This window comes from Lacerta agilis, chromosome 13, assembly GCF_009819535.1.
Source record: "Lacerta agilis isolate rLacAgi1 chromosome 13, rLacAgi1.pri, whole genome shotgun sequence".
NCBI classification, from domain to species: domain Eukaryota; kingdom Metazoa; phylum Chordata; class Lepidosauria; order Squamata; family Lacertidae; genus Lacerta; species Lacerta agilis.
Window position 1 is genome coordinate 3,226,243 of NC_046324.1, and position 144,179 is coordinate 3,370,421.

The window sequence follows — 144,179 nt, forward strand, 5'->3', positions numbered from 1 at the left end:
TTAAATCTATGCACAAAAAGTCATTGTTTTTATTGCTCAACATTCAGTTATGGCTAGAAGTTTTCTTTTTAACCTTTATTTTGTACTTTGGAAACATGTATATTGTTAAAGGTGCCATAAAATGGATAGCACTGAGAAAAGTTTGCAAATAAACCACCTAACACTGCAGTTCTTCTTACATTATTAAAAGCCTTGTCTGGGGTTTGTCATATGTTAAATATATTTAAATTGGGAAAATACATCATAGCTTGAAGCCTCCCATTTGGCTCAAACATACATACAAAAACACATCTCCGAAAAAGGAGCAGACAGACAATACAATTACATATAAAGAAGCAGCCAGTTAATGTCCTAATAGTCAAAAGTTACCACTGGGGCTGTTTTTTTTTTTACAAATTTGTTGAGTCAAAATAGAAAATTTTGGAGTTAGGAAAATATATATACAGTACCTCTGTGGTTTGTGAAATAAAATTCACTATATTGCTTATGAATTTTCTGCATTTCAATATGAGAATAGCAAACAGATTGCAGGGCCCTGTACATTTATGAATCTTCAGTAAAAACTTTCTAAGGAGTATGGGAAAGTTCAAGTGTGCAAAGTAAACACATGCACAAAATAAGGATGTAGCATAAAGCATTCTATGTGCTTAATTATTTTTTCCCTTTTAAAAGAAGTATTCTTAAGCGGCAACGGGATGAACAGTAAAGATAAAGTGAACGCCACAGCAGTAAAAAATAAAAATTGAATGATAAATTATGATTCTTGGCTTTCAGATTCACAATGCTTCAATGCACAGGAGCTAAAAATTTATATTTGGATTAAGTTTAATTATTGCTCTGAAGAGGAACTATTATGCCCTGCTACCAATAAATGTGAAAATCTAATTGACACATTTATATACATAAAGCAATGTAAAACAACATCTTCCTTTATTCCTAGATCTCTATATATCCAAATAGTTAGAAAAGTAGACAAACAAGCTAGTTTCAACATGGCAAATTTTAAATGTGACACCTGCACATTCCTCTAAGAAATCGCAGTATAGTAGTGAGTTATATGTTCTCAAATCTTTATTTGCAATATCATTAATCAATTAGTTATTATTAATTGGTTGATTGTATAAGGCTTTGGTTTGATTCCTAATCACCACTTTACCAGAAATATTTAAATTGAAGAAATGTAAATGCCACAAAATTTAAATTTATTCACATTGTATTAACATTTGGATTATTTTAAAAATACTTTTAAGTCATGACACCTGACTTCTAAATAGCCTGGCCCTGTAAATGCACAGCTAGAGTTTGATTATTAATTTTGTTGGACTTGATAAAAATGATTAATTGTGTGAAGACCTCAAAGCAAATGATTAGTCAAACAGATTAACAGATCGTCCAAATATTTTACACCAATCCTTCAAGTTTTATAGATGTGTCTAAGGCAATAATCTGGGAACTGAAAACCATCCACAAATGGTTGCCTTGGACACCCACGTTCAAGGAGCCAGCTTTGGCATGAAGTCTGTAGTTTTATCTCCAAGGAAAGAGGTGGCAGGAAACAATTATGATGTCAATACTTATCCATATTTACATATATTTGGGAATCTTTTATTAGAGCTCATGGTTGAATTCAAATCTTTCCAAAATTATTGCCTTAAAACTGCATCAAGAATACTTTGCACTCAGCTTTGCCCAGAATGATCACATGGCAATCGTGTCCCTTACTGGACACTCAAAATCTGGACAATTACATAACCAGAAAAAGCATACAATTTTGCATTGACACTGGTCCATTAATATTTCCCAAGCTACATAAATTGCACGCACAGAACAGACACTTAGGAACAAATATAAAAATAAAAATTAGATATGCTTTCTAATTAGTTCAGCTTTATAGGATTATAATCTCTTCTAGATGTACATATTTCACCCTGTACTTTTCTGATCATCCTTTACACTTTACAAACAGGCTCACTCCTTTGAAAATATCTGAGTACCTCTTACAAAGCTGTCTCATTTTGAAGGATTAAGCTGCTAATAAATCAGAAAGGGGAAAAAAACACTTTCAACAAACAACCACTTTTTAGTCTTAGAAGAGAACCAGGATGTAAGCACAACAGAACATGCAATGGATGCTTTATATATTACTTAATGTGGTTACTTCTGTAAAAAAATAAAAATGGATTGCAACGTTGTGGCAATTAGGAAAGAAAGCATGAGTAGAACACAAGATACATAAATTAAACAAAGGGGTGTTGCAGTTAGAGAAGGGCATTCAACCACTTAGCTGAGATGATGAAATCAATTTCTCTTTGGCCTGACTGTTAAACAGAGTGAGTCTTAAATTCTTACCTAACTTATGTTTCCTTTACTGCTGCTTCTGCTCTTAATAAACATGGAAAGAGGCACAAACTTCACACATGAAGGAAAGCTTAGCAGAGCAATTCCAACTCTGGTTGGGGAGCAGCATGGCAGAGTGGAATGGTAGAGCTCATGCCAGCCAGAACAGAATGGGGGGGGGGGAGACTAGTAATGGCTACCTTTTCTGCTGCACCAGGACCAGACTGGCACAGCAGTGGCCTTAATTGGGCTCTTTATTGGACCAGCTTAGGATTCAACAAAACTTTGGCCAGCCCAGCTCTGCTCCACCCGCTAAATGTTCCATTGGCTGATGTCGGCAGAAGTGACCAGTGGAGACCAGTAGATCCTATTCCCCTCCAGAAGGAAAGACCTGGGTTTAGAACTGCAGCCTTCCTTCCACACTCCTATTAGGGCCTTTTAGAATATTTTAAATACTCTGCCCTATGGTTTGGCACTGTGGCAGCACTATACTACCTTCTACATATTTATATTAATTACTGAATTATATGGGGATTGTTACCATGCAGCTTACCCTCCCTCCCAATTTTGGTTTTATTTTGTTAAAGTAAAGCACATTCACCAACAGCGGGGGAGTTTAATAACCTGTTCTGGGCAGAATATTATTCAATTTATTCTGAATTGCATGGTTCTCATTAAAACGGCAGCTTGTAACAATAGTTTTTAAGAAGAACATAAACTTAAACAGGAATTTAAACACTGAGGATTAATTCTGTATTGCAAAATACTGACAATGAACTTTACATAAAAATACAAATTTAGCTTCATTGTGTCTAAAAGTGTATTGGCACCCATTTTTTTTTTCATTATAGAAATTTAGAAAATATACAGCACATTTGCTTTGGAAAATACTGTAAACTAGTGCATTGCCAGCTTCTTCAGCCTTGTCTAAAATTCTGCCCCAGAAGCCGCTGTGTTGGCCAGAACCACAAGGGCCAAGATACATGCTATGCTTATTGTGTAATATGCAGCAATGTTTTTGTTACAGTGGTACCTCTGGTTAAGAACTTATTCGTTCTGGAGCTCCGTTCTTAACCTGAAACTGTTCTTAACCTGAAGCACCACTTTAGCTAATGGGACCTCCCGCTGCCGCTGTGCCGCCAGAGCACAATTTCTGTTCTTATCCTGAAGCAAAGTTCTTAACCTGAAGCGTTATTTCTGGGTTAGCGGAGTCTGTAACCTGAAGCATCTGTAACCTGAGGTACCACTGTACTTAAACTACAGATGCGGAGGAGTGCAGGATTCCTATCGCACACATAGTGAAAGGTTTACTTCTTCTCTTCCCCAGCTTTGATCAGAATTGAAACTGCCCCTCCCATATGGCTATGAGTTTCAATGTGTGGGGTGGAGAATCCCTTTGGCACTAGCCCCTTGCCATGCTGGAGGAGCAGTTCCCATAAGCCTCCTGTCACCATGTGGTACATTTATGTTTGAATTTATGCACTTCACCGTGCCTGTAATTTAATTAACAAAAATCAAAGGTTTTTCCACAGTAAGCATAACATGTAGTTGGTCCCAAGATGACATATAGAAGTATCGAAGAGTCTATCATTAAAACATTATAAACTGGCTATCTGAAATAAAATTAAAGTATTTTGTTTCATGGGCCAAAACAAGCTCACTTCTCTAATACATTAAACAAAATACTCAGAGCATTGGAATTCTTATTATCTTGTGCCAATCCTTAAAAGAGTTGAGCAGTATAGGGACTGGAGACCCAAACAACTGAAATTCACTTGGGTAAAAAATGTCTCTGCCCAGTTCAGTTGTGCAATGGAGGGATAGTGTGAAACTTTTGAAAAGCAATTTGTCCCAGAAGTACTGGCCACCCTGTTGAAGAGTTCTACAAGATCCCTGAGCACATTTGTTTCAGACTTTTAAACCCCAACTTCTAAATGATAGGGCATCTATTATTGATAACAAGATGGATTGTCATTCACAGTTAAGTCAATCATAAGGTGCTTAAATACCCCTTTTGTTCCCCAATTTGCACAAAGAACTGTCAGAATTTTTCATTGTGAATGGCAGGGCATGAATGATTACATGATCAATGTTTTTTGGCAGTGGTGTTAGGATTATTATCTGGCTGCCCCTTGACAACAACAAGTGATTCAATCAACATTCCTTAGCAAAGAAAGAAGAAGAAGAAGGCAAAAAAAAATTATGTACAACAAATATGTATTTTTTCCCTGAGGGGTCAAGGTTTAAACCCGCAAGTGCTCTATGTACATATTGCACTATAGAGGAGTGAAGTACATGTGCAAAAAAGCAACGATGACTGAAGCTTACTAATATATATAGAGATATATTAAAGAAAAAAATTATTATGCTATGTCCTCACACATTATGGAATGTCGGTAACACAAATAGCTTTCCTGTCATCTAAAACTTAAAAACAAAAAACCACAACCCACATCTCTACTATGGCACATTCAATGAAATAAAAACTTTTCCAAAGACAAGTAGACAAATTCCATCAACAAAAATAATACAAAGTTGGTTTGTTTGTTTTTTTCTTTTTCTGAAAAATTACATTGCTTTCTTTCATTGTTTCACATTACAAAATCTTTTTGTTTGTTAATCTTTACACAAATCACATTTTATTGCAGGAATATTTCAAGTGCCATCAAATATTTATAGAAGGGTTAAAAAAATAGAAGTCTCTCTAAGTGGTCCAGACAAGGCTTTATATAGAATAGTTTTTCCGCCTTCTATTTTTGACTTAAATATCTTCAACACATTTTCTTTATTCTATGGACACTTAATGGCCAGAAGCAACCACACACACACAATGGTACACACATTCATACCTTGATAGCCATATGATGATGGTGATAGTCTAAAAGCTCCAGAAAAGAACAACCAAACTTAAAACAGTATCTCACATATGAAAATCCTAGAGATGCAAAAGTGTATCACTGTGGTCTAAGACTACACATCTTATTTTAGAAATAAATTCTATCTTGAAATATTCCAACTGTACCAGATGTCCAGCAAAATGGGATAGAAGATGAAAACCCAAGACAATTTTTAACTAACAACTTTCTGGAGTGATTGATTCTAATACCTGTAGCTTTTTTTTATATAACTTCATCAAATTATATAGTACAGTCCCAAAAGATTCCCACACTCTATACATTTGAATTTAGTCTACAGCCTGCAAGTTTTCTAATGGAATATATTACCATGTCATATTCTGATTTTAGTCCTTATTCTCAGCTTCTTTTCCCAGATAGGTTTTTCCCCTGCTCGGATGCTGCATCTACAAACTTTCAGCTACAGCTTGAGTTCTTCGGCATGTCCTCTCTTAAAAAGGCATCAGCAACAGTTCCCACCATTTTACATTTTCTCAAAGCAAAATTTGCTGTTAACTGAGATGAAGAAAACATGGGCTAGTTTATGCACCAATTAATGGATTTTGGAAAAAGTTATAAGTGATAACTGTGTGTCTAATGTGTAGACCTAAAGTGCTTGGCTTTCAAGACAGGAGGGAACCTGGTGTCTGCTTTTAGGGATAAGATTGGGAATGATATGGCATTGCGTACAAGTAAGGACCAATTCAATATCTGAATATATTTTGTGTGAGCAGATAGATGTAAAATATTTACTAACAATAACAGAAGCCATGACTGAGAGTCAATATCAAATGCCAAAATATAACTATCCCTTTTACTGCCACAGGTGAATACTGTTCATTTTTCATTTGAATCAACTGGTAGATACTGGAGTTTCAATGTAGCTGAACTTTAAAACTAAAGTAGCATTTGAGGGTGGTCACATTTAAAAAACTCTCATTTGCTAAACAGCCTGGATTTAAGCTTGGACAGCATCTATAAAAAAAGAACAGAATTAACATTTACTACCAGTTACTCCAATAAAATAAACAAAACTTATGAGGATAGCAAAATTCTGTCCATGTAGCTAGCAGGATTTTCATTCTTTAGAAACAGCTCCTCTGTACTGGAGTAGAGGAAAACTGAAGATGGGGACTCTTTCAAAATTCCATTCACTGGATGCAATTAAAGTTTATTGTGATCAGGGGTTTCTCAGGCTTTTCTGGGAATCTATTTGCTATCTCCGTGCACTAGAGGGTTGCTTATAGAAAGGAATGGGTAAGCTTCTATACATGCAGAGCACCAAGAACATATCTGAGCCAGTCATGGCACTTCCTGTGTTTGTCGAAACTGTATCATAGATGCCTTCTTACCAAGTACAGTGGCATCTTGGCTTATGAACTTAATCCGTTCCGGAACTCTGTTCTTAAACCAAGGCACGCTTTCCCTAATGACGCCTCCCACTGCCGGTGCCCTCACACTGTTCAGATTCTGTTCGTAAACCGAGGTAAAGTTCTCATACCAAGACACTATTTACGGTTTTGCGGAGTTTGTAAACCAAACTGTTCTTAAACTGAGGTACCACTCTTATCTGTGGTCACTAGAAAGGATAAATGGAAAGAGGACAGTATTTTAATTTCCCATCTCTACATTCCCAACCTAAGTGCCTCAGGAGCATAGAGATCTGCTGCTCTGCTCACAGATGGGAGGTACATACATGAAGGCAGCCATGTGTGTAACTTATTACATAGAATTGCTGGTATATATTACTAACCTCTGCATGAAGAAATAATAAAAAAAAATTCCTTCCAGTAGCACCTTAGAGACCAACTAAGTTTGTTCTTGGTATGAGCTTTCGTGTGCATGCACACTTCTTCAGATACACAGAAACAGAAGTCACCAGACCCTTATATATAGTGAGAGAGCGGGGAGGGGTATTACTCAGAAGGGTGGTGGGAATGGGTGATTGGCTGTTTCAGTGTATCTAAAGAAGTGTGCATGCACACGAAAGCTCATACCAAGAATAAACTTAGTTGGTCTCTAAGGTGCTACTGGAAGGAATTTTTTTTCTTTATTTTGTTTTGACAATGGCAGACCAACACGGCTACCTACCTATGTCTGCATGAGTAGCTCCTGTCTGCAAGCCCAACATGGTCCTAAAATGCTTGCATGTTCACTTTTGTTTGCACATTAGATCCTTTCAGAACTAATTAGGCCTAACAATGCTAACAAACTGCCAGCTGCCCTGGGAGTGATAGAGATAAAAGATTCTGCAGCCATACTGTAAGTTTTGTTTCCTGTGTGACTGAACTGGCTTTACGGTTCTAATGCCTATAGAAAATTTAATCTTACGGTTTGCACTGGACATGTAGGAACCCTCCAAGATCAGAATTTTCAGCTCTTTATACTAAATTAAATGAAGACTTTGGGGTTCAAAACAAACAGGTCCAACGGCATAGCCCCTCATGCACCTTCCTTAACAGGAATTTTGTATTACCTTAAACATGTGAATTACTACTACACTGTATGCTAGAATGCAAATATACTCCAAGAAGTAAATAATTTTTTTTCATATCTTGCAAGAGGTCATTTTGAAACAAAAAATACTTAAATAATAATAATATCCAATATTAGATGAAAAATATTTTTTGAAATTTTCTTTAGGAGCCTGAAAAATCCATGTCTAGACAGCTGGATGGTTAGTCTTTTGATGAAAACTTTCAGGCACTGAGACAAGAAGATTACATCCATCTGTATGCTTTAAATTTATATCACCAGGATGCTAAAAATTGCTATATTATAAAATCTATTTTACAAAGAGTAATTTGAATAAGTTAGGTGTAGCTTGAAGAACTCCCTTGCTTTACAAGTTATCCTGAGAAGAATATTTTACTCTTTGATGCATTTTCTCAATCAAGGGTATTGGTAGAATCAGGGTTAGAAGTGTACTTTGGAATAACTTGAGTTCTTGATTTGTCAACAGATAAAAAAAATAGCACTCAAATAATGACTCAAATTAGAACTCAGGTTCTAAAATGTTTAGGTTTCTACCTAACTGCTACATTTTGAATGAAGCCCCAGTATGCTCCAGAGAAATCGGGTAGGGAGAAGCACTCCCTAGCCCTACTAAATATGTATGTCCTTTTTATTTTCTCTTCAGTAACAAAACAAGATTTCTCAGAAGGTGTCTGATTCACTTATACTGCAAACCACATTTGAAACAACACTGAAACGTGTCTGCTGCAGACATTACCACTTGGAAAATTCAGTATCACATGTATGCATTGTGGTAGGATGTGGCCTAATTCAAAGTCATGTTTTATGATCCATTTGCTACTAAGAAAGCAAACTGTGCTGAGATTTTTCTGTGTGGAAAGCCATTTGTGTAACATAGCAGCCACGTGGTTGGCATCCATTTTAACTACGCCAGTGAAATGAGGGTTTTTGCTGTTTGTAGTTAAATTGGGGCCCAATCAATATGGTGTGCCTCATTGGTGGCAATTTTATTGCCAGTTTAATATATGTGGGCCTGTCTTATTCCTTGGAAGCTGGGAAAATAAGAGAAGATTGAAAGGGCCATTCCTAAATTATTTTTTAAGAGTCAGATACTTCATTTGATTTCATAATCCACTATTCACATAATTGGCCATCCTGGACAGCTTATTGAGCATTCCTCTGTGGCTAAAAAGTGCAGCACTCAGTTGAAATCAAGCTTTAGGCTTTTTCTCTAGGTGTGGGAACCCACTTAAATTGCACTGTTTAGTTTATGGAGTAAGTAGCCACATGTAAACCCACTCTTTACTAAATAAAATAAACAACAGTGCCACAATCCAGCAAACAGTTATTCAGTCTTAAATACTAAAGAGATTTGGACTCTCTTAACTGTACGCTGGATTTAAGCCAAGGGAGACAATCCACCAGGAAACACTATTACAATTTGGTTATCTCCCATTCATTTCCATCAGGATTACACAAAAGAACTCCGTGATGGATTGTACCCTATCTGTCTCAACAGATGACTAATGGTGCACGTGCACTTGCTGGACAGACACACTCACACACTCACACTCACACTCACAATGTAAACAAAAGTATTAGGACCAATATTTCCAAAAGATATGTATCTAAATTTGGTTTTCTGAATCCATATTTAGTCACCTAAGGAATCGGCTGACTTTAAAATGAGCTAATTTTTCAGTAGCACCTTTAAAGTGATTAAATATAGATTTTCTCTATCCCTATGTCAGCAATCTCTTTAGGAACAGGGATTGTTTTGTTTATATATTAAATTGTCTTTTAAAAACACAAGCTAAAACTAGCAGTTTAGAAACTTGCCTTCCCCCTCCCCCCTCATCCCATTACACAAAATCACTGAAGGTATTTCATGATATTACCGGCCTCTCTTTAAAAGTAAATGTGGAAAACAGCAGCATAAACACCTTGCAGTGTCCCTATACCTTCCAATCCTCCCACAGTTAAACTTGAAGTTCTGGTGCACATGCAGCACAACAATGAACACGCTAGCATATAATTTAAAAGAAAAAGGTGCAAAATGAAAGTGCCTTATCAATTCAACAATAAAAGCTATACCAGTAACTACATTTTATATTAATTAAAACAATATTATAAACAATATCTCTTTTGCTATATATAGACTTCGTGCCCATTTACCCTGTAATAGATTATAATGCTATTGTCACTATTGCTATGGACCCTTTTCATGCCATTCCGCCTACTGGCAATCAATGGTAGGGTGAAAAGAAATCGTCCTTCATGAAACAATGAGCAAGTTGTGCAAACTGATGCTGAAGCCTCTGCAATGCACACCAGTCGCTGGTTTCTAGCTGGAGATTCTGTTCGTACTAACAAAACGTCGTTCTGTGAAAGTCTGTGGGCAGTGAGTTTCAAGGAAAAGGAAACCTCCTGATTTTTTAGTACCCTCATTCTGCATAAACAGAGGTCAAAGACAGAAGTCAAGACAAAAAAAGGGTCCATATCGGTAGGGATCATGGAAATCATTTGTGTGAGAAAAACAAGTTCAACTTTTGTGTCATTTCCCCCATTTTTTCTGCCTGACCCCATTCGCCAGAAGATGTGCAGTGTGTTGGCTCCCTAGGTCTATGCAGGACCATATAAAGTGTCTTGGTTTCTATTATCTTTTTTTCCTTTTCTCTTAAAGTTTGTACTTCAGACATTCTAGAAGTGCTTAGGTGATACGTTTACCCATCCATTTGCATTGCTGGCTCAAATTCTGAAGTGAACAACTCCTTGTACAATGGAGGAAAATGAAGTCGCACAATGTCTGGGTATATTGCTCTAAACGCCATAAGCTTTTCTGTATGTCGCCCGCACAGTGCTCTTAAAGTAGACACTTTGCATATTAGCTGTAGGGAGAGAAAAGCAGAATGAATTAGATGTACAGGTATGAAAATGCTCTGGGGCCTTTTAATTTTGTTCTTCAAGGTAACAAAGCCTAGTTTCCTTGTAAGGCTGTAAGAATGGGGCTAGAGAATGCCTGTCTAACAGCATCCATCATCATCATCATTAACCATAACAACTCCTTCTCTTCCATAACTTAGAAAAGCCACAGGGAAAATAAGGAGAGACCTTGTTGCAACGAAATTCTGCCTTCCAAAGTGTTCCATATGGCTATTTGTTAAGGGTGACCTGTGAAGCCTGTAAAACTAAAGTAGCAACAATTATCCATTTTAAATTGTTCCATTAACATCCATAACAAATAATACATACCTTAAGCTTATATTTTTTGTATGACTTAATATAATTTAAACATGTATCAACAATATCTTCCATAACATTTCCAAAATCAAAGCATCATACTTGCAGCCTAACTAGTACTTAATTTCTAAAAAGTGAGCTGTTGGAGTTTAGATCCTGCTTGAATGGCATACACTCAAATCTGAAAGCCTTTTGCCCTAATCCCACGTGTGCATGTGTGAGGGTTGGCGGCTGGCAGGCTGTAGTATTTAGTAGGAAAATTAATGCACATGCTCAAAAGTACCTTACTCCTGTTCCCTTTGTTCCACAGCATAGCTCCTACATTGCAAACTGGTTCCTAAAATGAAATCAGGTAGCCCTAGCTTAAATTAATCCTTGAGCATTGATTCAGTACTTTATGTGGAATGAATACATCAAGCAGAGGCAAACATAATCTATTTTTGTGAAGGCATGTGGCTAATTTTCCACTCTTCAAAAACAAAATCAATTTCACTTGCTCAGCCTGTTATGTCAGTCTTGGAAAATGGTACAGATTTTAAGCAGACCTCACAAAGCACGTCTTAAACTAAACTGCTAATTACATTACATGTATGTATGTATGTATGTATGTATATGTATGTATGTATTTCCATTTATAATTAGCCCTTCACAATATCTCAGGGCAGATTACAACAGAGGTCAAAATAACAAATTTATTCCAAATAAAACAATCTTCTAAAGCTATAATTTAAAACAACCACCAAAGTTAACAAAGCACTGCAAAGAAGGGAAGATCATTTGGTGTTCATCCTCAACACCAAAAGCCTGGGGGAGGGGAGGTGTGTCTTGATCTGCTCCTGGAAAGGACATAATGGTGGGACCAAACACACTTTGGAGGCGAATGTGTTCCATGTTACACCACAGAGAAAGCTCTGCTCTCACATGCCACCACCTCTTGAGCTTCACAGGGTGGAGGCACCATCAGCAGGGTCTCTCCTGCCAATTTTATCCTTTTTGCTGCTCTAATTAAGGTGACTAATATTCACCAGAAAAAGGCCTGTTGCACACAACACAGTAAGCCAAACTCTTGCTTACTAGAACTGTGTAAATGCATGAGCTCCTGAAGAGGATCTTGCAGCTGGCTGGCTTCTCCTTGGTTATAGCTTATGGTCAGTGAAGACAGAGCTTAATCACGAGTCCCAATTCAGATGACACTCTTAAGTGGCAGTAAAAAAAGACCAGGGAGGACACTTACTCTGTTGTCCAAGCAGGCCATTGTCAGACTCTGTAGCTCTTACCTTTGTTAAGATTCCATCTTCTCGGTGGTTCTTCTGTAATACATGTTGAAGTGCTAACTGAATCTTCTGTTGGAGCTTTTCTATTTTTACTTTCTCCTGAAGCCATGATCGGTCTAAAATGAAAATTACTTGTGTTGAAATGTTACAAATAAAAACATACAATATGATTAAATCTAGTATTCAAAATGTTTTTGAATCTACCTTCCACAAACTACTTTCTACAATTATTTCTTCTTAATGCACGACTACATAAAATTGTGCAACATTTAACACCACCCAAAAGGGATACACCTGCAATTCTGCACATTGGTAGGCATATTTCCTTTCTCTTTATTTCAGTCCTATGTGTTCCATGTGTACAAAATGAATGGGACTCTACCATACCAGAGCATACTCTTGTGTATAGTGGGGTTTCCTTCAATACAGTAAAATCAAGTCATGGTGACATTAAAAAGTGATGTATTGTCAAGTAGAGAGTTGTCAAGTGATATATATGCATGTGTGAATCAGCCCATAAAGTCATGTTTTCTGGTGCTTCTCCAAAGCAACTAGCTATACATTCCATACTAAAAACAAAAAATTAAAAAATCCTTCCAGTAGCACCTTAGACACCAACTAAGTTTGTTCTTGGTATGAGCTTTCGACCCCCAAGTTAACTCCTGGCCTCTTAAGAGGCTAAATTCTGTTGTTCACACTAAGCTCAGAGACTCCTTTCTCTAGCTGTAGATATTTTCATCAGAGTGGATGTTTATACTCAGAACCAGCCCCCTCTCCTCACTCCAACTCTCTCCCTTAAACCAAACCCCCCTCAAATGAAACCCTATCTCTTTCCCTATCTATATCTAACTCCCTCAGAAACAGCTCCTTTTATTGTATCTCCCAAAGTGCTGGCTCCACCCCACCTCTGTGGCTAGATGTCTGTAGCCAATCAGAGAGAGGCTCCAACCCTTGGGAGGGGGGAATTCAGAGGGACTGCATCCCCAGACTGGTCTGGCTCTGCTGTCCGTCACACAGGACTAGAGTATGCTTTTAGATACTTAATGCCTTACCTGCAGAGAGTAAAACAAAAGCTGAAAATAATGCAATCTCATCTTCAGTAAGGTGCATAGAACATAAGCTCTTTCCAAATTCAAAAACAAAACTAATGAAATCTTCGCATCCTGCCAAAGGGGGGGGGGGGGAAAGCAGCAAATTACACAGGGCCTCTTTCAAAAAATTAAAACAATACTTTTCTTAAAAAAAACAACAACAGTGATTATATGGAGAATAAATTGCCAGAGTATTTATTCACATTAGAGTGGACTGTTAGTTTTACCATGACCATATCTATGGGTCTGCTTTCCATCACCGTAATTCATCCAATGAGGCAGCAACAGCGTGTCCACACTAAATCTCATGTTATCTACATGTGTTGGATGTGCAGTCTGATTTAAGTAGCCCCACAGAAGAGCCTGGTGTATAATGCCTCAAGGAGGACCAAAACACATGAGCACTCCCCCCCCCCGCAGTTTCCAGCAACAGGTATTCAGAAGCATTACTGCCTCTAAGCATGGAGTAATATTAAAACATACAATTGAGCAGGACAAATGATAATTTGCACACTGAGTCTAGACATTTTAAAGTGGGTACAAGGCTTGTGTGCTCAAATTGACTAAAGTATCTGAATCAATGAGATGTCTTAATTATATGAAAATTAGTCATTTTCCATTTGTGTATAATAAGCAGTTCCAATATTTCAAAGGCTAGCATAATTTTGCACCAAAAGAGCATAGAAACTACTTTGTGTATTTCTTGGTCTTAAAACTCACAGAAGGGCTCCTCATAGTCTCCATTATTCTCCATAAAAAAACCACAACACGTGGTGTCACTAGCAGGACTGAAATCTTGGTTAATCAGCCCAATATGAAATTTCCAGAATTCATTAATGAAAAAGAAAAAGTACCTTATGGCAGTAAACAGAATTAATGTAAGCAGTGCCTTCAGCTTCCTTCCCCATGTTCTACACTGTTATATCCAAGTGTCATTGAATCTCAGTGTTAATTAGTTAATAATTCCAGGCAGTTCTTCACTGCTGTACTGTCAACATCCACTTGCTGTTACTTCCAGATATATTTAAGCTCATTATATAAATTTCCAAATGCTTCCCAGCATGAACACAAAACTGAGTAATTATTAGATTACAACAATAACAGGGCTTCACTTTTGGAATCTTTTAAATATGAAGGTAGGGCTTGTGTGTCTGACGTGGGAGACCCATACGGGCATGCGAGAACTTCACAACAACAAGGAACTTATTATAGGAGCTTCTCAGTTGCAATCAAAGCTGATAATATTTTTTTCTATTAAGGAAACTATATATAATTTTTGATTAATGGTAGAAAAATAATTGGAATTATCTCTTTGGAGGACCTAACTCGTGGTATGATAATAACACAGAAAACATTTATTGTGCTCTTATTTTGCAGCTTCCACAATAGAGTCCAGATGACATGTTTTCTAGAATGCCTAGTGAGCTTCCCACTTTGAACTCCAAAGTGTTGAGTAATAATTAACAAGCTGTAATCAAAAAGTATAAATGGGTCTAGGCTAGCCTTAGTTTTTAATCTTTTGAAAGGACAAAAAGTACATTATTAAAAAATACAGAATGTGTAACTTATTTAAATCATCAAAATATCCTTAATGAAAAATCTATTAAGTGATTTGCACACAATCCATTTATTGTAAGAAATTAATTTAACCAAATAGTTATTTTTAAAAGTATGTTTTCTAATTAATTACTTCATTTCCTTACCTAATGACTTGAATACATCGGGGCTAGCATATTTGCCATCGAAGTACACTGTGTTGTTCTGGGAGTCAAAGGCACGGCACATTCTGATAAATACAACCTCTAAAGACCCTATAACCAAAGAAGAAACAATTTTACAATTGAGACTAGGAAACACAGTGGTTCACAAACAACTGTCCTTATCCCATGTCTTCCTTAAATAAACAATAGATAGTACATCTTCTTTAAAATATATTTCTAGCTCACAAATGAGGTTTATGTGCCCCCAGAAAACAGAAAATAAATTATATCTGTTAAGCCAATTTTATGACTTTGAATATATAAAGGTGGAATAGAGAAATATGGCTCACACACTGAGCCAATTCAAAAATAACAATAAACCATAATTTAGCATTATAAGGATAAACTGCAGTGAGTCTTATAGATTATAGATTAACCACAGCTTGTCATGTAATCCAAACAATAAATTGCGGCTAATTTTGCTGTGTTTTGTTGACACAAGCCAGCTTCAAAGCATGGTTTTAGAAGATGACTTGTTTCAACAAACCATCATTAAGTTTAATCACAGCTCTGGGCTTTGGTGAAATGCTAAACTGTGGCAAATCTAAAAGGGAAGCAGAAGCTTCCACTCTCATGGCTGCACTAGACAAAGGAGCGGGGCGTGTATGACCTCAAGGCGTGTATGACCTCAAAGGCTAAAGCATTACAGGGCCAGTATTAGGTAATGAAAGCTTTCAGAAAGCCCTTGTCCTGTCAGAAATATTTGAGTGGCAAATAAAGATTCATTCATTCATTCAAGCTCATGTCTGAACCTGGAATCTTTATTTTAAAAAGAAAATACTCATTTCAGAAACAGAAACAGAAACAGAAAAACAGGAGGGGAACTGGAAGCCCAAAAATAAGAGTCAAAGCCTCAAAATAATGTTTTTTTCTAAGTACAAAATGTCCAAACCAATTAATTTATTGCAATAGCCATATGGCCATAGCACATTGTGAGAGACCAGGCAGTGACCTGTCGCGATTATACATAGAATACTACGAATACAGTTAGAACATTCAGTGTAAAATCATGCTGAGTAATACAGATGAGATAAAGAGCAATAACAGGGCATGTCGACTGTGTCTATGTCAGGAAGTTACATAGGACTAGGGCTGAGGTAAGTTAGCCAAAAAGGTGGCCCTGAGTTTCAGGGCCTGTAATATGTAGATGGCCACTCCACGGGATATCAGTGGGTTGGCATCCGCCACTAAGTATTTCACACGGTCATCGTCCCGGGCGATGGATCAGTGGGATTGAAAGGAAAAGCCTGAGTCTTACTGAGACATATATTGGGCAGTAGAAGAAAAAATGAATAAGGTCCTCTATCTTTCCCTTGTTGCATGGGCAGAGTCAAAGATCCAGAGGAGTATTGGAAAACACACCCTGTAAGAATGCTGTGGGGATGGCATGAAATCGGGCTAGTGTGAAGGCCCTTCTTAGTGTAGGATTTATCAAATCACTCAAATATATTTTTCAATATATTGAAAAAAAGGTTCCACTTATTGTGCAGTTTGTTCAGAGCATTCACATTTTAAGGTCTCCCCCCCCCCCTTTGGCTTTAATTTTCCGCACAAACCAGTTTTCTTTTAGTTGTGCCTCTCTAGAAAACTGGGTTCTTGTTTATGTTTAATGCCTGTGTTACCTTAAAAAAGATTTATTTATTTAACAAAATTATATACTGTTAAGCGTTTTACAAGAAATATCACAACAATAAAAAACTGTTAAAACAATTTAAAACATTTACAAATAATTAAAATGAACAGTAAAAGAGATTAAAACAAATTAACATATATGTGTCCAAATAGTTAGGTCTTAAAAATGTTTTTAAACATGTGCCAAAAAGAGTACATCAAAAGCGCCTGTCTAACAACAACAACACTTTAATGGTATTAGTTCACTTAGAGTGATTCTGGAATTAACTTTATTAATGAAGGAAATGTGAAGGCACGTGGCTTACGTTATTCCTCTGACTTCTCCATTGCCCAACATCAGCCCATGATTGCCCAGGACTGAATTGTGCAACTTGTTGGCAGTATGATTATGTAATGAACGAAGCATTAAACATGTTTAGGTGAGCCACAGTTTTGTGAAATACACTTTTTATAATGGAATTACAATGTTAAGTAATAAAATGTGCACTTGACATTTATTTTAAAGGGTTCAGTTTTGCCCCCAAACCCACATACCTGCTTTTAAAAGCACAATTTGATCATTTTGACACAGTTCCATAAAGCCATCAATGCGTTTGGCAAACTCCACCACGTACTGTATTGCTTCTGTTATTTTCACGGCACACAATTGCCACATTACCTCCCTTTGCTGTTAAAGACAAAAAAGAGTGCTATTTCCAGACTTGCTGAACCTTCTTAAGGGAATAAGTTTTGTTTTTTAAAAGCAAAGCATTAATCATTAATCTGTACAACTGTGATTTGCCTTGTGATTGCCTTGTGATTTGCATGTCAGACTATGTTCCCATTTTGCATTTCAATTTGTGATACGTGTGGTATGGCAATGTTCACAAATATTACAAAAACTCAAGGGGCTTATGGCAGTTTTATGCCTGCCTACAGTTTTTCTAATGCTATACTATAAAGAGTGCTACAGAGAAATACATAAAATTCACAAATAGGCTCTAAGAACGACATTTTAATAGTAAAACTTATATTGGATGCTTGGGTAAAACTCTTGTTCATTTCAGTGAGAGTTCTGTGTAGAATTCTACAAAATGTAGAACATAGAAGCAAAATCCACACTCTGCTCAGCTTCTTATTTAAACATCTGAAGTTGTAAGTGGAATATGTTTTACAGGTGTCCCCCCCCCCACTTATGCACATGTGCAACTGAGTATTTGCTTAGCACCAGGAACTAATTAAATAATTCAATTCAAACCCGGAAATGGCAGGAGATAATTGGAGAGACTTCATGGCTTGCAAAGAGACCCTCCCCAGAGCCTGAATACACTGGAGGCACAGCAGGGCTTTGTTATGCTGCTCAGCCTCCCCGCCTAAGAGCTGGTGTGCAGGGTAGCGCAGCAGCAGCAGCCGCATTCCCACACACCCTCCTGCCTCCTGCTTGCCCCAGTGCTTCAGTTCTAGTTGTGAATATTTTTGGATGCAGGTGGCGCTGTGGTCTAAACCACAGAGCCTAGGGCTTGCCAATCAGAAGGTTAGCGGTTTGAATCCCTGCGACAGGGTGAGCTCCCATTGCTCGGTCCCAGCTCCTGCCCATCTAGCAGTTCAAAAGCATGTCAAAGTGCAAGTAGATAAATAGGTACCACTCCAGCGGGAAGTTAAACGGCGTTTCCGTGCGCTGCTCTGGTTTGCCAGAAGCGGCTTAGTCATGCTGGCCACATGACCCGGAAGCTGTCTGCGGACAAACGCCGGCTCCCTTGGCCTATAGAGTGAGATGAGCGCTGCAACCCCAAAGTCGTCATAGGATCTCTTTAGACCCCGAGAGATTCTAATGTTTTCGTAGTTTGTTTCTCCCAGTGATGAAGAAACAAACACAACGCCTGTTATAGATCTCTTGCTGCAGTGGGTAGAGGAAGTGTACAAATAGGCCCTTTCTCTCAAGGAAGCCTAAACAAGATGCTGGTTATCCTGAGGCCCAAACAACATGTGGTGTTGCATGAATCTTTTAAAAAACAAAAAAACAGTAACCACTGGGGGGTATGTTGGAAATATGCAGTACAACTCACCACACACATACACATGACAATCATTTAAAACTGATTCGCAGATTGCACAAAATGCTGTAGTCCAAGAAGTGTTTCAGAATGGGCAATTTAAAAAATGCTGTGTGCTATTTTAGCATGTTTACCAAGATAAATACCTTGCTCTGGTAGTTCTCAATTTCTTCCTGTAGAAAAGTTTGCCATGTTATTTGCTGCAACTCCTCCCTCAAGTACTGGCAAGTTTCCATGTGTGATTTGGAAATGTTCTGTGCGAGATGTTCTAAAACAGAATGAGCAAGAAGTGGCATGCATTTTTAAAAAAGGACATCCACAACTTTCATTGTACATGTTCTGTCTAGCCAATCATTAAATTATAGATGTTTTCAACACTAAATTTGTACAGTGTTGAAATGGGATTCTAACACCCATTTCCATTTTCTTTTATTTCCATTTTTTTAAAAATTATCACTGATTCTCACCCCTGTAGGTGAGTGGTTACTAGGTTTGATCTGGATTCTCAGGAGATTATATTGGCGAAGTCAGCCAGCCTCAACAAATGAGCATAGAAAGCCGCCTTATTCAAGAGTCAGATGACTGGTTTATCTAACCAGTTCTGCCTTGGGGTGATTCCAACAAAGTGTTCAGAATGGAATTCCCATGCTTTGTTTGCTTGTTGTTTTAAGGGCACACACATGATGCTATCATTCAATCATCATCCTGTATTTTCCCAATGTTTTTTCTCAAACTGCAGGAAGTCTTCCTTTTTAAATAGCAAACTGGAAGAGTAGCAGAAGCTCCACAGGTATAGATACTTTTTAGCACCACACTCCCAACTTTTTTATATGGGCATTTACATGGACAATGACTTCATGGGGAAATGAACAAATTAATCATAACATTTGCGGTGGGTGACATTTTTTAAAAAACCTTTGTGTTTTAAAACAATATTTTGGTTACCATTCAAAAGCTTTTCCATCTCCATTTTCTGAAAATGAGAGAAATGTGTAGTGCTTTAGCACCTTCTCTTTCATAAAAAAGTTGGGAAATTGTTTATTTTTTTAAGGCTCATAAAATGCCACCCACCACACTGATTATAGTGAATATATGGTGAGCTGCAGACGGCCCTTTTTACAGCCACAATAGTCTCTCCACTTGAGTGGCCAGAACATAATGTGATGCACAATACTCCCAATAATGTGGAAAGTCAGTGACAATTCTGCTCATAGCTTACAGTGAAAGAACAATGATTGGGTAGCACTTTGGGCCACTTGTCTAAAAGCAGCCTCTCCAAGGTCTCAGGCAGAAGTATCCCCCCCCCCCCCCCAGCACCAGCTACCAGAAACCATTTTAACTAGAAATTCCAAGGCAAAGCTATTGGAAACTATGTGTTCTACTTTAAGTTTTGAGAAATGGTCCCTGCTCAACTCAAAAGGTATGTGGCATGAACAGCACTTCACTCAAAGGGTTATTGTGATACTTTAAATATTTTCACACCTATCTGCTATTATCTCATTCAGTTTTTCCTTTGGAAGACATTCTATGCAGCCAAAACACCAAAGAGTGTTGTGGCACCTTGAAGAGCTGAGTTCATGCATGATATGAAATGTAAAACATAGGTTTGAATTCTGATTTATAACTGGAGTCAGCTAATTTTTTGCCTTTTTTATTTTTAGAACAGGCATCCAGATGTCTGGGCCAATTAGCCAACCTGGTCAGCGATGATGTGAGTTGTTGTTCATAACATGGAGCTGGGAAAAGGCACTTTTATATCAACTGTTTCTGGGTAAATAAAAAAGCTTTCTGACACTTTGACTAAATATTTAATGAAACGAGGCACAAACCTCTATAATTACCATTGCAACAAATCAATGTTTGTTTACTGAAGAAAGTCCCCACAGTTCACGCTAGACATGAGGAAGTGCACTTTTGAGGAAAGCACCCATTAGTAAAGATCTGTGAACATACAGTGACCTATCATTTCTTGAAGATAAAATCCATCTGTGTATATGGATGGATAGAAATTCACAGTGCTTTCAGTTTTTATACACTGGACTTTTAGTGATTTTCAAAAGTTTATTCCTATATTTAAAAAATTTCATGGAAGTATAGGCTAACGAAGAACATGTACTGTATTTCCTTGAATGTAATGCACACCTTTTTTTGGCCAAATTACGTTGTGAAAATTAGGGTTGCGAAAATTAGGGTGCCCATTAGATTTGATGGCATATTTACAATTGCCAACAAATACTTTTTGGTTTCAAGATTTTGAAAATTGAGGTGCATATTAGATTTGACGGTGCATTAGAATCACGTAAATAAGGTACATCCATATAAGATCTCTCGTGCCCACTAACTGTGTTTCTTTTATTTTCACCCCAGAATACGTGAAATAAGATTTCATTTTAGTGTGGAATAGGAGAGTTGCTACTGCTAGACTGATAACAAAAAAGAAAAAGAAAAGCACAAAAGAGGGATGGGTTGGTAAACTTTCCACTGCTCGTCATGCGCAAGTGGTTATTAAGGCTCTTTTCACACATGGCATCTCCTTTTCACAACTCCCAACAATGTGGACTTCCTTTAGCTGTTACTTTGAGAGAGAACCGCATCTAACTCGTCCTCAGCATGTACTAGACAATTGACATGACAAATGGAAAAAACACAGTTTTGAGATTTACCCAGATTTACCCTGTCTTAAAACCAGATGAGCTGCCAGTTCTGCCAGTAGCAGACAGACAGATCTAAACATCTGGAGTGCAATTCTTTCCAAAGTTTTTATGTACAAGCCCAAATAAATAAATGGGAGTTGTGCAGGAGTACAACAGTAAGTTATGTCTCATTTTAGTAGGAGAAATATTTAGATTTTTCACATCAGACACCAAATAGTCTTGGGCTGATGCTAGTTTCTGCTACCAGCGTGTTACATTTCATTGCCATTTAACTTACCATTTTTTCTGCTTTACACTCATGGCAGGTATATGCCATCTGAATATCACAATTCATGCATCTGATAAAATGGACTTCAGTCCATGAAAGCATGTGCTACAATGAATTTATTGTTCTTTAATGTGTCAAAACACAAAAGAGGAAGTTAGCCCTCTTTATAAAATTATTACTTCCCAATTAAACATGTGCTTCACATCATTGTTCAGCTATATACTGAGGAGAGCTATTTATCAAATTAATTACTGAATAAATACTGTATGCTCTGGTCACTTATGGGGAAAAATCATTATACTGTATTCAAGTGCAAAATTCATGTAACTTACCATTGTTTAGTACAGTCTTGCAGATAAAGAATATATCAGCCTTGCTAACTCACACAAACTTTGTAACTGGGTGTCTGTGATACAGACCCAGATCCAGCATAGTATAGAACAGTCTTTCTCAACCGTGGATCCCGAGAGGTTCCTGAATTACAACACCTATCATTCCTGATCACTGTCCATACTGGCTAGGAATGATGGGAGTTGCAGTCCAACAACATCTAGGGACTCGAGGTTGAATAGAATAGAATAGAAGTTAGACTGTTGAACAAGGATAAGAGAGAACAGGATTAAAATCCCCACTCCAGCCATTAGGTTCACTGGATATACTTGGGCCAGTCACCCTCTCTCAATCTAGCCTACCTCACAGGGTTGTTGCCTAGGATAAATGAGACAGTCTTGAAGGAAAGGCAGAATAGGAATGGAAATAGTAAATACAATAAAAAACCTGTTAATCATCTCAGGTGACTCACTAACAGCACGTCTGGTTTACTGGAATTCAGACCTAGACCAAGATTATGGACTTGATGAGCCACATCAGTGCTGCCTAAGTCAAGGTGGCAATGTACTTCTGGAAAGAGCAGCCTACATAGTTACAGCCATACACAAAACACAAAAGGTGACATGTAGTTTCAGTGATGAAAAGCCACAAGGTCATTGTTCTTAATCCAAAGGACAGGTACTACAGCAACTACATGGAAATTCCCCCCTCTTTTGTTATTACCTAATTCTGCCATGGACACAGTAGGAGAAGTCTCTCCATTTGTAAAAGAGCAATAAGGAAAGAAGCCCGATGCAGGTGTGTAGTCACATATCGGTTCTGGTTTGATTCCATTAATATCAAGCCCCGACTGATCTGGAGAAGGCTGTATGTCTAAGTAGAAGCTGCCAACGGCAGAGTCTGCTTTGCTACCTTCAGGGGTATGCCCATCAATGTAATTACTGAGGTCATCATGCAGTTCTGTGAGCCCATTGGTAGTGATATTGTATGTTGGCGTCAATGGCTCTGCCTCTCCGGGTTGCTGTTGGTGATCTCGCTGTTGTTGCTGCATCCGGTGTTTCTGCACTTCTGCATACAAGCTGTCCCTCTGCTTTTTTGACATTCGACCAAACTTTACAGCTGAAATATATCCATAAGCAATATATTTTATCACCACCAGCTGCAGCAGTAAAATGCTACGTTAGGACACATCATATGTAAGTCTAGGGTAGCTACTAAGCAGTTCACAACATCACTACAACACACTTTTGCTTGATCCTACAGGTGAAGTCATATATTAGAAGGTGAAAAGATAGGTATTATCCTATTGGGTCAGCCTCTTGAATAGGTAAGTCATGTGTAATATACTTAGGGCATGTATGAGCAATAGAAGAATTTGAGGAGATGGCTTTTAGGCAAACAGTCATCAGAAGGGCAATTTTAATAAGAAAAATAATGAACATGATTAGATTTCAATTATAGAGGCAAATATATTTAATTTGCATAATAGTCTGTTCCATATTTGGGCTTCCTTGGTGCAAAATGCAGAGTTTCTTTTACTTAAGAAAAGTTATAGCTTTGATGTCGGCCTGTCACCCAAGAGAGGACTATTTAATCCTTACTGTGGAGACACTGACATCTATTAGCAGCAGGATTTCATAGTCTCTGTACCAGTAATGGGGGAGGAAGAAGGTGGAGGAAATATAAAGATTGGTTGGAGGAAGAAAAATACAGGACACCCATAATGTTGTATGAATGGAATAAGGAATGTGAAAGAAAATTAAAGTAGAGCTGGCCTAGTGACACCAGTAAGAAAGGCAGGCATTTGCTCTGTGTGTAGTGTGACTGTGTAAGCAGCAGCAAAACAAAATCCTGGAAGCCACTAGCTGCATCAATCCAAAGTAAATTCAGTGAGTTATGAGGCACAGTATATTTCAAGACAAATATTTTAAGAATGGGATGAGCAAGCAGAAAGCTAAGGAGTGTCGCACATACAAGACAGCTGACCTGAACTAGTAAAGCTCACCATCTCGAGACATCCCCACAGCAAGGCATTTCTGTAAACGACAGTGTTGGCAACGGTTTCTACTGGTTCGATCAATTAAACAGTTCTTCTGTCGGGGACAGGAATATGTGGCGTTACTTTGCTGACTCCTCCTGAAAAAGCCCTGTAGCACAACGACAAAATGCAAGAGGAAGATTTATCGATGGCTGGATCCAAAGTGGTAGCACGTGACAGTTGCATCGAAAGGACACCTTGCTTCAGCTGAATTCTTATTGTCAGGAAAAAACTACCAGATTCAAAGGTATATTTTTTATTCCATTTTGTTACAAAATATAAAATACTTCACAATGTATATATATCTGAATAGGTTCAGAAATAAAAATTATTTCAAATACTACCAGTGTGTGTGTGTGTGTGTGTATGAATAATCTTATTATTAGAAAATGTTAGTGCATTTCAGCTGTATCCAAATGAGGGCTGGATAAACCATATATTTTCTCAACTGAATGTCTCCATGTACTTGGTGAGAAATCACAGTTTTTAAGAGATGAAAGTGATTTAAAGAGGAATTGCTTCCCATTGTATACACACAATTGCCCCAAAATGATTCTGTAGGATTTTGAAACTATACTAACAACAGCAGCAACCTAAAAGAGGCAAAGCAGAGATACGCTTACACACATCAGCGCTTCTTCCTCTTCCCTGTCATGCTGCTATTAGCAAAGTCACTTAAAATAATGCAGATGGAGTCCAGAGAGAAGTCCTTACAGAAGAAACTTAACAAAATGCTGTATAATTTGAGCAGAAAAACAGAGGTTTTGTCTCTGTTACATCAGGCCTTCTACATAGCAGGAAGACTTATTCAACTCAACATACTGAGGATAAGCTCCCTCAGAACTACACATCTCACAGTTACTGCAGTGACTAATGGCACTGACTAATTCACATCTCTCCCTCTCCTACTCATGGCTAGTTGCCTGTAAGTAACCTGTAAGTTGCACACAGAATGATCTCTGCTGTTGCACTTCCAGCAGTTGCTTTCCTCCTCCTCGCCCACAGCTACCACAAAACAGCTGGCCTTCTGGATCACTTTACTGAGGGCCACACACCCCCTTCAGGCACGGCTCGCTCAGCCCAAAGGACAGGCTCCCAAGTGTCTCCAGCCTTCGGGGTGGTGGACTGCTGAGGATCAGGGGAGAAATGAACTGACTTGTGAAAGGTCAAATCCAGCGACAACCACAACACTGTTTTCACTACTAGAGCTGAGAGCAAAACCGGATCTGATTGGGGCTGACAAATACCTGACCAATTTAAGGGTATTGACTTTTCATTTATGCAACTATAAATACTGAAAACACGGTATGAATGACACACAAATCAGCAGTAGTTTAGGTTGGAAGAAATACACAGCGATAATGCCCCCAACAGATTAAATCTTACAAAGTGTGCCTTTCATTTCCTAGTCAGTCTGAATGAACAATTTCTACAAAAAGCTAAATTTAATGGCATTAATGAGTTTTCATAAAAACTATTAATAACACCACTGAAGTGTTCTGTTTAGTTTCCTTCCTCAAAGAAAGAAAGAAATGTTCGTCCATGTCTTGTGAGTGGCATTTAATGCTCCTCTCACCACTGGTTTCTGAGCCAGCCAGAGACTTGAACTACTAAGCTCATATTTTGTCTTTTGACAATTTTCATTTAATGAATTGATTCCTACAGTTCATTAACATGCCCACTTCTGTATACACATATGTCTTAATTAGCTGCTCATTGGCTGTTTAATTACAAGAAAACAGCTGACAGCTGCCTTGTTGCATCCTAATGACAGACACTCTGGAAGGGATACACACCAGTCTGTGACAGCAAAGATTTATTCATAATACCATGATTTATGGCTAACACTTACACATTTCCACGTATCATTACACTTTGCAATATTCTAGTAATTGCCAATTAGGAATCAGAGAATTGGTCTCCCCTGGCCACCCCCCACCCCTCATTCTTTTGCATTTTGTAAACTGAACTCACTGAATTTATTTTTAAGACAAGCAAAAATCAAAAACACACACATTCTGACTGTAGAAATCTGGGTTCTTGCTCTCATAAATTTGGGATTATACAGCAAATAGCTTTTAAGTATTTTACTCAGAATCCTTGATTCCAGGTGGGTGGTACACCAGTGACTGTTTATTGCTGTGATTCTGGAGCAGCTTGCTTCAATTTTGAATGGTCTTACTCTTTTTACTAGTATCCTAGCTTTTGTCAGGCATTTGATATGTATATGTGAAAGGGCTGTGAAGGGTTGTATGCATACAGACAAGACATCTAGGGGTTAGGACTAGGCCGTCTGTCAGAGCCCCTTCACACATGCATGAACGCCTGAAGAGGACTCCAGCGGTTCACTATTGTGAGTTTAACCTTTACGAAACAAGACTGCATATTTAAGTAATATCTTAATGTTTTGATAGTTAAGATAGCCAAACAAACAAACAAAGTATGCACTCTTAAGAGCCTAAGAAGTGACTCCTGGATCAGACCAGAGGCAGTAACTGCTCCATCTTCTTCTCACCTTCTCACCCGGCTGAGTGGCTGGTTTATTGTGACATGGATCTCTGTAGGCAAGAGCCCGGGCTCAAAGTTTCATGCAACAGATGGGCCAGGTAGGTTGCTTAGGCATCTCTTATTCTCTATTCCCTTTATCCTGTGGAGTACCATCCATCAAATCAATATCCGTGGGATTGAAACCCTGAACTGCAAGAGCATTTTTTTCCTGGCATGATTGTTGCCATAGAACAAATTCCAGGCATGTTTACAAACCATGCAAACAACAGACCTCCCAAGTGAAAAGTGAAATGCAGCAAAAAAAAAAAATTTCACTGCCACAGAAGCCTAGTAAGGGCATTCCTCCTTGCCAGAAGAAATGGAGCATCTTTTCAGATACCAAATAAAAAACCCCAGTATGAACAGAAATGAGTAAGGCACCAAACTTCCAGAAACTAATTCAATGGTTCCCAATTAGGGGTGCAGCCCCATCGCTTGCCTTCCCCCCCCAACTATTTTTTTTGGTCATCTTTTGCATGGTAATATCACAAATTTTATGGTCTGTTTTACCACTGCTATTTTTCAATATTGGCAAAAATCAGTTTTGAAATCGCACCTCGTTAACGATTTTGACCCAGCAATACGCAGGAATATATCACTCCTCACGCGAGGGGGAACAGGGCAGCCGATTTCAAGGCACCGCCAATATCACACAATGATCTCAGCCTGCTGACCTGAGTTGCCTTCCCTCACTGACGTCACTTCAAGGCACTACCTTCCCCTGGAAAGCAGCAGCCGCCGCCATGATGGATGTGTATCTTCATTGGCTGCCACCACTGGCTGCCCCACTGCCTACCCCCCCTCAAACTATGTTGTGGAGATGACTCCGCTTCCCCCCCCCAAAAAAAAAACCCCTCTGTGGCTGCTCCTTCCCTCATCCCCACATCTGATCTCCAATTTCAGACATTATGATATAACGGAATATTGCGATGTTTAGCTGCTGGTATATCACAATGTTGAAAATGAGGCCCTAGTCTGTTTTTAGTATACCTAAAATCCTTTGCTTATTAGGGGCTACCCCACATTTTGTTCAAAAAATGGCTTTGCATAGGTAACTACCATGGAGTAACTACCATGGAGGGTGCCTGCGGGGAGTGACACGGTGTGGCAGCTCTGGTGCCCTGCAATCACTCGTAGCCACCTGCAAGCACCCTCCTGCTGGAGGGTTGCTGAGAGGGAGGTGGTAGCGGGTGAACGCAAGTGCCACACTGCTTTTTTGGGCAGCATGGTGCCTGCAGACGCCCGAGCCATCGCATCACTCCCAGGAGAGATGCCGCGGCTCAGGTGTGCTGCAGGTCCAGCGCTGCTCGCAGGGCCAGCACATGCCAGTTTCATCCTTCTCAGCCACCCTCTAGCAACTGGGAGGGGGGGCGCAGCAGCTCAGTGTGCTACGAGCCCAGCCCTGGGCTGCGCTGCTATTGGGAGCGGTGTGCCGGGCTCTGGGGTGCTCTGACTTGCGCTTCACTTTGGGCTCCAGTGTGCTGCCCCCAAGATAAGTGCCGCCCAGGGTGCCCCGCTCCCTAGCTATGCTCGTGGATAGAGTTATCAAAATTTTCAAAAGGAGGGGGTCCATGGCTTGGCTTTTGAAAAATTGGGGTTCCTCAGTAATTAGCTAATTGGGAAACACTGATCTAACCTATGTAGCCAGGACCTGATTGATAGACTTGCTGTGATTGGCATGGTGTGAATAACAAGCCCCCCCCCCCACGCCCCACATACAATCCTGCACATAGATAATACACCAGGCCACAGGAAGCATTAAAGTCTGGGGAAGTCTTGCCAGGGGAAGGCTGGAGCTGGGAAGCAACACCGCTGTGATAACAGGGCACTCCTGTACAGAAAGAGGTTTCAGAGCAGTGAGGGAACAGACTAGCACAGGTGGTGAGGCTCCTGGGAAAACAGGAATCAAGGAAGAGGCAGAGGGCCTAACTTCACAGTACATTAACGATGGGATTAGTCAGTTTTTTATTGTTTGTAACTATTGGCCATCACAAAATGAATCACAAACAGAAAGACAGTCCCAAGAGTATGTTAAACATAAATTTTTAGAGCTGAAAATTGCATTTAAAATGGCAAAGGTCCTGAAATCATTTGGACTTTTAAATAAACCCTTGGCGGTGAACACTTTTAGTCCTATGAGGTCACAATAAGTAGCACATACCGGTAATAATCTTGCTGCTACCCTATAGGAAGCTACATCTACATCGGTCCCAAACTATCTCATTTTGAAATCATCTGACTTAGAAAACTTTGTAACTTTGAAATGAATAGTGAAATCTGTCCCTAGGTGAACTGTATAAAAGGCAATACAGGATATGCAGTTTATTTGATGTGGCTTAATCAGCATACGTATCGTCTGGAGATCTTCTTGTCTGTTAAAGAATTTACTGGTCAGATACTTAAATTCTAAGCTGAGTAAAACACGTCTAACAGGAAGAAAAGTTCTTTCCAGCAGATAAGCAGCCCTTTTATAGTTGGATTTAATTTTAATATGCCAGTTTAATTTAAATTGGCTTCAAATACATGCAGACTTTTAAAGTCCATTTCGGCATCTTCAGCAAAAATTGCATTACTGGTCTTAAAGTCATAAATGTCCTCAGATGACCTTACAGGGGGAACTGCATAACTCAACATCAAATTGCTACAACATGCGCAGTCTTCTCTATGCTACAGTTCTAAATGTGATTAGCAACCATGTTATGGTTTAAAACAATTAAATACCAGGTGTGGAGGTGGGAGAGCAATCACAGCACAACAGGGAATTTCAAGTCTTCCCTCTCAGTGAAAATCCCCCCTATCCAGCAGCAATTAGTATTAAAACAAGCCTTACACTGATCAGATAAAGGCAGCCCCAGTCTGGAAGTGGCGGAAACAGTGAAGCTTACAGTCCTTTGGCAGAATAACCTTTCCCTGCTATAATGCCTAAAAATTTGCACAGGAACGCACCAAAAGCGGCAGAACAGAATCAGACAGGAGGATGTACAACATTTTAAACAAACAAAATCTGGGTTCTCGTGTAAGCTGCAGTTGATTTTGTAAATTGAGCTGCAAATTGATTTTATTCGCCTCTGCTAGAAAATATATATTTAATGTGTACTTTTGGTGTTTTTAATTGTAATCATGCATTTTAATATTATATTTCATCTCATTTTGTAAGCTGCCCAAGGAATGTGTGTTGAAGGATGGCTATACAAGTCTAGTAATAAAGTATTTTTTTTAAACTACTACAAGGAGCAAATTTGTCAATGAAGAAACCTGAAAATTCAAAAATTACTTTCCCATGGTTATTTCTGTTAGAATAGCAATTAACTTGAATCACTTTGGGAACCAGAATGGCTTCAATAAATCTTTATTTATTTGATATTTGAAGATGGCTATCATATCTCCTCACAGTCTCCTCTTTTCCAGGCTAAACATACTCAGCTCCTTCAAGCCCTCCTCATAAGGTTTAGTTTCCAGACCCTTGATCATCTTGGTTGCCTTCTTCTGCACACATTCCAGCTTTAGACCCTTGCTAAATTGTGGGGCCTAGAATTGGACATGGTATTCCAGGAGTGGTCTGACCAGGGCAGAATAGAGTGGTACTATTACTTCCCTTGATCTGGACACTAGACTTCTGTTGCTGCAGCCTTGAATAGTGTTAGCTTTTTTGCTGCTGCATCACACTGTGGACATGTTCAGCTTGTGGTCCACCAAGACCCCTAGATCCTTTTCACATATACAACTAGTAAGCCAAGTATCCCCCATCCTATATGTGTGCATCTGGTTCTTCCTGCCTAAGTGCAGAACCTTACCTTTGTGAGGGGAGAGATGGCTTTTTCCACCTGCCTTGGCCCACCCTCCAGCCCTGGAAGCCTTCATAAGAGAGCTGTTCCAGAGGAAGAACTGGGAGGGGAGAGAGATCTGTAAACTCCTAATGCAGCCACACCAGTTTCCTTAGATGCCCTCCCACTTTTCTTTCCTGTTGGAATTGTCTGCATTTGGGCCTTCAATATTTCTCCTTTTAGAAATGCCCATCCATTCTGGACTCCTTTATCCTTGAGTATTTCTGACCATGGGACCACACCCAGTAGCTCCTTCAGCTTTTTAAAATTGGCCTTCTTAAAGTCCACAGTGCGTGTCTGACTACACTCAGCTTTCCATTGCCTTTGTATTATGAAACCCAGGAGGACATGATTACTTCCTCCCAAGTTTCTGAGTACTTCCACCTCATCAATCAGTTTTTCCCTGTTTGTGAGGACCAGGTCCAGGATAGATGACCCCCTTGTCTTCCACCATCTGGGAAATGAAATTGTCAGTGAAGGAATGGAGGAATTTGTCAGAACTTACATTCTTGGCAGAGTTTGTATTCCAGCAGATATTGAGGAAATTGAAGACCCCCTCTCTCATTTTTGAATATTTGGTAATCTGCTCTACGAAGGCATCATCCAAGACCTCAGTCCGGCTTGACAGTCAATCTGCTTTCTATGCTCCAGGTCATGGATTTCTTCACAAGTGTACACATCCTTTACATGTAACACTACTTCTCCCTTTCTGTTTGGTCTATTCCTTTTGAAATGGTTATACCCATCAATTTCTACATTTCAGTCATGAGTCTCATCCCACCAGGTTTCAGTAATGCCTACCAGGTCATATTTGCCATCCTGTATTAAAAGCTCCAACTCATCTTCCTTGTTTCCCATATCCTGTGCATTTGTGTAGAGACAACTGAAACCATGAGTTGTTCCCCCCAGTTGCTTCCCTCTTGTAGTTTCCTGCCCTTTATTAGGTTTCTGGAGCACCACCTCAGTTTCCCGTACATCAATGAAGTTATCCCCCACACCAGGGGCTCTTCTGTCATCTGTAATATTGTCTCCCCCCCCCCTTCAAGTTCTAGTGTAAAGCTCTTCTGATCAGATTCTCAAGACTCTTGGCAAACACATTCCTGCCAACTGCTGTGAGGTGCGGCCCATCTTTTGCCAGAAGTCCTTCCTCAAGGAAACAAGGGACCATGATCCAAGAAGCCAAACCTTTCCTGATGACACCACTTTCAATACTGTTTGTGCCTGCTTAAGTTTTGGGGCAGTCACACCACCTAATTTCCAATCAGTGACTACCCGATAACTTCCTGCTGAAATCCAATTTATTTTTTTCGTCCTGGTTTTGTTGTAATTTAGGCCCTACAGACAGCAATGCTGTGGCAGCAGTGGGGAAGCATCACAGAACAAAGAGAACAAATCCACCACTAATGGACTATTATTGTGATAAGAATATGTTACAGAATACAGCTATAAGAACGCATCAGTCTAGAGGGACCCTAAGTTCCCAAACAGGTACCTATTTGGGTCTTTAAAGCTATAAGAACAATGTGAATTTAGACACGTGTCCTTTAGTGGAGAAAAACACAACAATGCTTAAAAATTTGTCTGTGGTGGTTTATTGATAATTAGTGTCAGCTAGCAAACATGTAATCTTGCAAAAAGACACGTTTCCAAGTCAAAGATTGAACACACTTTTTTGACTCTCATATATAACTTTTAATATATATATAAAGCTTACCTTACAGCCCTCACAGGTAATGACACCATAATGGATTCCTGATGATTTGTCTCCACAGATCTTGCATGGAATAATTTCAATTTGAGCTGCAACAGAAGCACACAACCAGTTAATTATATTTTCTTTTAAACACCTTAGAATAGCATTCCCTGATCAGCATTTGTACAATGAAAACTAATAACCTGCTCAACATTCTACCACATTAACTATTCATTGCTGAACTGTGAGGGTCCCCCTAGGGCCTTGTACTAATTTATGGTTACTTGTTATATAATAGCTTTCAGGTTATTAAAATGGGTCATTTGAGAAAGTACTTAAAAACTCACAACGTCAGATTTAGCGTTTTAAAACCAATAGGCATTGGACCCAAGAGTTTCTGCTTTGGCCAAATTAAAAAAATATATGCATTTCATCACATGGCAAGATTATGCATACAGCATAAACCAGTTGTCAGCTGGCCTGTCTTGAGAGATAGTGGAGGAGTGCGTCTTCAAAGGTGAAGTCAAGCTGTTGGTACCGGTAGGTTGCAGCGTCTGCTGTGGCTGTAGAGGCTGACGTGAGAGAGACATGCTATGTTGCAGCTGAAGCAGATTAAGGCATCCAGTTGTGCTGCTGCAGATGCACCATGTCTTGTTCTCTCCTCCCAGCGGTCATTTCTCCTCTGTTCATTGCTATGGACTTGGCTACCTGTCTCCAGGCACTGAGATCATGTGCAAGGGATTCCCACATGGCAGGATTGACATTGCCAGCCTTCATGTCACATTTGCAGACGTTTTTGTAACACAGAGTTGGTCTGCCAATTGGCCTGCTGTCAGAAGCCAGCTCCCCATAGAGCACGCCCTTGGGAATCCTGTCATCTTCCATTTTGTGGACATGACCAAGCCAGTGTAGACGTCACTGAGACAGGAGTGCGAACCTGCTTGGGATGTGGGCTTGGGAGAGCATCTTTGCCTGGAATTCTGTCCTGCCATGTGATATCCCAAATCCTTCTGATGCGGTGAATGTGGAAGGTGTTGGTTGTACGTTGCCCACAACTCATTTCCATAAAGCAGCATGCTCAACACGCAAGTCTGGTGGACCTTCATCTTGGTATTGGACATTAGCATCACATTCTCCCATACGCTTTTGGTGAGGCAAGCCATTGCCATAGCTGCCTTGTCAATACACTTGTCCAGCTCAGTGTTGATGATGAAATTGCTGGTTATGGTGAAACGCAGACAGTCAAAATTGTCTACCACTTCAAGTGTGTGCTCATCAAAGCTGATGTGTGGGGTGCTGGTGACATCCTGGCAGGGCCGTCTTAAACATATCCAGCACCGTGGTACAAAGATCCCTCCGGCACCCCCTGGGTGGCAACTCTGAAACAAGGGAGGGGGCGATAGAAAATGTCCTCTGCCTCCCCCACCGTCCCGATCCCCGGCGTGGCGGTGGTGGAAAATGTGCTGGTGGACATGCTCTCCGGTGTTGGGGTGCCCAAGAAGGAATCCCAGGAAGGCTGCGCGCCGCCTTTCACCAGGAAGCAGGAGGAGGACAACGACCAGGAGCAGGGCCGTCTTTAGCAGATGCAGAAGTTTGGGAAGGAAGCTGCACGCCCGCTAGCCATATAGTTGGTGGGGCGCAGCTGGCATGTGTGCAGGGAAAGGGGAGGCTGCCGGCAAAGCCGTGCAGCTCCCTCAATTGCTAGGGCTCCCCTGAGAGGCTGGCGCCCTGGTGCAACAAACCACTAACACCAATGGGAAAGACGGCTGGGAGCCAGTGTGGTGTAGTGGTTAAGAGCGGTAGTCTCATAATCTGGTGAACCGGGTTCGCGTCTCCGCTCCTCCACATGCAGCTGCTGGGTGACCTTGGGCTAGTCACACTTCTCTGAAGTCTCTCAGCCCCACTCACCTCACAGAGTGTTTTTTGTGGGGGAGGAAGGGAAAGGAGAATGTTAGTCGCTTTGAGACTCCTTTGGGTAGTGATAAAGTGGGATATCAAATCCAAACCTTCTCCTCCTCCTCCTCCTCCTCCTCCTCTTCTTCACCAGATGAGCAGGTGAGCTGCCTCCTCCTCCATGGGCTGGGTGCTGGTGGTGCTGGAACTGGCAGTGGCTCCACCCTGGTGTCTCCTCCTCCTCCTCCTCCTCCTCTTCTTCTTCTTCCCTGCATCCTGGTCTTCATCAGACTGCTGGTAAGACCGAACTCCCTGCAGGATTGGGCAAAATAGCTGATGGGTCTCTGTAGAGCTTCTTCAGAGTGTGCTGTCAAGGCGGTGTCATCTGTAAACAACATCTCTCGGATAAGGATCCACCACACTTTTGTCTTGGCATGGAGATGTCCCAGGTTGAACAGAACCCCATCTCTCCTTGTATGGATTTACAAAGTAATCTATTGCAAGGCAATTCCTGACACATTTAAAACATGCACGTTCATTCTTTGGTGAAAAATTAAGATGCAAAAGTAACTGTCTAGTTATGGTCACCACAACAATATGTCTAGGCACGTTTCTCCCCTACAAGATTAAGAATCAAATGATGACAAGATGAGGGAGCTAGCTGAAGATAGAATAAATGCTGTGCTCAAAAGGCAAATTCTTTAAAACAGAGAAGCAATCAAATGGGAAAGCAGTCTAGAAGAGATGTGACTGGAGTTTCATTCTAGCAAATGTGAAAACCAATCCTCTTTTACAAAATTACAGGGGATAATTTGCCAAAACCTGTATCTTTATAAATTTCTGAACAACTTTGCGTAGATAATTTATTTGGTTCTTTTTGCAATTTGTGGTATTTGAAGGGTTGAAACCAGCCATATCAAAACAGGTCATACAGAGGGCACAGTGGGACTTAAATTTAGGCATGTATAGGACAGTAACATCCAGTGAAATTCATGGCTGAGTGAGGATTTGAACCTGGGTCTCCCACGTTCTAGTCCTACAGGCACTCTAACTACTACACCACACTGGCTCTTACTAGGGTGGACCTTTTCCTTTCAGTTTGCAAAATCACAGCTTCTGTGATAGGTGGAGCTCCTAGTGAAGGACATTGTCTCATTCTGCCCATCATGCCCACACAACATGATTATTTTTTAAGTTCTAATGTTTTTATTTCTGCAAAGGAAAGCACGTCCCTGTAAATGGTACAGGAGCACACAAAATCTTTTAAAAAACTAGGGTGATGCTCCACCATTTCTTTAAAAAATTCCAGCATTATAGTATCCTTTAAGACAGGCATGTCCCACTTGAAGTAGGCTGTGATCTATGATCCAATATAAAAACTGGCAGTGATCTACCACCCAGGGATGGGTGTAGGGTGGGCGGGCGCTGGCTGCTTCCCCTGAGGGGGCAGGGATGGGTGCAGCATGGGCAGACGTGCACTGACAGGGCAGGGGTGGGCACATGCGCAGCATCAAAATAGCTTCTCCCAACATCTCCAGTGTAGGGCGGGTGGCCAGAATTCATTGCAGAATTCATTTGGGATTGACGCGTTGGACACATCTGCTTTTAAGAGATGTGGTGACAAGAATTGCACACAGTATTCCAAGTGCAGCTGCACCATAGACTTGTATAAGGCCTTTATGATATTTCCAGTTCTGTTTTCAGTCATTTTCCTAATGATCCCTAAAATACAATTCCCCCCTTTTACAGCTGCCACAACCTGGGTTAACCTGAATTGAGCTATCCACTGGGACCCTTAGTTCGTGGTCTGCCACCACCAGCTCAGACCTCATTAGCATATATGTAATGTTAGGATATTTTGCCCCAGCATGCATCACTTTACATTTGTTAACACCGAATCGGATTTATCATTTTAATACTCATTCAGCCAGTTTGGAGAGATGCTTTTTGAGCACCTCACAGCCACTTTTAGTTAAAAACTACCACAGACAACTTGGTGTCATCAGCAGACTTTGCTAACTCATCTCCCGGAAAGGCTAGAAAGATGTTCTGTCTCATGCTGCAGACTTGGGTTCACAAAGCAGACAACACACTAGGGCTGGGCGATGTCAGGTTTTCAACATCGCAATGTATCGCCAGGCTCTCCAGCCCAGCCAGCTGCAAAGCATGCAGCTGCAAATCTTGACTTGGGCACTAGGTGGCACACCTGAGTTGCAAAAAGTGACTGGCGATGGGTTAATTTCGAACACTGCTTGCACTGCTTGGAGATTTGGGTGATGTGGAACAATAAATAAGTAAATAATCCTTTCCTGTATGCCTTGCTATGCTACTGCTAAAGTTGTATTGTGGTCTGCTTTTCTTCCAAAGGGTGTCTGGTGTCCTTTTCCCTGGCCAGCTCCACAACAGCCTGGGGTGGGGGGTCACAAGTCATCTAATTACCCCCATGCCAGACGTCCCTGTCCCTACTATTTGACTTGTGAATGCAAATACATGTTTCTGGTCTGATTAATGTAAAACTGCTTGCTACTTTTCCTTTTTAAAAAAAACCAGGAAGGGGTAATTAGGGTGTTTTTCCACTTATCAGTTCCATCTTTTGCATGCAAATAAGTGCTTGCTCAAATCTTGTTTGCATGCAAACAAGACACAGTGAGAAATGCAGTGTCTGTTGAAAACAGGACATGGCATAGATAATGACAGAAATTTCCAGCTTTGTTTCACTATTACTGAGTTAGAGCTAATGGGCCCAAATCCACCCACCCAGGCTCCTCCAGAAATGAGCATAGATTGCAACGCAGCACTGCTTAGTCAATCACACCTCAATCAAATTGGTTTGTTATTATTGAAACAGTAACATTTTCCAAGCTACACTGAGGATACTTGAATTGATAAGGCATAAATAAACATATTGCTTGTGTACTGTGTACTGCATATGGAACTTAATGTACCACTGGACACGTTACTGCAGTTCTATGTTGTTCTCGTATTTACATGAAAACCAATAAAAGTTATTTGGAAAGAAATATAACTTCATTCTAAGTAAAATAATAATGATAATGTAATGTTAGATGAAAATTAGCCTGAATCATAGTTCCAATATGCCTAGTTGGAGTATAAGCTTATTTCAATTCACAGATTCCCCCCCCCCCAAACATATATTTACAGAGGCACTCTCACACTAGAATTCTTACAGTCTTCATGCAATGTGGGCAAGGGAAATCATCAGATTCTAAAGGACGCACTTGGGAGTATACTGCTTACCCCTGACAAGGAGAGAGATGCCACCAGCCACTCACCCTCCAAGCAAACCCTTACTTTTTCTTCAACAGAGAAAGAAGACGCTAGACAATGGGGCTGTTCTCTTAAATACAGGGGGAAAGTGGCCAGATATAAAAGGGAGAAGAAAGCAAAACCTCCCATGTGCCTGACTTGGTTCTGCCTCTCTGCTGGACAAAAAAAGCAAGGCACGGGGGGGGGGGGGGGCTGAAGGAGCAACAGTCTTCAAAAGAACTACCCACCAAAAGAAACATTTAAGTTAGTGGTTAAACTGTGGTAGGGTTGGGGGAATCCACACAAGTGCAGAAAAAGCACAGGATGTGGTACTGGGCTCAAAATCTTAGCTTATGAAGGTGAAGATAGCGTGAAAGTGCATGGGCAGCGATCTGAATTGCCCAAATAGCAGTTGAAGGGAATTTCCTGGTGTGGTACATTGATGACCCGGCGCCCTAGTCCTTTGCCTCCCCCCCCCCCATGACTACTTTAAAGAGAAGAAAGCAGAGATAAATTCACTCATGCATGTTGTGGGATTCAGCTCTTTTCAGTGAAGAATTTGGGTTATCTTTCTACGGCATTGTAATTTTTATTTTCCCTTTAGCTTTGTGTACAACAAGCTAAGTGAGCTTAGATATCCCTGAGCAGGTGCTCCAGAAGTTTGCTCAGTCAGTCAGTCTAGAACAGGAGAGAGTCTCATAAAGTGCTGCGAGACTTGGCTCCTGTCCTGGAAAGCACTTAATCATACACTCCAGGCATGCACAGAATTTTATTTACGGTTTGAGCTAATCATATGGTTAGATTGAAGCATTAAACAGATTGTTATATAACATCCACTGGCCACACAAGATCGCTATGCTGGAATGAGGAATCAAATATCCAGGGCCGGATCAAGATATTTTGACACCTGAGGCGAACCACAAAATGGTGTGTGTGTGTCCCCCGGCAGGGAAGAAGAGGCGACTAATATCTACATCATGGGTAGGCAAACTAAGGCCCAGCGGCCAGATCCGGCCCCACCGCCTTCTCAATCCAGCCTGCGGACGGTCCGGGAATCAGCGTGTTTTTACATGAGTAGAATGTGTCATTTTATTTAAAATGCATCTCTGGGTTATTTGTGGGGCATAGGAATTCGTTCATTTCCCCCTCCTTCAAAATATAGTCTGGCCCCCCACAAGGTCTGAGGAACAGTGGACCGGCCCTCTGCTGAAAAGTTTGCTGACCCCTGATCTACATCGGGAACAAGGTGGAGGAAATCAAATGAACATTACCTGATGGCTGAAGTGGAAATCAAAGGCTGTCATGGGAGCGATAGGGAAGGGGTCCACTCTGAATAATGCTGAGCGGGTGCAGACTTCAAAGGGCAGCCCCCGCCATTTCCTCCGTAGGGGTAAGAGGAGACCAACCGCCAAGAGGCAGCAGTAGAGGCAGCATTGGGGGGGGCGGAGGGGTGCTGCTGCCAAGGAGTGTGTTGCAGCTATCACTCTGGCAGCAGCAGGTGAGGCATTCCTTGAAGGACTGATCTGCTGTTCCTGTGGATCCTGCCACCTAGGGTGGTCACGTCACCTTGCTTCATGGGTGGACTGGCCTTGCAAGTATCAGACCACAACTAGGTCGACATACAAAGCCATCATGCTGTTCTCTGTACAAATTCAGTCCCAGGACTGGGTCAGGACCCACCCACCCACCCACAAAAATGTACAAATGGATAGCTACAGCTACAACAGCAGGCAGCGGAGACTATGTAGCTCAGGTGACACAAACCTTGTCTTGAGGATAACCTGAACAGGACTGTTAAGAATACTTTAAATTTTAAACACTCTCTTCATTCCTCACTTCGTCCTAGAACCAGCCACATCACCATAATCTTCCTCCATCTCTTCCTTCTCAATTTCACTGTTACCTTCACTGAAGGTAGGAGCAGAACAGGTAAGCCAACAAAAGCTGTTGTCCTAACAGCTGATACAAAATATCTCATGCATATGGTAGATGGGACAGCCTTTAATACAGAATCTGTTGTATTTTAACAGCTCTCGTTTGAAGATTTGTCTCCAAAAGAAAAGCAGCACTTGCCATGAACATCCACCAGACTCAGAAAGTACCATGAGAAGTTGTCACACAAGGAAGCGAGACTGATGGTGACACAAATAAAGAAGATGGGAGAAAAACCTGACAGTCATTTGGAAAGCAGTTTGTCTGGTAGCACAAGAAACTTCCAAAATAAGAAGGGATATATTCATAAGTAATGTTTGTTCAAATCTGGGACGGTCACTAACACAAACACATTCTGTATGTAAACTGGTAATGCTACACACTTAACCAAGACAGCTAGAACTCGCCAGAACTCAGTTCCAGCACCTCTCAGATGAGCACCGTTGCTAATATAAGGGTGGCATTTGTGGTGAGTTCCAGCACCTCTTTTTCTAGAAAAATAGCCGTCATCAAAGACCACCATTTGTGAGAGAAACATTGCTGTTGCTCCTTCTAAGTCTATTGATTAAACATGCAGCTATACATAGTCAATGACACTCATACATATTTAGTAGCACAAACAAGAATTTGCATTGAAGCAGAATTAACCAAGGAATTATTTGACTGCATAACATTCTAATCCCAGTGCATTTTCAGCTCCATTACCTAAATAATTTGCTCTCCTGTGCACCCTAAAGTAATTCATGATGATTAAGTATTATTCACCTAAATCATCTGAAGCTTACAACAACATTATCATTTTGACAAGTTCCTAAATGCCAGGTTCACAAAGTGTTGGGGTGTTAGGGGTGGTGGTGTCTAGCTACAAATGCACAAGCAGTTCAAAACACAAACAGCCTCTGAGTCAAACACAGTTTTATGGATATCTAGGAGGGCTCCAATGTTTAGTCAATTAATTGTTTAGGTTAACCAATGTTTTCAAAAATCAAAGGACTAGAAAATGCCCCGATTGATAAAGCAGCAAAAAATGTAAATTAATTTTCAGACAAGTAGTTATGATTTATTTATTATTTCAACTGATGCCTCACCTCTGTATACAGCCACAACAATAAGTACTTTTAAAAAATTGCAGATGGCAAGCAGTATCTAAAGAAGAATTCTCTACTGCGAGAGAAAAAAGGAAGCACCTCTTCTATGTATAATTACACTTGTGCTTTTTTTTCATTAGAAATATTTTGTCACCCCCCTTGCCACCCATACACACATTGGTGCAGATTTAGTGCATCAATTAACAAACTAGAATCCAAAGTTAATCAGCTAACAGCACACTCCTTCCTATGCATGTCTAACTCAGAAGGGAGCCCCATCAGCTTCAGTGAGATTTACTTTTGAGGAAACACCTATAGGATTGCACTGTCAGATGTCCCTCATTGGGTGACAGATCTAATTTAAACTCTAGCACTATACACACAGCATCGTATAGGAGGGAGCAGCCCTTGTAAGCCAGCCTCCGTTGCTATGTGAAGCAAAGAGTAAGCATTGTTAGGCACATCCTAGACGTGCACAATCAGGGCTACCTCCAAGACATTTTGGTACCCAGGGCAAAATGTTCACATAGCATCCCTTCTTCCTTTAGTTAGAATGCTATTATTCATGTGCCACAGCTTCAATCTATTATTACTATCATTTCTTTTAAAATACACATCCTGCCTTTAAAGATTTCCAGGACTGGTTACACTAAATATTAAAAACAACAATAAAAACAACAACACTAGAACAGATTTTATAAACATATGCAGCAGCATACAATTGAATAAATAACCAAACCAAATGGTAGAAGCTTCAGCAGAGTGGAAGTTAAGTGGAGCAAACAAAAACCATTGCTTTTGGGAGAGCTTTCCAGAACTGAGGTGCCACTACAGAAAAGGCACTGTTTTCACCTGGTGTATGTGGGGGATGAACAGACTCAGAGAACAGCCTTTGCAAAGATAGTCATGAACAAGCAAGCTGGAAAATAAAAGACCCCACCCACCAAAAAACACATCCTTGCCCGGAAGAGATTAAAGTTGAAATTATATACATTAAAAAATGATTACTGGAATAATGGACAACTTGACACATTTCAATGGCCCCGAAAATTGGCTGCCTGAGGCAGCTGCCTTGCTCTGCCTTAGAGGGAAGACTGGCCCTGTGAACCAGACTCTCAGATAAATGGCCTCCTGCCAGTCTGTACAGGTTCAGTTATCTCAAACCTCAGGCCTCGTGTATACAGTCATGTTTTGACGGGATTAGTTTGCAAACCATGAGCAGGGCCTTGTTTGTACAGCATGAAGGTGCAATAGGAGGTACTTGATCCATAATAAGCCCTTGGCAGTGGCGGCACACATGCGCCAAAGTGAGGGCACTCTTTCCTCCATGTGTCGCAGCAGGATTCCCAAGAGGAGATCAACATTGCAGGCAGCACAGAAACTTTCAGAAACTGGCAGCATATGCTTTTTTGTGCTCAAAAAACACTTTCACGAAATAATTGTGTGAAGAATTGTGCAGGGAAAATAGCACATTCATGCAGCTCTTGTTTTTTGTTCATTTCCCATTCACACATGCAGAGTGGAATGTTGCAAACGTGTATAAATGTATTTCAATGTAAAATGTATTGAGAGAGTCAGATCACCACTCATCACAGCATCATTAAGACCCCCCCCCGCCCCTCATGATAGTTATGATAATTCTTTAACACTGCCAGTGATACCAGAATAGGTTTAAAAGGAGCAGTGATTAGTTTATTTGCTGCTTTTTAAAACGTTTGCTTCCACTTTTACAAGGGCATCTCTACTGTTATTTAAGCCTCTGGTTGTAGTGCATGGAGTGGCATACATACACTTTTTCCCAGCATTCCTTAACAAAGGGTGGCATGCCCCATCTAAACAACCAGTCATACTGCAGGACAAGGGGAACACCTAGGGGAACAGCCATTCAAGGAATTGTGAACAAGCAACATTCAAACCCCCTGAAAAATCAGTAAGTATGCTCAACGAACAGGTAGCCTAGAGTGACCTTTGTGAGGAAAGTGACTTGGGATCAGGTGTCATCACAGCTATACACACAAAATTCTATCCTATCTCACAGTTCATTGTGTGGAGCTGCAATTAAGGCTGCTATGATACAGATGCCACTATAGCTGTATCGAGTCTGCCCTGTGTTTCTCCCCATAGGATAGTAATTCCAAAACTGCTGTCCTGGCTCCTATCCAAAACACACAGAGAAAAGCTCTTACTTGTAACCAAGAAAGAGATCTTTATTCAGACAAGTAATGGTACAGGCTCGGCAGCAGACATGGTGCTCAGGAGTCGTAATTCAGGATCAGGGCAAGAAGTTCAGAACCACACAGAAGTGACCGAGATGTCCCAGCAAGTTCCCCTGCCCACCAAGTTGGAAAGATGACTTGTAAGACTCTCTTCCCTGGGAATGTCAAGCTTGCTGGTACACACTGTTGATGCTGGTGGGTTTGCTCCTTACTGCAAAGGCAGCACCTGGTTATAGACGGCAAGGCTGTGCCCTCCTGTTTAGCCAAACCTTTATCTGTAGTGGTACTGAACTTCAAGGGTGGTTAGAATGCCTGGGAAGCTCAGTATGAGGCCACAAGTAATACCACTTTCCTCTGGGGAAGGCTCAGTCTTTCTAAAAAACAACAACTCCTAGTTCTTGTATCAAAAGTCAGGAAATCACTGCCATCAAAACACCCCTCGCGTGCAACCCCCCCACCTCAAATTCTTCCTGGCAGAAGCTCAAAAGCAGCATTCTGTTCACAAGTAGCTTTTGGGTGCCCAGTGGTGTAAGAACTGCAGCACACCCCATCCCTGATATTACTGGAGACTAGATCCAATCTTTCTAGGACTAATGCAAGTGTCAGGCAGCTTATTCAGAGGATGAACCAGGTGTGTACTAACTCAGTGATAACCATCTTACATTGTCAAGAAAATCAATTGAAAAAGCTACAGAAATACCCGTTGAATCAGAATGACAGGAAAGATGGGAGGAAATTCTGTCCATGACCATTAGGTGTCACTGCAGTCAACAGAGTTGGCTAAGAAAAAACCCCAACTTAAATCAATGTCCAGTTCTTAGGTTTTAAGTGGTGCTTGGTCCTTATGGACCCTCACTGCCTAATAGCAGCAAGACCACAGCAATTTCTAGATTTTACACCACTCATCGGTCACCCCCCTATCTATCTATCTATCTATCTATCTATCTATCTATCTATCTGTTTGTTTGTTTGTTTGTTTGTTTGCAAAAAAGGGCCTTTTAAGCCTTGTTTCCAAAGTGCCAAAGCCCAGCAGAGATAAAGCTTTGGCTAGCAACACTTCAGGTCCTGGGCATCATACATTTAAGAGCAAGGGTAATTCATAGGTCTGGCTCGACATTTTACTGCTTCATACTGATTCCTCATGTAACTCAAAAGCTGCACCTCAACACCTGTGATTTGGCAAGAGGTTCTGGAATACACAATTCCAAAATCAAATGCTGTCCCAGAGGCAACCACTTGGGATTTCCTATTGTCAGAGCTGGACTGCAAGTAAAGAGCAAATAAAGACAGAAGGTTCTAGCCCAGGCAGAAGTGGGGGCGGGGGGGGGGCACTTCACCGAAGGCCTTAGGAGCATTGATGGCAGTCAAGGGTTTAAGGCTAAAGAGACTGATCCAAGCAAGCGGGCAGGCAAAAGAATCCAGATTGTGTGTCAGACTGGAAGTACAGCAGGTAGGAAAGCAGCCACTGAAGACAAAACTAGAGAGCCATTCAGACATGATTGGAGTCTGGCAAACACCTAACCCTAGCTTGGAAGCATTCTCAGCCAGGCCAGGTGCACTTTTAGAGCCATGCTGGAACCAGGGAAGTCCATACTGGTTCTTTACCCCCATTCTACAGTCTTGAATAGCCCACCACAAGAGGAACCATGGCACAGAAGAGGCTCCCGATTCAAATTCGTTGAACCTGATACTTGTACGGTTAACTTGGCCCTGTCTGCACCAAAGGCCCACACTACAAGTGTAAGAACTTCTGTCTGTTGTGGGTCTTCAATGACAACCAGGTGGATGTCAGGAGGGATTTATGATGTGCATCCACCATCCAATTCTGCTCTTGCTGCTTTACCCTGGCTAAGACGCCATTTTCTTTAGCTTTTCTCCTCCCTCTGCCTCACTTCCATAAGAGCCAGTTCTGACAGAGCATCACCAGCGTCGCTGCCCAATATTTCTAACACACACTGTTCTAAAACATTCCAGTGAATCATTCCTCAGTTACTTAAAGCTATCAATTCGAAAACTCTTCAAGCAAGAATTTCATGTTACAGTTGAAAAGAAAGAAGTGCCTTAAGGCTTTGGAGAATTCCCGAAAATATGAACTCTAAAATATGAATGCAGTTAAAACAAAACCAAAATAATTATTTTTAACATTGATTTCCCATAATGTTTAAAAGCCTGGGGCTGGTAATGTCATAAAGGTTTGACTAAGTGAAAGTGCCCATCATTTTTCAATCTCTACTTCTTTCAAATGTAAAAGTAATTCTTCTGTACCCTCACCTGCCTGGAATGCCACTTTTCCTCAAACAGCAAAACTATTAAAGAGGATTTTTTTCTCTCCAGTTCTGAATTAGTTGCAATTTATAGCTTGTAAAGTTAAGCTTGTACCATTAAAACTGTTGGGAAGATCTAACTAAAGGAAGCCAAGATGATGTTTTTACTTGGACAAACTATAAGTGCCAAACTGTAAGTGAATCAAGTTGTAAAAATCTTGAACTTGTAATAAATGGTTGATCTCTAGCACAAACAAAACAGACAAATATCAGCTCCCCCAAATTAGAAAGTTATGGGTATTGAAACAATATGAGAAAAGGAAATGCTCTAATAGAAGTTAGATGGAAGTCATAGCAGGGACATGTTCAACCCAGAACACAGCTTGAATCGGGGAAGAATAAAAAAATTTTTAGTTCAAGAACCACATTCAAGTGTGGTCATCCTCCTCCCACCCCACAGCTGCATGCCATTTGCATGTGATCACACATCCAAAATTGAGCACACATCCATTCAGGGATACACACCACACTCTTCTGGATCACAGTTCTGGACTGCAAGAGGGATTTAAGCCTCTCAGCTCAGCATTGTAAAAGAAGAGGGGTCACCTGCAGCGTGTTGGCAGGCTGGATCAGGGCTGCAAGTTTGCCACCTCTGACCTAAATCCCAGGCTTGCCTCCTACAACCAACTGAATTTCCTTCTGTAGAAATAGCCCCACAATGGCATACTGCCTTGGGACTGAACAGGGAAGCCTGGTATTCCAGAATATGGACAAGAGACCTGGCTGAAAAGCTGATGTTGCAGATTCAAGCAACTCAAGGGAACTCCAACCCCCAGCTTTTTTTTTTTTTTTTACAAAGCATGGCACTTGTTTTTGGACTGTAGGCATCAAGAGGATTGTGCTTATAACCCCCCAAAATGTCACTGCAATATGTGGAAAGATTTTTCGGACTTAATTCTAAGAATATGATTTGATACAGTATTTCAAAGCAAAATGGTTGATGCGTTGTGAGTTGTGTAGTTTTATGCACAATATGATATATATATGTGAAAAGAAAAAAGAATTTCCTTCTATGAAGTGATCAACTGACAGAAAGGCATTGCCAAACACATTCTGGGAGCCTAGGTCCATCCGTGTCTCTTAGCCATGATGGCCACATGAAACTGCCCTGTCCAGAACAGTTGCTAGGTGTTGTAAAATATTGGAACTAATTTTGGGCAGCTCTTGTGTGTTATGAGAACATAAACAGAGCACTGCTGGGACAGATGGAAGGCCCATCTTGCCCAGCATCCTCTAGCAAGCCCACAAGCAGGGCATGAAGGCAGCCCCTGCCAGAAAAAGACCCAGCCTGACTTGAGGGAATGCTATCAATACAAGCTGGCTCCTCTGCTTGCCCCTTGGAAGCTTCCACAGGCAACAGCCCCTCACCAGCTCTGCTCCACACCTTCCTCAAGCGCTCTTGCCTGGGCCAAAGGTGTCATGCCTCTCGTCTTTGCCTGAGTGGAGAGGAGCGTTGGGTGTGTGTTTAGAAACCTCTGACTCTTGCACGGCTAGAATGTGCTGGCAGTTGAGAAGGGAAGAGTCGTATCCATTGTTCCTCTTGTTGTAACGTGGGGATCGTGATTCAGCAAGTGATTTCAGCTCTGACAGAGCAGGTAGGAGACAGCTTCTTCATGTAACACTCTTTATTCAGACAAACAAGACTGGGGAACTGAGGAGAGGGAGATACATTTATAGGGACAGTAGAGGATACATTGTGGAGGGAACAATCTCAAGCAATCACAAAGCTGCCTTTTGGTGGGATCCAATAAGACTGAGGATCCAAATGCAGCAACTTGAATGAACCAATAGTAGCTGTTACGTCAGGAACAGGAAGGCAGCTACTTTTCCCTAATGTGAATACAGACCCTAATAATACAGATATGATAACCCTTGAACAACACCTCTGATGACAGCCACCACTGGCCCCCAGAAGGTCAATCACAAGGGAATCCAAGTCCCCTGGGGTGAAAGAGACCCCTCCCCACCTCAGCTGGGAAGAAAATCAGGTTGGTGACAAGAAGCATGTCCATGATTAACAGACTTGCTTACACCAGTAGTATACCATCATTAGAATTAGTTCTCTTTCTTAATTCAGGAGGGGTTTTTTTTTTGTTGGCTGACAGTCCATTTTTTTTGTTTTTATTTCTAAACTTACCAGGAAAAATGTGCAGCTAGGACTGTAGAACTGAAGACAAGCATGCTTTGGCCCCAGTCATCAGCCAGAGGAATAAGGAGTGTGCGCTCTCTCTCTCTCTCTCTCTCTCTCTCTCTCTCTCTCTGTGTGTGTATGTTTGTGTTTATGGCGATTTTGCCATTCTTTGTATTATTGCCTCTTGTTTGTAAACTGCCTTGAGAATCATTGGATTGAGAAGAGAGGCATAAATATTTTAAACAAGTAAATAAATATGTGAAATTTTTGACAAGTGCCACTGTAACTGCAACAAGAGTTTCAAATGTTTGGTAAACTTTTCTTTTTCCAAGAAAGTTAAAGTTAACTTTAACTTATTTAACACTAACTAAATCTGTTTAAAGTCTGTCTCCAAACTGACAGTGGTCTTGTAATCTGCTTTAGATAAAGAAGTGCCAAGATTAGTGATTACATAAACCCATCACCAAGCAGAGAAAGAATAATCAGATCAACTTTTTTTTATTTGTCCGCAAAGGCTATTAGAATCAGCTGACTCCTCGAAATCCAATTTAACGTTGCTAAAAAACCTTTTACGTAGAACCCATTTGAGATGGGACAAACTAGACATTTGCAAAGAGAATTGCTTTTGTTTCCTCAACTGTATTGCCTCCAGCCATCATTTAATAAAATCTGGAGGGGGGATAATACTTAAAACAAGAAGCTGAATATTTATTGCTGAAGGAATAATGCAACCGCAATCTACTCATGTAAAAGCAGTAACACAACAAGTAACTTGTAAATATTCATTGAGTAGAGGCTTAGAAAGAAAGCAGAGTCATTTTATAGTCGCCTAAAGGCAGGAAGAAATCATTGTAACTGGCATGGGTGGGGGAGATGTTCTAGCCAAAATTATTTTTGATTTGTGATACTTCCCATGCTTTCACTGAGTCAATATTTGTGGCACTGGGACTTGCTATGTCATCATGTCAGTGGTCAGGGTACCTAGGGTTCGGTCCATGGCCTACCAACACCACAGGCAGAAAGCATTTTATCATCATCATCATTTATTAATTTTTTATACCACCCTTCACCAAAGGATTACAGAATGGTTTATAATATAAAACCACAAAAAATAGTAATGAACAAAAACAATAACCCACAAAGACACAGTTTAAAAGGATCAACCTGCGTGGCAAAATAAACTCTTCTTCTTCAGGCTGCAAGAAGATTTGCATTTAAGGACATATAAGATTGCATTTTAAGGACGCGGGTGGCGCTGTGGGTTAAACCACAGAGCCTAGGGCTTGCTGATCAGAAGGTCGGCGGTTCGAATCCCCGTGATGGGGTGAGCTCCCGTTGCTCGGTCCCTGCTCCTGCCCACCTAGCAGTTCAAAAGCACATCAAAGTGCAGGTAGATAAATAGGTACCGCTCTGGCGGGAAAGTAAACGGTGTTTCTGTGTAGAGATATGAAGGCCCGGGAAAAGGCTTCCTCCATTTTGGCTGTCTTGCCTCTTAAATAAGAAAGTTCTGCCCCCCACCAATACTTCTCAAAACAATCACAACTCCCCTGACACGCTAGCTCAGAATAAAGCCCCTCTCACAATCTGTATTCCTGGCTCTCTCCTCTTCCCCCGGGGACCCATGGGTCTTTTCTTCATTTCCCCAATCAATGCTTTCCCCTATTATTAATACTCATTTTAGTGCTTTGCATGATTTCTCTGTTACAACTGGTTGCACAGACCAATGGTAAGATCCCATGAGCTACCACAACAGAGTGCAAACTGAACTCTGATTATGGCACAGATGCACAACAGCACCACCACCACCTTGGAGAAGGGATCTGGACCCCCTTCTGTTTTTTTTTTTTTTAAATCATTTTTTATTAAAGATTTTCTTGATTTACAAAGGTATGTGCAGTGTCTCTTTCGTATTTTTTCCATGTAACATTTTTACAAATAAGTTTTGTTTGTTGAAACATAAATCTGGCTTTGGCAAAATGGCTGCAGATTGATGAGCAAGAAATGGCACAGAGTATAGAAGGAGCCTTTAGGGTAAGATCGAGAATAGCAAGACAAAACAAATGGCCAGGGGACTGCCTTGTAACATTTACATCAATGGAGATAAGAGATAGAATACTGCAAGCTAGTAGTAAAACCAAGCTTAAAATAGATGACAGTGACATTATTATCCATAAAATAATTCCAACCAGGCTGCTTAGAAAAAGGGACAGCTATAAACCATTGGTGGAAGCTTTGAAAGAGAAATCAATTTCACACCGATGGGAATTTCCTGAAGGCATCTCATTCTTTTTCAAAGGAAAGAGAAGGAGATTTACGACATGGCCAGATGCAGACAGGTTCCGGAGGACCTATAGGAAGGAATTGGGAGGCTCGAAGTATTTGGGTGAAGGAGTGGATGAGACAGAATTACCACAGGAGACTGAAGAGACATAATAGTTAAATTGAGATACCCTATGCAAATAACTCGTTTGTTAAATATTTGTCTGTGATAAGGCATTATTTCTGCTTGAATTTGGTTTGAATTGTTATCGGATTTATTTTAAGTGAACATATCTACATTGGTAGGCTGAGTGTTTAATTAATAAAGTTTATGATGAATCTAAAAATCCTAACATGGAACGTGAATGGGCTTAACGACAAGGCAAAAAGAAATAGAGTGGAACATATTCTAACAAAACAGAGGTTGGATCTAATATGCCTGCAGGAAACGCATGTTACGCAAAACCATGCAAGGATTCTTGTAAATAAGAAACTGGGGGTGGAATTCATATCCTCAGATAAAGTTAAAAAAAGAGGTATTGTATTATATGCAAGACCAAATTTGGAACCAAAGTTGATAGATAAAGATTCGGAAGGCAGAATAGTGATAATAGAAATATGCGTGCAGGGAGAAAAAATTAAGGTGGTGGGAATCTACGCCCCAAATACGAATAGGAGGAAATTTTACGATTCATTAGAAAAGAAATTAATTGACTTAGTGGGTGAGAAGATTATAATGCTGGGAGACTTCAATGGGGTGACCACCCCGGAACTTGATAGAACCAAAAAGAGCATAGGAAATAAGCAAACTAAGTTGCCATCCCCCTTTTTCAGAATTAGCGATATTCATAATCTAAACGATGCATGGAGAGTACGACACCCTCTGGAGAGAGAATACACTCATTTCTCAGACCCTAATTGCTCCGCAGGGAGAATCGATGCGATTTGGATACCCAAAGATCTCACATTAAAAATAAATAAGGTTGAAATCCAACCCAAAACAATATCAGACCACAACGCAGTCTTTCTTTGGTTACAGGAAAAAGACAAGGGAAACAGAAGATGGAAATTAAATGAGACCTTACTATATGACGAAAATATATTAAATAAAGCTAAAAAAACATTGGAGGAATTTTGGGAGTTAAACCTAAATAAAGGCACAGATATAAAAATGGTGTGGGACGCAGGTAAGGCGGTCCTTAGAGGTTTTTTTATAAAAGAGAATATATTACGAAATAAACAAAAGGAAAAAAGAAAACAAGAAATCCTAAATGAAATTCTTAAAAATGAAAAGGAACTTTATAAAAAACCAGAGGATCAGGACATTAAGAGAAATATTAAATTGTTACAATCACAGTTTGCAATGATAATGAATGGAGAGATTGAATGGAAAATTAAATTGTTAAAGCAGAAGAGCTTCGAGTTCGCAAACAAACCAGGAAGACTGTTGGCGTGGAAACTAAAAAAACAACAGAGTGACAGAATAATAAACAGAATCAAAATAGAGGATAAGATAATAACCGATCCGAAAGAAATTGGAAAGAATTTCGTTAACTTTTTCAGAAATCTTTATAGAGAGGGAGATGAAACCCTAGATGAGATAAAGGAATACTTGGATCAAGATAACCTTCCAGAAATTACACCAGATCAAAACAAGATGTTAAATGAGCCAATTACAACATTTGAGATACAACAGGCAATCAAGAACGCTAAGGTAGGGAAAACGCCGGGACCAGATGGGCTCCCAGCAAGTTATTATAAAAAATTGGAGGACACCCTGTCGGAACCTCTGAAAAGAGTTATGAACAATACACTGCAGACAGGTAATTTGCCTGAATCCTGGAAAGAAAGTTTTATTACATTGATTCCGAAACCTGGAGCGGACATGCTGGCAATAACTAATTATAGACCCATTTCGTTACTTAATAATGATTACAAACTCTACGCTTATATTTTGGCTAAAAGAATGGAAAAAGCTCTACAAAAAATTATACACAAAGATCAAGCGGGGTTTCTCCCTGGCCGCCTTATGCAGAATAATATTAGGAGTATAATTAACATCTTGGAATATTTGGATTTGCATATTGATAAACCATCTATAATAATGGCGGTCGATGCCGAGAAGGCTTTCGATAATGTTTCGTGGAGATTTATGACAGCTTTATTAAGAAGAATGAAATTGGGGGAAGAAATTAGTAAAGGTATTCAAGCTATTTATACTAGGCAGAAGGCAAAAATTATAATCAATGGTAATATTACAGAAGATTGTGAAATCGGAAAGGGAACTAGACAGGGCTGCCCCCTTTCTCCTCTGATATTTATTTTGATCATGGAGATATTAAATAGAAAAATAAGAGATGAAAAAACCATTAAGGGAGTAACCCTAGGAAAAAATACTTACAAACTACGGGCGTTTGCTGATGACCTGATTATAACAACTGAAGATCCTAAAGAAAGTTTGATAAAAGTGCTGGAAATAATAAAATCATTTGGAAAGGTTGCGGGATTCAAACTGAATTTAAGTAAGACCAAGCTGATGGCTAAGAACATGTCACCTGGAGAAAAAGAGGAAATTGAAAAATTAACAAAAATTAAAGTATGTCAAAAGATAAAATATTTGGGAATTTGGATATCCACAAAAAACATAAATTTATATGAGGATAACTATGTGAAAGTATGGACTGATATCAAAAAGAACATGGAAACGTGGAGCAAGTTAAAACTATCCTTTTGGGGACGTATCTCAGTGGTTAAAATGAATATCTTACCCAAGCTACTGTTCCTTTTTCAATCTATCCCTATTATAGGGAATATAAGTTGTATTGAGGCCTGGCAGAAGGAAGTCTCAAAATTCATTTGGTCTGGAAACAGACCAAGAATTAAACATACTCTCTTAATAGATCACAAAAACAGAGGAGGATTTGGGCTCCCAGATTTCAAATTATATTATGAGGCGGCGTGCCTCTCTTGGATTAAAGACTGGTGCCAGCTGGAAAATACGGAACTCTTAGATTTAGAAGGGCATGACAACCGTTATGGTTGGCATGCCTATTTACAGTACGATAAAGCAAGAGTTCATAAAGGTTTTAGGGGACACATAATAAGAAATGCATTATTTAAATTGTGGGAAAGATACAAAGGACTTTTGGAATCCAAAACGCCTAAATGGATCTCCCCTGAAGAGGCGATAGTATTAAAGAAGAAGAATATGAAAGGGAATTGGCTAAAGTACAATGAGTTACTAAAAGAAAAGGACAATCAAATAGCCCTAAGAGATTATGAGGAAATAAAAGAACATCTTACGAGCTGGCTTGACTATTATCAGCTATACGAAACCTTCAAAAAAGATAAAAAAACTGGATTTGCCGAAAAATCGTCAAAATTTGAGACAGAAATATTGAACACTAAAACTAAAATAATATCTAAGCTGTATCAAATTCTTTTAGATTGGAAGGTTCAAGAGGAGGAAGTCAAAGAAGTCATGGTCAGATGGGCTCAAGATATAGGCCACCCTATAATGTTACATCAGTGGGAAAAACTTTGGAAAACAACAATGAAGTTCACTGCATGTTACAGCATTAAAGAAAATATGTTAAAAATGCAGTACAGGTGGTACCTGACCCCGTCACGGCTCTCCAAAATGTATAAAAATCTAGCTAACAATTGTTGGCGATGTGGAGAAGCCAACGGGGACATGTACCACATGTGGTGGACCTGCAAAAAGATCAAGGAGTTCTGGAACTTAGTATATGAAGAACTCAAGAAAATTCTAGGAGTATCTTTCCTTAAAAAGCCAGAGGCATTCCTTTTAAGTATCATTGAAAATGATATCCCAGAGAGCTCAAAAGATATTTTTCTATATGGAGCGGCAGCAGCAAGAATGTTGATAGCATCAAATTGGAAAGGGGAGAGTGTACCAAAAGTAAAAGAATGGCAATATAAGTTTCAAGAGTATGTCGAGATGGCTCAGCTGACTAGTAGCTTGAGAGGAAATAACAGACAGGTATTCGTGAAAAAATGGGAGAGATATACAAAATACCTGCAAGGCATCCAAAATGGTATAAAGTCCGTGGTGGCCTTTGAATGATCCTGGAGGAAAATACCCTAAGTCAGAAAATGAAGCTGTGTTTGGTTTTGTAGAAGGTTTTGGAACTAAATAAAGGACAAATGAAAATGTTATGTACTTTCAAGAGCAGAAAAGGAATGCTTATCAGGAAAGACAGGAAGTCTGTATGTGTGTAAATGTATGTATATTTAAGTAGGAAATTAAGGTTTAATTTAGATTAATAATTTATGTTTAAGTCAAGAAATTAAGAAGAATTGTAATATTGGTGGGTGTGGGTGTGGGTGTGTATAAAATAATGTACTAGTCGTTTTATATAATTTTTTATATGTTGGTGTGTGCCAATGTTTTCATTGGTGCTATTTTGGGTTGTTATTTTATGTTACATCGTTATTGTTGTGCTGTGGTTGTTTTTGTTTTTCTTTGATTTTGTATTTTTACTTTTTATATTCAGAATGACGAGTGTAAGATTAAGTATCGTAAATAAATAAATAAACACAAAAAAAAGAAACATTGGGGGGGAGAGGTGGGCGGGATGGGGAGATGGGTGGGGTGGGGTGACGATGTTTCTATTTTACTTAATATATGTAGGGTTTGGTGTCAGCATTGTTTGTGCAGGTTCTCTGTTGTTCGCTTGTGTTCCTTTGGTGGTGAGAGAGGTCGAGGTTGGTGTAGGGTGTGGTTGTTAACTTGTGGTTGACTGTGGTGGTCTTTGGTTTCCTGTGTGAGTTGGACCCCCTTCTGCTGAGTAACAACTGCACATTATTTATCAATAAAACAGTAGACAGAAAAGGTCTGCTATCACCAGAAATGATAGCTTTGACATGCCATCCAATTACACAAGTAAATATGTATCACACACACACACACACAAAATCACTGTCACAAACATTCTGTTGCCTTTGGCCCGGAGCAAAGAGTTAGTTCTCAAAGAATCAACATTTTGCAGACATCGTTAGGAAGAATATATGCAAACAACCAGTGCACTCTGTGGGTGAGGGCCTCTTGCAGTCACCATCTAACCAGAGAGGTCAGCTGTGTCCAAAATAGGAAATGGGCCATTAGTCTGGTGACAACTACACTCTGTAATCCCCTCCAGTTACATACAGGCACCGGCTCTCTTGCCTTCTTGACGCCTGCTACAGGCCTGCATCATTCAACAATTCTTTCAAATAGAGATCTCAATCCCACTCTGATCTGCACTGGAACTATTTTAACTGTTTTTATATCAGAAAGTTTTTTTTAAAAAAAATATTGTATATATGAAACCTTTTAATTGTTTTTATACTTCTCTTTTGTTTTACAAAAGTCTTGGCTATACCCATGGGTACATGTACTAAACACAGTCATTTGCCTAACTGTGCAGGTTTAAACCCCCTCATATTTGATAGGATAGGCATGAATGCCCCAAAGAAAGAACCGGCACCCAGTGTCTTGAGTCCTGGATGCATTATTTGGCTTATAGAGCTCAACACCAGATCTAATTGCACTGTGCCAAACACGCCATTAAGTTATCAGTGCAGTTTCTTCCTGCCTATTTTACATTCACCCTCTCCAAGACATTCAGAAAAATGAAAAATGTGCCAGGTACATGCATAAGTAATTATATGTGTGCGCACACACGTCACAAACTGCCAGTTACACAACTTAAGGCACACCCCAATTAAAGATGCACCAACATTTCACATTGGCAATCAACATCTTTCGCCAGTATGGCACTGCAGTCAAACAAATGGGAAATCCCAATTTGAATTTTTCTGTGGGAACAAATATGTCTTTACATTAGCTAACACATCAGAGGAAAGAAATAGTTGTGTGTGTCTTATGCAACAAAGGAAGAATGATTGCTCCCCACCCACCTGTCATATTTTACAGCTAATAGGGAAATTCCCTATTACACTTTATACCTGGTCAAGGGCTTAGGGCCAATGGCTTGTGGTTTCAATCAGTTTCTCATGGAGAAGGCATGTATTTGGCTGTGAACAGAGACAGGTAACAACTGCTAATGTTTGTCAGAGAGCTTACGGAAGCGCCTGAGCCAATAAATCAAGAATTCCAGGTCCAGTTCCGCCAACCTAAAAAAAGATGCTATCCACCCCAGATTCAAGACTCACATCCTGATGTCAAGAGATGTTGAAGTAAAAAGAGCGCAGGGGGAGATGGCAACTAGGGGTGGGTGGTATCAGGTTTTGAACATTGCAATATATATACATCGCAATGCCTGAAATAAGGTGGGGAGAAGTAGCCAAGATACACTGGCCAGCCCTAGTATCGGCCCCACAGCTGGGGAGCATCGAGGGAGCGGAGATCACGACACTGGGCAGGCAACACTGCCCCAGGCAGAGCGCATCAGCCAGGATGCCACATGGCAACCCACACACAAATGAGGAGTTCCGGCCCACATTAAAGACTGCCCCACACCTGTGCGAGGCACTGGGTTGAAGCTGCAGCGGCTCCTGCCTGGCACCCAGTGCGTGGAGGGAGGAGGAAGGAGCACCAGCCCTGGGCCATGAGACACCAGGGTGGAGCCACTGCCAGTTCCACCACCACCAGCACCCAGACCATGTAGGAGGAGGCAGCTCACCTGCTCATCTGGTGAGGAAGAATAAGAGGAGTTTGGATTTGATATCCTGCTTTATCACTACCCGAAGGAGTCTCAAAGTGGCTAACATTCTCCTTTCCCTTCCTCCCCCACAACAAACACTCTGTGAGGTGAGTGGGGCTCAGAGACTTCAGAGCATAGTTGTCAACTTTTCCCTTTTCTTGCGAGGAATCCTATTCAGAATAAGGGAATTTCCCTTTAAAAAAGGGAAAAGTTGACAGCTATGCTTCAGAGAAGTGTGACTAGCCCAAGGTCACCCAGCATGTGGAGGAGTGGAGACACAAACCCGGTTCACCAGATTACAAGTCTACCACTCTTAACCACTACACCACACTGGCTGTCAAGGAAGAAGGAAGTTAAGGTGGTGGCTGGCTGGCAAGCCCCACCCACGTTATACAGCCGGGTCAAAAATCAGCTAAACGCCATCATTTTCTGGCCCTCAAACTGGTCCTGGACAATGTTTTGATACATCGCTCAGACCTAATGGCAACATGAACTCATCCTTTGTCATCAACTTATTGGCTCCTGAAATATGTTCCTCTTCAACCAGGCCTTTGACTGATTAACAGTCTATGTCCTAAATGTGATGGGGTGGTGGTGGTGGTGATTGTCTTGTTCTTGTTCTTATTATGTACTTTTATTCCATGTTTTGTGCTGTGAACCGTCTTTGCATGAAGGGTGGTATGCAAATTTAATAAATAATAAAAATGAAAATTTGAGATGCTGCTCTTCTCACCCCATCACACCTACACACAGAGACAGGCACACACAGACACGTAGAATCAGTCATAATCACTCTCTAGTCAGCAACATCGAATTTGTTAAAAAAAACAAAAAACCACCTTTCCAAACTGCATTTGAATTGCTCAGTACTAAGGTAGTCTTCCAACCACTTCAGCTGAAGGAATTAGTATTCAAGTACTGGTATTCAAACCAGGCAGATCACAAATGCATTGCCTCACATTACAAAACTATTTATCAAATGAATCTGGATGCCAAACCTCTGGCTAAAGCATTTAGCTTAGAACAAAATCTCCTTACTTGAAAGGAGGGGAATAAAATGTGGTTCATTAAGAAACGGCATGGCTTGCATAAGGCTGACCGGGCAACTAAAACAAATGCAGTAGCAGAACAGCATCTGCAGAGAACACAAAAATATTTTGTCATTTCACTGGGGTAGAGACAGAAAATACATGACAATCTAAGGGTCTCCCAACTCCTGTCAACCCCAGCTAGCATGACCAATTCTGAGGGATGATGGGAATTGTAGTCCATGATAACCTGGAAGTCCACAGATATCAGCAAAGCCTTTTTTCTTCTACTTTCATACAATTGGATTTGAACTTTAAAAAAATCTAAAATAGTTTCATGCTGAATATTATTATTATTATTATTATTATTATTATTATTATTATTATTATTAAAAAATGTGCTGAATACCATCAATTCAGGCTAGCAAATAAATCCATAAAGTTTCCAATTTGTCATATACCTATGTAAGTCACATGGGTGATTTGTGACACACTGATGACCCGAAAGATGACACACACAAATTCTGTTCCAATTTACAAAAGTTTCCTTGGTGAATTGTCTTATTTACCAAGGCAACTAAGTGAGGGATTATTCATAAATCTGGCCTAAGCACACTTTGTTTCACTGTCCTTGATAAAACCACAAGAGGTTTATTTAGATTCTCATGTAAAACACACAAGACAACTACCAGTGCAATATCCCATTGTTGCTCATCTCCAAGGAACTTGCACTTCTTCTCTGAAACCTGAGAAGGCCAACCACTAGGCCATTATCTTAGGGGTCTACCAAGCTAGGCCTCAAGTGTGCCTGGAATGATAATGCATATAGTTGGGCCAAGAGTGGAGACAATAATGTGTAGTGAATGGAATGCTATTCAGTTGTATTTGTGCATGAGAACTCTGCATCCGTAGCAACATAGGAAGCTGCAATATAACAAATCAGGCCACTGGCCCATTTAATGGCTCAGTACTGTCAACCTTGAGTCCCCAGGCACTGTTGAGACGACAACTTCCATCAGATCCATCCAGCCTAGCCAATGGTTGGGGATGATGGGACAGTTGTAGTCCAACAACATCTGGTGACTCCATGGCTGAAGAACACTGTTCTATGTTAACTGGCAGTGGCTCTCCAGGTTTTCTTTCTCAGTCCTGCTGGAGGTGCTACAGATTGTACCTGGGACCTTTTGCCCGATATCAACAGGGTCCAGAAGAGGCAGCATCTTCTAAATCCCAAGCATCTCCAATGGCTCAGTCAGAATTTGCATTTTACATCTTCAAAAGAACCAAGATTTTTTTTAAAAATGGTATTAACTGCAGCTCGCAATAACACTTTTAAACCTGTAATTATTTATACTCTGCAGATTTGGAAAGTCTATAATTACTTCTTAAGTTCTTGCCAATGTCTAGCCTATTTCATAATTGCCAACACAGGCTCAATTGAAATGAATTAGCCAGTGTTAAAATCTGTTCTGCATTAGCTTCTGTTGGAACAAAAGTGCACATCTCCAAGATGGAAGTGGAGGGAAGCCCTCCAGGTTAAGCTCCCCTCTAGTGAGATTGTCAGTTTCTCTGGACAATTCTGTCACACTTCAGAAAATGACAGAAAATAACAAGGTTGTTTATTTATCTTTATATATTATACATTTCCCTTCATACGACCTCAGGGTGGTTCACAGATTTCAATGCAATCCGATTCAAAATAGCCCACAATATTACCTGACACCCTAACTGCTCTGGGTGGCAAAACCAAAGAATAATCAATTCAGGAGTTTCTAATGCTACAAAGACTGTAGAAGGCTAAAGGTTCTCAAACCTCCTAATCACAGAATTGTAGAATTGGAAGGGCCTGTGAGGGTCATCTAGTCCAACCCCCTGCAATGTAGATAATAAATGACAGATGGCCATCCAACTTCTGCTTAGAAGCCTCCAAGGAAAGAAAGAAAGAGAATCTAGCACCTCTCATGGGAGTCTCTTCCACAGTCAAACAGCTGTTACTGTCAAAACGTTCTTCCTGATGTTTAGGCAGAATCTCTTTTCTTGTACTGTAACTTGAAGCCATTGGAAAACAAGCTTGCTTCATCTTCCATGCTTGCTAAAGATACTAAAGATTACCCAATTAGCAGCAGGCTCAGAAATGGAAAGAGGAAGCACTTTGTCATTCAGCAGACAATCAACTTGTGGAACTCACTGCCAGAAGATGCGATGGTGAACACTAGATAAAAATGGATTTTTTAAATTGACAAATGCATGAAGGATAGGTCTGTCAATGCGTAACAGCCACAGTAACTAAAGGGAACATGAATAAGAAAACAACAACAGTACAGTGGTACCTCGGGTTGCGGACACAATCCATTCCGGGGTGCCATTCGCACCCTGAAAAGTCCACACCCCAAGCGGCGATATTGTGCATGCTCGAAAGTGCAATATTGTGCTTCTGCACATGCGCAAAATGCACAGAACGCTTCTGCACATGCGCACAGCGCTTCCGCATGTGTGCGCGCGGCGAAACTCGGAAGTTGCCGCATTCGCAACCTGCAAAAACGCAACCCGCAGCGAACGTAACCAGAGGTCTGACTGTAGAGAAGAATGGCTTTAATGCTCCATTTGTTTATCTATTAGGGTTGGGGGGTAAATTAGTTTGATTCAGCTCACAGAAAGATAACTGAAAACAATACGATATAGCTAAAATTTAAACAAAAAACAACAAAAATGGTGCCACCACTGAGAAGGTCCTGTCTCTCAAGTCCTGCACACACACACCATCTTACAGGTAGCACAGGTGGCAGTGACTCAGAGGCCAATCGTAAAGGCCAATTAAGAATCCTGGCATTTAAATTAAATTTAGCAGAATATTAAACATAATCCTTATTGCATTGGTGATGTAACTAAGGCCCACCCCCATCTCTTTCCTGTTTCTAATAAGTCTTTAAGCATAAAAGCATGAAGTATGCACATTCTGTCAAAGTGGAGCACAATATATACAATTGTCTGCCTGCTTTAAAATGGTGGAAGGGTAATAAAGGATAAAAAAGGGATAAAATAATGATTTCGTCATTATCAATTGCTTCTGTTTATGCCACTATAAAAAGAAAGGAGTTGGGTGAATGTTGGGAAAGTTTAAGAAGACCCCATCGTTCACAGTGGATACGGTAGCTTTGGCCTGTTATATAAGAGGTCAGTGCATGTCACCTGGTTGCAAGCAATTATAGGATGCCACAGATAATTTGTGGGTTGACACCCATCAGCAACTGAACAGCCGTTGCCCAACTCTAGTCAAGCTCATGAGATATGATGGGCTAGTCCTTCCAACTATGCAAAAAATAATTGCACCACAGAGACTCCATCCATAGACCTGCTAGGGATGCCAGGCAAATGGGGCAAGGCCATTTAGAGCTGCTTACACAAAGTCTCCAACCATGTGCAATTTAGCCTGGATTAGCACAGGGCTAATTGCTCTCTGCCCTGCTAGAATGATCAAAACAAAAAAATAAATAAATAAAAAATCCTTCCAGTAGCACCAAGAACAAACTTAGTTGGTCTCTAAGGTGCTACTGGAAGGATTTTTTTTTTTTTGACTATCGCAGACCAACCTACCTGTAACTGCTAGGATGATGTAAATTTAACCCAGGCCACAGGTTCCTGAAGTGCAAGTGGGCCTTCCCAGGGATCCACAAACAGATGATACAGGAGGCCCACACTCCAACAGGCCTTTCCCACAAGGCACCTTAATCAATGCTGAGGCTTAATGGAGTAACCATCCATCTTTTTTTCCGGAGTCTGTTTTTGTCCTGGCTCCCTGAAATACTGCTTCCCCACTTCAGTGATGCTCAAAAAGGGTTCTGCTGTAGGAGAGTTTAGACAAACCTCAAAACGGTGACTTTGGCTGAAGTGTGCACTTGGGGCCAAGACTTTCACAGGGATAGACCAACAGGCAGAGCTCAAAAGGAAGAGCAGCTCCCTCTTGGGCTTCATCACCAGAGCAGGTTTTTTCCACTTCCATCAGAACTGTAGCACATAACACTGCTCCCTCCCAGAAAGATAACAATAACAATCACCAGCCTGCCAGATTGGGCTGCCATTCTCCCCGCACTTTGTGGCCAACCAAATGCCTCTGCGAAGCTCAGAAGCAGAATTAGTGGAGAAGGAAAGAAAGAGTCTTGCGGCACCTTAACAAGAAGCAAGTTTTTTATGACATAAACTTTTGCATTTACAGATGCACAGGGTGTTATCCCGAGTATATGGCATGGGGTGTTGTCCTTGGGGTGAGGGGAGGAGAATTGTAAACAGCAAGGTCAGAAGAAAATGAAGTGCAGAAAGTACAAGCAGTGATAATCATCTGATTAAATAGTTGTCTTTCACACAAAAAAACAGTTGTTGTTAACACAGACACCTAGACACAGGGGAGGGGGGCAATTAACAAATGTTGTGTAATTTTAAAAAAAAAACATACTTTTGTCTTGATTTATTCCTCAAGGGATAGCACTATACCTCTTGATGAATTGTATTCCAGCAGCAGGAGTGCCAACTTGAATAAAATATTGGGGAGGCCCAGGTAAACCCCGCCTCACAAAATCACATGATGTGGTGCATACACCCCATTTGAATGGCAAAGCCCATCAACTTGGGGAGGGGAAGCCCCCTCAAACATTTTATTGGGGGGATCAAAGGGACCTCAGCCCCCAGGAATTGGCTCCTGTGTCCAGCGGGTTCGACACTGCAGTCTTCCTTTGAAATTTGTACGTTCCAGTATGAAAATTTGGTCAGTGGTTCAATGCCCTGGGAGATAGAAAAGTTCCTCCACTGGGTGTTTGGATACTGCAATTTCTGAGCTCAGATTTGTGTCCAATTATTCTTTTGTATCAGTGACCTGCAGAAGGGCATTCTAATAGAGATAAAGTAACAAAGAGGGACTTCTCGGTTTTTCAGCCAACCACTATAGTTCTCCTTGTTACATGCAAACTTTTCAAGGCAATCATGCTATGAAAAACATCCCCAGTCCATTAAAGGCCTAAGAGCAAACAGGTGTTTTTTTCTGATCGGTTGTTAACCCCAGAAGGATGGAACTACCTCTCTGCAGCTTGCTCTAAACAGCAAGCAAATTTGATGCTGCTGAAAGGAAGGAACATTCCTGTTTCTGTCCCAAACGCCTGTGAGGGTTAGCAGGGACCCAATGGCCTTTAGAATCCAGCATCCTTAAAGGGAAGCAGGATAGTGTGCAGAACTATCAATTGCTGGGCTAATTTATCAACGTGTTATTTTATATAATACAAGATGAATTTGTTTCTATTGAAGACTTAGTACAGGGTTTTCTTTCTTTTCTTTTTTTAAAGATAGCTTCAGTTGACATGACAACATTTTCAAAAGCATCACCTTCCGCACAAATACAACATCAGTCAGAATAGGTAATACCAAGCATAATGATGGTATTCGAAAGGCATGCGAGACAGAAAAAAGCAAACAAATAAGAAAATGGAAAGATCTTGACATGTTATTTAGATGCCTTTGCATGGCTGCAGCTTCTGCAACAGCCTGATTTCATTCGGCTAGCAGTAACATTTCCATATGAACACAGCCTCCTCCAGCAAATATAGTAGCCAAACTCAGAAGGACAATACTGTGCTGGCAAACAGCCATAAAGAGAGAATGAACTTGCCTGCCCTGTATCAAGTATCCTGGTAGGAACATAATCCTTTCTCTGTTCTGCAAATATCTAGGCATGGAGGGCAAATGAGGACATGTCTTACAAGAGGCCAGAGGCGATTGTGGGGCTGGACAACTACATAGGTCTCTCAAAGCCTGGGTGCAAAGAACTCATTGCCTCGATTCTTTGGGTTCATAAAAAGGTGCTGGGCCAGATCATGCTCCTTCCTCTTCAAGAGAATTGATGATGCTTTTTAAGAAAGACATCTGGCGCAGAACCTCTAATTTATATCACCACAATCATCAGATGCCTGACACTGGGGAAATGTTAAATGAAACAATTACATTTATAAAACATCTGTTCTGAATCATTTAAAAAATATGAGTTCTTTTTTGAAAAAACTAATTTTAGGTGGCGAAATTATAGGCAAAGATATACTAAGCTTCATAACTTTTATTTCGTTTCACTTGGAGATTTTGTTTGTTCAAGTCTTCCTACATGAGAAACAAAGATATGGAGGGAGCAAGGTCCAAACCAAGATGTCCACAGCAACAGCTAATGGAAGATGCACCACAAGATGGCCAGGCAGCTCCACAAGATGCCAGGAGGAGGTTCTGAACTGACATTTCAATTTGCTTTTATTCGGGGAAATTCCCACAAATTCTTGTATAAACAGACACAAGAATAAAACAGAAGCAAAAGCTTTAGCAACAATAAAAAACCCATACTAGCAAACAGCACAAACATCATAATCCTTCAAATGCCTGGGACAAGGAAGTTTTTACCTGACACCAGAAGGATATTAATAATGATGCCAGGCAGATCTCACTGGGGAGAATATACCATATGTGGGGAGATGAAAGCCTGAGGGTCTTAGGTAAAGATGAAAGTGTCTGGGTAGGTTCATATCAGGAGGAGCACTCTGAAAGATATTAGGGTATGGGACCAGCACTTGGAACTGGGCTCAGAAATGTACAGTAAGTTACTACAGCTGTGCCAGGATTGCTGTCATATGACTGGCTAGCCTCAAGCCTACCAGCAACCAGGCAACTGCAACCTGCACTTGTAGTAATCAGATATTGACCTGACCAGAGCTCAGATTCCTGCACCTGGGTTCTCTCTGTCCAGACAGGTCACCATTCTGATCACCATTTTGGGTCACCATTCTAATCTAGTGGAAGGATCCCTGCGCCACTGAAGCCACCTTGTTTCTCAAATGACAACAGTGGATCCAGAAGAGACCCCAAACTATGAGACCACTCCTTTAGAGGGAATGTGGCCCCATCTAGGATTGGCTGCACCCACCCACCCAAAAACAAAACACTGAGATTAGGAGTACATCCTCAAAAACAATCTAAAACACCCTTCCAGCCTGCAGGCTTTGCATTTCAAGGCCAAACTGCCCTTAAAGGGCAGTATAGAACTATTTCAGGGGGGGGGGTGTGCAGTTAAAGAGAAACATGGAGGGCAGCACCAAAAAGCAAAAGCAATAGATTACAGAGAGGAAAGGACCTCAAGAAGCGCCAGGAAGCAAAATGGGTGCACCATGTTCCTCAGGAGCAACAATTCAGAAGAACTAAAGAAAAATAGACAACCAATCTAAATTTTGGCTTTAGAAGAGGATTAGAGAAGTTCATGGAGGAGAGGGCTATCAAGGGCTACTAGCCATGATGGCTGCACTCTGCCTCCACAGTGGAGGCAGTAATGCTTCTGAATATCAACTGCTAGAAACCACGGGAGGAAAGAGGGCGGTGTTCAAATCCTGCTTGCTGGTTTCCCACACGCATCTGGGTGGCCACTGTGAAAACAGGATGCTGGACTAGATGGGCCACTGCTCTGATGCAGCAGGTTCTGTTCTTATTTTTCTATACATGAAATTACAAAGTATTTATTATTATTAAATTAAAAACAGGGAAAAAGATTATAGTCAGAGGAATTGGATATGTTTATGCTGAAGAAGAGACGATAGAGAGGGAATATGATCGCTATCTTCAAATACCTGAAGAGCTGTCACATGGAAGATGAAGCAAGCTTGTTTACTCCTGCTCTGAAGGGTAGGACTCAAACCCATGGCTTCAAATTACAAGAAAGGAGATTCCGACTAAACATCAGGAAGAACTTTCTGACAGTAAGAGCTGCTTGACAGTGCGACGATCTCCCTTGCGATGTGGTGGATTCTCCTTCCTTGGAGGTTTTTAAGCAGAGGTTAGATGGCCACCTGTCATGGATGCTTTAGCTGAGATTCCTGCATTGCAGGAGTTGGACTAGATGACCCTTGGGGTCGTTTCCAACTCTAAAATCCTATGATTCTATGAAAAGAATGAGCCCTGAAAAAAACATTATCTCGGCTGTCAAAGGTCAGGGTAAAGAGGTGTGACTTTAGCATTCACTGAAAGCTGTACAAAGAAGGTGCCAGGTACACCTCTGTGGGGAGGGAATTTCACAACTTAGGGGCCGCCTCAGAGAAGGCCCTACCCCACTCTCCACAAGCTACCATGGAAGGTGGAACAACTGAAAAATCCCCCCCTCACCAACCCTCAGAATTTTGACCAACCGTCTGCCAGAAGCTATCCTTGTTCTTATTTCTAAAAAAGTGCTTTGGGTTTCAAATTATTTATTTGGACCGTAATATTTTGCAGATATTTGAAAGAGCTTATTCATAACAAAAAAGGAAATCATTTTCAAGACTTGGCTGCTATTCTGCCAGATATACACATTGACACTTTCTTCCCCTTAAATAATTTGCAGCCAAGAAAATTATTAGAAGTAGTCTTTCTATATGCCAATAGAAGTGGTTTGATTGCTTTCTTCAAGGGAAAAAACCCAGAAAGTTGGTTATGGAGAACAGAAGACTGTCTGGAAACAGTTTATGCTCTCCAGGTCAGCTATGGATGCCACTGCATTTTACTTACACTAAGCTGCCAACTTTTAAAAATATTTTTTATTAAAGATTTTCTTGATTTACAAAGGTATGTACGATGTCTCTCTCGTATTTTTTCCATTACGCCTGCCACTCGCGCTCAGCAGCCCCACGAGCCACCGATCGCTCAGCGGCTCACAAGGTCGCCGTGGAAGCAGCAGAGCCCGCCTGGACGGAGTGCACATGCGTGAAATCCGGCGCATGCTCACTCCGCCACTCCCGCGGCGACCTTGCGGCTCGTGGGGGCTGCTGAGCGCGAGCGGCAGGCGTAAGGCCGTGCTGCTTTTCGCACGTGGTAGCCCCACGAGCCACCGATCGCTCAAGGTCGCCACGGAAGCAGCGGTGGCGGCCTGACGGAGGAGCGCGCATGTGCCGGATTTCGCACATGCGCACTCCGTCCTGACATTGCGTTGTGATGTCACGACGCAACATCACGATGCCCCGCCCCAGGGGGTGCCTCCATTTGCCGCCCTGGGTAGCGAGGAGGCTTCCTCCGCGCCTGGTGGAAGGAAAGGAAGAACTTGATAGATGTTTATTCGGCATTTGCGCCCATCACACAATACAATCATACAATACAAAACAAGCAGTCAATCAAAAATCAGATAAAATCAAATAAAACGACGACCCAATACAGGCCGCGGATATAATAACACAACTCACAGGAACCAATATTATCACTTCGATAAAACATGTCTAAAAAAGAATTAAGGTTAAAATTTAGGCACCCAAAACTAAAACCAATGTCTAATTCTATTTTTGAAAAACATATCTAATTATCAGTAATCGGCTGACATCCCATTTTGTCTCTTGTGCGAGATGACGGCTGTTAGGAATCTAGCAACCTGTAGAGTTATAGAAGGGTCCACATCTTGGAGAATCCAAGCAAGACGTAGGTCAACTGGCTTATCAGCAATGGACTGAATTATCAGATTTAATATACTGGCACGTATCGATCTGTACATAGGGCAATTGAACATTACATGCTGTAGAGATTCAGTTGATCTGTTTTCACAGGCACACGTAGGAGAAACTTGGCCCTTAGTAAATCTATGACTCATCACGTTCGATGGAAAAACATTAAACCTAGCTCTAATGAAGGCATAACGATGTGAAGCAACCGTGAGTGATGTTAAATAAGATGGAACTCTGTAGATAGGGGTAATGCCGATATTTAACGGCGAACAAACTTCCCCACCAGTTAAGAGATTTTGATATAGCTCCACATCATCCAGAATTTGGTTTATACACCTTTTTGCTGCAGTAAGATCCAAAGGAAGAACTTTTTCTGCCTCCCCACTTACAGCTACTCTCTGAAGACTGGAGAAGAGACTCTCTTAATAATATTAGGGGGGTGGGCAGGGGAACGACTAGACTATGTGGAAAATGAACATAATACTTTAGTTGCAGTTCATTCATTTTTAGCTATGTATTCCTGTTATTAAAAAGTGCACCTAGACATTCCGTTGTTGCGCCCATAAGCTAGGTTTAAGGTGCCATTTAACTCCTAGCTTTCGTATTACAGTTTCTAACACTGGTTCTGTGGTTCTGCACACCATATATATTTGTATACCTTATTTCATGCTTTTAAATTCCTGGCATAAAGCAATTATAACCATGGCAGGTCCAGAGGACTTTGTAGGGATTATAGATAGATAAGATGATGGTTGTTGTTGTTGTTTTTGTTGTTGTTTTCCCAGCCACTCTAGGTGGCTTACAGCATGTATAAAAACACAGTAAAACATCAAATATTAAAAACTTCCCAATACAGGGCTGTCTTCAGACGTCTTCTAAAAGTTGTGTAATTCTTTATCTCCTTGACATCTACAGGGAGGGTGTTCCACAGGGTGGGTGCCGCTACTGAGAAGGCCTGCCCCTTTCAATGCAACAAGCTGAATACAACCCAAGCCCTGTATCTTAGTTTGTCAGACGCTTCCTTAACATCTCCCTCTGCACACCTTTTGTATAGTCCCAGGAAGGCAGCAAAGGGTTTATTCAGCCCCTTGTGGGCCACTCTACTTGGCTGATTAGCTGTGTTCAATGTGTTGCACCTCCTCCTCCAATATAAACCTGCCTGCCAATTGGTGTGGCCAGGTTTTTTGGGGGTGGGGGGGAGCGCTTCTGCACCTTTAATGGTTCTATAGAAGAGAGAATTTCAGATTGCTGTACCTACTGAACCAGTAAAAAGTGCAGGTAAGATTATCTTCAGAAGCCCTCCCCACACAAACCCCACCATCAAATGTCAAGTGGGTGGCAGCCAAGAAAGGGCCTTTTCTCTGGTGGCACCCAAATTCTGGGCCTCTCCCCCAAGCCTAGTTTTACTGGTCATTTTAATTGCCATCTTTTAGTCACAGGGCAAATGGCCCCATTGCCATAGGCTTCTAGGGGCATTCGGGGGCATTTATAGCTAGTTTTAGCTGCTGCTGGCCAAGGAATGAGGCAGTAAGATGTCCATTCATTTCAAGAAAGCCTTCAAGGGAGCAACTCCCAAGCCATGCTGTAATGAATGGAGAACACACAGCGGCAACACTTGGCAAAGCACCACCCTAAGAAAAAGGATTGGTTACATCAATCTTAAAATTAAAACAAAATTGTTCTGCTTTGAGATGACGTTTTAAAAAAAAAAAAAAAAAGAAGGAGAGCCGGTTTCCCCCACAAAAATGCCTTAAGTCTTGGCCTGCTTGCTAGAATGGAATTTGGTTGAGATGGGAAGCTTTAAATTTTTTACTAATCAAGTGAATTCAATTTGCATGCTAAACAGAAGGGACTTTGGAAAGGGGATTTGAAGAATCCAGTACTATCCTTTCCAAGAGTTTGTCTTTCCAAGATTTAAGTAAATAGAGTTGCCAGATTCTTGCCAGGGAGATGGAGTAAACAATTTTGCTAAAACTTTTGTTTTCCCCATCAGTGTATCTTAAAAAGGAAAAGCTTGACCCAAATCCCAAAGTACCTTAGCTAGCATGACACAAAGCAGATCTTCAAAAGGGGCAACATTGTTCTTGCAAATGAAGCAGCGACTACTATTCACTCATTTCAAATCCTTAAGAAATTAGCATAATTGATGCACTGAATTATTGGGGGGGAGGGAAACAACCTGCTGGACACTTGTGTTCTTTTGATGACTCTGGGCACCCCATTGCTTCCTATCAGCATCCCTTTTCTTCTCGGCTGCCCTCAGCCTCCTTTGCCTTCAATGGCCTTGGTGACCTGCTTTGTTTGCAAGCATCCATAAGGTCATCACATCAAATGTAATATGGCACCCACCCAAATGATGTGACTTGCGGCGACCTGATGGAACAGCAGTGAGGGGAAATGGGAGAGGGAGCAAAAGGACAGTGGTGGCAACCAAGAAAAAGGCCATAGAGAAGCCAAGTAGTCAAAGTGGCAGTGAGCACTGAAATAATCCTTGTATGTTTGCAAGAACTGAAAGAGGAGGAAGAGATGAAAAATTCAACACTCATGAAAATAGTCACAAAGCTAGACAAACTGTTTCAACTCAGCTCCAGTTTCAATCTTTTCAAAAATCTGGGAATGGAAGGAACTAGGAAGCAATGGATTAAACACTTCAGAACATAAATGTTGCCCTTGTGATCAGTGTCACATGGTGAATATCAAGTGGGGCTGGATATGGAATAGAAGCCCCCCCCCCCTACCCTGCCCCAGTGAGCATGTGGAACAACAACTGTTTTTCTTCAAAGGGCAGCGAGCAACATGCTTGGCAAACCAGAATTCTTAGGTGGGCCAGGAACCTGATGTTCCCTTTCCCCATGAATCATGCCTGAGAACAGTTTCAAGTTATCACCCCACGGTGGAAATTAGCACATCAGTGTCTGCACACAAAACACTTCACACAACTCCACTGTCCACCATGGAGTGTGCTGATGCAACTACCACCACATGCAGCTGCACGTGAGACTCAACTCTGGAAGGCATAAACATGCAATCAGCATCCGCCCACAAGGCCAGGCAGCTCCGTGCTCTTGAGCTTTGCTTAGTAGATGGGTGGCACAATAGCCCCGCCCATGGCATGTGTTCCTCCACCTGGGTCTCAAGTACAAGGCGGCTACAGAAAGTCACTGTTGCGTAAATCCCCAAAACCCAAAACCACCGCAGCACCATGGCTAAGAGGCTGGGCTGGGATTCAGAAACCCCTGGCTCTAATCTCACTTTTGACACTTTGGCCAACCCACACCCTCTCAGCCGTGGTCCAAACAAGACCTGATGTTAAATGTGCCTTCATACTTTTTTTTAAAAAAAGAAAGGAAATGGCAGCTGCTGGCATGTGTGTGTGTGATACTGGATTGCAGCCAGTGGTAGGAGTGGGGAGTGCAATCCCTTGTTGCAATCTTGATGAAAGCCACTGCTCCAACACTGTTTTTTGCACTGAGAAGACAGCTCCCATTACTGTCCGTCCCTCATTTGAGAGGGAAGACTTGCCCATGGCTCAGGTGCATGAGCAGAAAGTTTGCTGACAGGTACGGAACTGAGGAGGCCTGTGCAACGCTGTGGGATGCCAAGCTGGGTGCAGCCCCCATTAGCTGGGTAGTGGTTTTGCTACCTTCCTGGGACACAACAACACATAAACGGGAGCAGGGTTGATCTTAAGCTGCTGGCAGGTCTCATTCGCAAGTTGCAGAGGCTGGTTCTTCAAAGTTCAGGCACTTGTCTATTGATTTAAATATCAGAACAGGAAATCTGTATTTCTCTCTCTCTCTTTCCACACCCACACCATGCATTAGGAAGACTGAGTCAGCAAAAAAAGAAAGAAAAAGAAAGAAAGAAAGAAACACAGATGCCTGAGCTTCCATTCTGCAAAAAAAAAGGCAGCCAGTCTGGGCATTGGTAGTGTAGGAGCCAGACATATTTGGGCTGACTCTCGCATAATATTGGATGGAACGGTAACTAAGAAAGCATGCAAACAGCAGCTTTGGGGGGGAAGGCCTCAGGGTTTTTCGTGCAGGCATTTTAATTTTTTTACAAAACTGCCACATGGACATTCAGCAGCCGTCTGAGATCTCCAGAGAGATTTTTAGTATATATATTTTTTAATCTCCAACCTGTAATTGGGCCAACAAACCAAGTCTAACATGTAGACTTATTCTGGGATAGCCTCCTCACTAGCTGCATCAAGGGCAGACAACTGGGGTTGCTTCTGGCAAGGGGCATTGGGAATCTGTCAAGTCTGAATTGTTTCACCCAAGCAGAAGCTCTGAAAGTCAGACAAATTTTCCCTGCTCTTCATACCACTGGCTGGAGGAGAGAACTTCAAGCCAGGATGCTAAGACGATCTCCCATAATCCATGTGGCCCTGGAAATCAGGTGGCCCCAGATGACATCCCATGCCACAGCTGCCAATATCTACTGGATTCCCTCCATATGATCAACTTGTTAGTGCTGGGTAACTCTCTGGGGCTCCTGGCTGCCTCCCAGCCCCAGCTAACCTAGGGACTCTCCAGCAGTTGTGGCAGAGCTGGCTCTCACAGTCATATTTACTACTACTACTACTACTTCTGCTACTACTACATAATTGATATCGCACCTTTCCTCCAAGGAGCTCAAGGTGGCATACATGGATCTCCTCAATTCATTTTATTCTCAGAACAACCCTGTGAGGTAGGTTAGGCTGAGTGAGAGTGACTGGCCCAAAGTCACCTAGTGAGCTTCACACAAGAGTGGGATTCAAACCCTGGTCTCCCAGCTCTTCGTCTGGCACTCCTGACCAGTGCATCAAACTGCTGTTATTCCCCTATATGCCACCTTTTGCTGTATGCCACACCCAAGGCAGCAACAAAGCTAAGAACCAGTTACAGGTAGGTAGCCGTGTTGGTCTGCCAGTCAAAACAAAACAAAACAAAAAAATCCTTCCAGTAGCACATTAGAGACTAACTAAGTTTGTTCTTGGTATGAGCTTTCGTGTGCATGCACACTTCTTCAGATAAGCTAAGAACGACAGTGGTGACATTATAATCAAGGAGTTAAACCACAGGCCACCAGAAGCACATCAAAGCCACTATAAAAAAAATATAAAAAAACCAAAGCCACTATAAAATATAGCATTAGGATCAGGGCTCTCCTTTATTGGACCAAATCCATTAGAAAAAAATACTGAATTTTAAAAATCCTGTAGCACTGTAGCCACGCACACCTCTGTGGGGAGGGAATTCCACAATCTGAGGGCCACTGCAGAAAAGGCCACACATCTCATTAGTGAATGTATTCCTGGTGGATGTCTATCAATCACTTTATTTCAGCTTTAAGCTCGTATAAAACAATACTAAGACAAATACACACATTAAATTAAAAAATTAATGACAATAAAAGCCTTAATAAAGATACAAAATTAAATATGGGAAATATAAGGAAATTTCACTTTCCAAACAGCGGCCCATTACGTCGCTTATATGTCAGAACGGAAGTTAAACATTTCGCCATTTGAAGAGTTACATACTGATCTGTATCTTGCAATAAGAAGGCAAGATAAAAGTCTGCTGGATGCCCAGGCCATTTATGGATTAATGGTAACAATAAGTTCTTCCGAACAGCACAATATAAAGGACATATACCGTATTTTTCGCTCCATAGGGTGCACCGGACCATAGGGCACACCTCGTTTTTAGAGGAGGAAACAAGAAAAAAAATATTTTTCTGGTTTTCCTCCTCTAAAAGCCCCGTTTTTTTGAGGATCAGCTGAAAGTTTTGCAGCTTTTTTGCAAAGGGAAAAGACCTGTTTTTTCTGAGGATCAGCTAAAAGTTTTGCAGCTTTTTTGCAAAGGGAAAAGCCCTGGGTTTTTTGAGGATCAGCTAAACGTTTTGTAGCTTTTTTGCAAAGGGATTGTTGTTTTTTGTTTTTGTTTTTTTTGAGGATCAGCTAAAAGTTTTGCAGCTTTTTTTGCAAAGCAAAGCTCCTTTTGCAAAGGGGGAAAAGCAAAGAGGAAAAGCCCCATTTTTATGGGGTTCAACTCACATTTCTGCAGCTTCTGAAGGAAAGGGAGCCATTTCTACAGTTTCCAGACAGATAATCTAATCAGCCAGTCACATGTCGCTGGGGAAACAAACAACCTCCCTCTGCAGCACATTCAACAATGGAGGCCTGGGCAAGAGGACAGGGCTAAAAGGGAGCCGGGACTCTTATCTCTCTCCCGATCTCTTGCTGATCAGCTGCTGAGCGGGGTCCTTTCAACACCCCCTTTCCTCTTTGTAAAATAAAAAGCACAATCTGCTTTTGGCCCCGGGGAATTTGGCTCCAGGGACCACCATTCGCTCCATAAGACACACAGATATTTCCCCTTAATTTGTAGGAGGAAAAATGTGCATCTTATGGAGCAAAAAATATGGTTAGCACTATGTGTTGAAGTGTTTGTGCTGACCTTTAAAGCCCTAAATGGCCTCGGTCCAGTATACCTGAAGGAGTGTCTCCACCCCCATCGTTCTGCCTGGACACTGAGGTCCAGTGCTGAGGGCCTTCTGGCAGTTCCCTCACTACGAGAAGCCAAGCTACAGGGAACCAGACAGAGGGCCTTCTCGGTAGTGGCACCCACCCTGTGGAATGCCCTCCCACCAGATGTCAAAGAGAAAAACAACTACCACCCATTTAGAAAACATCTAAAGGCAGCCCTGTTTAGGGAAACTTTTAATGTTTAATATATTATTGCATTTAATATTCTGTTGGAAGCTGCCCAGAGTGGCTGGGCAAACCCAGCCAGGTGGGTGGGGTATAAATAAATTATTATTATTATTATTATTATTATTATTATTATTATTATTATTATTTACACCATCACCAAACTCAAGCAGCAAAGCTAATCCTGGGCTATGCACCTATGTTTGAATGCCTCTTTCTTGAAAAGGGAACTCTGTGCAGATAGAAAAGTACTGAATTAGGAAGAAAGTTCAGTCTACATGTCTCCCTTAGTATGCTACTTTTCTATGTGCATGGAGTGCCCCTGCCCTGGCCTTTAAGTGAAGTATTCAAACAAGCAACAGCCACTTGCAGGTTCAAGTGGTAAAATCAAGGAGAAGCTTGGATGCTTATTTTATTGGATTTGCATACCTCTGAATATTTAAAGAAAAGAGGGATTTCAAGGCAGCTTTCAAGGAAACACATTCCAAATAACAAGCAAAAAAAAAAAATTCTACAGGAACAGCATCAAGAAGCAGGTAAGTAGCCGTGTTGGTCTGCCGTAGTCAAAACAAAATGAAAAATTAAAAAATTCCTTCCAGTAGCACCTTAGAGACCAACTAAGTTTGTTCTTGGTATGAGCTTTCATGTGCATGCACACTTCTTCAGATACACTGAAACGGAAGTCACCAGACCCTTAAATATAGTGAGGGAATGGGGAGGGGTATTACTCAGAAGGGTAGTGGGAATGGGTGATTGGCTGATGGGTGTGGAAAACCTGTTGATGACTGTTAATGACTGCAATTGGTCTTACAGGAAAAAGCAAGGGGTGAGATGGCTAAAAATAGCTTTGTCATGTATAATGAGATAAGAATCCAATGTCTCTATTCAGGCCAGGTCTCTCCATGGTTTTAAGTTTGGTAATACGTTGCAATTCAGCAACTTCTCTTTCCAGTCTATTTCTGAAATTCCTTTGAAGTAAGACAGTGTATCTGAAGAAGTGTGCATGCACACGAAAGCTCATACCAAGAACAAACTTAGTTGGTGCTACTGGAAGGAATTTTTTATTTTTTATTTAGCATCAAGAAGGAGCAAACCAGGTGTAAGAATTAGCACCACCACAAAAACTGCAAAAGAGAAGCTTTAATAGACAGGCATCTGGAACCTAGGGAGGGACACGTCCAAGGACAGAGTCCATGAAGGACATTCCACACAGCTCCACAGTAAAGACCCAGACCAGGGGTCTGCAACCTTTAAGACACAAAGAGCCACTTGGACCCGTTTCCAAAGGAAAAAACAACAACTGGGAGCCGCAAAACCATTGCGACATTTAAAACAAATATAACACTGCATATATTGTTTCTTACCTTAATGCAATAATAATAAATAACGTATAGGAGCCAATGCAAAGTATAATTAGTAAAAACAACAAGAATAAGTTCTTACTTTTTTGCATTGACTCAGGGGCGTACCCAGGATCAAAACTGGGGGGGGGGGGCAAGCCATGGTCGTTCAGGTTGTGACATTTCAGCACGGAAAGGCGAATGAAACCAAAATTTTAGGGAAATTATATATAATCATAGCAGTGCTTTTTTACAGTAGTTATTACAATTATTTGCTTGGTTTTTTAAATTTTTATTCTAGTTACATGTCTTATACCAGGGGTGGCCAACTCCCAAGAAACTGTGATCTACTTTCAGCAGTGATCTACCCCCATTTTGGGGGGTTCAGCTCAAAGTTGTTTGGGGAGGGTGTGGTGGGTGGGAGAGAGGGCTTCCCCCTCTAAGATAGGTTGGCAAGCGAACTAATAAAGAAAGAAAAAGGGGGGTGGGAATGGAAAAGTGGGGTGGAAAAATATAAATTGGGGGTGGGGTGGGGTGGGGAGGATATCTATTAAAAATATGTAGTAGTTTAAAAAATAAAAATAAAGGGGGGAAATCTTTTTCTTCTTTTTCCTTTTTTTGAAAAGAAAAACAAAAGGGGAAGAGAAAAGAAAAAGGGGGGATAGAGGGAGAAAAGGGTAATAAAAATTCAAATAGGGTGGCTGCAGCAGCTGTGGGGGGTGTTTGTTTGTTTTTCGTTTGTTTGTTTGTTTTAAAAATAGGATTTCTCCCCTTGGATTAAAAAAGGAGGGGAGGAAGAAAAAGAGAGGGGGGGGTGGGAGAGCAAGGCAAAAAGCCAAAAAGCAAAAAACAGGTTTGAGGGGGGGGGGAATCGCGCCAGGCACTGCAGCGCGCCGGCCTCGGGGCTCCGGGCCCCCGAGCCACCCTTGGGGCTGTCGTTGAGCATGTACACCGCCCGCAGCGAGCGCTGGCGAAGCACTGGTTGGCGGAGGTTTCTGAAGCAGCCCGGACGTTTTTGGATGAAGTAGAGCTGCCGCCCAGGATGAAGTAGAGCTGCCGCCCCAAAGCAGCTCTACTTCATCCTGTCGGCGACCATCACCACCCTCCCATCACTGCGACGCCTGGCCTGCCTGCTCCGCCCTCCGCGTGGCTGCTTTGAAAAGGATTCCGCCCGACAGGGGCCACTCAGAACAGGGGCCGCTCCAATCGCCGCCACCACCTCCCGCCGCCTTTATTATCCCGACTCTTTTCTCTCTCTCTCTCTCTCTCTCTCTCAATAACTCGCAAAGCCCAGCTCCTTCTTCTCCCCGCCCTAACGCCACCCTCATTGGCACGTTCCCCTCAAACAGGAACAGGCATCCCGGCGGCTCATTGGCCGGATGAAGCGTCGCTCTCCCGTGCCCGCCTCCCGCCTTCATCCTCAGTGGCTACCTCGGCGGTAAGGCCCCGGCTCCGAGCCTATGCGCCAAGGCGGGCGATCTGTCATGCCAATCGGCACGCCGAGGTGGTAAAAGCTCAGCCCTCCCCACACGCTTATTGGTGTGAAGAAGTCGCTTCCTCTCTCTGGGAGTGGTCAAGGTGGACAACAATCTTGGGTCTGTCCTCGGGAACCCCGAGAGGGCTGAGAAAGACCACCCAGCTGTTCAACGTTGATGCGGATTATTCATGGGTTTTTTGGCCCTTTTTTTGCCGATAACCATTTAATTATTATTGAAAGGGCATTGAAAGGGGGCATGCCGGAGCCGCGGGAGACCTGTCAGAGAGCCGCATGCGGCTCCGGAGCCGCAGGTTGCTGACCCCCGACCCAGACCCTAACCTCAGGGAGACCAGTCAGAATAGGATGGAACCTGAAGTCAACCCTTCGCAGGTGGACTTTGGAGAAATTCAGTTTATCCTCCTTGATTATATAATCTAGTCCCAAGTGCAAAAACTTTCAGCCATAAAACAACAGCAACACAGGCATAAAATTTGGGTGCAAAAGTGAGGACTTTCCAAGCAATCTTCACTCCTTGTTTGCTGTGCAGCTCTGGTGCTTACACAGTGTGGGTGAGCTGACTGAAGCTATACTGTATCCCGAAATGACTAAAATAAAAATAGTTGGCAGGATTAATGTCCAGGATGAGGACAGAGGAGAGCTGGAATTCCCACTGACTGCTCCACTGCTAAGCCCCACTAAACAGCATGACTTGCAGTCAAGTCCTAAAATGATTCAGACAGACATTTCTGAATGTAAAAGGAAGATGGACTTTTCATTCAGATTTTCCAAGTACTGGCTTTCATGAAGCTTCTAACACAAACACTCACACTTTTTCCTAAGTAAACCTGGAGAGTCAAATCTGGTAGGGGTGTGTGTGTGTGTGTGTGTGCGCATGTCTGCATGCACAGATGGCTGCTGTCAAAAACTCAGAGAAAGTAATAAAGAGGGGTTTTTTTCCAAACAGAAAATGAGCTTACTGATTTGCAGAGCAGCAAAAGGCAATTGTTGCACACAACAATGTACGGGAACAACTTGCTGCTTTGCTACTGATCTTTGCAAGCTGCCCTAGGAGTCTTTTCAGCCTAAGAGCATGATAAAAAAAATGTTTTAAATAAATAAACATAAAACTTATTTTTGGACAATAAACACCAGGTAACAGACCCCATAAATACATACTAAACATAGGAAAGGTTACAGAAGTTCCCAGTCCAGTGGCAACACAGAACAGAAACAACTCAAGCAGCTGTTTGTTCCCTTCCACACCGCAGCATAAATTCAATTTATAATAGGCTAACTTAAGCTGGACCAGCCTTCCCTGAACTGTCCTGTGGTTTTGGACAACAGCTCTCCTCAGCCTCACCTTAGAACAGGACTGGAGGGCACCAGGTTGCAGAAGGCTGTACTAGAGTGAGACAAGGGAGTCCTGCTCTGCTGAGATGAGATGATTTTGCCTGGCTAGAATGCAGACTGGACCATGTGGTTTGCAGTTGCCTGGAGCTCCAAGATATTCCTGGAGATGGAAAATCAACAATTGGGCCACCTTTGGGAAATCCCTGTTCAGAAGAACATCTAAGCATCTTCCAGCCTGGTGGGAAGACTTATCAGCGGGAAGCCGCCTGCTCAAAACAGAGGTCTGCCTCGCTTGATATGCTCAATACTATAAAATCCCCATATCCTGTGCATTTTCAGTCACAGTGTCTTACCTGCCTTTAGGAAGAAGACCTGCATAGGCACAGGACAGGAAGGGTGATGGTAAATGCAAGGCAGTTCTGACCACTACAGTACTGACAAGCCTTTATGCACCGACCCTATGCAGGTATACGATTCAGCTTTGCTTTGTTTTCATAGCTATGTTCACAGAGACTAAAGCCAAACACTGGCCACAAATCAGAACATGAATCCATGGTTTCACAAAGCATGGCTTCCATTAACCCAGTGTTTTTCAACCTTTTTTGGGCAAAGGCACACTTGTTTCATGAAAAAAATCACGAGGCACACCACCATTAGAAAATGTTAAAAAAATTAACTCTGTGCCTATATTGACTATATATAAAGTAATTCTCTTGAATTTTTCAATTTTTCCCACGGCACACCAGGCAACATCTCGCGGCACACTAGTGTGCCACGGAACAGTGGTTGAAAAACACTGCATTAACCATGATTAAGTGTACATTTGCACCCATAAACCATGGCCAAGAAAACTGCTCCACCTTGCCAGCCTCTCTACTGGCATGGGAATGATCAGGTCTCCGTGTTGCAAACTGGTGCACACCTTCCAGGGGCAGGGCTTAGTTTGGCAATTAAGCCCCGCATGTATGGGCTCTTAAAGGTAAAGGTAAAGGGACCCCTGACCATCAGGTCCAGTCGTGTCCGACTCTGGGGTTGCGGCGCTCATCTTGCTCTATAGGCCAAGGGAGCCGGCGTTTGTCCGCAGACAGCTTCCGGGTCATGTGGCCAGCATGACTAAGCCGCTTCTGGCGAACCAGGGCAGCGCACGGAAACGCCGTGTATGGGCTCTTAGTTAAGGTTAAAGCCACACACCATCCACATGCACTCCAAAGCATTAGAAGAGAAAGTGTGAACTCAAAAGTCTTGGTTTCCATTTCGTAAGGTTCAGACTGAGAACAACAAAAAGACTTTTGAGAATCAAGAATCTTTCATCAACCACAACAGGCTTGAGAGGCGAGAAGAGATTCAAAAAAGCAGCAGAGGAGGTCTCTGAGAAAGCTGCTGAACCATTTGCACAACATATTCCTCAGCTATAAATCTTCAAGCAAAAAGCCACATCCTGAAAGACGATAGTGGGCTGCTCACTTGATCATTTCGAGTTATCAGCTGCAATTGCTAATTGCAATTTGGGAGATAAATACCAAAAAGGTGAATGCTTTAAAGTTATGCTCTGACTGCCAAAGTAGAGCGAAAGGAGGGAGATTGACAAATTTTATCATAATTTTGCTAACCGTTTCTAGAAGTCTCTTGGAGACTTATAACTGGGCACAAAAAAATTATGTGTGTTTCTCTCCAGGCTCTGCCAGGAAAGGAACATTCAGAATCCAATTTTTGCTTTTTGTACCAGAAAGATAATAATATTTTTATATTGTTCTAACAAATTGTTGATACGGAGACTGGGAAAGGTGGGGTTGAATGAGGCTTTGAAGAGTTGTGAGGCAGGGAGGGACTCCTGAAGGAGCCATAACTTTGTGTGACCCAGACAGGTCTTGACAGTGAAGTACCACAAGGATGAAGCTGATCTGAACATCCCACTTCCTTACTCAACTCAGAACTGCATTTATAGTTTGAACAAGGAATTGCAGTATACACAGCTATGTGCCCCAAATCATACCATTTCAAGATCTGTCCTTTCAAGATGTCACCTCTCTGGCCACTGCTTGAGTGCCAAGACCCTGATGCAAATCAAAAGGCAGCCTGCAAGTTACACAAAGGCACTCTCCATTTCCCCTGCTCTCTTGCGTACATCCTGAATTTGTGGACATCCAATGAAGCTGAATGTTGGAAACTGCAGGACAGATAAAAGAAAGGACTTCTTCACAGAGCACACAGTTAAACTAGGACGCGGTGATGACTACCAACTTGGATGGCTTTAAAAGACAGCTAGACAACTTCATGAAGGATAAGGCTATCAATGGCTATTAGCCATGATGACAGTGTTTGGCCTCCACAGTTGGAGGCAGTAATGCTTCTAAATACCAGTTGCTGAAGTGACAAGAGAGGAGAGGGCTCTTGTGCTTGGGTGCTGCCTGTGGGCTTCTCCCAGGCATCTGGTTTGCCATTTTGAGAACAGGATGCTGGACTAGATGGGCATTGGTATGATCCAGCAAGCACTCCTTATGTTCTAAATATTTCTTAATGGAAAATTAGCACACAGTCCATTTGACCCTTATCCTGATCCTACACCCAGGAGCAAGGACGAAACTGTGCCCTGTTAGTTCAGTGTTCCTTGCAGGGCTGTCTCCTGGATTGACTGTTTGATTTGTCCAGTGGGTGGGGTTATCCTCAGTAGCAGAAAAGTATGACGCCTTGGAAGATGCAGGACAGAACGTGCACAACGTCAAAGAACATTCCTTACATCTCCCATTTCACGAGGTAATCCCACCTGCTTCCCAAAAAACCACAAAAACAGCCTGGGTGCTGCCATTACCTAACATGCCTCTGAACTGCAGGTATTTCCAGACAGGTGTGTTCATTAATGTGCCATGAAAAACAACAACATACACACACCCCTCAGCCAAGGGCCTGATCCTGCCACATTACGCACACTCAAAGAGTTTTCATTGACGTCAGTCAAGCCTCTGTGGGTGGAGTGCCTACACCAACGTGTTTTGGGGATACTTCCCCCCTCTCTCAGTGTTGCACAAGTTAAAACAGGCTTAAAATTTTCAAGTCATGAAACTGCAAAGCACAGCAGTAAACTCACACAGCAGAACATGGTCTCTTTTGCTGCGAGTTCTTCACAGGCAACGGACCAGTGTCCACAGACATGGAGATCACTCAAGAGCTGAAACGCCTTGGAGACCACCAAGGGCTGGGTCAGAATGAGGGGTAGATCAGACCACTGGGAAGCCCTCTGGCACAAACCCCTACTGAAATGTGATCTTCCACTTCTTATCAGCCACAGTTTTTCATATTGGTGAATTTGGTAAACTGCGGTTGATATTAACCAATGGTTTGTTTGAAACACAGCCACTTCAAACCATGCATTATGAAGGTGGCTTGCTTCAACACAGTCCAGATTAGCCACGGTTTATAGTTCAGATGTAACACTAAACTGTGGTGAATCCAAAATGGATTTGAAAGCCCACCAGCAGATTCCTTTGTGGTTGCACATAGATAGCTAGAAATGCCAAGACAATACTGGCATAGTCTTGTACAGTTTCACATTTCATTGCAAGGGAACTTGTGGCACAGGAGTTCCCAGGGGTCTGTGCCCCACATCAGGGTGCATTTGCACTGAGTTTTGGTCCAAGGCACAGAATCACGAAGTCAGATTGGGCCTTGATCCCCTGCTCAATGCAGGAAATCCAGAGACAGACAGCGTCTGATACATGACTGTCTAGTCTCTGCCTGAAGATATTGAAGGCTTAAAAATCACTGGCTCTGTCCTGCCAAAAGGTTCTCAGATAGAAAGCAAAGACCCTTATTGCAAGGTGTTGTGATGCTCACCAATTTAAATAGCTTTAAAAGAAAATTGGGCAAATTCATGAGGATAAGGCTAGTACTGGCGACTAGATATGATGCCTGTTTGCTACCTCCAGGACTGGGAAAATGCAGCTCTTAATACCAGTTGCTAGAGAACAACAGTAGGGGAGAGCTACGTCTCTCATGTCCTGTTTGCTAACTCCTTGTGGGCATTTATTGGGGGGTATTGGGTTGCGGGTGGTACTGTGGGTTAAACCACAGAACCTAGGGCTTGCCGATCAAAAGGTTGGCGGTTCAAATCCCCACAACGGGGTGAGCTCCCGTTGCTCAGTCCCTGCTCCTGCCAACCTAGCAGTTCGAAAGCACGCAGTGCAAGTAGATAAATAGGTACTGCTCTGGTGGGAAGGTAAACGGCATTTTCGTGCGCTGCTCCGGTTCGCCAGAAGTGGCTTAGTCATGCTGGCAACAAGCTGTCTGCAGACAAACGCCGGCTCCCTCGGCCAGTAAAGCGAGATGAGCGCCGCAACCCCAGAGTCGTCTGCGACTGGACCTAACGGTCAGGGGTCCCTTTACCTTTTATTGGGTTGTTTTGTTTTTATTATGTATTTTGTGTTTTTATATTGTGATTTTATGTTCTAACTACCCTGAGACCTGCAAGTATAGAGTGGTATACAAATTTAATAAATAAAAATTAAAATAGGAAGCTCTGGACTAGACTACATAGATCTTTAGTTTGACCCAGCTTGGCTCTTCTTACATTTGTAACCTTTGAGAAGCTGAACTCCAGAGGCCTCATGATAAGCATGAGAGCAGTCCACACAGCAAAGGTCCACACTTGAATCTTTGATAGCATGGCTGGGAAAAGAATTCCTCAGTGAGACTCCAGGCCTTCTGGACTAGATGGACCAATGATCTAACAAGGCAGCTTCACAGGGATCTGATGGCAGGTTTTCTTCTCTTCGGGCTCCGGGAGGGTCTACTCAAAAGCCATGAGGACTCTCCAGCACCCTCTCTGGCCATTTCCAGGTTTGAATTGAATTACTTATTTATTTCCTGGTGCCGCACATATACATAGTTGTGCATGAGTAGAACACGAGTAAGTCGGGGAAATGCTTGTATGCTTATGATTGCTGCCAAAGATCTTTGAGGAGGACAAGATGGAAACGAAAAAGATTGCATGCTGTTATCACAGGATGACAGCTGCATTGGCATCCATGCAATTTCGGTACCCAAAACACTAACTGGCCCCCAACCGAAAGTAAAACAACAACAACACAATCCTCTTTGATTAATCCTCTGAAATCAGTACAGATATGTGCTGAATGAAATAAAACTACAAGGAACCTGGATAGCAGAGTAGACTGTTGTTACTTTTGGGCACACCTCCATGACAACATCTTGTGTTGCTGCTCAGTGACACCACCACTCAGTATTTGCATAAGCATTATGTCATAGTGTCTGCAGGTGGCCTTAGATAAGCCACTCTCTGGCCAATCCTCTGCATGAATACTTTGCAGTTAAGGATTATTAGTGCAGCTTGAAGGACTTGGAACCTGCTAAAGGGCTATGCAAACATTTTTATTATTGCTATCATCACCAGGGTCTATTATTAATACAGTCACACCTCAGGTTACGGACGCTTCAAGTTGTGCGTTTTCGGGTTGTGCACCGCGCTGAACCCGGAAGTACCGGAACGCGTTACTTTCGGGTTTCAGCACTTGCGCATGCGCAAAAGCATCAAATCATGCTTTGCGCATGCACAGAAGCTCTGAATCGCGACCTGCACGTGCACAGACGTGTCACTGCGGGTTGAGAACGCTGTGGGTTGCAAATGTGCCTCCCGCACGGATTATGTTCGCAACCCGAGGGTCTACTGTAATAGTATGACTGTATTTGTGCACCGCCCTTCACCTGTAGATCTTGGGGTGGTTATATTATTAACAGCACCCAGTTCCACATAATCCTCACATGATCTCTGACTGATTAATTATAAAACCTTAACAGGTCTTCAGGGGGGTTGACTGACGAGAGCTGGGGGGGAAACTAAGGTAGCTGGTTGCTCAGGAATGTTTCCTCAGAAGTTTTCCCAGAAGTTGGCCGTGGTCACCTCGAGTCTAGCATCTGAGCAGGCCCTGAACCCATCAACGGGCCCTTTTATTACTGCCACTTTCCCCCACATAAGAACATAAAAGAAGAGGTTGCTGGATCAGGCCAATGGCTCATCTGTTCCAGCAACCTGTTCTGATGGTGGCTGACCAGATGCCCCCATGTGAAACCTACAAGCAGGATTTGAGCACAAGAGGAGTCTCTCCTCCTGTGATTTCCTGCAACTGGTATTCAGAAGAATGTCTGCCTCCAAGGGAGGCAGAGCAGCAGAGCCATCCTGGCTACTAGCCATCGATAGATAGCCTTAGTCTCTCTCTGCGAATTTATCTAATCCTCTTTTAAAGCCATCCAAGCTGGTGGCCACACTGCCTCCTGGGAGAGCAAGTTCCACAGTTTAACTATGTGCTGCATGAAGAAGGACTTTCTTCCCTTGTGCACAATGGTCCTGTTCGTGCTTTATGAAGCAAGAAAAAGGTATCTGTCATAAGGCTACCAGCTCATGAACCATCTTTGGTGATGAAGCTTATTTGTTTGAAGGAAGAGAGTTAACGGGTTTCTGCCTCCCTATTTTTATTTTAAGACCACGGAAATTTGTATATTTCACTTTTGTTCTCCTTCATCTTCAGAGAAGTCATAAATAATTACATCTCCTCAAAACTCCAATGATGGCACCAAGAATAAATAAAACATCATAACCACCTAAACGTATTTCTGCATCTCCCTCCGATGTATTTCAGTTTACCATTTTTAAAGTGGCTTTCCCCATTGTTTCTGGTCTGATTCTGTTGTAGCAAACCACAGAGAATCCATTCTTTCCCAGCAGCCAGAGGTCAGTGCAACACAAGAGGTATGGGGTTTTAGGAAGAGCAGGAAAGGTGGGGGGGGGGGAATATCATAATTTTCACAAACCTATTTGCCAGGGAGACATAAGAAGGCAAAAAAGCAAATGTAGCCAAGCTTCACTCCAGCATACATTTCAACTACAGCATTTGAAATGAAATGAAGTGAAATGCCAGATAGTAAAAGTGTCACAAGTCAAAACTGAAGATAACTCAACACTGACATTCACAGTAATTGCAAGAGATCAGTTGTCCCCGATCATGGCATGGCAGACGGAAAGATCTGCACCTAAATGCCCTTAGTGAGCCCAGCCAAAAGCAGTGTTATCAAAGACTACATCCCGCAAAAAGCTTTTGCAGGGACCTTGACAAGTCATGCCACTGGCAGCACCAGCATCTTTCTCCTCGCCCCATCCATAGGCACTCCATTTAAACCCAGTCCTCTCTCACTGTTTCCATTTTATCAAGCAAGCCTGGCCCAATATATTTCCCACGCATTAATACAGGAGCTGGCGGAGGTGAACAAGCCAATTGAAACAAAGGGGATACGTGCACAAGTGATGCCCCAGTGCAGAGGTTTTCAACCTTTTTGAGACCACAGCTCCCTTGACCAACTACATTCTTTCTGCAGCACCCCTGTGGGTCTCAGGAGCCCAGTTATGTCACCCCCTGCGTGCCAAGCATGCAGCCTCTCACCCTTTTTCAAACACCTTCCCTTGTGGAGCATTCCCTCAGCCTCCTCTCTCCTCTCAAGAGTCCTCCAGCTAGCCGCCGCAGCCACCCCTGGTCTCTTGAGACGCCTCACCTCCTGGGAATCAGCACCCCCTGGCCAGCCCCAGAGCCACCATTCACCTGGGGAGCTTGTAGCCAGGGCTGCTGCAACAAACAGCTCTGGAAACCTTTGGGAGGCAGGGATGCAAGAGGGCATCAGAGGGAGGGAAGGAAAGTGTGACAGACGCCAGCATTGACCACGGCATCCCGGCCCAGCATTCAAGGCACTCCGGAGTGCCCCGGCACCCTAGTGCATTTCCCACTCATTTCAATGGACTTGAGCAAGGTTACTTCCCAGCGGATCATGGATCATTGTTCAGACTTATGTGACTCTCTTTCTGTCTCCCTTAATAGCACCCCAAATCTGCAACCTCACTGTGGCAGGGGTGCACGGTGGGATCAGCTTTGCACTCCATGTTGCTTAAATAGCTCAAAGCTCAGAGGTTTCTGCAAGATTCCATTCCTGAGCCACCCTGGCTGTACTGGGATACTAAGGCTGCAGCCCTAAATGCAGCTTCCGAGGAAGTCGTTCCCTAATTCAGTAGGGTCTGAATCCAAGTCCGCCTGCCTGGGACTGGGACATATTTTAGGAAGTGTTTCCAAACAGCTATAAATAAATAAATGAAATAGGTTAGCACAAGAAGCTTCAATGCAATGTATATTAAGTGACTTAATAACAATACCAGAAGATCTTTAAAAAACATTATTGACCTTAATTTATAAATTAGAGTGGTGTAAGAGCTTGTCTAATGACAAATCCTAGGCATGTTGTGTTTAGTGGGGCTTGCTACCAGATGGACTTGCCTAGGAGTAAGTCCTACTGAACTCAATAGGTTTTGCACCCGAGTAGACATGCAGAAGTTTGGGCTGCACTGCTAAAAAGAGATGATCAATTTTTTTGTAATTTCTTGCTGCATTTGCTCTGGGATACAAGCAGGATACACACTGAGATACACTTCTTAAACTTATGCAACAAAATAAGACTTAAAATAACTACTGGGTGCCATATTTATACTGGTTTGCATCTTGATTCCACCCTTTCCAGGAAACCAGATCCAAGGTTCTAATAATGACTGCAGTGCCTCTCCTTTGGCTAATCAAACTTCTCCTACACCCAATGACAAAAAATGTATAGGCCAAATTAGACTTTACTGGAATGTTAACAGTGTTCATTTAGTGCTTTGCTCCATAAAAAAGCAACAAATATACCAATCTGTTTTCAGAAGAATCATCATGAAAAAACACACCACAGACCCATCATTAAGTGCCCTAGTCAGAAAGAGAAATCCAGACTGTGTATTTTTTTCAGAGACACAACATCATGAAAATTGTGTGACTTGATAATAAGGTATATATGTGTGTGTTTCTACAGCATTCACTATCAAGATGGGCACATTATTTCAATTTAGTTATTTTTTAACTATGTGAAATTGCAAAATCACTTTGTCTTACTGCAGAAGAGCTAATTGAAAACATTCCTCAAAAAGTTTTGCATTTCTTTCTCACACAGACAAAAATGCAAGCCTTCCGCTGGTTTTCTTGAAACCAAGGCAACTGAGGACAGACACTGACTGGGATTTTTAAAAACCTCTGATTTTCCATGATCCAATCAAGGAAGGTCAATCCAGTTCTTCCTTTTAGCTCCTCTTTTAAAAATGGATATGATTCTGAAAACTGACTATTTTTGCCTGTGCTGGCTTTTCACAGCAGAATTCCAGAGACTTTGTAGAAGTCCTGCCAAATGGGATAAATCACATTTTAGAGACCAGACATGAGTAACACAGCCTGATCCATGTCCCCTGTGAAACTCCAGCCAATGTTACACTGAACCTGTGCTACAGAGGAGGAGCTGAAAGTAATCTCTTCCCATTTAAGTTTGTGGGGAGAGCATAAATTGCCTTCTTGCCTTTGAATAACAAGAGATCCTGCAGAGCCACAAAGGCTGACCTTTGACAGATGTCTTGGCTGAGCTGAATTCAGAACAATAAAATATAATAAGTGTAAAGACTCTCTCACACTGGAAACAAAATCAACACAGCAATTGACAACAACTGATAAGCTTTATAGCTGGGGAAGGGATACTGTGGAGAACACGGGGGTTAGTGCAGATTATGCCTGACTATTACCAAACAGCACAGAAGATGGCATTTTGGATTAATGGTCTTTTTGACCGGCATGCAAAGGGTTTTGCTCTCAGCTGTCGGTCACAATTCTCCTTAGCCTAACATCTCCTTTCCCCAGCTTAAGGTAGTTATCTTCAAACACTTTCATTCAGACCCAGTTCAGTTTCCTGCTATCATTTTCAAGCGACAAATAGTTCCTTGCAACCCCAAAGCTTACCCACTTTCGGCCACATCCGCTGGTCCACTGAGGCTGTAGTCCTATGCCCTGTCTCCTGGGAATAAGCCCCACTGAAAACAGTGAGATTTATATCCAAGTAAACCTGCACAGGATTGCTACATTGCAAAATAGATCATCTGGCCAGTTCTGGGTCCTATCAGTCATTTTCAAATCCAAACCCAACCTCATTGCAAGGAAGTAAAATATGAGGGAAATGGAAGGTAACCACAAACATGTAGGGCTGAGAGGAGAACTTGTTACTCTGCAGTTGGGCACATGCCTCTGGTGTATCTCTCCATCCATCACCTCACAGAGATAATATGTGCTTCGAAGTTTCCCCTCAATTCAATATTCTGTCTGCTCTGGGCAAGGAGAATGTTTTTGAAAGCATGCATTCCCCTCAATATTTAACAATAGGCAATGATCACATCTAAAAGAACAATCACGTTTTAAAGACTTCAAACTCTGAAGGATAAATAAGTTACAGGTCCTTCTACCTCAAGTGCCCTCTCTTATCGTGCAGGGTCTGGAAAGTTGGGGGGGGGGTCCATGTGGCATGAAAAGTCCAGCACTCTGCAGACTTCAGACCACAACTGGGTTAGTGGCACACAAAAACACAATAAATTAAGCAGACTCACTGCCAAGGGCAGACCGGCCCTCTCCGAGGATAGGGCACCTGCCTGCCCAGAGGTCAGCTCAAGCGGGCGAGAGGCCCCTTCAGACGTTTCCGCCAACAGGCTTGCACCCCGAGCCAAGGGGTGTCATGTGACGATGGGGTCAACTTCGCGAGGTAGATTCCGAGCGGCTACTTTACGTAATGCAAAAGAGCCCTTTCGGATTCGCGGACCCAGAGTTGCCTCTCGCACGCCCCGTCCTGGCACCCCGGATCGCCCCCCTCACGTACCCCCACCCAGCCACCCATAAATGGCAGGCAGAAAAGGCAGTCGCGCCCCCACCCGCAGGCACCGACCCCCGGCAGCTGCGAGAGCCTGGTCGCGCTCGGAAGGCGCCTGGGCTTCCGAGAGCGCCGCTTTCCTCGCGGGTCCCGCGGAGCCGGAGAAAGCAGCGCCGCAGCCCGAGCGGATCAGGCGCCGCCGCCGCGCGGCTCACCTTTCATCGCGGCGATCACCAAGCACAGCATTTGGCGGCGGCGGCGGCGGTTGCGCTCTCGGGGCTCGCCGTGCGCCTCCTGCGCGCTCGCGGGGCAGCGTCCGCCTCGTCAGCAGGCGCCTGCCAGCAGCCCCGACCGGCCCTCTCCGCTTCAGCAGCAGCAGCAGCAGCAGCCTCCGCCTCCTCCGGCGCGCCTCGGCCCAGCTGAGGCGCCATGTGACCGGCCCGGCCCCCCCGCCCGCCCGCCCGCTCGCGCGCCAACGCGCGCCGCCCCGGCTGCCGCTGGAGGTGGGGCAGGGGGACCGGCGGGGCGGCCGCTGCTCCTGCTCGCCCGCCCACCCGCAGCCGCAGCCGGCGCCGCCTCCTCCTCCTGCTGGGGCCCGATCCGAGCCCCCTGTGGGGGAGGGGCGCCGTCCCTGAGCCGCGGCGGAGCCTTCCAGCCGGCTCCCAGGCGGGCCTCCTCGTCGGCACGAAGCGACGCGGACTTCGGGGCCACTTTCTCCCGAGGCAGCGGGCGCCGCGATTGCCGCTGGCCTGGGCAGCAGGGCGCCGCAACCCGGGGATCCGGGCGAGACTTCCTCGGGGAAGAGTTTAAAGTTTGGGGCCGCCTGCGAGGGGGCGTCTGCGCGTTTTCAGCTCCTTGCTATGGAAGGGGTCGGGAGGCGGATTTCTCGCAGTAGCCGTCTTTAATGGTTGTTTTAGACGATTAAAAAAAATTAAAAAATTTTTTCAAGCGTTAGCCTTCGTCTGATTGAGCTGCCCAGAACCCTAGCTGGAAGGCCAGTCAGCGGAGGTTACTTTCGGGGAAGTGGGCTTAGGGTCGTCATCAGCGTTGTGGCTTACTCTAGTGTCACACAGGGTGACAACCCTGAAGTCTCAAAACTATTTAAAACACACACACACACACAAAATCGGGGGGGGGGGGGCGAGAAAGAGCCCTGACATTTCCCTGACATTCAATGCACGTTTGCACTGAATGTGTATGACTCCCACTCCCACAGTCCTGGGCGCTGCCACTGGCCCCAATTCAGCTTCATGACTTCTTCTGCAGGAATAAGGAAGCCAGGTGGGTTGGCCCTTGAAACTTGCTTCAGCACTGGTGACAGTCCTCCATGCTGTATCTCTGTTGCAGCCTAGTCTGTCATATATGATCTACAGTACTTGAGATTCCTGCATTGGGCTCTGGAGAGGGTTGGGCTAGATGACCCTTGAGGTCTCTTGCAACTAGGTGCCTAGTCTAGGGGGTGCAAGGAAGGCCATGTGGAATATAGTACACAGCTCTTTACTCCAGCAGAGGGAGGCAGTTGGGCCATAAGAAGAACAACCAGGGGTCCTCTCGCTACCCCCCCCCCCATTACTCCCTTTCCTTCAGCTTCTTGTATCATCTCCACTGTGGAGAATTTTAGACTCTGGACAGGAACTTGGGCAAAGCTCATGGATGGCACCGTGAAAAGATATCAACAGCACGTGGTCGGCTTAGGCTACTCAGGCCTTGTTTTCAGCATCAAGGATCAGCTCCAAAATGGGTGAGAAGGAACAACACTTGGTGAGAAAAGGTGGGACTTCCCAGCACCTGCTACAACCTTTGGAGGCCACCTGCTTCTTAGCCATCTCCTTTACCCAGTCAGTGCTTTCAGGTGTTTTGAAGCATTGCGCCAACCCACAGGCCCAGCTCATATGTACCAATATCCAGGGGTTTGCCTAGAGGCTGGGCTGGTTGGCTTTCACCAAGGGTGCAGGCCTGGGCTGGGGGGGGGGGGAATTGCACCTCTCCGCTCTGGCTTGCAGTGGCTAGGAACCCGCCTGCCTGCCATGCACTCCCCAGGCTGCTCCTCCACTGCTCTGGGTGGCCAACATCACCTTGCCAAGGGCACAGGGAGCCCAGGTATGTCTCTGTCCACATCAGCCCATCCATACGCACCATTTGCATGTGAGCAATGCAGGCACCTGGACCCCCAGTTGCTTTTGCAAATGGCTTCATGGAAGCCACACCCTTCGACACATACGCGCTGCTTCCTGGTGCCAGATGCAGATACTATGTAGTGGGCCGGAGTCATTATCGCCAGTGTCCTAGAGCCATCCAATCAGCTTTTTAGCTGCTGATTGGAGCCAGTCAGTCCATCAGTCACAGAGGATCGGCCCCTAGGGTCACTCTGCAGATGGCACATGAGGAAAACACCAAGGAGGAGTTGTTCTACATGTGCCAAAGCTAAGCATTCAAGAACACTGAAAATGCAAGGGGAGCTTCCGTTTCAAGAGAATGTTCCTCAAGTTGTTACTTGAAAGGCAACACATGAAGATCTACATTGATAGTTATAATGCATTCCTAATTATTATTGTATAACTGCAAGATTATTGAATAATCTTACAAGGCGTGTGGCTGCGACTACGATGAAGGCACCTTCCACTTCTGATTATGCCGCTATGCTGTTGGAATGGGAATAGGCCAACATGTGGTCTTGCCACACAGAGCTTGGACAGAGTGCAGTGTTGTTGGGTGAGGGGGTGTGCAGAGGGTGCCCGTCTCTTGTCCTCTGCCCTTACAAAACTGAGTATTGTGTCTCTGCTGTGTTGTTACATGTTGTTTGTCTATTATATGTTGAGTGGGAAAGAGTACATGGATGTGTCATTATGTTTGTGGCATGTATATCTAAGAGCGGATAAGCACAGGCCCGTCTGTTTCCCGTGGCTGCATATGAAGGGCCCACAGCACCTGGAACCAGCCCTACTTGTACTTGCAAGCTGTTTAAGAAGAAGGGTGTCTCTGAGAATGGCACTCGTGCAAGCACAGCTCTTGCTTCTGGGAACAGGAAGCAGGGCCTCCATGCTGAAGGGCAAGTCTTCCACAAAGGAACCTTTTGCAGAATCCATTTTTTTCGTATTTGGTTATTGTGTTTAGTTGCATTTTGCTGGCCTTGTGGGAGACGAAAGCAATAATTATTACATTTAAACTGAATGAACTGCAGATGTTCTGGTCTCGGAAACTGTGTTTTACTTTTGGCAAGTGCTTACATAATGGAGAAAGAATGAAAAGCAGGAGGGGAAAAGAAAAGGAGCAAAAAGCTCCCTGTCTGTTTACCTTGTGAGCTGCCTCCCTCAGGAAAATCCACATTTTCCTTCTCTTAAATATGAAGGAGACAACAGAGAGCCAGTGTGGTGTAGTGGTTAAGAGTGGTAGACTCGTAATCTGGGGAACCGGGTTCATGTCTCCGCTCCTCCACATGCAGCTGCTGGGTGACCTTGGGCTAGTCACACTTCTTTGAAGTCTCTCAGCCCCACTCACCTCACAGAGTGTTTGTTGTGGAGAGGAAGGGAAAGGAGAATGTTAGCCGCTTTGAGACTCCTTCGGGTAGTGAAAAGCGGGATATCAAATCCAAACTCTTCTTCTTCTTCTTCTTCCGAGCAAAGGGTTAAAGGCATTTCTTGTGGTGACAGATGTGCACAGGAGTTTACCAGTTCTGCGATGGGGAGTGCCATCTCTTAGATGGATTATAGATATCTATATATTTTGGAAAGTTGTTTGACTGTCTTTCTGCTTGTTATTGATACATTTGGACACCTCTTAAGGTATCGCTACCAAATCTGTCATGATGGTTCCTGACAGTGAGGAGGAGATTATGATATGCAAATGTTATGCAATTCAAATAAGTCAAAATCAGTGCCATTTGGATAGGTTTGGTATGCCATCTTGATTCAAAGTGTCATCCAACTGTAGCTAAACAAAGATGAAAACTTGCTTCTTGATCTCAGGAGCCACTATGCCAAATTTGATGACAACATCTTAAGAAGTTTCCAATCAGTGTTGTTTTGACTGGTTTGGTCTGCTAGCTTGATTCAATGGCATTCAATGGTATCCAAACATTGAGCAAAACCTGCTCCTCGTTCTCATGAACCATCATGCCAGTTTGGCTCTGTTATATTAAGAGGTGTTCCAGTGCATAGAGACAGACAAATCACTTTCAAAAATACAGTATATAGCAAAATAATATTAAAATGAGTTTAAGATATTACTGTTCTTTGCATTATTTATTGTAAGGAAAGAAAAAAAGAAAAGATGACCAACTGAAAAACAAGAAAGTGTATAATCTGAAGCTCTGACTGAAGCATATTGGGCAGGAATCTAGAAGTTTGCCTAGTAGGAATCTAGCTGTGTTTTATCTCTTCTGTGATGTTTCCTTTTCCTTCTCTTTAATTGGTTTGAAGTGTTGTGTGGTTAAGAGGTGAGAGACTGAGGTGAGCAGGTCAAATCTGGGGGGATCCCACTCTCCGCGGAGGTGGCTTTCCTCCTATTTTAATTCTTTAGAGATGCATCCAAATCAAAAAGCTATTAATATCTGCCTGGGGGTGAGGGGAATGTATTAGGAAGACCTTTATCTTCTGCTTAACCTTGCTCTGGTAATGGGAAGTGAGACACTCTCACAAAATGAACCTGCAGAGCACCAGAATGATCAACTGCCATGGCTTTTATGTGGCTCAGTGACACTATCAGCCCACAAAAAAACGATATATTTTTAAAGCAAAATCATGAAGAGGCAGCCATAAGAAAGGAAGGGCTGCATGTCAGAGACAAAGACCTAAATATGAAAACACACTGCTTATAGATGTTGCTTTTTTCTGCAGTGCCAAGCAGTGCTATTTTTCTAGAAAGAGAGGTTGCTGGAACTCACCATGAATGCCTCCCTTGTACTCTTAGAATGGCAATGGCGCCCACCTGAGAGGTGCCAGAAATGAATTCTGGTGAGTTCCAGCTGAAGAAAAAAAAAAAAAAAACCTTCGCAAAGACTATAATTCAATTAATGCTTTCTATGCGGAAGGTCCCAGGCAGCATCCCTAGTAGCATCTTTGGGTAAAAGGCTATCAGGTAGCAGAAGTGTTGAGGAAGGGACTTCTGCCCTATATCTTGAGAGCATTTCATTATTTTCTTTATTTCATAAAATGTATGAAATGCCCCCCCCCCCAGATGTTGCACTACCAGCTCCCATGATTGCCTCCCTTGTTTTCTTTCAATGACAATGCCACTTTTACCCGAGAGGTGCCAGAACTAAGTTCCAGTGAGTTCCAGCTGAAAAAAAGCCCTGGTGCTAAGTAATGATCGTTACATATTTCTATAAGTGCTATATTCAGACATATAGCTATTCCCCCACCTCCAGCTCACCCCACATCATTCCAATGGTCTCTTTTGTTTTCCAGGCCTGCATTTATTCCTTTAAGGATTCATCCAGACCTCCATTTGTGCCACATTTCCAGGCACCAGTCTGTGCTTAAAAGCACCATGTCCAAGACCTTTTTTTTTTGCCCCAGAGATCCCCCCACCAAAACCTCCTCTTTACTGCTGAATCAGAGCAAATGGCAACCCATGGAAAACACAAATTGCCATTTGTTCCGATTCAGCTTTAAAGACTGCAGGGCAAAAGGTAAGTGTGGGTGAGCCCTAAATCAGGGACGGGGAACCTGGTGACCATCCCAATGTTGGGCTATAACTCTCACTGTCCCTGACCATTGGTTGTGCTGCCTGGGTCTGTTGAGAGTTGTAGCCCAAGAACAACCAGAGAGCTCCAGTGGAAAGCTGATCTAAGCATCTGTAAGATACCATGCAGTGTACAAGGAAGCCCAATAGGGGCAGTGAGTGGTCTGTGTTTGCTTTAGAGGGTTATAAAATTCCACCCTGGAAAATGGATTAGATTATCATCTGTCCAGGACTGCAGAAATAATATGAAGGGTCAATCTGCAGTTAAAAGGGTTGGGGGAACATGGTGTATGCGGACACGATGCCTAATGTCTCCACCACTATGAGCCTATGGTTGCTTTGCAATAGCTCAGCAACACAGTGCCCTGACATTTAGATGCACCAAGACAACGAACTTGAGATTCAGAAGGGGTGGGAGTGGGGAGACTGGCTTCATGTATTTTAATGCAGGGTTAGCTCACCCTCCGCATCTTCTTATGACATGGCGAGTCATATCAGGCCATTGGTTTCAGCGGTGTCACAGCCCATTAAGTCTTCTCTGATTGTCAGATGTTTAACCTTAAGGTACATAGCCTTGAATTATTATTGATCAGTATTTGTTTCCAGCCCGGATGAAGAGAAAATGGTAATCAGGGATGACATCTGATGCAGTGGGCTGTTTGTGGCACTCAGTCTCCAACAAATGCAAATGCATACACACTCCAGACGTACAGTATATCTAAAGAAGATGCTGCCACCAGCATTTTAAGTGGACAATATGGTGCCTGCTGTTGACCATTAGAGCTTTATAGCTCCCACCTCACCCACAAAGCAGGACCCAGGTTTTTTTTTTTTGCTTGCTTTTTAAACAAGCAAGCAAGCAAGCAAGGGGAGGTAGGTCCTTTAGGGAGGAATGCAATGTTGGCTTTGAGTTCCTGCTAGGATCAACTGATCGGCCAATTCCATTGTTGAACATTCCATGATGCCTAGGACACCACTGCAGATGACAGATTATCCTTTCTGCACAGTATTGTATCCAGGGCTTTTTTCAGCTGGAACAAGTCGGAACTCAGTTCCGGCACCTTTCCCCACAGCATGCCTCTGGCTCACGAGAAGACTCTACCGGGAGCGCAAAGAAGACATCCTCTATGGGTTCTGGAGACGGTCTTCTCGTGACCCAGAGGTGCAGCAGGGCTTTAATGAGGCTCTTCAGCCACCCAGGCTAACAGATGACTTGTGGGAAGAAACCTTTCTGTGCCTCAACTCTGCAAGCTGCCCTGCCTCTCCCAACTTGTGCATGCAAGCAGGAGGGACAGGGCAGCTTGCAGAGCAGATGTGCAGGGAAGAAGCTTCTCCACACATTAGCCTTGCCTTTCCACAGAGCAGCCCTCCCTCTTCCACTGGCACAGAAGCAGGAGGAGCAGGGCAGCGTTCCTGCACCTTTTTAATAGGAAAAAAGCACTGATTGTATCATTTGTTAGCAGCAGCTGGAGCAAGCTTCCAGTGTAGCAAAGATTCTCCAGCTGGCCACCAGCTAGAGCTGCAGGCATCCTCAAAGAGGAACACAAGGAGTCCTCAGGGGCCAACAGCATTCAGTTCAGGGATATGCAGGAGGCAGTTCTCCTGGATTCAACTAGCTGAAAAGACTGGTGCTGTTACCATTAGGGGCCAGGAGTGCAGTGATATCAGGGTCACGAGGATGTTCAGACACCTAGTTCTGGGGAAAGCAGTTCCCAGATGAACACACAAATGTATTTAGCAAGCCCTGAAATGTACTGAAGAATGCTACCTGTGTATTATTATTTATTGTCTGCCCTTCACCAGCAGGTTCCAGGGCGGGTTACAACAATTTGCATTGCAATACAGGGACCACACTAGATGACCCTTTGGGGTACCTTCCAACTCTACAATTCTATAATTTAAAATTCTGTAATTTCCAATGCTATAATTTCCAATGTTGTAATTTAATGATTCTATAATTTAAAATTCAGGATGAAAAACAGTTAAAGCATATAAACGGTTTAAAACATACTGTATTCCAAGAACAGGCTGGATCCTGAAAACACAAATCTCAGGCGCCAAGGGCCAGGGTAAAGAGGTCAGGCTCAATTAAAGATATTTAAGAGTAAAATACATGAAAACGGAAGCATTAAACAGGAATTTCCACACCATACCACTAGCGCCTAGTAGAAGGAGGTGAGGAAACAAAAGATTGGACAATGGATTAATAGCGAACTCAGGAAAGAAGTGGAGAGAAATGTTCTGTCATTGAAACCCCATCTAAAGCTCTTCTAAAGTACAATTGGAGGAGTTCAGCTGTATTGGTTCTGAGAAATACAGAGGAAACACAGAAACCGTTCTTCTCTCCGTAGGAGTGCGGACAAGCAAAATAATCACGTTTTGTGTGTGTGAATGTGTTATGAAATACTTTTTTTAAAATAACTGCTGACATTTCTGTCCGGTCATGCCACACATCAATAATGGATTTCCCCCTCTCACACGCAAAGTGGCAGCTTTTACGGGGCAGCATTTGCCCAAGTGGACATTGTCTGACCAGCAGCTGATTCCTCACTCCTGCTGAGCTTACATATGCTTTACTGAAAATAAATATTCAGAAAAGGCTGAAAATAGTGTCTAATATCTGGCATTTCTCCAAGCTCACTTTTAACACCCAGATAACTTATTTATTGCATTTGTAGTCCACCCTTTTCTCCACGGAGCTCAAGGTGGCATAGGTGGTTCTTCTCATTTTATCCCCACAATAAACCTGTGAGGAAAGTTAGGCTGAGAGGCAGGACTGGCCAAAGGTCATACGCAGTGAGCTCTATCCAAGTGGGGATTTGAACCCCTGTCTTTCAGGTTCCAGTCTGATGCTCTAACCATTACACCACTCAGGCTCACTGTAAGTGGTTGTAAGAAGTTTAGTCCACCAGAAGCTTCTCTCCAACAAAATTCTTTCAGCTTCAGCTGAAACTAATTTCTCAACCACTTTAGTTGACTCAAAGCATCTAGTGGTGGAAGGGTCCCTATGAAAGCCTTCCACAAGCAGGTGCTCCCCTAAAAAGTCCAAGGTAAATCCAGGAACCTACATACAAGACCAGTCCAAGAATCATAACATTATCTCATTCTCTTGTTTCCCTTGACCTAAGATGTGAACTAACATGACCAAAGAAGGCTGTTATTTCTCAGAGAAATGGTTGGGATGTCTCCATTGTGGCATCAAGTTGCCAAGCTAGGAGCTTACTAAATACTATAAGTCAGGTTGAGAGTTTGTTTGTTTGTTTGTTTGTTTGTTTCATCCATCCAAAATTGGTGTTGCCTGATGGTACCCTTGCTATATCTTATTGTCAAATGGCCAGTTGATCTGTACATGTGTTGTTATTGATTAGCCAGAACATCATACCATGCAAAACAGTTTTTTGAAATAAAGGAATAATTTGTTGTAAATTGCTTCTGTGTGCCTAAAGCAAAAAAGTAAATAAATAAATTCATTTACACTGCACAGAATCATAGAATTGTAGAGCGGAAGGGATCCCATGAGTCATCCAGTCCAACCCTCTGCAATGCAGGAAGCACAGCTAAATAATCTCTGAGAGATGGCCACTCAACCTCTGCCTGAAAACCTCCAAGGAAGGAGAATCCACCGCTGGAATCCTATGTAACATTGTCGTAGACCTATTTGTTCTATTATGCTTTCTTTTTGATGCAAATTCATGATATATAGGGAAGGTAAAAAGGTAAGGGTAAAGGACCCCTGGACAGTCAAAGTTGACTTAGGCCAAGGGAGCCGGTGTTTGTCCACAGACAGATTTCTGGGTCACGTTGCCAGCATGACTAAACTGCTTCTGGCACAACAGGACACCGTGACGCAAGTCAGAGCACATGGAAACACTGTTTCCCTTCCCTCCCCAGCAGTACTATTTATCTACTCATGCTGGTGTGCTTTCAAACTGCTAGGTTGACAGGAGCTGGGACAGCAACGGGAGCTCACCCCATCACAGGGATTCGAACCACCGACCTTCTGATTGGCAAGCCCAAGAGGCTCAGTGATTTAGACCAGGGGCCAGAAAACTTTCAGCAGGGGGACAGTCCACTGTCCCTCAGACCTTGTGGAGGGCCGGACTATATTTTGGAAAAAAAAACATGAACGAATTCCTATGCCCCACAAATAACCCAGAGATGCATTTTAAATAAAAGCACATATTCTAGTGATGTAAAAACGCTGATTCCTGGACCGTCCGCGGGCTGGATTTAGAAGGTGATTGGGCCACATCTAGCCCCCGGGCCTTAGTTTGCCTACCCATGGTTTAGACCCCAGTGCCACCCTCATCCCACTTACCTTTCCCTATATAGGGAAAGCAGGATTGAAAGATTTCAATACCAATACTTGGACTTGAGCCCCATAACACTCAATGGGATTTACTGTCTAGTACATGGATGGGGAACCTGTGGCCCTCTAGAAGTTGTTGGATTTCAGCTTACATCACTGGAGCTGATGGGAGTTGAACAACATGTGGAATGCCACAGGCTCTCCACCCCTGCCATGGCAAGTATGCTCAGGACAGCAGTCTTAAAGCACTAGTGAAGTAACATAAGTAAACTAACTGCCTTGGTCAGAACCAATAATTATCTAGGCATTCACATAAAAACTCTTCCCAAGTTATGGCAGCACCATTCATTTCAACTAGGGTTGTGCAGGAGAACTTCCCAATGACTTGCCATTTGTGGTGTCAGGCCAGTCTGTTGGTCAGCGCTCCTTGCCATAAACCTCACAGCACCCAAAAATTGCTAGGAACATAAGAAACTGCCTTATACAGAAGCAGAGCATTGATCCATCTAGCTAAAGATTGTCCACACTGATTGGCAGCAGCTCCCCAGAGATGCAGTCTTTCCAAGCACTACCCAGAGGTGTCGTTGGAGATTGAACCAGGGACCGTTTGCATGCAAGAAAGATGCTCTGCTGAGCTATGTCCCTTCCCCAATTAATACTGCTAATAATATTAATAACCGTTTAAAGGCCCATTGGGTTTGACAAAGTTAGGGAGGAAGGAGCTTTCCTGACTCCTTGGTGCTCACACACATCCCAGCTATGACTGACCATCTACCTATCAATTAAGGGCCTCTCTAGGATCTGCGTCAGAAGGCCTTTCCCTTCACATGCCAGGAATCAAACCTGGGGTTTTCAGTGTGCTGAGGAGGCGCCACTGAGCTGGTGTGTCCCACCCCAAGGCACACAGCATAGTGGTGCCATCTTGACAAGTGGTTACAACTTCCTAGAAAGTTTTTCTGACACTGTTTAATGCTGAGCTCTTGCGTATTTTGTGCCAACTGAATTGTCTTTGTGTTTTACTTTTGCAAATCTCCCAGAGGACTTGGGTCAATTGGCAATTTAGAGATGGAATGAACGAACAGATAGGCAGCCACCAATAAAAGCTGGTCAAAGGGGCTGATATCATCATGTGAGCTGCTCAGTGCCCAGAGGGGGCATCCTGGCTTCCTCAAGAAAACAGCTGCCTTAAAATTTGGATTAAAATTTATTGACGCCGGCACACCCTACAGCAGGGGTCAGCAACCTTTTTCAGCCGTGGGCCGGTCCACCGTCCCTCAGACCATGTAGTGGGCCGGGCTATATTTTGGAAAAAAGTATGAATGAATTCCTATGCCCCACAAATAACCCAGAGATGCATTTTAAATAAAAGCACACATTCTACTCATGTAAAAACACGCTGATTCCTGGACCATCAATGGGCCAAATTGAGAAGGTGATTGGGTCGCATCTGGCCCCCGGGCCTTAGGTTGCATACCCCTGCCCTACAGCAACCACCCCCAACCCAGTGCCCTCCAGATGTGTTGACCTTCGGGTCCCATTAGGCCCAGCTAACATGACCAAGGGTCAGAGATGATGCAAATGGTAGCCCAAAACATCTGGAGCAGCTCCAGGTTGGGGAAGGCGACCCTATGCCATAGAAGTTGCTTCAGCACAGCTCATAAACTAGGTAAGATTAAGGAGTGTGGATGTGAAAGAGACCTTAATCACTTCTTCTTCTTGCTTGATTAGAATATTTTTTTTAAAAAAAAGTGGCTGGAAACTCATTAGCATCCCCTTTCTATTACTGGCAAGAATCCTTCAAGGATGTGTCATGCAGACACTTCGTTCTTGATTATTTCTGCTCAGCCCCAAATCACTGTTGACAGGGCTACTCAAAGGCTTGTCAGGGAATAGAGAAACATTATGACATTCTTTCTCCACATCACCTTCCATGCCATGAAATATAAGGGTCAGGTCACAATGGATAAGGAGCCATGGGAGATGCTCCCGTATAACGAAGAGGTTATCTTGAGCAGATATGCTCTGCAGGGATTAGGCTGAAGGCTGCCCACCTCTCTCTCTTGCCCCCAAACCCCTTCACCAGCACCACTGGGGTAGGGAGGCGACTTTTAGCAAAGCATGGACTTGGATTCACAATTCAGAAACCTTGCTGGCAACCGGCATCAAAGGAATTGAGAGCATCTGGAAAGGGGAACACTTTGGTTTTTATGGGCTCAGGGACCAATCAGCCATAGCTGTCAACCTTTCCCTTTTTTCCGGGAAATTCCCTTATTATAGCATTGGGAAACAGCAGGGAGGGTTGACAGCTATGCAATCAGCTGCTCATGGTCACCTGATCATAGCTCAGGCGAACTGGTCTAGGATCTACTACCACTGCATAGATGCTGAAGCTAAGCATGCAAAGACTGGATGGCTAAACTAGGATGGTAGATCATAGAATCTTAGAGTTGGAAGAGACCACAAGGGCCACCCAGTCCAACCCCCTGCCAAGCAGGAAACACCATCAAAGCATTCCTGACAGATGGCTGTCAAGCCTCCGCTTAAAGACCTCCAAAGAAGGAGACTCCACCACACTCCTTGGCAGCAAATTCCACTGTCAAACAGCTCTTACTGTCAGGAAGTTCTTCCTAATGTTTAGGTGGAATCTTCTTTCTTGAGTGGGCGCCTCATGTAAGAAAGGAAAATAAGTGTCGTATTCCATTGTGCATTAAATTTATTATCTATTAGGTATCTGCTGAAGTACATCCTGCTTTCTTGACCTTTTCATAGCTTATTCTGGGTGGTGGAGTGGTTATCCTCCTTCCTTACTCTACCGATACAACTGAAATACAGCTGAGAAGATGAGACCTTTGCAAAACCAATAAAATCATCACTATGCAGCAAAAATCCTTTGCTGAACAGTTTTATTTGTTTTTTTATTGTTTTATCTGTTCTTTGGGTTTTCTGTCGTCCTCTAATATTTTAATTCTTCTTATTGTGACTTGCTCTGAGGCCCTCTGTATGACGAGAGGGAAATAAATGGTTTATTGATATTTTCTTGAATGTATAATAACACAAAGGCTGCAACTCTTTACTTAGGAGTATACGTAATTAAAATCAATGTGAACTACTTCTGAGCAGACATGGATAGAATTGTGCCATTAGCAACTTTCTGGACCTCCTGCCCTGTTCCCTCCCTGTACATGAGGGGGTGTGAAGGAAAGCGCCAGCCTAGGCCCCACCTCCTCCCAGTCCTACTCCCTGGTTGCCATGAGGCCTAAGGAGGAGTCATGCAGCAGGTGGATGGACCCTGAGGAGGAGTGGGAGGAGCTTGGATAAATAGATATGGAGGACCCTGGGGAGGGTTCCCAGTAAGGTGAGAGTTGCAGATTCTGAACCCCAAAAGATGTTTGATTCCAGGGAGTGTCTTAGCGGCTTAGGGGAAGAAGACTCAGGCAAACTCTCTGAGGTGCTTCCTGTCACCTCCCTTCCACAACTGCTCCCCAGAAAGCAGATGGACCTGCAACCCACATTAGATTTTATCCTCACACAGTTAACTCTGCAGGCAGAGAATTTGTGCAGCTTCAGTCACCTATGGTGCAAAAAGCTCCTTTGTTTGCTCTTGGTGGAAAGGTGGGTTTTTGATATGCATGGTTATAGTCTGAGCAGCAGAAATGACAAAGGGTTGGGGAAGACATTTGTGGACAGAGTTCATGACATTGAATAATTCCTGGGAATCTGGATGTGTTACATAACCAAATGAGGTGGCTGATGAACCTCCCTGAAGGGCGTGTGTCTGCCCTCCAAAGTCACTCTCCAATTAAGTGGGTGGGGCTGTGTTATTAAGATTGACGTACACCATCCAAACAATAAATATGCCTGCCTCGTGCTGTTTAGGATTGATGCTTAGGGTGGCCAAAACACTACCTTCAATAGGAATGATGCATTTGTAAATCATGATATCATAAGCTACAAGGAAGGTGACAGGAAGAAGGTCCCTATTTCTCCTTGGCATCTCTTCTGGGAACCCACCTGTACATCCAACACCTCTTGTGCTGCTCCCTGAGACAGAACCAGTCTTTCTGAGATTTCAGTAAACCCTCCAGGCATTCTCTTTGTCAAAGAACTTCCATTCCTATTGAAAATGCTAATATGCTGGAGGACTATGTGAGGTGCAAGTAACATTCCCTTCCCCAGCCTGCAAGGCCCTAAAAAAAGGGGGGGGGTTTAGTGACTCAGTATGTGGTTTGTGCTTAACCACTAGGACTTCCATCAGTGGTTCTCAATTTTGTGGGGGCAATCGCTCCCTTGGTTCCCAAAACTCATGCTCAGTGTCCCATCCTACTTTATAAAATGCATTATTCATAATAGGGGTTTGCATGATACACTAAGGAAGATAAGAGCACAATAAAATTTGAAACAGTGACCATTGTAAAATGGATTCAAAATCCAATGAAAACTATTTAGTTTAATCAATTCATCAGAATTGATTAACTTGATCCAGTGATACCAGCTTTTCAAAGTCTGAAAATCATTTACCTCCAGCATCCCCTGGCCACCCCTTTGCCTCTTAGCACCCCCTCTTAGCACCTTAGCACGCCACAGCACCCCAGGGGGTGGTGTCACCCACTTTATACTCTGATTCATACCCAGATTTTCCTCTAAAGAAGCTTGAGGTGGCAAAAATACTTCTCCTGCCCATTTAACCTCACAACAACCCTGTGAAGGAGGCTGGACTGAGGAAGAGAGGAACTGGAAAAACTAGAACAGAACCCTGATGAATTCCCCCAGAACTCATTGCCATCTGCTTATTCATGTTAAACTTCACAAAGACAGATGTCCCTGTAGCTCTCATGCCCACACCTAAGTGATGCCCAGTTTCAGGAGGAGCAGAGCTGGAGAAAACAGGTTGTCCCATCTGGTTCAAGAAAACGCCCATTATGTCAGGTCTTAGGAGGAACATTTCAAAGAGTCATACATACACCATCTGTGCAAACTTTTATTGGTGCATCACCTCCCTTTAAATCCAGAGGCTTGGTTTGCTTTCACACACCCACGCCATTAGCAGAAGGGTAGCAAACAACCTACATTAAATTTCGGTACCTTTTTGCACCATTCTTCCAAGGAGCTCAGAGTTATGGGCCGATGGGGCTTAACTTTACAGGGCGGGATGAGGGGAGGAGGCAGAGATGGTCTCTGGCCAGTAAGAGAAGTTCTTCTAGCTCAGGGATGGGTTACCTCAGTCCCAGGGTCCAACAGGGCCCTCCATACCTCTCCACCTGGCCCTTGAGACCAGGTCACACATGTGCCTGAGTCACACATCCCTCCAGCTCTGTTTTGCGCGCTCCTTGGGTGGAGTGCAGAGAGGGATGTGTGAGCCTCCCCCCCCCCCCAGCTCCATGACAGGCAGACTTAATTTGCTATACTAAAAGGTATTGCTTTCATTCAGAGGCGTAGGAAGGTCAGGTGGTACCCGGTGCGGGAAATTTCTTGTCACCCCCCCCCATTGATTCCCCCCTCCTGCAGAAATGGTTTTACGTTATTTCATATCTTCTTACAAAGGAATAATAACAAGTAATAATAATAATAATAACTTTTATTTATATCCCGCCTTCCCCGGCTGAAGTTGGGCTCAGGGTGGCTAACCTCAGATACATAACACTGGTATAAAATCAAACAATAATTAAATTACCTCCTAAAAACATCTCAAAATCAAAGTCTAATTAGATGGCTTTCCACAGGGTTAGGGTTGGGAACAGTAAGTGCTCCACTGAACTGAAATTTCAGCCTTCACAACAAAGGAAAACAGCCAAGTAAACAGCTATTTTGGTGGAGGAGGGTCAAGATATTAACCGATATGTATGAAATTTCATATATAGCTATATAATCCCTAGTATAGTAAGATAAGACCTTTGGAGCAGGCATTTAAAAAAAGTTTTTTATGAACCGCCCTAGTAGGGCAGTAATTGTTCCTTGATAATTTGTCACCCCCTCCATTATGGAAACTGAGGCAGTCCCCCCACCCCACCCCTTGCTACGCCCCTGCTTTCATTTGCTTCCTGTTTGCGGTCCACTTCCATGTGTTGTATAACCTTGTGACTTCTGCGAGGGCTGTCCTGGGAAATTTCCTTGCCCACTCCCCAGCTTCCTCCCACCCTGAAAGCTGATTATCTTTGCCTGGCTCCACCCATTACACCTGTTTTATTTGATGTTGCCATGGCAGCCATTCACAGCACTGAAGAGGCAAGCAGCACTTCAGCTCAAGTTTTAAAATGTGCACTGAGAAGTGACTTGGCTCTTTGGCCCATAATGGAAACGTTAAGGAAACCTTTGGATCTTCAGCATTTTCATGGGCAACTGGGGCAACCGGCTACACTCAGATGATAGTTTAAGATTGCCTTGTTTTGATCAGTTCATTGCAGTTTTATTGCTTTTATCACTAGTCCTAATAAGAATTAGAGAAAACAGTCATATAGCACAACACAGTGATGGAAAAAAAGGCTGCAGCATCCCTCTGCCTGCTTGCTCAAGAGATCTGACTTACACCACACTAGATCCTTGCAAGTCAAATTGGCTCAAGCAAGCGAGCCATGCCGCAAGGGAATCATAGAATCATAAGAGTTGGAAGGAACCCCAAGCGTCATCTAGTCCAGGCTTCCTCAACCTCACCCTCCAGATGTTTTTGGCCTACAACTCCCAGGATCCCTAGCTAGTAGGACCAGTGGTCAGGGATGATGGAATTGTAGTCTCAAAACATCTGGAGGGCCGAGGTTGAGGAAGCCTGATCTAGTCCAACCCACTGCAATGCAGGAGTCTCACCTAAAGCATCCATGACAGGCAAACAAAACAAAACGAAGCACTTGCTCACCTTGGTCCCATTGAAATAAATGGGGCTCCAATGTGCTTGGCTTTGATTGGAGCGTGCCCATACATAACTCCAGGAAAATCAAGGCCACCTGCAACTGTCACCTGTTTCATAGGCAGGGAGAAAACGAGGCAGAAATGCATTCAGTGGGGGAATTTGCTCCTTTAAGAAACCCCAAACCAATGAAAAATATAGACTGTCATGGATACTTTCAGCTGTTGAATCTCTTGGGGGTGGGAAAAGGTAATGTATATGATGCCACCGTGTCCCATTATCATTACTGCAAGCGACAGCCTCAAATTTCTCTTTTCTGTATAAAAACCACTTCCTTTTATTATTTGATTTTGCAGAGGCTGTCACCAAATACCACGAAGCAGCAGTCCTTTCAGAGTGTGCTGTCTGCAAACCACATTGCACCATGACAGTTGCCGGGTCAGGGTGAGGTGGGGGCAGGGAGACCCTCTCTCAAATGCTAGTTTAAAATGCATGTTGCCCGGTGCCGGAGTTGCTGCTGCCCACCAACACAGCACCAAGAAGAGATTTTTTTTTTTTTAAGTTGCTGAAATACATTTACAAATCAGTGACACACACAGAGAAGAGGTGGATGCTGTCAAAACAGTTTGTTTACAGCCCAAGAGAGAACAAAATGAAGCAGGAAGCTCTGCAACATACTTTAAAACGCACACAAATGCACACACACCCTTTTTGACACACACATTTTTGAAAAAATGTGGTTTCCTTTCGGCGCTAGAAAGAAGCTGTAACTCTGCCGATGGCAGAAATGAGGGATTATATATTATTTAAAAAAAAAATGCTTCCACGGCTCAGGGAGGATTACAAACAAATTTTAAAATCAAAGTAATTATACCTCAACACCCCCGTGATAATGAGTGTGAATGCGGGGAAGTAAAGTGACAATCTCTGGCAAAAGCCTGTCCCACCCTTGTGACTGTGTTTTAACTGGCAACCAACGCCACAGGGTTAGGTGCTCTCTGAAGTATGCAGTTCCCCAGCCACTGAGGGCTTTAAAAGTAAAATAAAAATAAAAATCTTGGATTTGGCCCACCAGAAAAGAAATGGGCATCCTTCACAGACTATTGGAATGGGCAATATGGAAATATAAGGCTCGGTAGAAATCTGACTGTGTAAGCTTTGAAAACTGCAGCTTAGATAACTTGTTATTCCATGCATGGAGTAGTTTTGTTTTGTATTGAATAGAAATGGCCAGGAAGAACCTCCCTGCCAGCCGGGGCAACCACCTTCCCACCAGTCCAAGACCAAATGACACATCCCCCACTTGTTCAGCTCTTGGGCATTTACTTGTTAATTGTGCCTATAGCTACTGGCAGAGGAAGGGGCGTGCGGTGGGCACAGTCTACCCCGGGTGTCATCCCTGAGGGGGGGGTGACATCACCAACACCCCCCTGGGACACTAGCCCCGTCCCCAGGTGCACAGCATGTGCGTTGCTCCAGGTGCCAGAGCAGCTAGCTCCGCCTCTGCCTGGAGCCCATTTCACAGTTTTGCTACACGGTTTGTGGGCATGATTTTCCCTTGTTGTATAAGATGATAAATCCGCATGTGTTTATCTGACCACAATTACTCACGTGCCCATTTCCCTTTGAACAGGCACTGATGTTGTAAATTAATGGGCATTAATGCCACACCGAGAGCCAGTGTGGTGTAGTGGTTAAGAGCGGTAGTCTTGTAATCTGGTGAACCAGGTTCGTATCTCCACTCCTCCACATGCAGCTGCTGGGTGACCTTGGGCTAGTCACACTTCTCTGATGTCTCTCAGCCCCACTCACCTCACAGAGTGTTTGTTGTGGGGGAGGAAGGGAAAGGAGATTGTTAGCCGCTTTGAGACTCCTTCGGGTAGTGATAAAGCGGGATATCAAATCCAAACTCCTCCTCCTCCTCCTCCTCCTCCTCTTCTTCTTCTTCTTCTTCTGTGTAGGCCACGTCTGCCAGCTTTGTGAAGGAAGATTAACTGTTTGTACTATTTGTTTAGCGCTTGAGTGAAGAGTTGAATAAACAGGTCGACTACTCCCAGTCTTATTGCTGCAAGTAGTCACCCAAGTCACCTCCCACAAAATCAAGCCCTCCTTCCCAAAGTGGTCTACAACTTCCCAAACACCTTAAGGATCACACTACAGATAGCATACTACAAGGGTATTAGAGTTTGTTAATTTATTAATTTCAAAATAAAAGAAATCCAGCTGCAGATGGAGTTTGCTGTCTTGTAATTTTCCTTAAAACAGTCAACTCAGACAAAAAGAGTCATGATTCTGAACTTACTAGGTGCTACAAAAATTGAGCTAACGAGACATTGGAAACTGTGTGTAGTTCCAAATTCTGCGGAATGTGTGGAAAATCTCAATGATGGTGAAGAAATGGAAAAAATTGGCAACCTAGAGACCTCCCAGATGTTAGGATTATATAAGTAGCTACTTGGTTGGAGAATTTCCATTTGGGTTACATTTTGAGACCCCAGCTACCTATAAATTTAAAACTGGTTCTGAGATTTCTATGGCAGTTCTCCATTGAGGTCTTTTTCAGGAAGCGGCAGGGACTCAAGACCTGACTTACACTCATTGCCCCTTTAGTGAAACTGGCGTTTTCCAAACTAGTGCTCTCCATATGTTTTGCACTGTAAGTTCCATTTTGGCTGGAGGTGATGGGAGTTGTGCTCCAAAACAACAAGAGGGAACCTAGTTGGGGAAGGCTAAGGCAAACACACTCAATTCCAGAGGTAGGTGTTCAACTGAGTGGTGATCCTAAAGAACATCGGAAGGATATCTATTTGAAAAGAACCTTTGTATGGGATTTTATGGTAGTCTCCAAGTTTGCCTGGACCCTTCGTGATAGCAGGGAGAGGGCCTGAATCTCCAGGTGAGCAAGTGTGCTTTTTAAAAAAGCTATTATTATTATTATTATTATTATTATTATTATTATTATTATTATTGCAGCTTGCAAGTTTCAGCACGGCAGAAGCTAGCTGCAATTATACCACCAACTCTCTGGGGCAGCCTACTCTCCTCTGCTCCTTTCTCCTCTCTCCCAATTAACCTCTGTCTCCAGGGTTGAATAGTGGGAGGGAGCACAGATGAAGACTCATCAGGGGCTACCCCTGTGACATCATTGAGGTCCACCCCTAGGTCTCAAGTTTAAGCCCTGCAATCTCAGGGTCTATGATGCTCCTGACCTGGCAACCCTACACTCTAGTCTTTTCACAATGCGTTGCTACTCATGCCTCATTGCCTGGGAATAGGCCAGAGTCACCTGCAATGTTGGTCCATCACGTCTGGCTGGCAGTATGAAGACTCTGCGTTGGGCAGGATTAATATAGATGCTAAGAGCCTGGCTTCCCGGCTTCGCATCATTAACAAAGCACAACCTGTCTTAAGCCCCAGAAATTGACGCCAGAAATCCTAGATTAGTGACTCCAGTTGTTCCAGGTATCCAGCCTGCCTCTGACAGCCACAAATTTGTGGCATTGCTCATATGGTACACAACTTGCCGAAATTATCCCTCCAAACATCAGCACATTGCGGCAGTAGTGTACGACGATGGAAGATAAATATGCAGTATATATTTAAACAGGGTTTTTCTTTTTAAAAACTCCCAACCCCAGGGGTTCCAGCTGAGCTTGCGGTTACACTTCATGTGGCTGGCATAAGCCGGCCTCTGCGTGTTTTACTGAATACATATTACCAAGTTAACATAAGCTAACGTGCCTATTTTAGGGAGGGCGACGCAGCAGAAGGGTGTGCCCGAGTGCCAGAGTCAAATCCTGGCATATTAGGTTTCCTTCTGGAGCAAGTTTCCCCCGAGGTGTCCGATTTCACTTTCAAAACTGTTTGCCTGAGGCTTTGCTGCCCGTAATTGATGGAAAGTCTTATGTCTGGGTTTTCAGGCTGGTTCCTGAAAGGCTCCCCCCTCTTTCCAATCCCCTTCCTGGTTATCTGGGGATGCCAGCAGACGTCGATGGGTATTGCCGCTAGAAGAGAGCCTGTGAAATTTTCCAGGAGGCAGGTCCTGTAGGTCCAAGCAGCAGCCTTGACAGTCAGAAACACACACCACGGGCGAGCTCAGCATCACAAGATGTTTCAGGGATGAGGGTTTAAAGAGCTTTAAGGGCGGTGGGGAGAAAGTCACCGAAGGACCTGTCTCCCAGCTTGGCTGGCTAAGCAGTGCTAGGAGGGCCGGCTTTTTAAGCTTCTCAATGAATCTTTTGTGTGTGCCGAGCTGAGGGAGTCTGGCAGGGAGGAGCAGGCCATGGAGAAACAGGCAACCTGCATGGCGTGAAGAAGGCCCTCAGCTTCAACTCCTGCCACCACACTTTGAAGGAGGAGTTACAGGAAAGATCCTCTACCAGGGGATCTGAAGAGCTGCTGCCAGGCAGAGCAGGCAGAATTGAGTGAAGGGCATGACTCAACATAAGGCAGCCTCTTATAATGTCCATTCGTAGTGGGGAACAACACCTGCATTTAGTTTTATTTTAAACATTCAACCACAGGCCTTTCAGATTAGACAAACCTCCATCTCAAAAAAAAAAAAAAAATTAGACAAACCTCCAGCCAACTTGCAGACAAACTAAAAGAAAAAAGGGGGGCTTTAAAGCAGACATTGGGCTGTGCACAAAGGAATTTTTTTTTTTTTGCAGGGGGGGAGGAGAAATGCAAGTGCCGTTTCTCAGGATTCTACTGAAACTTGAGGGCCGTATGAAAGTGTTTCAGTCACCAAGTGTTGCTTTTGTTCATCCTCTATTGAATGTAGACTCGAGCACATTTCCCTGTGTGGCTAGCAACCAAACTGATTCAGATATGACTACTATCTGCAGATGACATCAGGCACTACCAGTGTAGAAAACCATGGTGACGAAAGGCTATGGATCTCATGTGCTCCCTTCAGCAATTCGTCACAGACTGGCAAGATCTGTGGCAGCCCAGTCAGAACCCACACGGCTGTTGTGGCATTCTTTAGGTGGAGGGAAAAGGGCAAGGGAATCAGACGGTTCAGAAACAGTATGCTCATGGAAGTCTCTGCCTGGGTAGATTTCCTCCCAGTGATGTTGCAACGTGTGTCCCCCCCCCCCAAAATCAGGGCGTTCTAGGAGGCGGCTAAGGCTTTGCAGGGCTTGAAGTCTCTTCTTCCCCCCTTCTGCCAAAGGGCCCTCAGCTGTGCAAGCCCAGGGAGAAAGCTATAAGGGAAATTTCCACCCCTCCACCAGCTCCTGCCCTGGCCAGAATTAGCCCAAGAGGCTTTGGATATGGAAGGCTGCTCTGCCACAGAATCTTCCCTGGTTTCTGCAGTTTTGCTTTGCCAAAGAGGGGAGAAACACATGCTGGGTTATAACGAGCTTGGGGGGGGGGGGTGGGCTGGCAAATGCACATGGCATCATGTGGCAGGAGGAGGTCTGACAGTGCCTGCCGCAGCTGTGGAGTAATGAAGGATCTCAGCCCCCCACCTAGATGGTGCCCTTGAGAGGAGAACAAACAATGCAAACATTGTTTGTGAAACCTCCATGCTTGTGAAAACTCCATGCAAAAGGTAAATTCTGAGGTCCTTGCACTGTTTTTTAAAAATAATTTTGCATGTTATTTGTTTTGTTAGCTGCAAAGAACAGGGCGCTGCAGAAGCCCCACCCCAAGCCACTGGGAAACCTGTTTAGCAACTCTTCTGCCTTCTGAGAAGGAGCAGCTGCCCACACACTCTGCAGCACAACTGTGCATTCATAAGGACTAGCAACTTAAAAAAAAAGGAAGCACAATTCTGCATTCGAAAACATATTTTGTCCTTCTGCTGTACTGCAGGGCCCAAACACAGCTCAGCTAACATACTCTTGATAGAACACAGAAAACCTCAGTAGTTTGTTTTCCTTTTGTTTGTGTGTTTTTTAAAAAACAGGATCCTAGCCCTCATGGCTCATGAACAGCCAATTACCTACTCCCAAAGAGTGCAAACCTATTCTCTTCAATGGAGCCTGTTCCCCAGTTAACATGCAAAAGCACAGCAGCTCCAAGTGGGAGGAGCTACATTTGTTTATTGACACAACTGTGCCATTCACAGCTCAAATGGTGTAAGGGGCATCAACTTTTTGCATCAAAGGAAGCATAATACTAAAAGTGAGGCAGACTGGAATAAATGTGCCTGCAGCAACATGGGCAAGTAGGGAGAAGTTTTAGGACAATGTAAAATTTACAAAATCATGCACAGAGTAGAGAAAGTTGACCCCAGGTCTATCCAATGGATTGCACCAGCAGCAGATTCATAGAATCACAGAATCAGAATCATACAGTTGGAAATGATCCCAAGGATCTCTAGTCCAACCCCCTGCAATGCAGGAATCTCAGCTAAAGCATCCATGACAGATGACCATCCAACCTCTGCTTAAAAACTCCCAAGGAAGGAGAGTCTACCACCTCCCAAAGGAGAGTGTTCCATTGCCAAACAACTCTTACTGTCAGAAAGTTTTTGCAAATGTTTAGTCAGTATCTCCTTTCTTGTAACTTGAAGCCATTGCCTCGAGTTCTACTCTCCAGAGCAGGGGAAAACAAGCTTGCCTTTTGAGATATTTGAAAATGGCCATCATATCTCCTCTTAGTCTCCTCTTTTCCAGGCTAAACATACCCAGTTCCTTCAAGCCCTCCTCATAAGTCTTAGTTTCCACACCCTTGATCAACTTGGTCTCCCTCCTCTGCACACATTCCAGCTTGTCAGCATCCTGCTTAAATTGTGGTGCCCAGAATTGAACACAGTATTCCAGGTGTGGCTTTTTTGTGCTGCCGCATCACACTGTGGACTCATGTTCAGCTTGTGGTCCACCAAGACCCCCTAGACATAGCTGTCAACTTTCCCCTTTTTTGCAGGAAATTCCCTTATTCCAGCGCTGTGCATCTAATAATAATAAAACTTTATTACGGTCATAGACCAGCAATTTGTGCATCTGGTTCTTCCTGCCTAAGTGCAGAACTTGACATTTGTCCCTTTTGAAATTCATTGGTCATGAAATACTCTGGGTGTGACCTTGGACCAGTCACCTCTCAGCCTAACCTACTTCACAGGGTTGTTGTGGGGGATGAATGAGGAGGGGGGTGAACCATGCACATCACCTTCAGCTCCTTGGAGGAAGAGGTAGGATAAAAATGCAACAAATGCATAAATAAATGCCCTGGGACACCTGAGAAGCTAGCATAGCACCACAGAAGTCAAAGCATAACACCACGGAATGGGAGCAGAGAAAGCAAAGGAACCTGTCTCACACCAACTCAGGCCCAGGGCTCAGTTCATTCAATGTTGCCTCCACTGCCTGACAGTGGCTTTCCTCCAGCGTCTCAAGCAGAGGTATTGAGCAGCTCTTCCTGGAGATGCCAGGGATCAAATTTGGGACTCAACCTCAGAGCCACAGAACAGCATCAGCTCAGGCCACCTGACATGAAACCCTGAATGCTGCAAGAACAAATGATACAGGGATCGCATCACAATCACCATTCCCTGGTGGGACAGGATTAAATTATTGTTTAAGCTTTTACATTGGAATGCCAAATTAGCGATCTCCGGCAAGGTCACTTGTGTAAACAAACATCAATTAAATTACAAAACAGGGAGATAAAATCTGCTCTGATTCCTTTTGGGAATGGCTCCTCTAGCTGTAGATCAAATAACACAGGAGAGGGAAACGAAGCAGACAATTCATATTCAAGGCATATATCATGCATTTTGTGAATCCATATTTTGTGCAGAATTAACTGCATGAGCTGACCTGTGTGTTTTAGAAAAAGAAAGAGGGTGGAAATTGGGGGGGGGGGGGGAGCGCAGGAGCCAATCAGGTAAAATCCGGTTAAGAGAACTAAGGATAGAGTTGTAACGATAGAACTGACCTTCAATTGATCAAGCAAGTTTCAGTTCTAATGTCTGTGGCTCTCATTCCTTTAAAATAAAACATTAGAAGCCTGCATTTAGGCAGACAACATGTCTGATGGTATTATTAAACATTTGTTTAATCAAGCTTCTGCTGATGTATACATTGAGGCTGCATCTTTTAATTTCTGGAATGTTTAAAACAGTAGTTCTCAAACTTTTTTATCTGGGTTACACTTTCAGGATAAAAATTTGCTCACACATCATCAATTTTTTTATTGATAAGAAATGCTTTGTAAAACACAACTAGGATTGTCCTTAGTGTCACTTGAAGCTCTTGCTCTTATTTTGGAAATATTCATATTCTGCAAAAATACATATTTTGATGCTATGCTACACTGAAATGTTAAATGTTTCTTTGATTCTCCTTGAATCTTCCTGACACACTTGCCATCCTCTCCCACTCCCACCACACCCTTTAAGCTGAAAAGCCTCAAATGTAACAACCTTTATTCGTGGGGGAGTCGCTCCACCCCCTCAATCATTTTCGTTGCCCTTTTCTGACCTTTTTCTAACTCCACAATATCATTTTTGAGATGAGGCAACCAGAACAGCACACAGTACAGACCCTCCAACATTTCTCTGATGAAAATATGGAAATAATAATAATAATAATAATAATAATAATAATAATAATACCCCACCCAACTGACTGGGTTGCCCCAGCCACTCTGGGTGGCTTCCAACATATATAAAAAAAATTAAAAACATTAAACATCAAAAAACTTCCCTATGCAGGGCTGCCTTCAGGTGGATCAGAGGTCGCCTAACTCCATCCCCTCCAATATTTCTCCAATGAAAATAGGGACGTCCTAAGGAAAAGCAGGATATTACAGGATTAAATCAGAAACCAGGATAGCTCCTGTAAATCTGGGACTGTCCTTAGAAAGTGGGGACACTTGGAAGATCTGACAGTAAACTTTTGAGAACCACTGGTTTAAAATAAAGGTTTGTCTTTTTTTAAAACAACAACAACAACAACACCCAGAAGCTGGGGAGAATAGGATGACACCAAAAACTATATGTCTTCCTGCCAGAGGCCACATCTGACAATTCTCTTCATAGTGCTCAGAAGAGCCTGGCTTGTATGTAACACTAACCTATGGCTTCTTCAGCCAAAATAGGGTTGAATAGTTTGAATGTCTGAATCTAACCACCAACCATGGTTTGTTTTCTGGCAACCAGCCACATAGCAGAGCCATTGTTTGTTGTTGGTTTGCAAATGTGGGTCTTGTTTCAACTATGGTTTGGCACAATTTCCAAACCTGCCAGCTTTGCTTCACCATGGTTTGTTTGGCCACCCCCACTGATGCTTTGCCAAAGCAAGACCCTCTGGGAAACAAACCAAGTTTTGGAGAAACCAGCCGCAGTTTGGTTGCTTGTCTGTGAGGTTACCCATTAAACAAACCAAGGTTAAAACAAGTGTGCATCTGTGTTTAATTCAAGTTAGGAAAATACTGCAAGAGCATTCTCTGAAGCAAGCGGTGGTGTGCCATCTGCCCTAACCATGTGGGCCTCTCCCTGCACGACCCTGGGAGCGAGAACAGAGCAGCCAGCAGCGTCAACACTGGTTCTGTGATATGTAAAACAGAACTAAGTTTACAGTCCCATGCAAACTTACCAGAGCATGAGCCGCAATGAAAGTGTGGGACTTTCATCTGAATAAAGATGCCTAGGCATGCAGTGTCAGTAAGGCGTGCAAAGGTTTCGCTGCTGGAGTGGATAACCCCTTTTGGCTAAACTATCTGGAGGTTGCATGCCAGGAGTAGGTTGGGTGATCACCCCACACTTTTGCATTTACACTTTCACCCATGCATAGACACACAGACCCGGGCAGATTAGCAGAGTGTTGTGTGTGTTACTTTCCCCTCCCTGCTCATCAATTGATTAATCGCTGACTGGGGAGGGGGCAATTTGTACCCTCATGAGGGTCTTGTACTGGGCAGAGAGGTTGACACCTACAACCCACTGCTGTGCTATGTCTACTTTAAATGTTCTTCTTTATGCTGCTGCCACCAAAACCGGTGGTGTCTGGGAGGAGCAGAACAATTTCCTTAGGCAGGGGCTGATTTGTTCCCCCTGCTGGGGGCTAGCCATCCCTATTTTAGTGAGTAGGTCCACATGCCCATACAAAAGCTTGGCCTGCAAAAACTGCATTTTGTTGGAAAACAATTAGCTACTTAAGTGTATACCAAAGCCTTCCAGGCACTCTGCAAAATAATAAGGTACCTCACTGCCCCATCCTCCCATATAATTTTATGGCATTCTCAGCGAAAGGTCAGGGCAGATGAGGCCATGTATGTCAAGGAGAGAGGCAGAGGGCTACCCAAGTTCCTTCTGTGGGTGGTTTCTGAACATCACAAGTGCTTGTGGACTTTCAGACTGTGACGCGCTTGTGAGGGTGAGGCCCTGAGGCCTCTCTCTCCTGCCTTGGGGCATTCCAGAGAGAGAGCAAATTCCAGCAGAATTGGGCAGGAAATGGAAGTGGCTGGTTGGATGCAGTCTGTGCATCAATAATATCATAGCAGCACATGGGGTGGCTCTGTGAAAAAAGTGGCCACATTCTGGGAGTCAGTGTTTGGGGAAATTTGTCCCACAACAGAACAAAACACCATTCACTCCTGGGGGAGGGTGTCCTCTGCTCAACCCTTTTATTGTGAGACAAAATAAAACATTTCAAACAACTTTTTGGTTTGTTCCTGTTGCCAGCTAGTCACAACGTAGTATGATTATTGCAACGTGCTCTTTGTAGGGCTGCCCCTGAAGATCTCAGAAACTTCAGATGATCCAAAATGCAGCAGCCAGATTACTGGCTGGAGTTCCATTTAGAGTTCATGGAACACCAATTTTAAAACAGCTGCACTGATTACGAGTCCATTCCTGGGCCCAATTGAAGTTGCTCACGTGTCAGGAACTGGCTGGATGAGGAAAACTGGTGGCAGCCAGTGGGCCAGGAGGAACCTGAGGGGGAAGGGGATTTTGAACCAGGTTCAGACTGGTGGGACAGGGAGGAATCATCAGCAGAGAGAGAGAGTGGAGGGGAGAAGTTTGAGGTAGCCACAGACGCTGGTAAGAGAAGGAGCAGGGGTTGCATCTCCTGCTCTGCAACAGAGTCCTGATTCCGCTCCTTCTCCTCCCCGACTCTCAGCACAGGAAAGAAGGGTTGAGAAAAGCCTAGAACAATTAAGAAAAGCTGAGTCACAGTGAAAAACTGCAAGAAGGGAGGTATAAATAAGGGGGGGGAGAGGAGCCAGAACTTTAGCTTCTGCAACTGACATGCTTATCTGATGGATGTACCGTGTGCTGACTCCTTGGCTACTGAGCAATAAAGTTCATTACTGCAAGCACAGACGGAAGGGCATTTCTGGCAGCCTGACATCACGTTAGTGTTTAAAGCCCTAAACAACTCAGGTCCCAAATGTCTAAAAGACTGTCTCCTTCTCTGCAGGCCCTCTCAGGTGCTGAGATGGGCAGAAGGGGCCCCTCTGGGTAGTTCCTCCGCCCTCAGAGGGGACCTGTGAGAGGTGGTCCCTAAACTGCAGACCTCCCTCCCCATAGAGCCGGCATCCTCATTATATAGTTCCTGAAGAATGCTGAAGAGGCACCTCTTTACCCAAGCTTTTGATGCTTGAGGTGTGTATTTTGAGGACCCATCTGATTTCTGTGATTGTATGCAGGGCCAGAGCACAAGAGCACTCCCCCTCCCCCCCCGCAGTTTCCAGCAACTGGTATTCAGTCATCAAAGCTAGTAGCCATCCATAGCCCTCCATTAATTTGTCTAATCCTGTTTTAAGGTTGGCTGCCATCACTGCCTCCTGCCAAAGGGAGCTTCAGAGTTTAAACAAAATAAAATAAAAAATTCCTTCCAGTAGCACCTTAGAGACCAACTAAGTTTGTTCTTGGTATGAGCTTTCGTGTGCATGCACACTGCTTCAGATATACTGAAAGGGAAGTCACCAGACCCTTCAATATAGTGAGGGAGTGGGGAGGGGTATTACTCAGAAGGGTGGTGGGAATGGGTGATCAGCTGATAGGTGTGGAAAACCTGTTGATGGCTGACTGCAATTTTTACAGGGACTTACAGGGAAAGGCAAGGGGTGAGATGGCTAAAGATAGCTTTCAAATGTATAATGAGATAAGAATCCAATGTCTTTGTTCAGACCAGGTCTCTCCATGGTTTTAAGTTTGGTGATTAGTTGCAATTCAGCCACTTCTCTTTCCAGTCTATTTCTGAAATTCCTTTGTATTAGGACAGCTACTTTGAGATCTTTTATAGAATGTCCTGGGAGACTGAAGTGTTCCCCTACTGGTTTCTCTGTCTTGTGATTCCTGATATCAGATTTATGTCCATTTATCCTTCAGAGTTTAACTATGTGGTGAATCTTCCGACACTCAGCTTCAGCCAGGTGGGCAGTTTATCAATAATAATAATATTACTAGGCTACTAATAGTAGTAGAAGGACAAAAACTTTCCTCTACCCTTGTTCTCCATGACATTTTAGACATGTCTCTCATGTCACATCTCACTTGCCTTTTTTCTAGACTAAAAAGTTTGAACTGCTGCAAGCTTTCATCGTAGGGAAGTCTGATTGCTGCATACTGTAAGTGTTTACTTCTTAATGCAAATTGGCCCCTTTCATCTATTAAGCTGGCATGGAATAATGACAGACCAGAAAGTCTCCCAAGGAAGGGAGGGGTGGTACTCAGTGACGTCAGAAAGTAAATTAGGTTTCAGCTGCCAAGTGGTGGTTCACAGCCTCTCATTGTGACTGGGTTTCTGCCTGAAGGATGTAGCACCAAAATCTTGTGCTCCCCACCCCTTTTACTCTGGGGACTCGATAACCATCTCCCTGTTTAGCCACTTGGTGTTTCTAGGTAACTGACACTTTGGTTAGCGAGTCCACATAAGAACTTGAATGTACATCATTGCCTTTCTATAACTTATATTAAATACTAATAGGAAACTCATTTGCCAAGTGTGGATCATTCTGTAGCTAAAACAGCACTAGGGGAGGTATCACGAGGCATGGGGGTGAATCTGAATGTTTGCATAATTACAAAAATAATTGTGATGGGGGGGGGGGTCCTAAGGAGAAACTGTGCACATTCAGCATTCATGAAATGCAGTCTGACTAGTGGGGTGGGGGAAATAGAAAAGGGGGGTGGGGGTGGCATAAGGTGTCCTAGTAACGAGTATGGCTGACTGACGGGATTCCTGCACAGAAGCACTCCCGCAAGACAACATTCTGCTGCATGTCCAACTAGTGTTTCTCTTTCTATAACCCAGTCCTCAGTATTTGGTCACACGCCAACAAGACCAAGAAAGAGAAACCAGGGAGGGGTTATGCAGATAGGAGTCGGCTCAATTCAGCAAGGATGTCTCACCCCAGTAAGGGCACCTCTTTGCTTTCTGACATATTGCTGCCTCCCAACCCCCTGCCAGGGTGACGGTGGTAAATAATTGAACTACTGCTGCTCACATTCTGCCATGGTGCTGAGAGTTTTGCTCTTTCCTGCACAGGTTACAATGCCACTCATTTTGATGAACTTCTGCGCCTTCCTCCCACTTGTGCAGCTGAGGAGAGGGCAATGACCTTGAGCTCCACTCCACAGACTCATGATTTTGCCATTTAAGATAGAGGTGGGGAGCATGGAGACCCAGACGGCACCCCTCACCACAGACCACCCCCTCACTGACTTGTCTTGCCTTTGTGTGGCTGGAAAGTAGCTGACTGTACAGAGGTGGGGGTCACATCCATTACTCTGGCTCCTTTTACCTCGGCCCCTGCCCACTTCTCTCTCTGGTCCCACCCACCAGTGGGGCGTGGCCTCAGAAAGGGAGCATGCAAAAGAGGCCCCTCCTCCTTGCTTCAATGAGAGCTGGGATTGTGTTCCCTGATCTGCTGTTTTTCCATATGCAAGGATTTCATTTCATTTCTTTTTTTCATTTTACGTAAAGCAGAGGAGCATTCCTGTCATTCCAGCCGCAACCCCAGCCACTTGACCACCTCTGGGAACAAGGCGCCATTTAGGTCAGTTTGAAACAGCTGGAAAGGGGAAGTTTGTAAGGTCACCTCTGGCCCCTCCTGTCCTCCAGCTCTTGCTGTCCCTTTGGTTTCTCCCATACACCTGAGCAACGATCCCATCAGCTTGCCCTACTTCTAAACCTTATGCAACATTCATTAAGCAGTTCTAGGGAAAGCAACTGAAAATGAGTAATTATTCCTTGCAGGAGACGAAGGGTCAGTGCCTTGAAGGTGACAAGCAACGTCATTTTCTTATTCTTCCCACCCACAATGATAAAACAACAACATGAGCATGCGACTCCCCTATCTTTGCCTCATTGTGTCAAGGAGTCAAAAACATACAATTTCCTCCACCCTGTTTAAAACATGGCTTTACTAGAGGAGGAATTAAATCACGACTTCTACAATAAGGGCTTGCACCAATGCGTCGCAGCACAGAGTGTTGTGTGCCAAGGCCTCCTGACCCCACAGTTCCCTGGAGAGATAAATAACCACACTGGACAATAGCCAATTGGGCTTTGGGTTCAAATAAGGCCACAACTTTATTGGTTACAGTAGTGAACGGTTTGGCATAGGCATTGGGTAATAGCCATTGCTATTCCACTCCAACCTATCTGCTGGAAGTGCATCTAAGGGAAAACCACATCTTGGAGGCGGTGCCCTATGTCCTACATCAAATAGGGGGACCCCCCTCTCCTTCAGGTCCTCCTTGGAGGAGTGGTATGGCCCTAGCCCCTGCCCGGAGCCATTCCTCCCAGATCCTTTTAACAGGATACCCTTTCCCAAGGAGGATCAGGCAGAGGCTACAACCTCCCCTCCAGAGTGCTCCTGTCCTCTGCTGATGCACTCAGGATACTCCATTCCATTTTTGCTCCCAAAACCATTTCCCCATTTCCAGCTGGGAATGGTCTTGTCCAGCTGAATTCTGGGACCACTGAGCATGCTCTTTCCTTCTCATTGGTTTTTTTTTGGGGGGGTGGGGGGGATTTTTCGCTGGGACTCATGAGACCTGTAGTCCAAAACATTTGCACCGCACTGGGTTAGGGAAGGCTGCTTTCTAAGGGAATAAGAGGAAAGCCTGTTTTAACATATTGGAAGAAATCAACCAGTGACTGAATATGCAACTGAAATACTTGTCAGGGTGTGGGAAGGAGGTGGAAAATGACTAGAGAGAAAGCAGAGAGAGAAAGCAGAACAGCTTACATACTGACAAGTAAGGCTCTCTCAGCGGAAATTTTCATTATCAATGAGAACAGAAGTTGGAGGAAAGTCCATTGCACCTCGTTTACCTCTTTTTGGAAGTGGGGAGGGGACCTTCACCCCAAAATAAAGCATCTGTCTGCTGCTAGATAAGATTTATTGACTGAATTATTTGCTAAAGCATCTGCCTGCTGTCCCCCCGGCCCCATGAACAGGCAGAAAGTTCTTAAATGAAGCACAAAGTAAAAGACGCTACAAAACCATGTGGACTTTGGGTTTGGGCCCTGAAATCTCATGGTCTGGGGTGCTCCTGAGCTGGTAACGCTACCTGGGGCAACCACAACCAGTATATCTTGCATCACTGGCAAAATGTTTGTAGGCCCTCCTCCCCCAGTCGAGTCTGGCTTGATGGAGGGCATGTGAAAGCAGGACAGGGGGAAGGGGATAGGGTGGAAATATATAAGCAAATAAACCCTCCTCCCACAACAAAACCATCACATCTGGGACCAACAATAATGAGATGCAATGAAAGTGATTTGAAGCCAGCACTTCCCGCAGCTTTAAAGCGCCGATTCGAGTCACCTAAATCTGAAAGTGACAAATTTACTCCTTTGCTTTGTGTAACAATAAATATCCAGTGACACCCCAAGGGCTGGGATTTTTATGGACCATTAAACTTGTCTGCTGGTGGACGGCTGTCATTAACTATGGTTCACACAGCTGGGAGTGAAGTATTAAGACAGACGTTCAAACAAAACAACGTGTTTTGGTAGATGGTGATATCAAATGGAAAACTTATGAGAATAAGTTAATAATCTTATTATTATAATCGCCTCTCGCACCCTTACATAGTTAGATATACAGTGAAAGTGTAACATGGGAATATGACAGACACATGCTTGCAAGCTTGTGGTGTGTCTTAGGGCACAGTGGTACCTCTAGTTACGAACTTAATTCGTTCCGGAGGTCCGTTCTTAACCTGAAACTGTTCTTAACTAGAGGCATGCTTTCGCTAATGGGGCCTCTTGCTGCCACTGCACCGACGGCACACGATTTCCGTTCTCATCCTGGGGCAAAGTTCTCATCTCGAGGTAACTCTTCCAGGTTAGCGGAGTTTGTAACCCGAAGCGTTTGTAACCTGAGGTGTTTGTAACTCGAGGTACCACTGTACATTTGTTGAGCAAATGTAGTTTCTTGCAGCTTCCTGTTGAGTGCAACAACAGGAGTTAGCTTTTTCCAATTGCCAAGCCCAGCTTCTGTAATTTTTTCATGAATGAGACAAATTTATTGATGGAGCTAGTAGCTACTTAATAAAGTGGTTAATACTGAACAATTTAATCTTCTCAGTAGAATTTTTAATAAAAAAGCAGTAACATTATCAAAGGTGCATAAAAATGTCTAACAGTTCTAGAATGCTTCAATTACGTTAATAAGGTCTGCTAAGCTTCAGCTTTGGGCCCCACACATTTGTTGTAACTTCTCAAAGCACCATGTCATCTTTGGCTTGCTCTCAGTATGATGAAGTTTTAAAGGACTCTCTAATTCTTACCAATTCTGCAGCACACATGTGACCAAAAGCCCTGGTGTGTGGCCCCTGGTATTTGTTTGACAGACATGTGTTACTTTGGATTTCTGAGTGCCAACTACTTCTGTAAGATACTGACAAAGTAGGCAGTGTTGGCAAAGAGTGTTGAGTCTGGGGAAAAACATTGCAACACAGTTCTTCAATCGGAAAAAAGCCAAAATGCAGTTTAAAATGCATATTTTGAGAGAAAATTATTTGAAGCATTTTTATTTTTTTAAAAATCACACTCTTTAGTCAAGAAGACTCCCAGAGTGACTTAGAAATATTATTGGTAAGGGATGCATTCCCTTTGATTTGCAATCTAAAAGACATGGCACACAAGGAGAAAGGAATGGGGAGGGCAGAGGGGAAAGCAAGCTCAGTTAAAAATACTTAAAGTTATCGTTCTTTAATTGTCCATGGTGAATAGCACCCTGTTTTGTGCAGATATTTAAAGAAATTGTGAAAGATTTTTTAAAATAGTGATAATGCAGATTAATGCAGATATGGAGCAGAACAGTTGTATGAGTGGTTACAATGGAAAGTACACAGAACAGAAATAGATGGATTCCTCCATTCCGTCACCTGTCCTGAAGAAGTAGTTGTCATTAGCACTGAGGAAGAAGGAAAAGCTAGGATGGTGTTATATGGTATTTAATGTAGCAGCAAAGAGAGAGAGAGAGAGAGAGAGAGAGAGAGAGAGAGAGAGAGAGAGAGAGAATGTCTTTGTTCTTATACTGCTTTGCCATAACAAGTTGCAAAAAGCCAACAGATGAGATTTAAAAAAGAAAAGAAGAGAGTCCTTAAAAAGAAAGAGAACACCCTTAGTCTTCCAATTTATTTATTCCCCCCTCCCCCCGGGATACTGTAATTTGAAATATTTGCTCTCAACGTTTGCTGCTCGCTCCCATGAAGGAAGAAGCGGCTATTCCAACTGGGACAGAAAATCCATTTCCTCCATCTACGTGAATCCTCTGGCTACCCTTCCAGCAATGTATCTGGTTTAATAATGGTAACGATAAGAGATAAGGAATCAGCTTATTGAGAGGGCCTTGAAAGAGAGGCGATGGTCACGGGGAGCAAGACAACTCTATCTCGAAGGGAATCTGAGCACGTCTTCATGTACTGGCTGGCCGCTGCCTTTATCAATGTGGCGATTCCCTCACAGATTAAGAGGAGCGAGCTTCACAAGCCCCGGATTATGGCACTGAGCATTCTCAACTCACAGGTGGATTAGATGCCTGTGTGTATCCCACGGGAGGCAAATGCAGACGCTGACCCTGCAGGATAAAATGGCCCAGCTTAGTGTATGCTAGTTAAAGGCCAGGTGCGAGGAGGGAGGGAGCACACCAGTCCTTTCCTTGACCATATTAGAGTCTCTTCACCTGTCAAGTTATGTAGGTTTAATGTCTGAAGGTGTCAAAAAACAAAATGGTGAGTTTCCTGCAGGTAATAATGATAATTATTATTATTATTATTTATTTATACCATGCCCATCTGGTACACTCGTCAGAAAGCTGGGATTGGTTTCCATAGCCTGATCAATGAGGCCAACCCAATTTTGCTGCGGCATAATTTGTGAACCAGATCAGCGCCAAGGGCATCTGCTGAGGGCCCACACCTGACCAGGGGCCTGTTAGACTTTCTGCAGCAAGAGGGTCAACTTACTGTGGGGTGTCTGTGTGTTTGTGTTGCCCAAAGAGTTTCCCGAACCTGGAGTGTGAAAAGGCATTTGTGATCACAAACAAGCAAAGTTCCCATCCACAATTTGCTAAGAAATTAGCATGAAAGCAAATGGCCATTCAACATAAGACTGCAACCATCAAGGAATACGAGCTCAAATAATATCACACAGAACCGCTAATAGCTAAAAGTACTAAACCAAATTCAGAGGACAAAAATAAGTGTGTGAGCTGACTCAACTTCCAAAAGCATGCCAGAAAAAGGAAGGCTTTTAACTTGTTTCTCAGAGGATTATTTATATATTCATTTCATAAAATTTAGACACCTCTTGATTGTAAAAGCAACAACTTCCAAGCGGTTTGCAAAAAGAAAACAGAAAAAAAATTATCACTAAGAAGAATTAATAACAATTATTTAAGATTTTCAAAAAGTTGAAACAACAGTAAACTAAAAACAAATTAAAACTCTCATCAACTTGCTAAATGTCTGGTAGTCATGGCTAAAGAAAAATGTTTGTAGCAGGTGCCGAAGACAGTACAGTGAAGGTGCCTGCCTGATATCAATAGGCAGGGAGTTCCAAAGTGTGGGTGCTGCCACACTAAAAGACTGAGTTCGTACAAATGCATAACAGGTATTATGTGACACCTGTAATAAGCTGATATATATGGGCTTGTGTGTGCACTTGACTGCCCAGGTACTGCTAGGTTGGCAGGAGCAGGGACCGAGCAACGGAAGCTCACCCCATCGTAGGGATTCAAACCGCCGACCTTCTGATCGGCAAGTCCTAGGCTCTATGGTTTAACCCAGAGCGCCACCTGTGTCGTTTCTTAGATGTTATAGCTGTGGGCAAATTAACTCACTTCATGTGTTTGCAAATACAGGAGAAGTTATTTTAAGCAGAGTTGGGGAGCATTTGGAGTCTGTTGAAAATTCACACCATTAAGATACTGGTTGCTGGCCACCATTAAAGGGGCAAGGTAATGGCTGGGTGAATCTAGTGCACCGGGAGCTTGATCTGTCTGTGGCCATGCAGAACCGGCCAAGTTACTTCAAGTGATCCACCACTTGAGGCAGAGGCAGCCAATTTGGTGCCCACTGGATTTCGTTGGACTCTGCCTCCAATCAGCTGCAGCCAGCACAGCCCATGGTCAGGATTGATGGGCGTGCTGGTTCAATCGCATCTGGAGGGCACCCTGTTGCCTATGCCTGACTCTAGACGGAGAGGTAGTACATGCCAGCCAGCCAGCCATTAAAGCTAGAACTCAGCTGGCATGTCAGAGGAAGGAACAAAGGGTGATAGATGGCTGGCTTATGGATGAAAGACAAATAAGACACGTTTCACTTTAATGGCTACTGGAGGAATTTCAACTCTTCTAAACAGCTGGTGAGGAACAGGTGTTCCTTCCCTCCCGCCAAGGGGGAAAAATCAATTGTAATATAGTAGTTTATAAAAAAAGTTTGAACCAAGCAAAGGAGAGAGAGAGCATGGTTGTCTCGAGGATTATTTTACCAGGGCAAACAGTGCTTCAAGGACAAGCAAGAAACTTGCTGCTATTTGAGGCAACTTCATTATAAAATCATTTTTAATAAGCAATCTTAGCAAAGAGAGGGAGCAGTCTTGCAGAGAAGCCCCCAAGGGACCTCCAGGCTGCCCGGTTAAGTTATTAGGCAGAAACACACGAGGGACCAAACAGCTATTTCATTGGCCTCGGGGGACAGGATTCAGTTTTCTCCAGTTCTCCAGAGGCAGTGGGGCTAACAGCCACACACCGTTAACTATCACTCCAGCAAAGTTCTGACTTTTGGAGGAAAGTGGGATGTGCACGCTTTCAAACAAAAAACTAAAAAACCTCCCTTGACTTCACACCCCAAAGTCAAAACAGGAAAGGCTCTCAGATTTAGTCTTAGCCACCTGGAAATACGAGCCTGGGATCAACTCTGCAGGCTTATTTTAATGCTAATGAAAGAAAAGGCCAAAGGTCTATCTAGCCCATCACCCTGCTTGCCACAGAAGCCTCTAGGAAGTGCACAAGCAGGACAGGAGTGCAAAGCTCTTTCCTACTGTTGCACCCCAGCAACTGGCATTCAGAGATGGACTGCTCCTGAGTGTGGAGTTTCAGTTGGTATTCATTTTGCTTATCATTATGCCATTGATAGATCTGATTCCTCCCACCAACCAACTTACTTACCCCTTCCTCCCACTCGTGAACTCACCTCCTCCATTCTCAATACCTCCTGTTTGTTCCTAATATTATTCTTTATACTGTTCCAGATATTTTGATGGGGCTTCAATGGCTCAAGACACAGGAATTTAGTGACAATAGTTCAATGCAACACTCAAATCAAGGATGCTTTGCTTTGAGGTGAATCTGCTCAAATAAAAAATGCAGGTCAATGCAGCTGTTGAGGGGAAGGAGACTCAGTCCCCCCTCATACTGTGACACCATCATGCGAGGAACTCTGGACCACTGGCTGCCACTGGCTGGTGTTAGGGGCACATGCAACATGATGACATCATGCTGATGTCACAGGTAAGTGGTAACTTGGTCTGTCGCTGCAATTTTTTACTGACTGCACTAAGCACTTTGAGTTCCTCCACCTCCAATAGCTTCAGTTCTTAGCACACTTATGTGAAAGCAACTTCCACTGAATTGATGGTGCTTCCTTCCAAGGAAACACAGGCAGCTAAAATGGTCTTGGATTCTGCTCTCTGTGCTCCTGCTGATCTTCTCTTCGGCCCTTTTCCTTGCCCTACAATAATAAGCAGATGTCTGAGATCAACCCTGCTTCAAATCTGAGGTCACCTCAGAGGAGGAACCAGGGGAGCAGGACCCTCCAGCAGATCTCCATGCAGCCAGTGAGGATCCATCAAATCTGGACAGCTCTGCCCCAGGACTGGAGATCACCACACCAACTCCCTGGGTTTCTGGCTGGCTCTAAGCTCCAGTCACCAGTCTCTCCTCTCCAAAGCAGAGGAGATGGTGAGTCAGGCAGGAATGTCGAAGCTGCTGGGAAAGTATCTGTGAGGCTATTTGGGAGGAGGAGGAGGAGGAGGAGGAGGAGGAAGCGCATGGAAGCACTTTCTTGGGTTGAGGCCTGATTCAGAGCCTGGAAGGGGTGACATCCTCCAATGCCTGTACTAAATAAAGCTTCCAGTCTGAGCTACTTCATTGCCGAAGCAACACCTAACCACTCTGCTCCAAACTCCAGCCTTCCTGATCTGGGGAAACGGTAGCTGGATTTCATGTTTGCTCCACAGCAGGAAGTAGAACAGAGCAGAAAAGCAAGTGGTAGTGCTGGGTTTGGGAGGAGCTTGCAAGAGTGTCAGCTGCTTAGGGTGTATCCACACTTTCCTTTTGCCCCATTCTCTCCAGGCAGAGGTCCACACTTTATTGCTCCGTGTCCAATCGCTTTTTGTTTTGCCCTGAGTTTTCCCCATGAAAACCTGCTCTTTAAAATTGAATCGGAGCAAATGGGTTTCCTGCGGATTGACATCTGCTCCAATTGAGCTTTAAAGAGTGGGATTTCACAAGGAAAGCTGTGGAGCAAAAAAAGTAAAATAAAAGGATGTTCGGACACAGAGCTTTAAAATGCAGACTATGGCCACAAAAAGCGACTTTAACAAGCAATGTGACACTCCTTCGATTGAGGCATCATTTAAACAGTTTCATGAATGTTGAGGAAATGAGATTGCCCATTTGCACTGATGGAGAGTCTACAATCAGATGGCACATCTCTGATGGCATTGCACCAAGCGAGTTTTAGTATCATGACAAGTCTGCTGATAAGTTTTTCTGGGATGGAGGCGCAGTCTGAGTGATAACCCATTTCTGCAATGTCTTTACAGCTGTTTTACTCTGTTGATAAGGCAAAAACAGCTAACAGAGTCGTGAAACAAGAGCAGATCCACCATCATTTCATTTCCAAGTTTGGGAAGCCTCCAACGGTAATGACCTTGGAAGTGACTGGTGGTGCAAACCCACTTTGGCTTATTTTAACTTGATTCGGGACTTTTGTAATTTGAACCTTAGGATTTTGCCATCCCCTTTTCAGGCTTATCTCTGAAATAATGAAGACTGGAAGGTAATTTAAAGTTATTAAGTTTATTGTGCAGCTTGTGCATGGTGAACAGCAAATGTCACTTCATTATTTCCAACTGAAGCCTCCCAACTGACAGAAGCCCACAAAGAATTTGTGGTAAAAAAAGGCACGGGGTGAGCAGAGAGGACAGAGACTTAGCACAGCAAAGATTAACATGGGCATTGTTCTGCCTCACACCAGAAAAATAGCAATTATTTCCTCTTACTTCAGGTTGCATTTGTCAAGCATAGATATGAAATTATGACACTTCCAATTCCTAATCCTAACCAGTTGCTGAGACTCCTCAAATGTCTTGCCTGAATCCCCCAATTACGTCCATATCACTCTGTTTCTCAAAGATTGAACACTGCCTTGGAGATAAGAAGCTCTTGTAGAGATTTCTCCCCAAGTCATGGGTCTACCGCAATTCCTGCATATCTGCTGCCTTTTATAAGCTCTTTGGTCCCCTATGGAGCAAGCTGATAAGTCAACCAAGAGCTCCATCACCTTTCCAACTCCCCTGCCCTCCAAGCTTATTGGATAATGGAGGACTCAACAAAAAGGCAACACTCATCATCACACCAATGCAATTGTCCTGTGCATAAGAGAAAGTGACCGAATCAGAAAGCTTTACTTACATGTGTGGGTCTTCTTTGTTACAGAAATACCTAGAGGGAAAGAGAGGAGAGTCACTATTAGCAAACTGATTGGGACCATCCCACTAGCCATAGATGGCATTCATTTAAAAACCCAATAGCACCTTTGAGACTAATTAAAGCTTTTGCCAAAGGAGAAAGTTTTTATTTATTTATTATGATATTTTGTTGGGTTTATATCCCACCTCCCCCCCCTGCCATGAGCTTGAGGTGCCATGCATGGTTCTCCTCTGTCCTCATTTACTCCCCACAATAACCCTGTGAGGTAGATTAATCTGGGAGGCAGTGATTGGCCTGAGGTCACACAGGGAGCAGCAGTGGAGCAAGCTGATTGGGCGCCTGGGGCACCCAGAGGCAGGGCCAGCCGGGGCAGAACGCTCCGCCTGCCTCCTCCCACTCAGCCGCCCAACAGCTGAGGGGGAGGCAGCGGGCGGACCATTTGATGCAGCATGGAGCCTGCGGGCGCCCAAGCCACCGTGCCACTCCCAGGAGAGACGCGTGGCTCGGGCACGCTGCAGGCCCTGCGGGGAGTGCCGGACGGCATTTTGTCACCCCCCTTAGTGGTGACACTCGGTCAGACCGCCCCCACCACACCCCCTTCCTCCGCCCCTGCCAGGGAGTTTCAAGGCCAAGTGGGGATTTGAACCCTGGTCACCCAGGTCCTAGTCTGACACTCTCACCACTACATTACACTGTCTCAATAAAAAAGAGGAGCCAGCACATCAGCACCCCATGCTCTCATCCAAGCAGCACAAGAAGGCATACTATATCCCACTTTGACCCTCAAATGGCCTTATGAGGCAGGTCAACTGGATCCAAGATCACCTAGGAAACTTAACAGCTCAACAAGGATTACAGCCCAGGTCCATACCCAGCACACCACAATGAAGAACTGAACATAAGGTTATCCTTTTTGTAAGCTCTCAGCATCAGGAATCAGTTCATGTGTATTCAGAGCTGAAATGTTTGTAGAACGAGTTCAGACCACTAAAAATTATTCCATGCACTTCAATAAAGAGAAGCCACAGCACAGAGAAAGCCACATCTGAACAAAATTCCCCATGGACGTAGCCACTTCCCAACAGCATTTCAGGTGATATTTCTTTAAGTATTTTTTTATATTAAAAAAATCCCATTTTAGTATGCCTTTTAAAAAATGGTTTTAAAAGACTTGATTCAAGCAAACCCTATACAGCAGACCTTTGCAATATCTTAAAGACTAAGCAGTTTATAAGGTTTCACTTACTCCACTGACTCTGAAGTTCTGTAATCCATGAAAACTTATGCCATAATAAATGTGTTACTCTTTCAGGTGCCACAAGGCTCCTAGAACCCTTTGCTGCAACAGACTAACAGGGCTTAACCTATGGAAACACAATACATAATTTCTTGAAACTCAGTCAGGACCATTTATCAAGTACTGAGTTCAAGGCTACCTTCCTGTGTAAGACAGAGAAACCAGTAGGAGAACACTTCAGTCTCCCAGGACATTCTATACAAGATCTCAAAGTAGCTGTCTTATTACAAAAGAATTTCAGAAATAGACTGGAAAGAGAAGTTGCTGAAGTGCAACTTATTACCAAACTTAAAACCATGGAGAGACCTGGTCTGAATAGAGACATTGGATTCTTATCAAATTATACATGACAAAGCTATTTTTAGCCATCTCTCCCCTTGCTTTTTCCTGTAAGACCAATTGCAGTTGTCAACAGTTACAGGTAGGTAGCCGTGTTGGTCTGCCGTAGTCAAAACAAAATAAAAAATAAAAAAAATCCATCCAGTAGCACCTTAGAGACTAACTAAGTTTCTTCTTGGTATGAGCAGGAAATGTGCATGCACACTTCTTCAGATTGTCAACAGGTTTATCACACCTATCAGCCAATCACCCATTCCCACCACCCTTCTGAGTAATACCCCTCCCCACTCCCTCACTATATTTAAGGGTCTGGTGACTTCTGTTTCAGTGTATCTGAAGAAGTGTGCATGCACATGAAAGCTCATACCAAGAACAAACTTAGTTGGTCTCTAAGGTGCTACTGGAAGGAATTTTTTTATTTTGTTCCTGTGTAAGAGACAGAACTATGAGCCAAAGAATCTGACTTCTGAGGTTAAACAACAAGGGATGCATCTTTTCTATTTCCTTGAACACAGGGACCAAAAGATGATTACCAGTAGAAACATTGAAGTGTTATCCACCAAGCCTATCTGGCAGTTCTTGTTTTAGGCTCTTCAACTCCTTGGCAATGTGCAGGGAATCACCACTTATGTAGGGGTCCTGTTCCCGGCTGCTGCATATGTCACTGGGACATTCATGAGTGGGGATTCCTCCATTCTGCCCCCAACCCATTCAATCCCCGTTACACCCCTGCCCCCCCCCTGCCAGTGATGAAAACTGTGTATGTGTGGTCGTGCACGACTTGAATGCTTGTGAGTGAGAAAACTGCCCATATGGAACAATCAGGCAGCCTGGATTCCAACTTTCCATCTCTGGGAGAAAAGCTATTTTGCCCAGGAACTGCCAGCTCTTGCCAGTTTTAGCCCAATCCTAAGGACATAAATTCAGATCTTCCTTCCAAATAAGTGCACCTAAGATTGCAGGTTTAACTTTCTTGTCATCTTTCTCTTTCCACAAGCAACTTACAGAAGTGGGGGTTTCCATCCCACTCTATCTGTGCAGTTTAGAAATTCTTTTGTTTTTCTAGACGACGCAGTTTTATATAACTTTTTTATTGTTGATGCTTTTATTGTTATATTGCTTTGAGGTGTTTCACAGGAAGCCAAACATGAAACAAGTAAGCAAGCAAATAAGAACATAAGGAGAGCCAGCTGGATCAGGCCAAGGGCTCATCTAGTGCAGCATCCTGATCTCATAGTGGAAACCCACAAGCAGAACTCAAGCTCAACCAGGTGTCTGTGGGAAACTAGCAAGCAGGATTCAAGCACAACAGCCCTCTCCCCTTCTGCATACCCTCCAACATTTTTCTGATGAAAACAGGGATGTCCTATTCAACAACAACAACAGTTTTATTATCTATACCCTGCCCGTCTGACTGGGTTGCTCCAGCAGCTTCCAACAAATATATATAAACATAATATAACATTAAACATCTAAAAACTTCCCTATACGGGACTGCCTTCAGGTGGCTTGAGGGGGGGTCTCATAACTCCATACCCTCCAACATTTCTCTGCTGAAAATAGAGACATCCTAAGGAAAAGTGGGACATTCCGGGATGAAATCAGAAACTGGGATAGCTTCTGTAAATCTGGGACTGTCCTTGGAAAGTACATGGAAGTTCTGACAGTACTCTTTCGTGAACCGCTGGTTTAAAATAAAGTTGTTTTTTTGTTTTGTTTTTTAAAAACCCAAATCCAGAAGCTGGGGAGAATAGGATGACACCAAAAACTATATGTCTTCCTGCCAGAGGCCACACCTGATAGTTCTCTTCATGGTGCTCAGAATAGTATGGCTTGTATGTAACACTAACCCATGACTTCTGTAAATCCAGGAGTGTCCCTGGAAAATAGGGACACTGGGAGGGTCTGTTCCTGTGTGAACTGGCATTCAGAAGTATTACTGCCAGGAAGGCAAAGCATAGCCATTGTGGCTACTAGCCACTGCTAGCTTCCTCCTTCATCTAATCCTCTTTTAAAACTGTCCAAGTTGGTGGCCATTACTGCCTCCCGTGGAAGCAAGTTCCTTTGTTTGACTCTGCACTGTGTGAAGAAGTACTTCCTTTTATCTGTCCTAAATCTTCCAAGGTTCAGCTTTGTTGGATGTCCATGAGCTCTACCATTAGGAGAGAAGGAGATACTTTTCTCTATCTACTTTTCTCCATGCCATACATAATATTAAGAAATCATCTTTCTTAATCTCCTTGCATGTGTTCAAAGAGACTCAAGCAGAAATCTGTCTCTCATCTCTAAGCATATATATTGAGTTGACATGCAGATAGCATGCAATCTCCATGTTTCCATGCATTCCCCCCCATCTTCGAATATACTTCTAAAGTGAACAAAACTCTATTTTGTTGCAAACAGACAAATTAGATTTGTTATAGCAACCTGTTAGCATGCATACGTGTTCAAAAAGGTAAGCTGTAAAAATGGGAAAGTTGCTTTAAACCAATAGGCCCTGATGATATATAAATGACATTTCAGTGTTTGCATTCAAGACTAAGCTCCTGCAATCACTTCCATGTAATCTGTGCTGCCCAAAGCAGACCGTTCTCATCACACTGTTATCAGCAAAAGAATCCATGTCGTCTTGCTAATTCAGACCAACTCCCTGACATCAGCGAGCAAGTGTTCAGAGCAAAGCAAAAGGAAATGTCATGAAAATACCAGAACATAACACGGCCACGTCTATCACTGAGCAAATGTTTCAATATCGCAAAATCAATCTTTTGGGCATTTGCATCTGACATTACCGATCAATGCAAATATATATGTGTATATATCTGAGGCTGATTAGCTTCCTAGAGCACAAAATAATCTGTTGTGAGCAACTATTTTGCTTTGAACAGAAAATCTATCAGGGTTCTCCCCCACACAATATACATATGGTGACATTTACTACCACTTCAACAACAACAACAACAACAACAACAACAACAACAACAATAACAACAACAACAACAGGACATTCCACTCCCCAGGAAAGTCACAGTTTCATTTAAAGAAGTCATTTCTTGACCTTTGCTAAGGAACTTCAAAAAACGCTAGCCATGCTATTATTCAATTTTTCACTTTAAAATAAAGACATGCACACACAAAAGAGCTATTATATGCAATGTTAAGTCATTTCTTGGGCTTGCTATGCACACACGCAGATGCCTAAGTTCAGTCCTATGCACTTCTACTCAAAAGTAAGTCCCACTGAGTTCAGCATTTCCATCATATATGCTGTATAAAAGGTATAAAATTGGGGTCATATTCTGGCCTAAGCCAGCATCACATAGTCTGAAATTACTTATGACACAGCTAGCTATGGTTTGGGACTGATAAAAAATGGCCACATATTTGCAGGTGCTGAAATGGGTGTGTAATGGGGAGATGTCACCAAATTGTCTCCATGTGGAGTGGTTGCCACATAGCTTTCAGACTCTCCTTGGTGACAGGATAGCTATCTTCAGATATCTGAAGGAGAGGATGGAGCAAGCTTGCTTTCTGCTGTTCCAAAGGGCAGGACCCAAACTGATGGATTCAAATTACAATAAAGGAGGTTCCAACTAAAATTCTGGTGGCAAGAGCTGCTCAACAGTGGAACCGACTGGCTTGGAAGTTGGTGGGCTCTCCTTCATTAGAGGTTTCTAAGCAGAGGTTGGATGGCCAGGCCATCCATCAGGGATTCTGTAGTTCTGATTCCTGCATTGCAAGATAACCCTTGGGGGGGTACCTACCAACCCAACAAGTCTATGATTCTTCTTCTGCTGCCACCTAATCAACCCTTATGCCACCAGCAGTGCTGGCCACCAGCTGCTATTCTCCCCCCTCCAAAATTCCCCCAACGCAGTGCAGTTCCGAGACATTTATTGGAAATGGGAGCCACTTCTAAGTGTCCTGGTGGGGCACACTAGCTTGTTGGAGACAGTATTGTGGTCCAGATGGGCTTTTGGGTCAGAATGAGCAAGTCAGTCCTTAGGTTCTCATGATTTTTTAAAAAAATCACTAACATATGTGCAGACACCTGAGCTTTCTGGGTATTAAAATATGTTTTCTGACTCAAGGGCGATTGCTCCTTCAAATATTTACTCTCCATCTTTTGCCTGACGTGGTATACAAGAGTCTGAACAACTGCCTCCCAGACTCCACTGTGTTTCCTGCTAACTCACACCTTCTGTTTCACTTTTAGCAGCATTGGAAGCCTGCAATTAAGATGGCGGGTGGCACTCTAGAGCTCACAGGGAGCCTGGCAAAGAGGAAGAAAAGACTGGCGGGTACACAGATGGGGAGATGCTCACGTTGAATGTTTAACAAGGGCTTAACAGAAAACCCAAAGGGATCCAGAACTGGAAACAGAGCACAGGATCATTGTGTCCTTTTTACTCACCCCACCATAGAAAAAATATAGGGGAGAAAAGGAGGGAAACAAGAGCCACACACTGTAGGGGTTACAGGATCAGGCATCCACAGGTTAAGAGACTGAGGCTGCAATCCTGGGAATTCAATGGGATTTGCTTCTGAGTCAACATGCTGGGGTTGCACTCAAAGATCTGGATCTCTGCAGGATTGGACCTAGAACTCTAAGAGAGGAGTGAAGAAAAGCCATAGTGTTGTACACTTGGGAGGGGGTCAGTCTGGATGACACTCGTGGGTCCCTTCCAAATCTGTGATCTTGTGTATGTGAGTAAGAACCTATGAGAGGAAATTTGCTGAACAGTGAGACCAGTTTCTTTGTTAACTTGGCTAGCCATTTAAGTACTACCATTTACATGTCTAATGGGTTTCCACAGAGATAAATGGGTGAGCTTTTCCCCACTATACTTGGCTGGATGCCATATCATCCTAGGAAGGAGAACAGTAGGCCAAGAAAAGTGTTGCACATGGGAGAGCTGTGTGTGAAAGTTTTGGCTGATGCTGGAAGCTAGAGACTCAAAGGCATGTATTGCTCTGTGCTGAACCCAAAGTTGAGTTTGGGGTTTCCCTGGAAACCTAATGGGGAAGCCAGATCTCATGGAGCATCAATGTTGTGAGCCTCTCCATCCTATAAGGTTGTATATCTGTGTAAATAAAATGATATAGCCTAAAGAAATCACAGTCTCTATTGGCCATTCCAAGGAAACCCAACCCCGGGTAAACACAGGAGCCCCTGCAGTCTCTTGCCACTCTGAGATTGGGGTGTAGAAAACAATACGTTGGAGAACCAGTTGATTCAATGAGGATGGGAAATCCTGTGTCCCCCTGGATCTTGTTGATTTCTAGGGCCACTGGGAATTGAAGTACAACAACAGGTTCCTCACCCCTGCCAAGCAACAAACAAAAAGGGGTCTACAATAGCCAAGCTCAGGTGTTCTTTCCATGTTACAAGGTTTGCAAAGGGGATGATTTACAACAGCAGTTCTGTGGATCACAAAAGCAAAAAACTCAAGGAGCCCTCCTTGGTGGGCTGAAACCCAGACTGAGGGCACAATGAAAACATGCCCTTGCTCAGGACAAAAAGACTATTATTAATCACCATCAGCCTGTATTACTCAAAGTGCTGCAAGTCATTTTAGTCCTTTCTATATAAATATATATTTGGAGGGGAGGCGTTAATGGACACTAATGCTTGTAGTTCATGCCAAAGGGGGGATAAATTATGCAGAGGGTTGCAAGGACAGATGACAACAGATTCCAGGCATCAAAGAACTCTTAAAAAGATCCTTAATTTTGAATTTATTTTATTTTACATTTTACCATGCTCCATGTCCCTTTAACTGTTTTCTAGTGCTCAGTGGTAAAAGTGCAGCTGTGACCAAGATGCCACCTTCCCACAACACATCATGAATTCTGGTGCTTTCTGAGGGGACTGATGAAGCCAGCCTTCCCCACTATGGTGTCCTCTGGGTGTTTTGGACTACAACTTTGTGTAATGTGAACAATGGGTTAAATGTCACAGTGTGTGGTCTCATGGCTTGAGGATGTTCTGAGATAAAGGTGTCAGGTGCACTGGGGTAATATAGCAACACCAGTGAGGCCAAGTGTATGCTGAGTCATTCATTCTCCTATTGGTTCAGGAGATATGCTTTCGCGTATAATAAGTCCCGTTGCATGTCCTGATGCTGTACTGTTTGCATGTCAGGGTTTACTTCTGAATCTTTGACAGTGATAGTGTTAGTGGATTTATCTGTACTTATGTATTTTCAAAGACCAGAAGAACTGTATATAGTAAATAGTAGTGCTTAGCTTTGTCTTACCGGGGGCCCAGGTGGCGCTGTGGGTTAAACCACAGAGCCTAGGGCTTGCTGATCAGAAGGTCGGCGGTTCGAATCCCTGCAACGGGGTGAGCTCCCATTGCTCAGTCCCAGCTCCTGCCCAACTAGCAGTTCAAAAGCACATCAAAGTGAAAACAGATAAATAGGGACCGCTCCGGGACCGCTCCGGCGGGAAGGTAAACGGCATTTCCATGCACTGCTCTGGTTCGCCAGAAAGCGGCTTTGTCATGCTGGCCACATGACCAGCTGTCTGCAGACAAATGCAGGCTCCCTCGGCCTATAGAGCGAGATGAGCACCGCAACCCCAGAGTCGGACACGACTGAACCTAATGGTCAGGGGTCCCTTTTACCTTTTAGCTTTGTCTTGTGTCTGGAGACAATAAACACTTTGTTACTTTGAACTGTGCAGGAGAGGAGTTTCCCCTCTTAACTGGGGACTCTGGAAGAACTGCTGGGGGCAGGAAATCTCTGAAGACTCTGCTGGGCCTCCGCATCCTCTGCTGATGCATCACACTGGATGAGTCATCAACACAACTCCCAGCTTATCCAAAAGGCTCTTGAGGGTACCAGGTATGGTTTAAAGGTGCCCTATTGAAAGTCACAGCATTTAAGCCACCAAAGAGACTCTGACATTGAGATTCCCCGCTGGGTGGTTGTACTTTAGCTCTACCAAAAGCATGAGCCTCCTTCTTCCAGGATGTGTGTGTGTGTGTGTGTGCCCGTCTAAATTCTTAATCCTCCTGGTAGCCATCATTTTATGGAAGCAGCAGCACCAGTGACAGTAAAATATTGCCACGCGTGGCGAACGCCCTCTGTACAAGCTGTGGACGTTTTCTTCCCAGTGACATTCAAAGAACAGAAGCTCCTTCAACGGACGCCGCTCCCTAATGGGAACAATTCATTTAGCCTGTGCTAGATTCTGCACAGAGCTACCTGGCTGTAACTTCCTGAGGGGAATCAATCCACCCAGCCGGCCTTGCCTGCAATTTGATTCATTGTATCTGGCACAACACTTTCTCTTTTACTTTGAAAGACTTTAGACAAAAGGAAAATGAAAAGAAAAAAATGAAAAGAAAAAAGGGGGGCAGGAAACAGTCTTGCATCACTGGACCTTTTAAAGCAGAATTCAGCCCCATATTGTCATGAGCCCCAAAAGACATCATGGAGGGGTTGGTCAGATCAAGACAGGGGGTCCCAGTAGTGTAGCCCACCCCCACCCCACCCCCCGGTTCTGCTCTGCTCTATCCTCTATCCTGTCATTAGGAAAGAAATTGAACATTGGGACAGCAAAGGCCGACATCATAATGTCAATGTGCAAATCTATGGTGCGACCACATTTGGAGTACTGTGTACAGTTTGGGTCGCCTCACCTCAGAAAGGATATTGTGCAATTGGGAAAGGTTCAGAAAAGGGAACCACGGCTCCATTCCCATTCTCAAAGGGTGTGGCAGGAGAGGACGGCGAGTGTAGTGGGAAGATTCAAGGACAATCAAACCAATATTTAAACATTTCAGTGCAGTACGGTATAGTATCAAATAAATAATAATAATAATTGCAGGATATGTATAGATACCTTTTCAAAATGAGAGCAAGACCATCAGGTGATACTGCAAGCTCACGCCTCTCATGGAGTTTGAATACTTAAGGTACATGTAAGAGGCTTGTTTATAATTATAATTTGGAAATGATTCATGTTCTTCTGTAGCTGCAATGTTTTATACTTTCTGGAATCCTATGATCATATTGGTATAGATTTGGGAAGGGGGACCCCCCCCAAAAAAAACCCTAGAAATTAATAATTGGTAGGATTTTGATTATTTGGGATATGAAGGCAGAATACAAGCTGCAGAGGAATTCCGGGGCTAGCCTATACAAAATGACCTGGCCAAGCGAGGGTCATTGGCAAGGCAAGAGACCTGTCTTCCCCCCTTGCCCTGAGGAGTGAACAGAGGCTGGGTTTGGGACATTGCCAGGGTAACTGAGTGTGAGGTAACAGGAAAAGAGTTTTGAGCAATGGTTGCTGAGAATAAGAAGCAGGAAGAAGGTTGGGGGATCCGTCTTGGGCAGGCAGGCTGCAGGGTGACTGGGAGAGATGCCTTGGATTCCAGGGCTGCACTGCTGTGGGGTACAAGCCCCTCTTGAGATGACCATGCTGCAAGATCTGAACTCCCTCCATGCAGACTGAAGGTATAAATAGGTGAATAAACCATATTTCTTAAAGCTACGGCAGTCCCTGCTGTTTCTCAATTCTCCAAATGACCACAGACCCTGGGTGAGTGCCTGGAACCCATCCCTGATGTATAACTTATAATGACATTGTGTCTGTTATGTTATCTTATTAGTGACATGGGAAGACTATGAAGCCAGGCAGCCACCAGCAGGGATGGGGAAGGAATCTGATTCAGTTCTCGTTTAAAGACAAATTTATCAAATTTTCACTTTCTGAAACAATACGAAAACTGAAGCACAGTCATCCTTCGAAATTTGCACTTCTCTGAAATTTACTATAGAAGAAGAAGAAGAGTTTGGATTTGATATCCCACTTTATCACTACCCGAAGGAGTCTCAAAGCGGCTAACATTCTCCTTTCCCTTCTTCCCCCACAACAAACACTCTGTGAGGTGAGTAGGGCTGAGAGACTTCAGAGAAGTGTGACTAGCCCAAGGTCACCCAGCAGCTGCATGTGGAGGAGCGGAGACTCGAACCCAGTTCCCCAGATTACGAGTCTACCGCTCTTAACCACTACACCACACTGGCTCCCATTCTTCAGCCATTCAATATTTACAAAAATGCATAGGTTAGGGGAAAGTGGGTACAGAGCATTATGTATTAGTCAAAATAGCGCACCAGAATGATTCCTTTTAGGAATAACTGCTTGCAAATCATGTGTCTTGTTAGTCAAAACGTCATACAAAAATGTGCATATCTGGAGAAATTAAGACTTGATCACTGAAGAATTTTCATGAGGATCTTTTTTTCTTTTTCTTTTAAAAGCAAATTGCTGTAGAAATGTGGAGAACTGAATTTAAGATTTTAAAAGTGTGAAACTGAGAGAACCGAAATTGATAGATCCATCCGTTCCTCACCCCATCATGTGGGAAAGAAGGAGCGTATCAAGACCATTTCTGTAGCCTCCTGTTTGTGCCAGAGGCTATAGCAGTGGCCTCTGCTTTCAACACTAAGACTTGCCTCAAGACATGCAAAGTAAGAATGGACTAAAGTGCCCCTGAGTTGGTACAGAGTGCTACTGTCCCTCCTCATTGAGTAACTGCAAGATTCCAAACATATCAGGTATTTCCAGCCATCTCATTTGCTAGAAGTTAACTACTGAGTGAGTGTAAAGTCAGTGGTGGGGTTGTGGGGAGATCCAGGAGCCCAGCCTGCTATAATTCATCTGCTCAAATGCACTGGAGAAAAAGCTGGGCCATCCTTCTGCCACATATTCACATTCCCCCTGCTCCAATGACCTGCAAAAGCTAGTGCATTAAATTAGGAAACAGACAGATTCAGAGGAGCCTGTCATTTCCGCTGATGTGATAAGAAAATTAGCGCTGTACTCATTAAGCAGTGGAGGTTAAGGGCTCTGCACTTGACCACAGAAAGCAATGTCTGGATTTCACCTTGAAAATGTTCTTTGATCAGAACTGCAGTCAGGCACAACACCCTTTGTAACATGTAGAGAAACTTGGATGCACTGAAAGCCAGCCAGTGACATTGCTGGTGAACTCCCAGTTTGGTGCAAGCAGACACCAAAAAGCAATAAGACCCCAATGCAGACCCCATTGTATTTAACAGAGTGAAGAGTGGGGGCATCAGGGGCCTCTTTAAGAGAAGGCGTTCCCCCCATTACCCCCTTTCATAGTACTTTCTACGCCTGGTGCACCCTTGGACCCCTTCCGCTGGGGAAACAATGGTCAACGCCTTTTAAGTGCTCAGGAAAGCAGTGAAGGCTTTTGTGTTCTGCAAGAAATCTTTATTTGTTTATTGCAGTGTCCTTCACAGCTGTTTGTGTTCGCATGTTTGTTTCAAAGTTGAGCTGATTAAACCCATTCCTCTTTTTGGACTCTTCAGTGGATTCACTCTGACCTGCATTCCACTCCTACATTCCCATTGAACCAGAGGAACATCTAAAATCTGTGAACCACAGTGCCACATACTGGTTTCATGTTTGTAAGAAAGCGAACTCCCGCCCTATTGACACCAGGCAGGTGCCTTCACTGTATTCTTTTTGGCACCTACTGGAAAAACCTTTTGCTTAGACAAGCCTGCTGAGTACGCTGATGTGTGTTTTTATCTGCTTTTAGCTTATTGTTGATTTTAATTATCTTTTACTTTTTAATAGCTGTTTTCAACTTTTTATTGTTTTTTTTAATTGTTTTGTTCTTTTTGTAAATGAGAAACTGAGGTAAACCCAAACTGTCAGGTTTCTTGTTCCTTAGCTGTACACAGATCCATACAGTGGATCCGCAATGTACCAGGAGAAGAGGCGTGAACAAATGGGAAGAATGGAAAACTACAATGAATAAAGCCCACAAACCACCCTAGACAAAATTAAGAAATGAAATCAGAGCCAGGCCGGGGGGGGGGGAAGGGTGCCCAGTACATCAGTTTCACATCCAGGAAATTCTGAACTGTGAAATCTGGGGATAAATCTGTGAGCATCCATAGTTTATTGCTTTTATTGTTCATACTGTGAATAGCGTAGCTGTTACTTTGTAAATCACCTTGGGTACTATTGATAGAAAGTCAGGATATCAGTGGACTAAATAACTAACTGAAAGCTCACGCAGCTCTGCTTACAATTATCTTTTGCAAATCTTCCACAGCAGTGCATGATTGCCAACAACCACAATCTATTGCTGTTTGTTGAGGTTGGAGGATTTTTAATTCCTTTTGAGGACTTTGTTTCCTCTGGAAGCACTGAACAGACTTTTTTTTTTTTGGGTGCTCTCAAAAAGCAAAAGTCTGCAGGCACAGGACAGGCTGAGAACTCCATGTTCTTGGGAGATTCAAAGCTTTTAGGAGCTGCTTGCTTTAGAATCTTTCCAAAGAGAACCTCAGAACCTGCCTGCTGAATTGCACCAGAGTTGCTGCAAAGGGGTAATTAGCGATTATGAAGCAAACGAGCAAGAAAGGGGAAAACTAATAATGTGAAATTATACTCTGCTCTTACTACTATGCAGTTTGAATTCACAATTATGTGTAACTACAAATTAAAATTATAAAATCATTGTATAATTATATGCCACTGTTCAAATGCTCCATAATAGTGTAGCAGTCTTAATTGAAGGAGGTGAGTGGGTCGAATGCAGGGATCCCTACTTCTGTCATCATATATATATATATATATATATATATATATATATATATATAGTGGGAGCAAGGGGGAAATTAAGGTTGCAGAAGAATAGATCCCTGCATTTAGATTGACTCACCTCCCTTAGCAAAGGGTCTGTGGATTTTGTGCACAATCAAAGCCAGGCAGACGTAGGTAATACTTTGTTTTAGCAGTATAATTTACTGTGGAGTTGTCTTGTTGCTAGTATTCTGGAAAAAACAAACAAACCTGGAAGTCAGAAATCCTTGCTGATCTACGGTAAAACACTTTAAGGTCTCCCAGTAGATCTAGACATACCTCATTTTTCTCACTCCTTGACAGAGACATGCAATGGAAAACTTTTCATCTGATTTTTGTGTGTTCAGTTTCAAAGACGCATTTGTTTCATTTCCTCTTTCCCTTTGTTTTAAAGGACACTCATCTGGTCTTCTGCTGCCTGTGTCTTTGGTGTTTTCCATCCAACAACGGCAGCAAAAAATGTGGCTAACTTGATAGTCTACAACAGTGTTTTTCAACCTTTTTTGGGCAAAGGCACAATTGTTTCATGAAAAAAATCACGAGGCACACCACCATTAGAAAATGTTAAAAAATTTAACTCTGTGCCTATATTGACTATATATAAAGTAATTCTCTTGAATAGGAATCAAATAAACAAATTTTTCCCACGGCACACCAGGCAACATCTCGCGGCACACTAGTGTGCCGCGGAACAGTGGTTGAAAAACACTGGTCTACAACTCCCTCACGGCAGCAGATCTGTCAGGAAGATTGGACAAAGATTCCCCCTTGATAGGCAATTAAAACAGGTGCCCAGACACAGGACAACTGCTGTCTACAGCTAAAGAGCTTAGGAACATAGGAAGCAGCCTTATAAAGAGTCAGAGTCCATCTAGCTTAGTATTATCTGCATTGAGAAATAACTAATGACAGAGAAATAACTAATGACAGGCAGAGCCAGAGCCAATCACAGACTGAGCTAACTACCTCGAGTTTTGTTGGCCTCCGTGCAACCGAACAAAGCTGGAAAAGGTTCTCTTCAACGCTTCGAAAACAAAGCCTTTTCATTCTGGAAAAATCGCAGAGGAATTGAATCAATATTTGCTGGGCCAAAGGACCATGAGACTGCAAGTGTTGGCCAAATATTTTTTTTCCAGAGTCAGTGAAAGAAGCTGCCTAATTAGCAGAGCCAAACACTGCAGGGTGTTTCTTTCACACTTAAAGACCAGCTCTGGAAGCAGGAAGGGAAAACAATAAAGAAACTGAAGTTCAAAGACCAGAGCCTGCTCAGCTGCCTGCTCTCCTCTGCTCTCGGCTCATTGCTTACAAACTGCAGAAAGGATTAAGGTGCACAGGATGCCTGCCAGGTTTCAGCTCCTAAGTCAGTGACTGCATCATGGGGGGGGGGGAGACTGGGGGGAGGAGAGAGACTGGGGGGGACCCCTGTGTCTCATTGGTGTTGGGTATCTCCTGCAACAATGTAAAGTACATTTGGGACTTCAGAGTAAGGGTGAGCAAGAGGTGGCATGATAAAAAAAATTATACAATTATGTGTGGCATGGGAAAAGTGGACAGAGGGAAAATTCTCTCTCCCACCCACCACTAGAACTTGTGAGCTCAAATGAACACGAATGCTGGAAGATTCAGGACAAATAAAAGGGAGAACTTGTTCACGCAACACATAGTTCCAGTTGCAGGTGGGTAGCCGTGTTGGTCTGCCATAGTCAAAACAAAATCGAAAATTCTTTCTAGTAGCACCTTAGAGACCAACTGAGTTTGTTCCTGGTATGAGCTTTCGTGTGCATGCACACTTCTTCTTCTGAAGAAGTGTGCATGCACACGAAAGCTCATACCAGGAACAAACTCAGTTGGTCTCTAAGGTGCTACTAGAAAGAATTTTCGATTTTGTTTTGACGCAACACATAGTTAGACTATGGAACTCATTACCCCATGGAAGGTAGTGATGGCCACCAATGTGGATGGCTCTAAGAGAGGATTAGACAAAAGGAGGCAGCTTTGACGGCTGCTAGCCACATTCTCTATGCTCATAGTTGGAGGCAGCACTACTTCTGAATACCGATTGCTGGGAACCACAGGAGGGGAGATTCCTGCTTGCTGGTTTCCCACAGTCATCTGGCTGGCCGCTGTGGGAACAGGATGCTGGGTTAGATGAGCCATTGGCATGATCCTGCAGGTTCTTTTAACAGAACATGCCATTCCTCTAGAATGGCAACCACACACACTTGAGATCTTCAAATATGTGTGTGTCTGTGCTCACACACATGCGTACCCAAAAGGGTAATAATTAACTAATGTAATGGAAGTGTGCCCATTACATTAAGCAAGAGCTGCTGTCACTTTTTAAAGAGCCACCAGCTGGTGAGTTATACCACTGTTAAAAGAAGCTCAGTCATGTTGCTGTTATATGGAGCTGGAAAATATAGGATCTTTAATTTTTTAATGCGCCTGTCATGTTTGCTAGAGTGGAGGACCTTGAGAAAGAAAGAGGGAGCTGAGCTCCTTGAGGCTGCAGGTGGCATTGCTTCTAGGTAAGCAATGGTTGCTAGACTCCTTGCAAGTGAAAACCTAGCACTGCAGGAAGAATGGTTCGAGCCCAGCCTGCTCCTTCCAATGCTAGTTTTCCCATTTAAGGGAACCTGCTTTCGTTTTTCAAGGAGAGTATTTAAAAATGTGGTCTCGTGCTGCCACCTGAGTCCTGAGCCACATAAGGCCTTCTGGTCAAAACCAGCACTTGGGCCTGGCTAATTGGTAGCCAGAGCAGTCAGGCCAGGACTGGTGCTATGTGTTCAGACCATCTTGCCCCGTGAGCAACCTGGCCACTGAATTCTGCGCCAGCTGCAGTTTCTGAGCCATTGTCAAAGGCAGGCCTATCTATAAAGCATTACAGTAATATAACTTAGAGGGTACCAGAGCATAGACAACAGAAGTTACGGTATCCCTGCCC

At 43.2% G+C, this 144,179-nt stretch overlaps 1 protein-coding gene across 3 annotated transcripts; it reads right to left on the reverse strand.

The window, feature by feature from the left end:
• Window positions 1-10,383: 10,383 nt before the first annotated feature.
• On the reverse strand, window positions 10,384-88,338 carry RORA (RAR related orphan receptor A). 3 transcript variants are annotated; one of them, XM_033166733.1, is made up of 10 exons: window positions 88,216-88,338; window positions 32,112-32,197; window positions 23,975-24,135; window positions 22,712-23,107; window positions 18,883-19,004; window positions 17,238-17,370; window positions 15,015-15,122; window positions 13,273-13,383; window positions 12,224-12,336; window positions 10,384-10,594 (listed from the first exon to the last, which is right to left on the reverse strand). In XM_033166733.1, the coding sequence occupies exons 3-10, from the start codon at window positions 23,994-23,996 to the stop codon at window positions 10,430-10,432; spliced, it is 1,170 nt and encodes a 389-aa protein (XP_033022624.1). In that variant the 5' UTR covers window positions 23,997-24,135; window positions 32,112-32,197; window positions 88,216-88,338; the 3' UTR covers window positions 10,384-10,429. The 3 variants fall into 3 exon arrangements, with proteins under 3 accessions (XP_033022624.1, XP_033022623.1, XP_033022622.1); XM_033166732.1 differs by having other exon boundaries at window positions 22,901-23,107; window positions 23,994-24,135; window positions 88,216-88,336; XM_033166731.1 differs by having other exon boundaries at window positions 23,994-24,135; window positions 88,216-88,336.
• Between the last annotated feature and the right edge of the window lie 55,841 nt (window positions 88,339-144,179).

Excerpts from the sequence above, each read along its gene's own strand:
- RORA (XM_033166731.1), bottom strand. The coding sequence starts at position 88,246 with ATGCTGTGCTTGGTGATCGCCGCGATGAAAG. Across the intron at positions 23,108-23,993 it reads TGTGGGGATGTCTCGAGATG|CTGTAAAGTTTGGTCGAATG; the intron begins GTGAGCTTTACT and ends GATATATTTCAG. Across the intron at positions 15,123-17,237 it reads AATTGTGCTTTTAAAAGCAG|GGTCTTTAGAGGTTGTATTT; the intron begins GTATGTGGGTTT and ends CTTTGGTTATAG.